General features: G+C 39.7%; 1 protein-coding gene across 1 annotated transcript; it reads left to right on the top strand.

The window, feature by feature from the left end:
* The first annotated feature begins 43,802 nt into the window (after positions 1 to 43,802).
* Positions 43,803 to 140,541, top strand: man1a1 (mannosidase, alpha, class 1A, member 1). Its single transcript, XM_087805286.1, has 12 exons — positions 43,803 to 44,486; positions 77,750 to 77,846; positions 99,154 to 99,269; positions 104,432 to 104,512; positions 122,281 to 122,375; positions 130,325 to 130,448; positions 130,684 to 130,777; positions 131,504 to 131,619; positions 131,730 to 131,949; positions 137,006 to 137,178; positions 137,246 to 137,361; positions 137,659 to 140,541. The coding sequence occupies exons 1-12, from the start codon at positions 43,977 to 43,979 to the stop codon at positions 137,783 to 137,785; spliced, it is 1,869 nt and encodes a 622-aa protein (XP_087661412.1). The 5' UTR covers positions 43,803 to 43,976; the 3' UTR covers positions 137,786 to 140,541.
* Positions 140,542 to 144,179: the final 3,638 nt, after the last annotated feature.

Below are 144,179 nucleotides of genomic sequence, written 5' to 3'. Positions count from 1 at the left end.
AGGAGTGCGCGAGAAAGAGAGTGAGGATAAAAGGTGATCTTTTCTTCATGAAACCCCCGGCGGTCCTCGCTGCCTAAATAAAAGTCTGTTTGCTGGAGCAGGGAATGGCGAGGAGCAGGAGAGGAGCCACCAGAGTCTTTACTGACATTTAAACAAGCTGCTTTAAGTTGACGTTCTAACAGAGAGGTTTCACGGCGGCAGGAGACTCGTGCCCGTCCGTTTGACTAGGATACGAGATGATGAAGCTTCGAGCCGTGGTCGATCTGCTTAAATAACCAATGACATGGAATAACATTGGATTTATAATTTACTGCGGTCGTAATGAAACTTGAGGTCAAGTTGAGAATGAAAAGATGTGATACTGGCTGAGAACAACTCACACATTCTAAAGAATCACAAGGAGTTTGACCATCAACACAAAGTTAAAAAAAAATCACAAAAAAAAGCTTTTATTCACCAAAAGTATAGAAAATAAGGCAAGAGTTTGACAAGATTAGAAACAAAGATTTTCATTTGAAATAGTAATTTCGCCCTTCAAACGCTTTTGTCAAAGAATGCTCCCTTCGCATTAGTGACAGCATTGCAAACCTCTGGCATTCTAGCTGTTCATTTGTTGAGGTAATCTGGAGACATTTCACACCACGCTTCCTGAAGCTCCTCCCACAAGTTGGATTGAATTGATGGACACTTCTATGGAAAGTCGAGTGAGGATTTATTCCATATCCTTGATATCACACGTCAAAAACACACAAGTTCACTAGTGAGTTTCAAAAACGCTGACATGTTAACTAGTTAAACCTAAATTAAACTTACTCAGTGGTGGGCTGTCAGGGCCAGCAAGGCCTTCTCTGCTGGCCTAAACACTATCAGACAGAATCATTGACTTATGTTTTAATATATTTTTTACATGAATATTATTATATATAATATTATATAATTATATAATTATTAATTATTATTATCGGCATTTTCACGTCCTTTGATTGGATGTTCAGAGAATTACTAGTCAGAGCCAGCAAAGCATCTATAGCTAGCGGCACGAACTAAAATATTTTGCGAGTGGATTTCATAACTTTTTAACAACCCACAATGTCTGACGGAGGAGAAGAAATTGATTTGGTCCAGTTATGCTCACAAAACCATTTTCAAGACGGACTTTTCCAGAATAAATGGACATTGTGAAGAACAGTCGGCAGACTCCGAAGCTAGCAAGTCTGTCCAGAGGGTTTATCTGCCACTTTCAAGCACAAACACAACTACGAGCGGACATTCTCCGCCCTGAAGCGAATCAAAACTTACTCCAGAAACACGACTGGACCGACTAGACTTTCAGCATTAGCCTCCATGGCGATAGAAAGGGACTTATTGTTGGAACTGAAACGCACAGATAAACTGTACAACAAAGTAAGTAAGTCATTTTTATTTGTATAGTGCTTTTCAAACTCTTCTTGAGGAAAGAACGGAGGATGGACTTTGCTTACAAATAATCAGTAGTTTTGGTGAGTAATGCATTTTATTAAACGTTTTAATATTTTTGTCATTTAATTAGGTTAATATTGATGTTTCTGCTAGAGATGATGTATGTATGGCAGCTGTGGCTACAGTGAAAAGAGACTTGTTGAATTGTCCTAATTGGGTTTCTAGCTTTAGTAATGACATTCTTTCTTGCTACATGAGATACCTTTCTGTGACGCAACGCCTGCTATACTGCATTTCTGTGTAATATTGACGGTTTCTATAGCTGTGGAGTCATTATGATGGCATTAAGAGGTGGATTAGTTCATGTTGGACACCAGTGAAGGCCTAGGTGTGAAATGCTGGCCCGCCACTGTACTTACTAGTGAACTAGTCATGCAGTTTTACATGACTGGTGAACTAGTGAAGGTTAAAAAAACGTACTAGTTGACTAGTGAACGCCGAAACGCTCACTAGTTAACAACTTTAAGCTATTTTGTCCTTACTGGTAAACTAGTTTGATCCGATATGTTTACTAGTGAACTAGTGACAGTAATGCAGTTGCTAGTTTACCAGTAAGGCCAAAATATCTTAAACTAGTTCACTAGTAGGCATGTTGATCTTTACTAGTTTACTAGTAGGTCTTTTGAAACTTCACTAGTGAACTAGTCATGTAAAACTACAGTTTAATTTAGGCTATACTAGTTAACATGTCAGAGTTTTTGGGACGAACTAATGAACTAGTGTGCTTTTGCAATGTGATATCAAGGATATGGAATAAATCCTCACTTGGCTTTCCATTCAATTCTGGCGTACCATACGTCCAAGCTTCTCCAGCAACAGCTCAGTGGGGTTGAGATCTGGTGATTGCGCCAACCATCACAGACAGAAAACCAGCTGCTTCTTCTCTAAACAGCACTTGCATAACTTGAAGGTGGTCATTGTACTGTTGTGGGATGAAACTGGTAAAAAAAAAAAAAAAGGGCTGTACACAGGGTATGGCATGGCGTTGCAAGATGGAGTGATAGCCTTCCCTGCTCAAAATCCTCTTTACCTTGTACAAATCTCCCACGTTACCAGCACCAAAGCATCCCCAGACCTTCACATGACCTCCACTATACTTGACAGATGTCAGGTGTTCCAGCATCTTTTCACTTTGTCTGTGTCTTACAAATATTCCTATGTGTGATCCAAACCCCTCAAACTTTGATCCATCTGTCCATAACACTCTTTTTCTGTCCAATGTTTGTGTTTTCTTGCCCATATTAATATTTTCCTTCACTGGCCAGTCTCTGATATGGCTCTGTCTTTGCCCCTCTGCCTTGAAGGCCAGCATCCCAGAGTGGACTCTTTTGCAGGAACCATTGAATGAAGCTGCCGAGAGAGGACCTGTGAGTTCTTGCTCAGTCGTGCACCGTGGACTCCTTCTTCTGTTTCTACTCTGGTTGGAACCTGTTTGTGCTGCTATGTGAAGGCAGTAGTTCACACCGTCGTAGAAAATCTTCAGTTTCTTGGTGCATGATTTGTCGCATGAAACAGCCTTCATTTCTAAGAACATGAATAAAATGTTGAGTAACACATGAAAGTTCTCCTTTTCTGGTGATTTTGAGGGAGAAATTGAACCCACTACTATGATTCCCCACATACTCAACCGGTTTTTTCAGCTTCTCTAACCAGCAAACAGTTTTCAGCTTAAAGATCATTCTTCAGCCTTTCAACAAAATGTACAATTACAATACTGACGTGAGAGGAAATATGGACCTATGTAAATATTCAATTAGAAACCAGACACTTGCAGCTATAATAGTCATGAAGCACATTAACAATGTATAGAGTGTATTTATGATTCATTTATTGTTTTCTTCATTGAAAAGAAACAGTGATTTTCCTTCAAAAATAAGGAAATATATATATTTCATGATAATAAACTTGTCACATAATAACACAGAAACATATCAACCATAAAAAAGAAAGAAAAGGTCAACAGTATTTTGGGAAAAAATGCTCTTTATTACAACAAAACATATGCAAGTCGATGAAAATCAATACGATTAAAGAATTAGAAAACAAACATGGTCAATATTATCCAGCAGCTGCTGAGGGACCGAAAGAACATTCCGGGAGAGGATCCCTCAGCTCGAGATCGTCTAAATAAATAAGAGGCTGCTTGTTGTTGTCGTCTCTGATTAGAAAAAAACCCGCTGTCACGGCGAGACGAGCGGTTTTGTTCTGTAAAGCTGCAACGCATGTTAGCATGTAAAAGCTGTCATAGGCGGAGGAAGCTTGCGTCGCATGAATTATTAACAGCGGCTGATGCCACATCGCCCGCTTCAGGGGCAGAAGTGTGAACACATGAACGGTGTGACGGATGTCGAAGTGAACATGAAACGTGTAAAATTAGCATGTTAGCGGCACGCGTGTGACAGGCATGCAGGTTAGCTGATCAAGAGCTGGGATTCGTGTGACGGACAGGCGGGCCTGTCTATGAACTCGGGGCGACTTTAGAAGATGTTTTTGTTTGGGGGAGAAATGTTTCCAAGATCGCTGTAAAATGTGGTGGTTTAGAGTTAGCATCATTAGCAAGCAAAAAATAGTTGAGTTATCTTGAGAGATATCTAATTATACTGTAAATATATATACAAATATAAATATCAAAGCCCAACCTGTGTATTTTGAACCATGTTTTACTCGGGTGTCTTGGATCCGCGGAGAGGTAACAACAGTTATCGATCGATTCCAAGCCGTGAAGTGGTACACATGGCCCGGTGAGAGATGTGAGGTCCTCCATCATCTCCTAATCCCCCCGGTCGCTCCTCCTGGACACCATTGAGCCGACACTTTGATAGATCACGGATCAGGATAAAAATCATCCGCCAGAAACGGCTGAAGCCACTAATGAGGCGGATTCTTCTTTTCAAGAAATCTAATCAGCCGTAATGGCGCCGCAACCAATCGAAGAGTGCGGTTCAAAGAAGTGCTGAAGGTGCTTATTAATCAGCCGTCTTTTTTTATTTTTTTTTAAGGATGAAAGATCCGACCGCGAGTCGATGAGGAATGTCTCGGTTCACACTCGGAGGTTTGAGCGTCGTGAGGTACGATTAAGTTTCTAGTCGCGTGCGGACACACATGGAAGGATTACCTACTTTGTTACGACTATAGATAAGAAAAACTTGATCACGATAGTGACCTGATCATGTGACACAGTCGGACAAGATCATATTCATGTGACACAGAGCTGGTCTTATGACTCCATCATGTGATAAAAGACTGTAATCATCATGTGACATGTGGGTCAAGGAAACTAGTCAGGGTGAAGGTTAAACTTTTAACGTTTTATCACAACAGTTGGTGATAGAGTCATTGTAACTTAATGTTGTAACACAGCAGCACCGACATCAGGTCAAGCTAACGGTTGTACAGGTTTACTCTGGAGTTGTCTCTCTTAACTTCACGGTTAAGTCCCCAAATTCATTCAGAAGTAGGAAATGAACTTTAAAATTTAGAGCATTGAATCAAGTGCGTCTTCCTTGTAATCCTTCATTATCACAGTCAAACTCTTCAGCATTTAAAATCCACTTTGGTTATTCATGAATATCTTTTTTGTTTTCATTCATGATTTTGTGCTCTTTCTGTTCCAAAGAAAATGGACTTAGATTTTCACACATTTAATAGGTTTCAGATCATTTAAAATAGCAAGTTTAAGATGCAATTAATCAATACTTTCTATGAGTTACAATCATTGACTGTAAAAGATATGTTCTAGAAAATGTTGACTTCTAGCCAAGGAAATACCATAACATTAAATGGAGAATTCTAGAAAAATTGATTATTCGAACATTTTACTTTAGCCATGCTACTTGTATGTTATTGTCAAAGATGACAGATTCATCGTGCTATAAATCAATAATTATTAAGTAAGTAAGTCTCTTCTAGAGAATCTGCACTACTATCCTACAAAATATAATGCAATTAAATGTAAAACTTTAGACAAATTAATAATTAAATCATCATATTTTAACTATCTTGGTCATATGACACCGTCATTTGAGATGCTATATCTAACATGGAGGTGAGGACATCAGTTTAAAATGAATAAATCGTGTATAAAACCACATTAAAAAGGCTTTTAAAAAGCAATGTCTGTTTCTTTTTTATCAGCCTGACACTAGCGGGTGAAGAAGCGACTATCATTCTTGTTCAAACACACTCATATTCTTCATTATAATTGCAGTGGACTGAACCGTGAACCACCTTCTACGTCCCTCCTCGTCGAATCAATGATCACTCATTTGACTTCATATTTGTGTATTTGAGCAGCTGACGGAGAACGTGTCAGTCTCAGTCCAGAGACATGCATCTCACTTTGAGAGCCTTAAACGGTGCAGGAGCGAAGTAATGGCCCGAGAAGGTTCTACCGATGTGAACCACCGATGAGTTACAGGCAGAGCCACAAGGTCGCTCGCAGTCGGCGTGAAAAAGTTGTAGTTGAGTTGTCAGTTGAAAACTTGGATAACATTAGAGAATCTTCTACATTCATCTTTGCACAAGGAAATGTCTTTACTTTGTATTAATTAAAGGTAAAACATTAAATATGAAAAGTAAAATATCATTCATGTGGAATGCTACATGATGCGACATGATGCGGCATGATGCTACTTGATGCTACATGATGCGACATGATGTGACATGATGCGACATGATGCTACATTATGCAACATGATGCTACATAAACCTACATGATGCAACATGATGCTACTTGATGCTACATGATGTGACAAGATGCGACATGATGCTACATGATGCAACATGATGCTACATAAATCTACATGATGCAACATGATGCTACTTGATGCGACATGATGCAACATGATGCTACATAATGCTACATGATGCTACATGATGTGACATGATGCGACATGATGCGACATGATGCTTCATGATGCAACTTGATGCGGCATGATGCTACTTGATGCTACATAATGCGACATTATGCGACATAATGCTACATGATGCAACATGATGCAACATGATGCAACATGATGCTACGTAAATCTACATGATGCTACATAATGCTACATGATGCTACATGAATCTACATGATGCAAAATGATGGTACTTGATGCGACATGATGCAACATGATGCTACATAATGCTACATGATGTGACATGATGCGACATGATGCGACATGATGCGACATGATGCAACATGATGCGACATGATGCGACATGATGCAACATGATGCTACATAATGCTACATGATGTGACATGATGCGACATGATGCGACATGATGCGACATGATGCTACATGATGCAACATGATGCTACATAATGCTACATGATGTGACATGATGCGACATGATGCGACATGATGCGACATGATGCGACATGATGCGACATGATGCTACATGATGCGACATGATGCGACATGATGCTACATGATGCAACATGATGCTACATAAATCTACATGATGCGACATGATGACGTGACTCTTGATAAAACAAAAAACAATTAAAGCAAGGTTTAAGATTTAAAAAATTAAACAAAAAAAAACAGATTTAAATTTGATCAACTTCAATCGTCACTCAACTTTCCACTCAGATACTTGAAGTGTGTCTAAAAAAAACACACACAGAATTCCAAATAAAAATACAATACAAAATAATGAATTACATTAAATAAATAAATCAATTAAAAGAAAAGAAAAGTAAATAAATAAATCACTACATAATAGCTCATTGTGCAGTGAAGAAGAAGCTTCATGCCTCCACAGTGAAGTTCTTCTGCACTGGATCATTGTTTATAAGTTGGTGTTTCCACCGAGTCACCGAAGGCTGCAGAGTCTGATGCAAGAGATGGTGAAACAGCTCCAGTCGGACAAACACACACACACACACACACTGACGCCGATGGATTATTCACGCTGCGAAGGAAGTCGATCAATGTTCGGCTCTAAACTCCAGAGCTCTGTGACGAGTTTAGCAACACAACAACAAGTATGATAAGAAGGTGATGGAGGACACGGAAATCTATCCCAGCACAGTCCAGCGAACATGTTCACGCTTGAACTCATATGTAACTTTTTTTAGATTCATATTTAATTGTTGATCTTCTACAAATGCGTTCTGCTTGATGATCATCTACATGAAACCTCGTAAGAGGATGATACATGAATACACTTGATGCTACATTCATTGCTTCATTCTTGAGCTGGTTGATGCTACATGATGCCTGGCTAAATGATTTTAAAATGATGCCTCATAAATGATATCACATGCTGTTACATGGTAAACATGTAAATACTACTTGGTGCTTAATGATACCACATAATTTACAGTATATTTTATTATATAATTCTACATGACACAACATAATGATAAAATATAATGCTAGAACATAATGATTCATGATAAAAACTTCTGATACAACATAAAGCCTCGTGATACAACATAATAGTACAACAAAAGTACACTAAGTAATGCTTCATTATACAACATAAAGCTCCGCGATACAACATAATAGTACAACAAAATTACACAAAGTAATGCTTTGTGATACAACATAATAGTACAACAAAAGTACACAAAGTAATGCTTCATGATACAACATAAAGTACCATGATACAACCTAATAGTACAACAAAGTTACCAAAGTAATGCTTTCTGATACAACATAAAGCTCCATGATACAACATAATAGTAAAACAAAAGTAAACAAAGTAATGCTTCATTATACAACATAAAGCTCCATGATATAAAATAATAGTACAACAAAAAGAACACAAAGTAATGCTTTGTGATACAACATAAAGTACCATGATACAACCTAATAGTACAACAAAGTAATGCTTTCTAACGTTCTAATGGTTCTGTTCTGGGTCCTTTATTGTTTTTGCTGTACTTGATTCCCCTTGGTAAAATCATTCAGAGATTTCCAGATGTTTCTTATCACATTTTTGCTGATGACATCCTACTGCTCTTTTGACCCAACTGAGCCCCAAAGGCTGAACAGCTTAGTCAATTGTTTGCTAGAAATCAAACAATGGCTGAGTGAAAACACTTTACAGCTTAATGTGGACAAAACTGAAACTCTGGTGATTGCTCCTGATGATAAGATTCCAGGGTTGAGTCAGTACTTGGGTGACTTAGGTCAGTCTGTCAAACTGAGCCTGAGAAACCTGGGTGTTGTATTTGATAAAGACATGTCTCTTTTTCGACACTGCAGAAAACTGACCAGAAACTATTTCCTTCAACTGAGAAAAATCTCTAAACTTAGGAAAATGTTGTCACAACATGATCTGGAGCTTGTAATCCATGCGTTTGTTTCTTCTCGTCTGGACTATTGTAACAGTTTGTTTTCATGTCTTAACAAGAAGGAGCTGTCTCGCCTGCAGTTGATTCAGAACTCTGCAGCGAGAATTCTGACCCGCTCAAGTAGGAGAACTCACATTTCTCCGATCCTTAAAACTCTTCACTGGCTTCCAGTTTCTTTCAGGATCAACTTTAAAATTCTGGTTCTTACTTTCAGAGCTATTCATGGTCAGGCTCCTCCTTACATCACTGATCTGATCCAGCCTTACACCCCAGCTCGGGCTCTGAGGTCTGTGGATCAGAATCTACTTATGGTTCCACGCACACGGCTCAGGACCAGAGGAGAGAAATCTTTTCAGGCTGTTGCTCCTAAGCTTTGGAACGATCTTCCTCTCTCTTTGCGCTTGATGGAGTCTACTGACTCCTTTAAGAAACATCTTAAGACGTTTCTATTTGTTCAGGCTTTTCCTTGAATTTCTCGAACTCCTGTGTTGTTCTCGGTGTTGTCTTGATCTTTGAAGTATGTACTGTTTTGAGTATTGTTTTGATTGTTAAAGCGCTTTGTGACCCTGGTCTCGAAAAGCGCTATATAAATAAATATTACTTACTTACTTACTTACTTACTTTCTGATACAACATAAAGCTCCATGATACAACATAATAGTAAAACAAAAGTAAACAAAGTAATGCTTCATTATACAACATAAAGCTCCATGATATAAAATAATAGTACAACAAAAAGAACACAAAGTAATTCTTCATGATACAACACAATAGTAAAAAAAAAGTACACAAAGTTATGCTTCATGATACAACATAAAGCTCCATGATACAACATAATAGTAGAACAAAATTACGTTATTAAGTAATGCTTCATGATATTGTCGATATTATGACCCACGTTGTTTACATAGATTGTAGAAAGAGTTGTTCCTAAAACTGAGCCTTGTGGCACTCCATTGATGACATTAAGATATCCTTTAGAAAGGTCACCATGCTGCACACGTTGCTGACGACCTGAAAGTTTGAAAACCAGCCAACGATGTGGTCGGAGAAGCCAATGTCTGAAAGTCTGTGACATAAGACATGATCTACGGTGTCGAATGCTTTGGACAGATCTATGTAAAGTGCAGCACAGTAGTAGCATTCAATGCTTCAACAATATCATTTAAAACTTCTACGGAGGCAGTCACTGTGCTGGGCTGTTTCCTGAACAGACTGAACTCCTTAATCTGATCATTCAGCAGTTTTTCAAGAACCTTGGATGAAATGCAGAGTTTGGAAATTGGTCGATGGTTATTTAGCGCAGTGGGATCACCGCCTTTCGGTTAAGGGAGTACAAGAGCTGTTGTCCAAACATCAGGAATAATATTTTGTTGTATGGAGATATTAAAGATATATGTGACACAGGTTCAGCTATAAAATGCGCAGCCAGGCACAGGAAGTAAGGGTAGAGGTCGTCAAGGTCTGCAGATGTTTTAGGATCTAAACCCTTTAGGGCTTTAAAAACTTCACTGACGGAAAATTGAGGAAGTGAGAAGGCAAGGTTATTTGAGGCATGACTGGTGGGAGAAGAAGTCGGTGATTTACCATCAAAAACTGTGTCGAACAAGGTGCTGGAGGCAACAAAATGAATTCACTGAAGTGCTTTTTTTGACAACATGGGGCTTCGAACGGTGTATTTTAGTATCGCTAACAGCGCCAACCACACAGTGGTCACTTAGGTCATTAGCAAAAACTCCTGTACAAGATTATTTATGTTTCATATTAGTGATAAAAAGATCAATGAGGGATGACAATGTGACACATGATGCTACATGATGCTACATGATGCTACATGATGCTACATGATGCAACAAGATGCTACATGATGCTACAAGATGCTACATGATGCTACAAGATGCTACATGATAATACATGATAATACATGATAATACAGTATGCTACAAGATGCTACAAGATAATACATGATGCTACAAGATGCTACAAGATAATACATGATAATACATTATGCGACATGATAATACATGATGCGACATGATGCTACAAGATGCTACAAGATAATACATGATAATACATTATGCGACATGATATTACATGATGCGACATGATGCGACATGATGCGACATGATGTTACATGATGCTACATGATAATACATTATGCTACATGATAATACATGATGCGACATGATGCTACAAGATGCTACATGATGCTACAAGATGCTACATGATGCTGCAAGTTGCTGCATGATGCTGCAAGTTGCTGCATGATGCTACATGATGCTTCATGATGCTACATGATGCGACATGATGCTACATGATGCTACATGATAATACATGATAATACATTATGCGACATGATAATACATGATAATACATGATGCTACAAGATGCTACATGATGCTACAAGATGCTACATAATGCTGCAAGCTGCTGCATGATGCTACATGATGCTTCATGATGCTACATGATGCTACATGATGCCACATGATGCCACATGATGCCACATGATGCTACATGATGCTACATGATACTACATGATGCGACATGATGCTACAAGATGCGACGAGATGCTACATGATGCTACATGATGCTACATGAGGCTACATGATACTACATGATACTACATGATGCGACATGATGCTACAAGATGCGACGAGATGCTACATGATGCTACATGATGCTACATGAGGCTACATGATACTACATGATACTACATGATGCGACATGATGCTACAAGATGCGACAAGATGCTACAAGATGCGACATGATGCTACAAGTTGCTACATGATGCTACATGATGCTACAAGTTGCTACATGATGCTACATGATGTAACATGATGCGACAAGAATCTTAGCTGGCCGATACATGATACTAAAGTGCTGCATCACAACAGATGAGGCTCAGTAACATGATGCCACTCTGACACTTCTTGCTTCTCCTCCACACACTTTAAAATGTCACATTGTTTGGAGCGATGACTGAGCACTTCTCTGTTCTGATGTTACAAACCCACGTCTTCTCCATCACAATCATATCTGAGCGATCAACTCGTCCGCCGCCTCCTCGTTAGACAACTTCAGAACAATTGTGATGAATCACCGGGAGGTTCCGTCTCCTGCGTGGGGATCCCACCCACTCGCTTGCTTCTGCCTCAGCTGGAGCACTCACAGCTCAGCGATCGTGTTCACTCAATCTTCACAGTGATCAGTCACAGCTGGAAGGATGTCAATAAGAGTTTCTGTCGGCGCTGCCGTCTCACGTCAGGTGACATGTTTGAAATCATCAGAGTCAGTGGTTCAGGTTCAGTTTCAGACTAGAGACAAACAGCACTGCTTTAATTTTCTTTTTTAACTCACAGTTCGTGTGTCAAGGGGCTCAAATAACGAAGCTTTACTGCAGTACCATTGTTGTTCCCGAACTTTGAACACTAGTTCGGGGACTTGATCATATCTTGGGCGCTCGTGCACTTAAGATATAAGTAATACTGCCACATAGGGTTGTCACGATACTAACATTTTATACCAATACCAAAAAAAATGTGATACTTTTTGATACCATGTTTAAAAGTAGCTTTTACTTTGAAGTAAACAACTTTATTAAATGAAGAAAAAACTTTGTAACATGTCTTTCCGCATAGATGCAAAAATAAACAAATATTATAACTATTATACATTCAAACAGTGTTGAGCAGCATTTGAGTATAATAACAAACCAAAATATTTGTCTCATCCATGTGCAAATAAGTAAGAAAATTAACATTATTTTACATTCAAACAGTGATGATGAGCAGAGATAAGAAAGAGAGCGTTTTGTTTTATAATTGTGTGAATAAATAACTAAAACCTTCAACTATTATTCATTCAAGCAGTGGTCGATGTCATCCCACTTTTACTGAGAAGTGAAAGACAAAATAAAAGTTTTATTTTAAATCACATGAGCTCAGCAACACTCAGAGAGCATCTAATAATGTTACTCTACAAAAAATATATCATCACTAGGGATGCAATTCAATAATCGATTAATTTATTATCTTAGCGATCGATGATCGATTAATTCATAAGTGGCATTTTTGTCTGAGAACCTGAATTTCTCTCTGAATAGGTTCTTTTTACTGAATACGTAACATTAAATGCCATTTTATGATTTAAATCCTTATGATGTTAAGAAAAATGCAAATTATATCCCATAATCAAAGATTGAATAACATTTTGGGCCCAATAATTCATATTTGTAGAGCGCTTTTCCAGACCAGGGTCTCAAAGCGCTTAAACAATCAAAACAATACTTAATGAAATATATACTTAAAAGGTCAAGATAACACTGAGAACTACACGGACAAGGTTCCTTGTTTTGAATGGTTTTGAAGACGGCAGGGTTCTTCTTTGGTGCTCACAGGACACTCATAGAGCGTATACTGCCCCTATCAGTTACCCCAATAACAGGTGGATTCAGTACTTAGAGTACAAAAGAAGATGGTTTTATTGTATGCTGGTACCAAATCGGTACCAAAAAATTAAGAGACAACCCTTCTGACAGGTCAACGTTTGTCAGTTCATCTTCCTTCAATAAGGTGCCAGATTGGGGGAAAAACATCACTGATTGTTACGCGGATAAACAAACAACTTAGCAAGACAAAAAGCCAAAAGTGTCGCACAACCACTAGGGCCATCAAAAAAAAACTCTTGACCCACACGTTAGTTTCCACCTTTGTTCTAGACCTGTGACCACCACCATCCAAAGGTATGGAGATCCTGGTCTACATGACTTCATGGAACACAATCCAGGTTAAAGAGCATGTGAGACTACTTCCTGAAGACTGAAGGGATGAGTTCTGTTGCTGGAGTGGTGACCTTTAACGGGGAACTCCAGGTCCATGACAAATGAAGAATCTTCCTGGTCTTGCTTAATGGTCTCCTGTTAAACTCCAGAATGCATTTATGCTTTGTGTGTGTGTGTGTGTGTGTGTGTGTGTGTGTGTGTGTGTGTGTGTGTGTGTGTGTGTGTGTGTGTGTGTGTGTGTGTGTGTGTGTGTGTGTGTGTGTGTGTGCGCACAGACAACTTGGTGGGAGGGGATGGGATGAGAGCGACACCGTTCTTTTGGTCGGCTGCCATCTTGTTTCACTTTGTATAAAACGCAATCTGTTTAATATCGCGGTGGCTCCTTTCAACCCAAGAGTGCTGAGATCGACGTTTTTTACCATAATTGCCTCGTAGATCAGGGCGGCTGCGAGAGGCGGCGCGGTACATCAGCTGATCACAGACAGAGATAAGAAGACCCTGCCTCATGGTGGGTCTGTGTGCTGGACTGATACGCCACTTGCGACTCGATAAAACCTCATTCACTGCACCAATGTCATGTGGATTCCAAGTTTGGGCTTTAAGGCCTTCCAAGTCTCCAACTAATGATGAAAGATTGGAAAATATCTTTCAATTCTTTTACAATCTTTTCCAACTTACTAGTAAAATACAAGACCAGGAGTTGAGCTCACGATAATACATCCTAATATCAAATATTAAATATCATTGAATATTTATTTTCTGCTTTTAATACTTAAATATAAATAAATATGCATGTTATTGTTCAAAGATGAATTTTTAGATAAACAATGAAAGATCAATGTTTTTTGTGTTGCTTTTATTCATTATTATTATTATAATTAGTATTGGTAGGTATTGATTGTTTTCCTACTACAATTTGTGTTTCTTTCCTTTTTTTCCTCTCTTATTTAAAATTATTTTTCTCCTCTAACGTGTAGATCACTCTTTGACCATTATTTCTTCTCTCTAAGTACTAGTAGTTGTAATATCTGAATGAATCCGTGTATAAGCAGTAGTTGAAATTTATCGGTGGTAGCGGAAGAAATTGTACTAATTGAAGTTAGTATGTCGCTTATTAGTAGTAATAGAAGCTAACTAATGGTGACAGAAATGGTAGAAATGGTATTAGAGGTCATTATAGTATCAGTAGTAGTAGTAGTAGAAGTAATTATGGTAGTAGTAGTAATAGAAGTAGAATTACTAGTATTAGTAATAGTAGTGGTAGTAGAAGAAGTTGTAGTAGTACTAGAAGTGGTTGTAGAAGTTGTAGTGTAGTAGTAGAAGTTGTAGTACTAGTAGTAGTAGTATTAGTAATAATAGTTGTAGTATTAGTACTAGAAGACGTTGTCTATATATATATATATATACATATATATATATAAAGGCTTTATTGACTTTAAACGTCCTCTAATGAGCCACAAGTCTTTCAGCAGCATTAGTGTCATGAATCAGATTTAGGAAGTGGAACGATGGAGGTCAATGAGCCATGAGAATGACTGCTGCCCTTTGGTTTGACAGACAGGTCCAGACTGCTCTGGACCACGATGGGCTTCTAAAGTGGCTGATGGAAGGACCTGCTGTGCTTGGAACATTAGAATAGAGCGTCAACACTGTTGACATTCAAAAATTTTCATTATTTTATCAGAAAAGTCGTTCTTTCAGAGGTCAGAGTCTGTCTTTTATTTGTAACTTGTTTTTTTTGTAGTTGGTTTTCTTTGAGATACTCACAGATGGATGATGTCATTTTAAGATGTATTTATTCATATCATATAAATGTTTCCTTTCTTCATTTTATAGAAAGTTTTCATTTCACAATTACATTTTTTTTATTTTCTGACCTTGCAGATTTTTTTTATTTTGCGTTGCAGTTTTTATTTATTACAAATATTTATTGATATACTCATGTCTAAAACCCATCAGTAGTATCAATTGTATGTATTGTTACAATATATTATTTTAACGTACAATTTAATAGTATTGTTTCTCTTTATTTATATTTGACTTTATTTACAATTTTAATTTAATCCTTTTTTTTACGGAACCAACGACAACACAAGGGATACCCCAAACACATTGGTTTCCAGGCCTTTGGGTCACCTTGACCCTGAAATAACACAAGGGTAAACTTTATTTTTTGGGTACAATACATATTTATTTTAGGCTGACCAAAAGGACATATTCTCTATTGTGAATATTTTTTAAATATTGGGTATTAACTCAAGGTTATTGTTTTAATATATATGTATTATTACTAATAATACGTGAATGGAGTTATTCCCCTATAATAGAGAAATCAATCTGATGTAGAAAAGTAATGGTTCAATAGAAACTAAGATTTGTTTGTCAGCAGCTAAATGGCTCTGCACGGATCTTCTACCTGCCGTGATTAAAAGCTGGGGCACCGCGGGGGGTCGATACTGTGATGTGATGAAACGTCTTCGTCAAGTGAAGGGGATTAAAGAGGGATATTTGTAGGGAAAATCGGTGAACTTTGTTTTTTAAGGTCTCGCGGGATGAACGGCAGCTTTGTTCTTCCGTCGTCAGGTATCTGCTGTGTCCGCATTTTCCTGGAGGAAAATTAAATGTACTCCGTCCCCCCGGCCCACCAGACGAAGCGCTCGCTCTGGGGAAGTCGTATAAATCATGCCTGGACTGGACTCGCTGCCAACTTTTCAACGCCGACCTTGAGCGTGTACCGAGTAAATTTGAAGGAAAGACGGCGCCTGCGGCGCCACAGGAAGTGGCGGATAAGATTGTTCAAATGGGCCGAAATGAAAGAGGCGCCGAAACGGCTCCGACAATGAGAGGAGGTGGGAAACAGAGACAGAGCGGCGGCTGATAAAAGAAGAGGAATTAAGAATGCATGGGTCTGTGAAGAAAGAGGAAGAGAAGTCCTTGATTAATTATACAGCATAGCCGGAACCAAAGGGTGACCAGAACTCCTCGGAGGAGCAAACGTCTCCTACGTCACTCATTTACTCACAATCAGTGAGTTTTTCTCTTCATTCTTTTTCTCATGGCCGTCTTTGAAGGTTGTGGATGGAGACGTATCCGTGGCACAATGTTTGTCTATGTCTAGAGCGTCACAATAGCAATGATGGCACCCAAGTGTTTGTTACGACGACTGGAGTGTCACTGGTCGTATCCTGCTTCTCTTGCATCACTTCCTGCAGGTTCACCACCGAGGACTCGCACGAGCAACAGAAGCAGCTTCATCACAGAGTGTATTCCCACTGTGAGACTTTCTTCTTCTACAAAGCTTCCTCCTCCCTTCACCACAAACATGATCGTATCGCCCTCCACGAGAACATCAAGTGCGCATCGAGTGTCCCTGAACACAAAACTACATCTGAAGGAATCCCATCAGATAATTAGTATGTTATGAACCACAAGACCTGAAGGGCAACCAGATGAATCACCGTACACTGGAGAGAAGACTTGTGACAGTTGTTTTAATGCGTTGGTACTACTGTTATTAGTGTTGCTACTGCTAACAATGTTACTACTACTGTTATTATTGTTGCTACTGCTAACAATGTTGCTACTACTGTTGTTATCATTGCTGCTACTGCTAACAATGTTACTACTACTGCTATTATTGCTGCTACTGCTAACAATGTTACTACTATTGCTATTATTGCTGCTACTGCTAACAATGTTACTACTATTGCTATTATTGCTGCTACTGCTAACAATGTTACTACTACTGCTGTTATTGCTGCTACTTCTAACAATGTTACTACTACTGCTACCATTGTTATTGTTATTACCCTTACGACTAATGCCGCTATTGTTAGTGCTGCTACTGCTGACACTGTTACTACAACTGTTATTATTTTAATTTTTTATTACCCTGTTACAACTAATGTCACGATTGTTATTGTTGCTAAAATGTTACTACTACTGCTACTATTGTTATTGTTGGTAATGCCAGCACTGTTACTACTACTGCTACAATTGTTATTGTTGCTACTGCTAACAATGTTGCTACTAGTGCAACTATTGTCATTGTCATTACTGCCAACACTGTTACTACTAATGCTACTATTGTTATTGTTGCTGGTGCTAACAATGTTACTACTACTGCTACTATTGTTATTGTTGGTAATGCCAGCACTGTTACTACTACTGCTACAATTGATATTGTTGCTACTGCTAACAATGTTGCTACTAGTGCAACTATTGTCATTGTCACTACTGCCGACACTGTTACTACTAATGCTACTATTGTTATTGTTGCTGCTGCTAACAATGTTGCTACTAGTGCAACTATTGTCATTGTCACTACTGCCGACACTGTTACTACTAATGCTACTATTGTTATTGTTGCTGCTGCTAACAATGTTACTACTACTGCTACTATTGTTATTGTTGGTAATGCTAGCACTGTTACTATTAATGCTACTATTGTTATTGTTGCTGCTGCTAACAATGTTACTACTACTGCTACTATTGTTATTGTTGCTGCTGCTAACGATGTTACTACTACTGCTACTATTGTTATTGTTGCTATTGCTAACAATGGTACTATGACTGCAACTATTGTCAATGTTACTACTGCCAACAATGTTACTACTAATGCTACTATTGTTACTACCCTGTTACTACTACTGTCACTAATGTTATTGTTGCTACACTGTTATTACTACTGCTACTATTGTTATTGTTGCTACTGCTAACACTGTTACTTCTAATGCTGCTATTGTTATTGTTACTACTAATGTCACTATTGTTATTCTTGCTACTGCTAACAATGTAAATACTACTGCTACCATTGTTATTGTTCCTACACTGTTACTACTATTGTTACTATTGTTATTGCTGCTACTGCTATCAATGTTACTACTACTGCTGCTGCTTTTATAACTACTACTACTACTATCGATTTAACTTTAACTGCTGCTTATATAACTAGTACTACTGCTGCTATTATTACTGTTACTAATATAATAAAACAAATAATACCACAACTATTCCATTACTATTAATAATATTACTCGAACAACTATTACCAATAGCACTAGCAATACTCTAATAATGACTACAAGTACTATTACTACTACTTAAGATGATAACTCTATCTTCAATACTGCTGCTTCTCCCATTAATACTATTACAACTACTGCTGCTTCCACTACGTGATACTTTCACATATATCTATAGTGGATTGATTCCAGAAATGTATTACTATAAATACATGAAAGTGTTGCGAGAACAACACAGAGCCGTTAAAACAACAGACATTTCATCTCGACATTAACGGGCTGATGTGGACGCGTCGCAGATTTCTTTGTCAACGAGATGTCGCCCTCCCTGTTACATATTTTATCTGCTGGTTCTGGGTTTTATCAGGCAGAAAGAAGAAATTACATCATCGATCAAAAGGCTCGCAGTAGAGCGGCGCTCGCTGTAACGCCGTGAGACCAGAGTCGTCGATCAGCAGATTATCTGAACACGTATACACGCGAGGCAACGTTATCACTGCGCTGGAACAAAAACGATCACACATGATCACCTCACATGATGGATGGAGGCGGGGAAGAGTTCCTGTAACTACTTGTTAGCTTCCGCCCCCCTCTTACTGATAACCATGGTCTCTGACTCGGAGAAGAAGATGGAGGTGAATCTCTCCCTTGAAAGTCAATTAAACAAATTCACTCACAATATATATATACAGGTATATATTTTAAAACATCATGATTTGATTTGATTTGATACTATTCAATCTGATGAAGTAAATGTATTTGTGTCACAAAACACTTGGACAAGTGACAGAGAAAGATGGTCACGTGATAAGTCGTGCTTCCACTCTACTTTATCAATCTTTACTTTACTTACTTAACGTTTAGCAGGACTTTGATCCGACTTCATATTTTTCATTAAAAGAAATGACAGAAATAATCAACACAAAACCACCTTTGGTCCCTGGCGACAGACCTTGTCTTCTGTTGCTCTATATCGGATTGTTGTTTCCTGGTTCTATCCATGTACTGTGAGGTCAAGATCCTGAGAAACTAACACTTTTATATTGTATTTATTTTTATTATCCATTAGTAGTTCAACTCCAAACACGATTATAGTGTTTTTGATTTAAGACTTTTTCTCATTTTCTGTTAATATTTGGCCCTTGAAGAGATTTACGTGAATATTCCAAAAATATATATAAAAAAAATAAAAAAAATCACATTAATGGTTTTATTAGATTTCTTTAGTAACTACAATAATATGTAGGATTTTCAATTCTTTCTCTTTAGCATGACGGCCCCTCACGACAGTCACTTTATAAATTGTGGCCACTGAGGAAGAGTCATTTCCCTCCCCTGGTAAATACTGTTATTCATTGTTTGTTACTTTTACTACTATTAACTCTCGTTTAGACTATTGTAACAGTTTATTTTGGTGTCTTAACTCGTCTGCAGTTCATACAAAACTCGGCATCCAGAATTCTGAGCCGCTGTAGTAGAAGAACTCACATTTCTCCGATCCTTAAAACTCTTCACTGGCTGCCAGTTTCTTTCAGGATCAACTTTAAAATTCTGGTTCTTACTTTCAGATCTATTCATGGTCAGACCTTCCATCAGTGATTGTGAATTTTTTAGTATTAAAAAGTTTATTCCACAGCAACTCTCCCGTCTTTCTCAGGGACGTATATATCGACCTTGCCCAGGACAAGCACAATATCTCAGGCGTCTACATTGAGCGGGTAAACGTTCTCATGCACGTCGGAGTGATACCGGGGCCGACGCCTCTTCTGGACGGAGCAGCAGATAACACCGGATGGATCCGGGTCCAGCAGGATTAAAGAGGCTGCTGGTAAAGTGATGAAGCTCTTGATACGACAGGAGCGGCAGCCGATCTGCATTGTCGCAGCTCGCCAATCTCTCACCTCTGGCCTCTTCCTCGCCGCTCGAGGACGTCCGTCTCCAGTCGCCGGCAAATAAGAAAACCCAGGTAATGAAAACCCAGATATTGTGAGATACAAAAGTGCTTTGTTTTCCTCGCGCTCATGTCATTTTCAGGCTAGAAAAGTTGCTCTCCGCTCTGCAAAGCAGTCGACCCGAACCAGGATGGAGACGTCAGCCTGGAATTGCACCTGCGATCAAGCGACTGACGGATCATTCAGAGCTTCACGCAATGGAAATGTGTAGCCGGGGATAGAGAGGCTCGGAATGTGGCGGCGATGAGCTGCCCTGAAGCTTGAGCATTAAAATGAGCCTCAGGTGGCGATAAGATGTGAGGAACAGCAGCTTAGCGCTTTAGATGTAATTATGATACGAGCTACGGACACTCAAGCAAATATTAGATTATTGTGAACGACGTAAAGACTGTGATGGAGCTAACAATGAAGAAAGTATCTCAATAAATCAGGTACAATGTCAGAGTTTGGGGGGCATTTGTTGCCTTTGGAAAACTTTATCTCTATAAAAATACAAATTAAATTGAAATTAAAAATGCATTTTTTTGTAGCTCTTTTTAACAAAATCTATTATACGTAATAAAAACATCACAAAGTTGATGAGCTAATTTTCCTCGCTAATTCTTGTGATTGATGTTTTCAATTATGCATGTTTTAACTACGTCATATTTTTAAATATTGTATACAGAAAGTGACTTAAAACACCAAAATAAATCATTAAAAAACGTTCTGTAATAACATGTTTTTTACAATAATAAACTACTAATTACTAATAATAAATTCGATGAAAATATACGATAATTAACTAGTTTTTAAAAAAAATGTAATACTACAAAATAATTCTTATTCTTAATTATATTTGTCTCGCAGCTGCCTCACTACAAAAAATACTAAACTAACTAATTGAAGTCAATAAGAATAATAACAGCAATACTAATAAAACAGTTCATCAGGTTAAACTTATTAAAAATGTATTTTTAAAATCCCCAAATAAAAGTGAAATTAAAAAGTTTAAAAAAGACATTTTTTTATTCAAAAAGAAGCAATTTTTTTTAAAAGAAAAAGTGTAAGTTATTAATTCAATAAAGTTAAAATAAATGTATTTAAATTAAGAATAATTGATCGTTGAGTATGAGACAGTGAGGGAATATACGATATAAGAAACATGGCCTCCACACCAGACTTTTTAGTTCTAAACTAATAATTTATTGGTCACTCAACCGTAATAAGTTTTCCACTTCATTTCCGGAGCTCTCACCACTACTTAACTCCAGTCTGGTCTCCACCTGCCGTAATCCCCACTCGGTCATAATCGATAAAGATATTTCATCCGTCGCTCACCGAAGACTCCGGACTCTTTCCTCGTCACATAAATCAGTCGGAGTTTGAGTGAGGGCTGTGCGGAAGTTTCAGAAGTGCTGAGTGGGGCGACCATTTTTACAGCACTTTAATGAAAAGAAAAAATGTCCGAGTCAGCAGATTCTGAGACGTTCCTCGCATCAGGATCAGTGCTTGTTTATCTGTATTCATAATTTCTCCTGTGATCATCATATTTGTGGATTTATGCTGCAGCAGACCTATTTGTGATCTGGCTTGATAACCACGACTGATAAGTGGAGCTGAGTAACTCTAGCAGAAGATCCGCTCGAGCGCTCGGCAACCTTTACCACTCAAAGAGCTGTTTGGACCCGTTTCTTTTTGACTTTTAAAATTAAATATAATTCCATATAATATATAAACAAACTATAAATAAAACCTTAGTTAGTTCACCCAAAATTCAAAACTTCTCTCATTTTCTACTTACCCTCATGTCGACTAATGTTGGAGTATTTTCAGAGTAATCTGTTCTTTTTAGAGTTATAGACAAAAATGTTTGCTCGTTTTTCATGCGTCATTCGAAAAATGCATCCATATTAATACCAATACTTATTTTCAAAAAGCTCAGTGAGCTACATCAGAAGGCTGAAGCCTGCAGCTCCAGAGCCGCAGGTTGCAGACTCCCAGCTGGTCAGCGTGGATGTAACTCCTGGCTGAAGGTCGAAGTGGTCTTTTAAAAACTGACCAAAAACAGTTTTCTTTAACTGAGGAAAAATTATCTGGAGCTTATAATCCATGCATTTGTGCCTCATTTCTCAGACTGATTTCATTTAATACCAAACTCTGCAGCAAGAATTTTGAGCCCTTCTAGTAGAAGAACTCGCATTTCTCCGATCCTTAAAACTCTTCACTGGCTGCCAGTTTCACTCACCAGATTATTCAAATCTCAAAAACCTACATCGTTTAAACAACATGAAATTCTTAAAGTTCAACTAATGTGTTGATTTAATTGTTTCTTAAATAGATCCTGGACCTCTATTGTACTCGTCATTGTGTTTTGAAGCCATTATTACGTCATAATGGACTCTGCTATCATAACCTCTCGTTCTCTATGTTACAGCTCCTCTGATCGCGCTGCCTCCCCACCCTCGCCTGTAACGTAACCGTCTGTATGTTTGATTTAACACACAGTGACGCCTTACATTTGCACAGCTTTTCTTTCTCGCTAACTACGTCCAACATTTGACTTCTTTAGCCGCAGTTTACTCTTGCGTTTTGGTGCAGCAACGGGCGCCGCAGCAGGTGCGGGAACGTTCAGTGGAAATGAGGCTTGAAATTAATCCAAATTTTAAAACGAAAAAAAAGAAAAAACACAAAAACCCTTCACTGTGAAGCAATAATAGCAAATATGAATCAACATAAAAACTACAGTTTCAGAGAAGAGGCCATGAAGGAGATTGTTTCTGTCAAAGATAGTATCAACCCATGATGAACATGAATCTTCAGTAAAAAACGAAGCGTTAAGGTCGATCAGGGATTTACTTTTCAGAGCAATGACGGCGGAGTGTTTGCTAAAGAAGCCTCTTTTCATCCATGTGACGGAGGAGCCGCCGTCCTGAAGTGCTGGACTTGTAATCAGTGGCAGCATGATCTCAGCGGGACACGACACTGACTGATGGCAGGACGCCGCGGCCACTATAAAGCCGTCTCCGACTTATGTTCCCGCTGAGCGACACGCCGGCTCGCTGTGATTCCAACACAAACACACGCTGTCGAAGCCAATCCGTGTCAGTGTGCGGCACAGCTTCGGCAGAACCAGCTCGCCCGCTCGCCAGTTACTCTATTTCCGTTCTGCCCGGCGAGGACGCCGCCACCTCTGCACTGTGAGCGAGAGTCTTTCCGGCTAATTGGATGCCGGAAAAAAAACACCCCGACACTTAGAGGAGTCGTGGCAGGTGTGGAACATCAGCCAGGATGGTAATCAAACAGCTGCGCGCTGGTGTTAGCACCTACAACCACTCGCAGCTGTCGCATTAGATCCTCTGGATCATCTCCATTCCTGGAGCGATGATAAGAGAATGGACCCAAACAGGAGCATGAAAGCAGTTGATGGCAACAGGTGGCGCTCGTGCGTAGATGAAGGTTGTCGGTTCTAATTGAGGAAACTACTTCCTGTGCGCTTGATGTCATTTCCACCAAACACTCCGGTTTCCTCCCATAGTCCGAATTCATACAAAGTATGATCCATTATTGTAAAGTGTTGAGTCTTTCCAGGGTTTCCTCTTCACCTCCCTAAGGTATAAATCTTACTTAAAGCTCAACTAATGTGTTGATTTAAGTGCATCTTAAATAGATGTTGGACTCTATTGTATCATCATTGCATGTTTGTATAAAACTATCTTTTCATTTAAATATTTACAAATTATTTTAATAATCTTAAGCCCCGCCCACTTAAAACACTTTTTTCTGTAGATGAACTCTTGTTAACGATAACCACACCCACTCTGATATGTTTGGTCAAGCATGGAGGTTTGTCACCGCACGTCATCAATCCCGGGAGTCTCCACCTCCAATGTTGTATAAACAAAGTGAAGCCATTATTATGTCATAATGGATTCCGCTCTCGTAACCTCTCGTTCGCCCAGATTTTAGACAAACTTTATAAAGTAATACGTTAAAAATGAGGGACTCGCTGCATCTTGGAGAGAAACATTTCCAACATGTGAGTGAGTCAGGAGAGTTTTCACATAATAATTTCCACCAAAGTTGTCTCTGAAATCAAGCAGATTCTTGGATACACGTGAACCAAAGGAAGGAATAATGACTTACCCTGAGGTATAGAGGTTTAAAAAAAACAACTCATATTCGCTGTAGAAATGACTTTCTGTGAACCGAACGTGACGATGAGAGTTTTGCACAAGTCACCAAATATGCAAATTGAACACAGATCCAGTGCAAACCACACCCCTTAACTCTGACCTCTTAAGAGAAGTCTGAGCATTGAAACATTGGAGATAAAAGTAAATAATGGTTGATATGTTGGCTGTAAAAACTAGACACTAAACACTAGATCAATTATATATTTTTTGATGTGTTTACTTTCAACTTTCATTTTCTATTCCAATATTGTTTATTCAGCCAGTATTTCTTTTTCCAGTGCCAAGTTAAACTGGCACTGTTCATACTAATCTGCCCACCACTGTCATTTTATGCAACCCACAAAACCTCCAAATCCACAAAACTGTCTCCAAATGCATTTCAATACAGCAGTTCAACTACTTCCCATGATTATAGTGTTCAGTTGGCTTTACATTGATGACGGTTGGAGATGTGGATGAAGGTTTGTGCTTAGACCCGCTCTAGTAGAAGAACTCACATTTCCCTGATCCTCAAAAATCTGCATTGGCTGCCCGTTTCTTTCAGGATCCATTTTAAAATTCTGGTTCTTACTTTCAGATCTATTCATGGTCAGACCTTCCATCAGTGGAAGTGGGCTCTGAGGTCTGTGGATCAGAATCTACTGATGGTTCCTGACACTTGTTTGATGATCTACTGACTCCTTCAAGAAACATCTTAAGACCTTCTTATTTGTGCTTTTCCCTGATTTTCTGGGACTCCTGTGTTTGTCTTACGTGTCTTGGACTTTTAAAGTATATATTTTAACTGTAAGTGTTTCATTAAAGATTATTTTGGGCAGGAGTCGAAGGTGTCAGATTTTAAGTAATAACTGTGAAAATCAACAAAAATATCTCTGAAAAAAGATCTTCCGTAAAAAAAAAAAAAGGACTTTCCCAAGGATGATTGAAACCCAGAGATGTCAGAGAGAGAGCGTCCAGACCTGCCCTCTGCCACTTGACACTCTCTCCCGTCGCCTCTCACTCCATGAGCCTTCCTGCCGCCTAGGGACGATCCCAGTGATGGATGACGCTCTTCTCCTCTACCCTCGTCCCCGGATTGTCTCTCGCTGTCCTCCTGGTTCTGGTGTCGGTGACTGAGCACGAGTGTGTCTGCGGGTCGGCCCACATCGCCCCCTGTGGAATATCTTCAAAAAAAGTGGGACATGGATTGAAGTCAGAGGGAACTGATCGTGGGGATATATTTGGGACAATAAAGGGAGGAGTAAAAAAGAAAAGAGGGTCAATCTAACAGAAGGTAGATGTTAAAAAAAAGTTTGTTTTCCTTCAATTAAAAAAATAGCTAAAAATCTGCTGGAAAACTTTGATTCTTCAATCTTTAACGTCGGCCTCTTTTTCTCGCCGGCGGCTAAAAATGCAGCGTCTCTCTCTCTTCTCTTCTGCAGAATAACAATTAACTGTTCAACTTCTGTTTGTTTCTGCAGGCACTTTCCAGGCCATAACTCTCGGTTATAGCTGCCAGAGAGTGCATCAGTCACAGTTGCTGGATGATGCGTTCAAGGCTCGACGGGGACCTGCTGAAAGTTTTCTCTTTTTTGCACGTTCAGCACTTTAGATTTAATTGTTTTCTGCTGCCGGAGAAAGTTCCGAAAACTCATTGACGCCACGGAACGATTCATCAAGCAGTTGTCCTCTTGTTGTCTCGGCGCTAAACGCCTTCATTTGTCTGCTCGGGTGGTTAAACGGCTCTTTTCGTTCATTAAAATTCCGGATTGTTCCTTTTTTTAAGGGAGATTTACAACGACTTCGTCTTAGCGTCGCTGATTCGCGTCGAGTGGCAGCGTGATCGATTCGGTGACTCGCACGGATCCGTCAACGTCAGAGATAGAAAGTGTTGCTCGTCAAACTTGAGCGCTCTTGTTCAACTTAAGTGGTTTGAGGTTGAACGTGGAGGAGAAGACGTTCCTTCTACCAGACCACTGGAATAAAAGAGTTGTTGGTTCAATCCCGCTGTTTTCTACGACAACACGCACTTTATGGCTTTTTTAGAACGTTTTTTCAGTAAAAATCACCAAAAATAACGATTAGATTTTCTTTTTAAATATACAGTCTAATGATTGATAGAACCTCAAAAAATGACCTTTTTGAATTTTAATTTATTCATTAATTTGCTTCAATATATCATTATTATTAAAGAGGCTTCATTTTTTTTCTTATTCTGGAAACTATATACTATGTTAATTTAAAACTAAGTATCAAAGTAATAAATCAAATATAAACTTTCTTGAATGTTTTATTGATCACTGTCTTTTAGTTGTATCGCAATAGAACCCCTCTGTTATCTCAGGATCAATGTGACCCGAAACAAATGTGTTTCTGCTGTCCCTTGTGTTATCTCAGGGTCAATGTGACCCGGAAACAAATGTGTTTGTGGTATCCCTTGTGTTATCTCAGGGTTAAGGTGAGCCGAAGGCCCAGAAATAAATGTGTTTGTGGTATCCCTTGTGTTATCTCAGGGTCAAGGTCACCCGGAGGCATAGAAACAAATGTGTTTTTGGTATCCCTTTTGTTATCTCAGGGTCAATGTGACCCGAAGGCCTGAAAACAAATATTTTTGTGGTAAACCTTGTGTTATCGCAGGGTCAAGGTCACCTGAAGGCATAGACACATATGTGTTTTTGGTATCCCTTGTGTTATCTCAGGGTCAATGTGACCCGAAGGCCCGAAAACAAATGTGTTTGTGGTATTCCTTGTGTTATCTCAGGGTCAAGGTTACCCAAAGGCCCAGAAACAAACGTTTTTGTGGTATCCCTTGTGTTATCTCAGGGTCAAGGTGACCCGAAGGGCCAATAACAAATGTTTTTGTGGTATCGCTTGTGTCGTCTCTGGGTCAAAGTGAACGACCTCTCTAGCATCCAGAAATACATATGCTCCCTCACTCGTGAACAAGACTCCTCAACATTAATGCAGTAGTGATGTGAAGAAATAAAGATCTTGTACAGGGAGTGCAAAGTGCAAGCAGCTGTGTTCACTGCATTGGAACTGATGGTAAAAAGTGCGGCGCTCCGACACAGACCCCCTGCTGCCTCCCTCTCTCGTGAGAAGGTTGTAGATTCTGAATGAGCTTGATATCCAGCGAACGAGGAATAAATGCTGCTCTTAAGTACCTGTCAGGCGGGCGGGCGCTGCTGCAGCTGTGTTACGCTCTGCTCAAAGCTTTTGAAAGAGTCTTCGCCTCGACACCAGTGACACAGAGGTTATTGAGGGAGCTCATAAAGAGCATAAACACTCGCATAAATACGACACAGATTACACTTTAATTTGGGGTTTTTGACATTCGGCTGGTTCTCGGGAATGTGACAGGAAGCTCTAATATGAGGTGTAATGAGGCAGGAAAGCTCACAGTCGTGGAGGAAGTGATTATTATCAGTGTGCGAAGCCTTCAAAACTTTTCATGGAAGATTAAAGATACTTTTAATCATCAAGACTATTTGGATAAATTCTCTACTTAAGAGCAAACATCACTTCTTCCGTCTGTATATTAGCAACAAAATTAACAAATTATGTGGATACCGCAGTGAACTATGAATCACTTTAAAGGCAAACTAATGTGAAAACTTATAAAAGATGAAATGAACCATGTATGAGATGTAGATGATCTGACACCACGGACTGGAACCGGGGAGCTTACTTAGCATCTACAGGGCTGATGTTTGCAGATTAGTTCCCCCCACAAGATGCAGTAAGTCCCTCATCATCAAAATATTTTAAACTTATTACTTTATAAAGTTCTCCCATCTAAAATCTGGGCGAACAAGAGGTTACGAGAGTCCATTATGACGTAATCACGGCTTCACTCCTCCTCGAGTCAGCTTTAATCACGCCCCGCTTTGTTTACACAACGAGTCCCTTGGAGATGAAAACTTCCAGGATTTATGACAGATGGTGACAATCACAGCAGAGTGGGTACGGTTATGGTCAACAAGGTTTAATCTCCATAAGATCAGATGTTTTTGCAATGTAAATATTTCAATGAAAAGTGAGTTTTGTACAAATACACACACTGATGACTACAACAGAGTCACACATCTATTTGAGAGACATTTAAATCAATATTTTCTAATTGTGGAGGTAGTTAAACCTGGTACTGGTTGATTATAATTAAACCCTCATACTATGTGAACCAATCCAAAGACACAAACATCAAAACACACAGTGTCTTCTAGTGTTGCTCTCCCGCTACACACATACACGTCATGGAAGTTTGTTTCCCTGATTTGATTGAGGGTTTTTATCAAGCTGTGTAAAATGGTGCTCCAGGTTGGAGGTATTTGCTGTATCGATATTTGCTAGAACACCTGGTGTCGGAGCGAGTGAGTGTCAGAGAGAGAGAGAGACAGAATCTGGAGGAGAATGGAGAAGATTCTCCTCTTGATGCATTCCAATATAAAGTGTATGTACTGTATGTGTGTGTGTGCATCATTCTCACTCTTCACTTCATTCCTCTTCCATTCCTCTTATCTCCTAATCCTCTTCACCTGTTCTTCAATATTTTTGCATACACCACTCTCCCCTCTTCACGCCCCCCATCTCCATCTCCCCCTCTCCCTCCTATTACTATTCATGACGACAAGTCTCATCCATCGCAGTCTTGTGCATCCGTCACACTCGCACCTGGTTTCCGAGTCACACGGCAGCTTTTCCAGACTTCAGATGGAAATATATTTAGTAAATATTTAGATTTATGGCTCAAGAACATCAGTTATTACAGTTACAAAACGGTACAATTCACCCAAAGATGCATTTTCCATGTTTTTATTCTATTTAATTCACCAATCAACTGTGAACACAAAACAAATCTACAATTGTGTTACATTTTAAATAATTATAATATCAGTTTGTCTGGATGTGTGATGTTCCCGGAACTAACACGACACGAGTGCTCGTAGCGACTGGAGACAAGAAGACTCGACACGGAGAGATTACGTTTGTATTTCGTACGAAACAAAACAAACGACAAAAGCAAGACCAAACGCATCGATGAGGGAAAACACAGAACACCAACCGATAAACTGGAACAGACAAGAATCGGAAATTTTCGTAATCCCGGCAGGAAACAGACTTCAGGTAAGAAAAAAAATGTGTTGATGTCAACACTAGTGTGCGGCAGTTTGGAATTACAAAAACTCAACAATAACAACAAATACACTCACAAATGAATATAAAAAGGCTCAAAATCACTAGGGACGTTAGAGAGAAACGGTTCAACTTAACCATGTAGGAGATGAAAATGATCTGACACCACGGACTGGAATCAGGAAGTTTAAGTAGCATCTGCAGGGCTGCTCAAAGTACATTGTTCCTGAATGTGAATCTTGGTGGTCACATGTAAGTAAGTAGGTAAGTAAGTAATTCTTATTTGTATAGCGCTTTTCTAGACCAGGGTCACAAAGCGCTTAAACAATCAAAACAATATTCAATAAAGTATATGTTAAAATGTGTATCGATTTCCTTCACATATAGTCATAAATAAACTAAAATATAGGTAGGTAGGTAGGTAGAACTTTATTGTTTTTTTCCAACCAGCCACAGCAAATACAGCAAATTTTTCATAAAAAATAAATCAAAATAAAATAAGAACAAGAACAAAGAGAAATAAAGAGAAAGAACAAGATGACACAATCTAAGTCTAAAGATAAAGATAGAGAACATAGATCAAAGAAAAATAACAAAGACAAAGGATACAAAGACTAACATAGAACAGAATGTCAAGATACTTTTACTCCACTCCTGCCCCCGAACTCAGAATTGTACAATTTAATAGCCCGAGGAATGAATGAGTCCTTGAGTCTTTTTGTTTTGCACCTGGGTAGGAGCATTCGTGCACTCATTCTGCTTCTTTGCTCACTGATGACAGTGTTCAGAGGATGATGTCATCATCCATGATGGACAGTAGTTTGTTCAATGATCTCCTCTCAGCAACTGTCACCAGTGAGTCCAGCTTCATTCCAACCACAGAACCAGCCTTTCTGATCAACCTGTCCAACCTGTTGACACTCCTCTTGGACACATTTCCACCCCAACACACCACAGCATAGAACAGGACACTGGCCACCACAGACTGGTAGAACATGCAGAGGAGCTTCTTGCAGATGTTAAATGACCGAAGCCTCCTCAGAAAGTACAGTCTACTCTGGACTTTCTTATATACATGGTCTGTGTTGCAGGACCAGTTTACTGTCCAGCCACACGCCGAGGTACTTATAGTTGTCAACTATCTCCACCTCGTCAAATCTGATGGACACTGGACGTGGCTTTGTCCTGGACCTCCCGAAGTCCAAGACCAGCTCCTTGGTCTTTGAGGTGTTCAGCTGCAAGTGGTTCCTCTCACTCCAGTCCACAAAGTCACTTATCAGACTCCTATACTCGTCTTCGCTGTTGTCCCTGATGCATCCAACAATAGCAGTGTCGTCAGCATAGTTCTAAACGAGACTCAGCTCTGAGTTGTAGCAGAAGTCTGAAGTGTAGATGGTGAAGAGGAGAGGGGCCAGTACTGTCCCCTGAGGTGCTCCTGTACTGCACACAACAGTGTCAGACTTGATATCCTTCAGCCTGACATACTGTGGTCGATCAGTGAGATAATCTGTAATCCAGGAGACCAGACCAGGGTCCACATGCATCTTAGTCAGTTTGTCCTGCAGCAGAGTGGGTTGGATAGTGTTGAAGGCACTAGAAAAGTCCAGGAACAGGATCCTCACTGAACCGCTTCCTTTTCCCAGGTGGGAGTAGGTCCGATGCAGGAGGTGAAGGATGGCATCTTCTACACCATATGTGTCAAAGTCAAGGCCCGCAGGCCAAATGTGGCCCGCCATGTGATTTTATGTGGCCTGCCTGCCTTACCTTGACCAACGAGCAAAAAATGTAAAGCGGGGGGCAATGAGCCATACAGTCTGTCGGTCTGTCTGGCTCGGATCAACAACATCAGCCCACCCGAGATTTTCATCCACGCTACGTGTTTGCATTAGCGCCGCTGCTTTGGGAAAACTGTCCGCGAGCCTTTGATGTGAGCAGAACGCGCTCTCATCGCGGCACACACACACATACACACACACACACACACACACCTGTCCCTGGCCTGTCAATCGCTCCCTGTCACATGACTGATTTCAGCAGGAAAAAGTGTCGCACAAGTTGCTGGCTGCTGGCTTGTAAAGAAACCTACATTTGCCCACAATGCATGCCTACCGGTATTATGTTTCCCACGATTGACGCATCACTAGGCTGCAGCGTCTCCAAATCAATGCGAACAGGTGGAATTGAGAAATACAAATACATCCTCGCAAAATGTCCAAGAAGAGAAAAGTTGATGCGGAGAGAAGGCTATTTCAAGAAAGGTGGGAAGGCGAATACATGTTTGTGCTTCAAGGAGAAAGGCCTGTATGTCTTTTGTGTTATTAGGCAGTGTCGGTTGTCAAAGAGTACAATCTACGCCGGCATTTTGACACCAAACACGGAGCTAAGTGTGCCACACTTACCCGTCAAGAAAAACAACCAATTGCCGAAGAATTAAAAGGCAAACTGCAAGCGCAGCAGAATTTGTTCACGAAAGCCACAGCTAAAAATAATGCGGCAGTGAAATTTTTTCTCTGCTTGAGATGACAAGTGTGATGACACATGTGAATCAACAGGAAAAGTTGCTTGTGGACTTATTTCAGTTGCAACTTGTTAGTCTTGAGCTGTAAGTTCTGACTTATTTTTATGTGTAGCAATGTAGTTAGTGCACCACATGCAAGGCTGTGTACAGCAATTTTTTTTTTAATTGTAAAATGCTACATCACACATGTTGTTAGCAGCTCACAATTGTTGGTTTTACAGTAGTTATGCCCTCAAGTAATACATTCAAAGTCATTTAACATTAAGGAGTAGTTACATTTATTTTACATTAGCTTACATTTAGTGACATTTATAAGTTACATCTGGCCCTTTGAGGGCAGCCATTATGATGATGTGGCCCCTGGGGAACACCAGTTTGACACCCCTGTTCTACACTAACTGCTGGCCGATAGGCAAACTGCAGGGGGTCTTGCGTCATATAGTCATAAATAAACTAAAATATATTTATATGTATTATTATTATTATGTCTACTATACACACAAGTTTATTTCCAAATTTATTTATTTTTTACTTAAATTTTCTCCTCAATTAATCCTAAAAATGTGTTTCTTGATTGTCAAATGCAACTACATATCAAAACCTGTTGCCAAAGCTTGTTCCCTGATTACTAACATAAAGATGTATTACTCAAGTTACGAACTTGCTACAAAGCATTAAATGGTCTTAATCTAAATATTAAATTGAGTAATTTATAGACTATATTTAAAAATGTTTAAAGAGTCTGAATTTCTGACCTGTTGTCGCTTAACTAACCTGTTTTAACCACACATTTAATACCGACCGCTCACACAGTACAAGTCAGACAGGAAGTGACCAGGGGATCATTAGAGACTCAGTTACCTCCTGAAGTCCCCGTCCTTGGTTTTTATGAAAACTATTACTCACACATCTGTCTCTACCTCCCCTGACCTCCGTCATATCTGAGGACAATATCTGGACTCTGCAATTCCCAATGTTGACATTCACCGTGTTGTTTATCCCTCCGACAAACTAAACTCTCGCGTTAATTATCTCTGCAAACTTCCCAAACTATTGACTTGAGCCAAAATATTTGACCAGAGCCTCCCTATCTTCCACTCGCATGAATCTTTGATTGAATTCGGTCCGACCGGTTTCAGGGGAAGCTTCAGGGAAGGAAGAAATTGTTGGATTTCTGGAGTCCTGGTTCATTTTAGTGTTAACCATGAGCTTTATTCTGGATTGAGTAAGTGTGTCGACGAGCTCTTACTTACAGAGACTCAAACAGGAATTCTCAAAGTTCGTAATTGGATCCTTTATGTCCATTTTTCTACTCTCTAACATTGAGTAGCCTTATATATTAAACTTGAAAGTATTTATCAAGTCATATTTAGTAAACGTATTTTAACACTAACTCACTGAAAGAAGATTATAAAACACCCAGTAACCACTTATACAAACTGAATATTTGCGTTTCTAACAATCGCAAAATCCTGACACCAGTTCGGACGGAACCATTTGTAAACTTGAAAAACACCCAGATAGTTCAGACCTCTGCCAAATAAGCTCAATAACCATCATCTCTCACGGTACCAGTCCATTTGTTACCGTGTGCACAGAAAGAAAATAAATAATTGATATAATTTCTGTAATTAAAGAAATCCTTTATTAGTCCTGCAAGGGTATTTTTATTTTGCTTTCCTGTCATAAAGGTGTTATATTCTGAAAAATAGACCACCAATGTAAGATGTTTTTGAACTTTACAAGTCAATTTAATGTTTTATTCAGGTTTACTCATAAAATAACCAGTTAACCAGTTAAAATGAGTGAAAAACAAACTCTAAATTGGATTTTGTTGCAGAGAAACCAGTCGCGAGCTCCTGCTGATTCAGCGTTATGTTGAGATATATTTTATATTTACTTGCTTTTTGACCACGAGTGACATCAGATAAGCACTCATTGGCGGCAGTTTTTCAAAAGCTGAATTTATGATATGCTTATTTTTAGCACAAAATGCTATCAGTGCTAATGCTAACGGTGATGATATAAAAGTATTTTAGCTTTCTTCTCGACTGCTACACCATCTTGTCAATTAAAAAAGAAAAAAAAGTCCTTCTTGCCTCCAGCCTATCTTTTCCTTTTAGTCTCGAATGCATCTAAAATTAGAACATTCCGAGGTTGTAAATGTCCATAATTCTCCGTCCCCGTCGCATTTATCGGGTCTGGCTTGCGTGAGAGGAAATCTGCTCCGACAGCAGATTGAGGAAACTTCCCTCTGTGAAACAGACACAAAGATAAGAGTGTGTGGTCGTGCTGTGTGCGTTCCCTCGTGTGTATGTTGTGTCCTAGGGGTCCGTCTTATACAATGTCAGAGCTGAATATTCAAGTCTTCCTATAGACATCTTGGTGATGCACGGATGCAAATGATCCTTTGGTGGATATTTTCATGTGTAACCACACCTACACACACACACACACAAACACACACACACACCCGGTCAACACCTGCCTGCCACCCGTCGAGCTCTCCGCTCAAGCACCGGTAATTCATCATCCTGTTCTTCGTCCTGCTGTCACATTCAATTATTAAGCAATTACCTGGAGAACATATGCACACCTTAATGGTCGTTCCAGGTCCGAGTCCCGCCCACTTCGGTCTGCTATCAACGTGAGTGACAGGTGAATGGGATTATTATACTCACAGTAATTCTACAGCAGGAATAGATCAGCCACAATCACTTTTAAACATCTTCGAGAGCTACAAGAACTACTTGTAACTACTTAATCCTTTAGCTTGAAAATAAAACCTGTCAAATGTTGTCAACCTGTCAAATGATGTGACAAAAAGAAATCCAAAAATAATAAGTGTTATTTTAAGAATGAATAAAAAGTTGTAATATAAAATGGGATTAAAAATACTATTGGACTGCCTTTGAAAAAAAATATTGCATAATACAAATTGTATAATTTAATATCCCTGCAGAAAAAAACGGGTAAAAAGAAAGGATAAAATTATTTATTATTTATTATTATTTTATGAAAGATATGTACAAGAGTTTTTAACTCTGGTATCAACGTTTCCTTCCCCATGTATGAAAGAAGTTTTCTTTTTGACTGTTTTCATTGAATATTTTTGTGTGTGTGAAAAGCTTTTAGCTTGCGTTTTATTTGTGTGCGTTATGTCCGAGAGGTTTTCGTTTTGTGTGTGAAAAGGTTGCGTGTTAGCGAGTCTTTCATTTTTGTGTAGCCTTCTTTTTATTCCTTTCCCTTAATGTAACACAATGTTACATGTGAGTGTGTTGGGTTTTTTGCATAAATGGGTGTGAGAGGTTTTTTCTGCGGCCTGTTTTACATATCTTTGGTAAAGCTGTAGAAGGCTTTGTTATCCAGTCTTGTGATGCTAGCACATGTTTGACCACAGCTATACACACACACACACACACACACACACACACACACACACACACACACACACACACACACACACACACACACACACACACACACACGTGTGAGTGGAGCTTATCCAACCAGCTCTCTATGACATCATCAAGGTTTCAAGTTGAACTCTTAGTTTTAAGAGAATCTCTTATTCACACAGAATCCCTGGCTGAACCTCAAACACAAGTTTTTTGGGTGTTAATTCTTAAACACGACGAGTGCGTCCGAACAGATGGGCCTTTGTTGTATTATTCATTTGAAAGAGGAACTTAGAGACTCACAGATGTGAAAAGGTCTGCGATGAAAGGTGTTTACAGCTTCAACTTTTTATCCGGAGTTTCTCTGCGCCGCGGTCTCATCTTAGGTTAGCATCTCCTGAACTCAACCCGACACAGATTGTTTGCCCAGATTTAGAACACTTTTAAATTAAATGATTACTCTGTAAACAGCTTCTATTTGACATGTTTGACAAATAATAATAGTCTATTACTGTGTGTTTTATTTTGCTTTATTCGATTTCATTGGTTTTGTTTTTTTCTTTTAAGGTAAGGTAAGGTAAGGTAGAACTTTTTTGATCCCTCAGGAGGTCCCCTTCGCGAAATTGTTTTTTTTCCCAATAGCCACAGAAAACACAGCAATTTTTCATAAAAAAAATTAATCAAAATAAAATAAGAACAAGAACAAAGAGAAATGAAGAGAAAGAACAAGATGATACAATCTAAGTCTAAAGATAAAGATAAAGAACATAGATCAAAGAAAAATAACAAAGACAAAGGATAAAAAGACTAACATAGAACAGAACATCATGATACTTTCACTCCACTCCTGCCCCCGAACTCAGAATTGTACAATTTAATAGCCCGAGGAATGAATGAGTCCTTGATTTGTTTTGCATCTGGGAAGGAGCATTCGTGCACTTCATCCGCTTCTCTGTTCACTGACGACAGTGTTCAGAGGATGACTGTCATCATCATGATGGACAGTAGTTTGTCCAGTGATCTCCTCTCAGCAACTGTCACCAGTGAGTCCAGCTTCAACCAAGGAACCAGCCTTTCTGATCAACCTGTCCAACCTGTTGACACTCCTCTTGGACACATTCCCACCCCAACACACCACAGCATAGAACAGGACACTGGTTATCAACTATCTCCACCTCGTCGCCTCTGATGGACACTGGACGTGGCTTTGTCCTTGACCTCCCGAAGTCCAAGACCAGCTCCTTGGTCTTTGAGGTGTTCAGCTGCAAGTGGTTCCTCTCACTCCAGTCCACAAAGTCACGTATCAGACTCCTGTACTCGTCTTCGCTGTTGTCTCTGATTCATCCAACAATGGCAGTGTCGTCAGCATACTTCTGGACGAGACTCAGCTCTGAGTTGTAGCAGAAGTTTTAAGTGTAGATGGTGAAGAGGAAAGGGGCCAGTACTGTCCCCTGAGGTGCTCCTGTACTGCACACCACAGTGTCAGACGTGACCTTCAGCCTGACATACTGTGGTCGATCTTAATTCGATTTTAATGTTTTATTTTGGGGTTTTTTAGCTTTTAAAAAGATAAATATTATATAATATAATATATATATATAGATTTGAAACGTTTTAAAATATTAATAATAATTTCAAAATCATACTCATAGTGATTACATGATAAATTACTATGTTTAAAAATGCACTAACAAACAGAAACGAGACGCTGATAAAATGTAAGAAACCAGGTTATGCTGTAGTTACAGTATTTATTTATGTATTAACAAAATACATTTATTCTGTGTGGGTAAAATATTAAAGAATTGGGAAAATTGCAATAACTAAGAAATTGTCAATCATTATGTTGATAAAAGAAAAGAAAACAGGTGAATGTCAAAGTAATATAAAATGTAAAAATTACAAAATAATAACATGGACTCCCGGCCTCTCTAAGCAAGAGCAGACTTACCTATTAAACTGGACTTCTTGTCAAGTACCAGACGACGCTCCTGGATGAACATATTTAGAGGAGCGGCATCAGGTCTCAGCTCAATTAGTGACCTCATTCATAGAAGTGGGTCTTTCTTTCTCAGCGCTTGCCCTCCTCCACCTCGCTGGACTCTTTCTGTTCTCTCTCTCTTTTTAGCTAATGCCTGGAGGGACGAGGCAGAGCGCTGGAATCTGACGAGGTTATATTTGGTTTGTTCAAACAGCTGGGTGACGGACGGCCTAGTTTGCATCAGCAAATTGGCTGTCGAAGGAGTCTGTGACGTGGGCTGACATTGTTTGGAAGTTTGAGTCAACATCAACATTTGGTACTTTCTTCAACTTTGACGACGATGATGAAGAAGCTTTGGAGGCATCAGAAAGCTGAGGGACTCAAGGATGAGCCAGAGAAACAAGTACATTGTAAAGTATATTACAAGTGTGTTCCAATACAGTGATGTGCAAATGTGCCTTTCAAATATGTGCTGTACAGCAAGTGTGTGCCACAATAGTTATGTGGAAGTGTGCTTTAGAAATGTGTGCGGCACAGCGAGTTTGTGTCACAACAGGTGTGTGCCATGACAGTTATTGGCAAGTGCAAGTGTGCTTAACAAATGTGTGCGGCACAGCAAGTTTGTGTCACGATAGTTATGTGGGAGGGGGGTTTATAAATGTGTGCGGCAGAGCGAGTTTGTGTCACAACAGGTGTGTGCCATGACAGTTATTGGCAAGTGCAAGTGTGCTTTAGAAATGTGTGCGGCACAGAAAGTGTGTGCCACTAGCGATGTGGGCCACTACAGATGTGTACAAGTGCAAGTGTACCTTAGAATGTATCCAGGACAGCACGTTTGTGCCACAACAGTTGTCTGCCACTACAGTTATGTGATAGTGTGCTTTGGAAATATGTGTGGCATAGCAATTGTGTGTGCCACAACAGGTGTGTGCCATGACAGTTATTTGCCACCGCTTGTGTGCCTTAGAAATGTTTTGGTACAGCAAGTGTGTGCCACAACAGTTATGTGGAAGTGTGCTTTAGAAATATGTGTGGTACAGCAAGTGTCTGTGCCACAACAGGTGTGTGCCATGACAGTTATTTGCAACTCCAAGTGTTCCTTAGAAATGAGCGCCACACAGCAAGTATGTGTAACAACAGGTGTGTTCCATGGCAGTTTTTGGCAAGTGCAAGTGTGCTTTAGAAATGGGTGCGGCACAGCAAGTGTGTGCCACAACTGGTGTGTGCCACTACATTGGTGTACAAGTGTGCTTTAAAAATGTTTGCCGCACGGCAGGAGTAGGCCACAACAGGTATGCACCACTAAAGTTGTGTGCAAGTGTCCCTCCCAAATTTGCTTGACACAACAAGTGTGTGCCACAACAGGTATGTGCCACTATACTGGTGTAAGAGTTGCCCTTCCAAATGTGTGCGGCCTAGCCAGTGTGTGCCACAAAAGGTGTGTGCAAGTACAAGTGTACCATGAAATGTTTGCAACACAGCAAGTGTGTGCCACAACAGGTGTGTGTGCCACTACAGATGTGTGCAAGTGCAAGTGTACCTTAGAATGTATGCAGGACAGCACGTTTGTGCCACAACAGGTGTGTGTCACTACAGTTATGAGCAAATGTTCATTAGAAATGTCTGCGGCACAGCAGGTATGTGCCACAACAAGTGTGTGCCACTGCAGTTTTGTGCGGTTGCAAGTGGCCCTTGGAAATGTGTGCAGGACAGCGAGTGTGTGTCATACAAATGTAGGTGCCACAGCAATTATGAATGTACCTTCTTATCTAAGTGTATCCTGTTATTCTGCAAACAATTCTGATTGTCTATAGTTGTGTTCACTGGTCTTTGCCTCTGTATTTTCGAGTCTCCTGTCCAACACAAAAAATACTTTTGTCTTTTTCCAGCACAGGGAACTTTTTTTTTGTCTTTAGGATTTTCTACAACTGTAGTTTGGTGATTCACTGACAGTCATGATTCAAAGACAGAAACATCAAGAGAGCGGTAGGTGAGTAACACGCCAGCAGCGCTAACCGTGGTCATAACTGGTCTACAAAATACCCGAGTCCCTCTGGCTAATGTTCCAGACTGGAAGAGGGAAGGTCTTAAAAGAGTCTGAGTCACAGTCATAGGGGACTTGACTCTTCAGGAGTCTTACATAAGAACAAGACCAAGATTTAGAACATGATCAGATGTGAATCTAAACGAAGATTTAAAGTATGATTTTCATTATAAGACTTGATAATGGGGTCCATAATTGCTTATATATATATATATATATATAAACTGTATTCAACTAGAGGTATGTTACATTTCCTTTGAGCTATTATCTAACCATTAAAAAAAGAAAGTCCATCTGATAGATTTCTATTCTTAGATCAAGAGTGTACCCTATTATTGTTCCTGACAAGAGATAAAGAAACAAGTCGGCCCAAAAATATCCTAAATCGATTCCCACACAACGCTGACAGCCTGCCTCTGGGGGTTTGAGAAAACAACTGAGAAGATTTATGAGCGTCCGAATCGTCCCTGCTGGATCCTCAAAGGTAGATATTTCCTTTCACCTGTTTGTGTTCCTGGATCCAGGGCGGACATGATGGAGGCCTGATAGACGGGCTGTCGCGAGGAGAGACTTTAATATCCACACACACGTCTCGGGCTTGAGATTTAATTTTCTGCTTGAACCAGAAAGTAATCGCTCACAAGCGCGCGTCATCATTCAGACAACGTGTCACCATTTCAATATGGAGGCGGGAGCGTTGAACCTGTCACTCCCAGATTAGAGGCTCGTCTGAGGCAGACGGTGAGGACGCTGTTAAAGAGTTGTTTCCAATCTCACTTGGTGACTGTGTTTGTCTGCAGGAGTGACGTGTAGAAAAGAGCTTTATGTCTTTCAAATCGTCATCCCAGCGTTTTTGCTTACCACTGTCTGTTTGTTGTGTTCAGGATTTTGGGATATTTTTCTGATTTTTGAGAAAGCACTGAATTTGTTTTTAATAATTAAAGCTATTTTGCTTTACTATAAATTAAACTATACTAGCTTTTTGTATTAGTTTTTGTCTGTTTTTGTATATACTTTTTTATATATAGAGAGAGAGTTTTGTTTATTTATTTTTACTTTGTATTTTTCTCCACATTATTTCCCGGGAAATATTAATATTAATAATAGGCTTTGTTTTCTGTAGTTGTAATTTTCCTCATTAGATTACAAAACATTTTCTGGAACCCTTTTTTTAAGTGGATGTTCCTAAAAATAAAAAGCCATCACATTTATTTAGAGCTGCAGAGACGAATCATTTCTCACAGATTGCTTCTTCCCCATCCACAATAAGATCTAAATGATATTCACCAACCCAAATATATATATAAATAAATACCTAATAGAATAAAAGAAAAATAAACACAACCTCTATCATGCAAAAGAGTAAACAATGAGACCTCTCAGATTGTTTTACAGCATAAAACAAGTCAAATATGGAAGAAACTTATCCTTGAAGAACATTCGTTTGTTTTGTTTTTTTCCAAAGATCCGCACCATACGTTATTTATTTGTCTGTATCTTTATTTGCGTGTCTGAGCCACTAGGAGGCGTAAGTGAGCGTAACAAACGCGGTACATGACCTCCTCCAAAAGTTAATAGAGAGAGATGACCTTTAACCTCCCGGACAGCAGCACTGTTGGGTCAACCCGGATTCTTCAGTCAAGGAATGTATTGTTTTCGTTCGAGACCGATTTCTTGTTGTATTGTAGAAACGGAGTATTTGATGATGGATATTAATGTTTTTCACTTACTTCTGACAACAACAAAGCGGCACCTTAAATAATTTCCACTCAACAGAGGAATCAGGAATAATTAAAGTTTGTCTCCTGCAGTCACACACAAAGGAAAGATCAAGAATCTCATCAGGAGAGGTGTCTGCATTTATGCATGAGTGCTTATGCATTGTGGGTTTTTTTGTCCATTTGTTAAGCCCATGAATAATAATCAGCCTGCGCACAAAGGAACAGATGAGAATTTTAATGTTGCAGAGATTGTAAAGAGACTTGCTCGCTCCATAACCGTGAGGAAGTGGGTCAGGATCAAAACGGGAAGCGAGTGAGTTGTTCTGTTTTCACATGACATGTGGAGGATAAAGTCAGATTCCTTCACCAGTCAGCAGGTTCTGGAGACACATGACGCGGCCAGAGGGTAAGTCACTGAGGAATGCTACAGTCGGGAAGCGGCCACCAGAGCTTTGGGAAGTATTTGAGGTGCACTACGGCTATCCACCTTCCCTCACTTATGAACAAGACCACAAGATACTTGGACACCATTCATTGGTTGATCTTGAGATAGGGGAGCAACTGTAGCGTCTCTTCTTGTTTGCACCTGAGCATCTACAAGTTAGGATTAAAAGAAACCATTGGTTTGGTCCTTAGCTGGTGTCAGTTATGTACATAGGAGCTTTAAAAAAGTATTTGCGACTCGTATGGCTTCTACTTGAGCAGCTAATGTAGCCGGCACCGCCCAGAGCAAACATAAAACCCCCCTGGGTTAGTCCACCCAAAGTTTAAATTTCACCCATTTTCTACTCACCCTCATGTTGAATAAAGTTTGGGATTATTTCAGTGTAATCTGTTCCTTTTTAGAGTTATAGACAAAAAAAATTTTTCATTTTAATGTAGCGACTGGAACTCAGTTGTCTTCGTCTTCATCTTCTTCCAAAAAACACTTGTCTGTAACGTTCCTCTTGTATTGAAGCATCGACATGAGGAACTGTTCCGGAAATAATTAAACAAGTATATATTTTAAACATAAAAATGGACATTCATTTGTGTCTATAACTCTAAAATGAATAGATTACTCATACCTAATAACAAACTCTAGTCGACATGAGGGTAAGTAGAAAATTACATTTGAATTTTGGGTGTACTATCGCTATCTGCAGTTGATACAGAACTCTGCAACAAGAATTCTGACCCACTCTAGTAGAAGAACTTACATTACTCTCTCTTCACTGCTTGCCAGTTTCTATCAGGATCAACTTTAAAATTCTGGTTATTACTTTCAGATCTATTCATGGTCCTAATGATCTACAGAGTCTACTGACTCCTTCAAGAAACAGCTTAAGACACTTTTATTCGTGCAGGCTTTTCACTGATTTTCTGAGACTCTTGTGTGTTTTTTTTATTGTTTAAGCGCTTTGTGACCCTGGTCTTTGGGTTTTTAGATGTCAGTATACATTGATTTTAGTTTTTATATTTTTTAGTTAACCTGCATTGTCAGAATCATGTCAGAATTCCCCAAAAGGACATATTATCATTGACAAAGAAAAAAAGCAACAGAACGTGTGGGAAATTTGTGAGGGGGAAAGTCAAAAAATGGACAAAATACATATGCAGTGGTGGAGGTCATTCACCTTCACCCAGAGTGAACACAAAGATTACCAGAGAAACATTTGTTTTCGAGCCAGATAAAAGGTTTAATGTTTGTTTAATAATTATTCATCAAAGATGTGTCGTTTTACACTATAGATTTTTTAAAAACAACTTTTTTTTAATCCTTTAGGAAATAAGGCTTATTTGGCCACCACTATATAAATAGAGATTATTATTATTATTTTTATTACTAAATAATAAATAATAATTATATAATTAAATAATTTCCCAAATGAGACCTCCTGAGGGATCAATAAAGTTCTACCTTACCTTACCACTTAAAAAAAAACATGTATTAAGAGATTAAAGTCGTATAGAATAAACGTCATACAAAATGCTTTATGACGATATTAAAATTGTTCTTATTTTATTTTGATTTATTTTTTATAAAAAATTGCTGTATGTATTGGCTATTAGAAAAAAACAATTTCAATAAAGTTTTACCTTTACCTTTACCTTTACCTTTACCTTTACCTTTACCTTTAAAGTTGCCGAGACTTTAGTAAAAAAAAAAACAAGTTTTATTTCTTTCATTGGTTAACATCGCTAACTTTATTCAACTGAGCCCCGCCCCCTCACCGTGTCAACGCACACAGGGCGTGCTGTGATTGGCTCCGAGCGGCCGTCCGTCACGCCTCTCCGGCGCGTCTTCCTGTGGCTCCTGCTCTCTTGTCACTTTAGTCTCCGGCATGGACTCCACTCTCCAACTTCTCACCTCCGCCTGTTCCTCACGTGCTCCTCCCGCCGGCGAGACATCATGACCTGACCATGGATTTCTGATCGGAATAAGTCGACACTGAGCCGGTTCTTGAGCGAGAAGCACCGTTGTTTTTTATTCGTGTGTCTGGAGACGTCCGAAGGAGGGGAAAATGCCAGTAGCAACTCTTCTGCCTTTCACCGCGACCCCGAGCAGGAAGTCCGCCAGCCCGACCTCCTTCAGGCTGACGGAGAAGTTCATCTTGTTGCTGGTCTTCAGCGCCTTTATCACCTTATGTTTCGGAGCCATTTTCTTCCTGCCGGACTCGTCCAAGCTGCTGAGCGGAGTTTTCTTTCATTCCTCCGCGGTGGAGACCAACACCCGCACCGGTCCGGACGGCGGCGACTCCGGCTCGGCCGGGAACGAGGTGAAGGTCTTGAGCAAGATCAGGAAGGACCACGAGAAGGCTCTGCTGGAGGCAAAGGATACGCTGCAGAAACGTCCCGACGAGATCCAGCAGGACATCAAGAGCGACAAGGAGAAAGTTGCGAAGGAGAGTTTGGGTCAAGGTGAGAAGGATGTCAATCATTTACCTTTCGTCGAGTACCATCGACCGCCGGGGGCCACAGGACCCGAGCCGCTGGACCCCGAGACCAAGGAGAGGCGCTTGAAAATCAAAGAGGTGAGTCCTGTGGATGAAACTTCTCCTCCTTTTAGATCCTAAATACACTGGTCAATCACAGCTGTCACAAAAAAACACATTAATATTTAGAAGACGATTCATATCGACAGCTCTTCGGCTTATTCATATTTAAACTAAATCAACGTTTTAGAAAAACAGTTTAACTTTAAAAACACTTGCTTTACGTGAACATCATTTTTTAGGTGCGCATTGCTGCAGAGATCATGAAACCAAAATCCTATTTTCTCTAAATGAATGTTGGAATTTCGGGAATATTGTGCAACCGATCTTTGCGTCACAATCCAGAGAATACACTGAAACAATATTTATTGTAATTTATTTTTCACGTCCACGCGTTTCCACTGTTCTTTTTTAGATCTGATGTATTTTCAAAGCTAGTTTGGTGTGGCTTCTGCGCATGCAGTCATCCAGAATGAACCACCCTCACGTCGACTCTTTTTTTTTTTTTAAAGAGTCATGCTGTAAAGCTGAACATTTGATGATTGGGAATCAACTCGATTTTCATCTTGGGTGTTTGATTCTGGTTTTATTCACATCTATCTGCACCAAAACATGACCAGACGCACCAAATCAACGACAGAATGGAGTGTTATTATCCTTCTTCACCAGTTTTTTATTCATTTCATTCAGGAAAACATGTAAGACCAGTTTGATGAAGTGATAATTCTGCAAAATATGTTTCCTTTTGCTCTTTTTTAAATTTGGCATCAGTCATTTAAAAAGTCGAAATGGGGCTTTTGTGACTTTTTCCACTTATTTTTATTCCCTTGTTGTTTTGGGTCTTAGACGAAAACAAAATGGATGAACCATAACCATGAATTTTCCATGGCATGTTCAAGCCCCTGCTTTGTCAAGAACAATGAAACATCAGTAAAAAACAAGCTTTAAATCAACTGTCATGTGCTTGTGATGATAAAAATCAACATTAAATCTTATTTTCTCTCTTAAGAGTTGAAAAGTATAACGTCAAAGCTTCGAAAAGTTGGATTGCAACAGACCTGTATTCCTGGTTGTGTATCTATTAAGATATTGTACACAAAAAGAGCGAGTTTTGTCAGTTCTGATGATGTAATGTTTTATTAAGTCATTTTTAAAAAAGGGTATTTGGCAGAGGTATTTACTGTCCCAGTGCTTCAGTCAAATTCATGTTTCTATTCTAATATTCTCAGATCTTTCCAATATTATTCGCAAACAACAGTAAGTGCTATTTCTATTAAAAGAAACTCCTTCAATGCTGCACCGAGATCTGATATCACTTTAATTGTCCCTGAAATGAAACTACAAAGCACACTTTAAATCTCCTTCACTGTAATTGAAACAGTATTTTAGAGAAGTAAGGTTTTTTCTGTGGTTTTCCTTGTGCGTGTTTGTGAGGAAAAAACACACATTAACGTTGTGGTTGATTGTTAATCTTGCTCGACCACAAAAATAATCCTCTTTAGGCAAGATGTTGTTGACAAATGTGAAGCCGTGTTCATCTTTGGAGTGTCAATAAACCCTTGTGCTTATCCGCAGCATCAAGCTAACACACAGCGGGATTTGTTTACTATGATGCGTTTGACCTTTTGTTGACACTCCACTGCCAAAGAATGGCAAGAAGTTGATCACTCATCGTCCTGACATCACTTGTCTGCCCTAAGATGTTATTATTAAAAAGGATAAGACAGGATTTTTTTGGTTGTGCTAAGAATCTAAAAATGAGTTTTTGGATTGAGCACCTGTTTGGCGTGTTCCTGTTTGACAACTTGCGCTTGTTATCAGATCACATCTTCACCTGCCATTTAAATGTTACTATGGTGACGGTGACATTGTTGATTCTCCGATATCCTCCGCAAGGGGTGTGATACTCCCCGTAAGTGGTGCAGGGAGGGAACACGACACAGAAGAAAATAAAGGAAAACGGTTGTACACAACATTATTTTTTGATTTTGATTTAGATCCCAGAATGTTAAAAGTAAAACATCTGCTCCTCCAAGAGAAGCCAGATGAGGTGGCGAGGGCATTATGACATGTTGCCTCCTGTGCTAGTGATGTGCTCAACTGGAAGGAGGACCCAGGGCAGACCCAGGACGAACGGAAGGGTGTCTCTCAGTAAACCTTGTGATGCTCCCACTGCCCCGATCTTGTAACTGAAAGATAAATAAGAAAATAAATATGTAATGATCAATACGTTTATTATTTTCTTAGAGTTCCTGTTTAGGGTTTGTTGTTTTCGTTGTAGATTTCTAAGTAGAGCCGTATGTTCAGGCGTCTAAATCAAATTTTGAGCATGTGACCCATTTTCTATTTTATGTCCTGTTTCACTTAAACACTTCCAAGAATGAAGTGTAATTATTCAACCTTTGTTTGCTTAATTGGAATACATTTCTTTTTTTTTCTTTCGTCATTGTGAATCAATTTTCCAGACGTCTCATGATCCAAATCCGGATCATCATGTGGGGTCATCGAGGGGTCAGGGTTTTCATGAATAGTTCAGCATATATTAGCATGAAATGTTTTTTTAGCATCCGGTGTCTCTATCTCACATCTTCCTCGCTCAACATATTATTTTCCTAAATCACAGCTCTGCACTTTGGTGGAAGATGATATCCATTATACTGCAGGTTATATTGCTGTGAAATTGCTGGGCAATTTGGTGAAAAACAGATTTGTTAAGACTTTTATTTAGCTCCCCACTTCGCTTGATTCCACACAACATCAGGCGATAAATGGATGGGATTAGATATCATATCATGGGATTACCCTTGTTGCGCCAAGTACTTCTGAATCTGTGGTGGCTGAAACTTGGCGGAACGTTTTCTGACAGGACAACAAATGCTCCAGTCTGGGAAAACTTCCAAGTCAATTAGGCAGCTAATGGGCACGATGGAAAGTAGCAGAATGCAGCAGAAGAAACCCCTCGACTCTGAGGACGAGACGTCTACCTATATTTCTTCTGAATAGTTTGTTAACATTTATTCATAAACCAAACCTATCAATACAATTTGCTAGCAACAAATTATTAGTTACTTCTATACCTCTATGACAGGGATTTCAACCATCTGTTTACAGTTTAAAGTGTGTGTCTTCACCAACAAAGCATTTTTACGCTGGTGCCACTCATAACGCAGATAAATATTGGATTGGCACTTTCATGTCGGTTGTAAGAAATACAGACGAGGTGTGTTTTTTTTATTGGCATCCTCCGGTCTTAGTTATTGATTTTACCCTAAAGATGCCAAGGTTTTATAGGTTAGGAAATGATGAACCACATAACACCTGAAATATGTGGCGACAATAAATGAATCCCCAAGAAGTAGAACATATTGCGGCCGGACTCACTAGTGCGTTTTTGAAAGATACCACAATGTTCACATTAGAGTATATAATTATATATGTTGCTGCAAACAAGCAGAGTAAGTAAGTAAGTAATTTATATTTATAGATTGCTTTTCCAGACCAGGGTTACAAAGTTCTTAAACAATCAAAACAATACTCAATAAAATATATACTTAAAAGCTCAAGATAACACTGAGAACAACACAGGAGTCTCAAAAAACCAAGGAAAAACCTGCACGAATAAAAATGTCTTAAGATATTTCTTGAAGGAGTCGGTAAATTATCAAACACAGAGGAAGATCCCTCCAAAGCTTAGGAGCAACATCTTAGAAGGATTTCTTTCCTCTGGTTCTGAACCGTGTTCACTAGCCATCAGTAGATTCTGATCCACAGACCTCAGAGCCCGAGCTTGGGTGTAAGTCTGGATCAAATCACTCATGTAAGGAGGAGCCTGACCATGAATAGATCTGAAAGTAAGAACCAGAATTTTAAAATTGATCCTGAAAGAAATGGAAGCCAGTGAAGAGTTTTAAGAATCGGAGAAATGTGAGTTCTTCTACTATAGCAGGTCAGAATTCTCGCTGAAGAGTTTTGTATTAACTGCAGGCAAGACGGTTTCTTAACAGCATGAAAAGAGACTCTTGGTGTTAAGTCAAAAACCAATTAGTGACAGTAGTTAAGCAAAACTACCTTTTAACAGGCAGAACTAGACTCTGTGTGAACAGTCTTTCTTCTGCTGTGACCCACTGTGAGGGAGAGGATAGACGGGGGGATGAAAGAGAAGCTGAGGTGGACGGAGAGAAGAGAGAGAACGAGGTACCATCAAGCTTTCGATTTGGGCTACCCTTGAATCTGAGATGAGACCAATAGAGAGACACAGCGCTAGATTACAGATTTTCATCTGTTGGGTCTAATACATTAGAGAACATATGAGGCAGAGCTGAAGGGCAGTTTAAGAATCTGTGCTTGTGATGTTAGTTTCTAGGGGATCGTTTTATGAGATGGAAGACTATTCAGATCTGCTTTCTCACTGTTGGTTTCGAGCCTCCGGGTGGCAAGATGACCCCTACAAATATAACCACATTTTGTCGACTATATGATGTCGATATTCTGACAAAATATAGTCACTTTTTTTTTTTTTTTTTACCTTGATTGGTCTTGGCCAGAAGCGCCAGTTATTTTTGGAGACTAGATTTAATTTTAGTCTCTGTCTAGTCTTGGTCAAGCTGTCTTTTTAGCTTTTATTAGTTTCAGTAATGCCCGTGATCTTTTAATTTAGGTCAGTTGACGTCGGCATTTAACTTTTCTTGTCATCACAATTTGTTAGAAGTACTCACGCCTGTCAAACAGACCTAATCATTTTAGCCACTTACCATTCACAGTCCAAAGAAGCTTCATTTTCTTTTCTGTTGCCTTGCAGACTGGAAGATACTTTGCATACTTGCACTCAATCGAGTAGGATTCTCTCTTATCTGTTCACGTCTTGACCTTATTGTCATCGTGCAACGCCTGGAGATAATTCTCATTGTTCTCATTCTCAAATCAACCTTACCGTCTTCTCATCTCCTGCACCGATCCGGTGAGTTCCATGTCGATCCTTTTGTTTTACATCCAGCTTGAACCAACCTGTATCATTCCATCCCGAATGGACTCCTGTCCACTCAAGGGCCCTTGAGAAGAGAGATGTCCTTGAATCGGGCAGCCTTGCCCTAGTTCTGGCTTTTGTGAATTAAGTGAACCTCGATGAGAAACCTATTTTTTATTTATAGACTGATAAAACACATCTTCTCTTAAAACTGGTTGCATGATACTGTTAAACTGAGCAGTCAGTTCCACCTGTTGTGCTCCCTCTGACGCTCCGACTGTAGGCTTTATATACAGTCTATAGGTCGAGTTTTCTTTCACAAATACAGTCGTGCTCTCGACTGATTGTGTCATTGACCTTTGACCCACCGTGCTACGGCGAGCAAATGTTTATCTTTCCCTCAGTCGTTCTGTTTAGCTGACAACATCTCTGAGGAGGCTCCATGTGGGTTGTAACAGGCACTCACAGCAGTATCCATGCAACTAACCTTCCTCTCGTACGTTTACGAAACGCTGCTGATCGAGCCACTTTTACCTGCTGCATACCTCTTTTTCACCGACATGTCAAATGCTACGATAACAAACAAAGAGGAGCCTAAATATACAGTATTTAAGCATCTCTAACACAAGATTTCCCAAACATACCACCCACTCTGTTTTTCACAAGCTGACCGAGCGAAGCCAGACGATTGCTCTTGCTTCCTCCATCCATGCACAGATTAATGTCAAGTCTTGGTGACTTAAGGAGTTTTAAAGTTCTCAGAGAGGTTGACTTTGTATTCAACTCGTCCGCCGTCTGACATTTATCCAGGAAGCGCTGCTGCTCAGTGGGAAGGTGTCGGTCTGTGTAATGGGTGTGGGGGATAGCTCTGTGGGGGATAAGTGGCTTGTTGTGATGGGCCTCTACAATCCTCCAATCTACCTGATCTGTTCGAAATAAACTCCTGGTTCTCTCTTAGCACCGGTGCACTTGCTGACTTTTTATGCACAATTCAAAATCGGATGAGAGAATAAAGAGGTTGACTGGATGTTGTTTTCTTAGAATTTACTTGTTTCATTGGCGCTTGATGAGGTTTATGGGTTACATTTTTTAAATATCACAAAAATGTTTGAACATTGGGAAAAAAAACTGTTTTATGTGATACAAATGTCAAATGAAAAAAAACAACCTTTAATTGTGAAAAAAATTAAAGTTAAGCTACTTTTCAAGAACAAAAGAGTAAAACAAGATTACTTCACAAACATAAATACAACTGAATACACATGTTTTTGTAAAAAAAAAAAAAAAAATGAAATCAACAAACACCTAAAAGAACCTTCTTTTTTAAAGGTACGCCTCTTTTGGCTGAAAAAACAAACTAAAAAGAGGATTGCAGGCCCCAGTCTCAGTTAGGACTTTTTTTTTCCTGTTCTAATTTATAGTTTTGATAATCACACTGGTTTTCTAGAAGGTTAAATACACTTCTGACACTCGTTCAATTTTTATCTATCTCTCTATGTCTGTGCTTCTAAAGAAACTGCTCACACGATCTCCTGGGAGACGATCCGTTACATCTGTGACCATCTGTGGACGTTGACATCATGATTGGCCGCTTTAATAACGGTTGTGGAATGAGGAAGATGGATTGTAGCACAGTTGGACGGTGTGGATGTGAAGCTCCAATCCTGGCGTCTCCCTCAGGTTTCGACGCCTGTCAGGCTCTCTTCTTTTTATTTTTGAAAGGAGCTTGACAAGTCTAGACACTTTGCACAGATCTAAAAATATTGATCCCACCGAGCCTCGGCTGTTTGGTATTCAAAATTCATCATCAGAGCCCCGCAAATGTTTTCAGGGCTGGGTTTTTTTTTTTTTTCGCCTTTCAGTCGACGCCAACAGAGATTTGAAGAGGTTTATAGAAATGTCAGTGGCCGCTGCTTCTTTGCTTAACAATCTCTCCGGGTAGTTGAAATGTCTGAACAAGGGAAAGCGTATTTCATTATAGAAGTCGGTATATTTCAAAACAAAAAATTTTGTCAGGAGGACGACAGCTTGTTGAACTTTTCTATCCCAAAGTGTCCCCTATGTAGTTTAAAAGGCTAGATTGATCTTTTGTTCAATAGTTAGCCGACAAGGTTTTTGGCTTTTTCAAGTCGTGACTCAAGGTGAAGCAAGATGGGTACTGTACATTCCTCCTAGTAAAAGAATATCCTTCTGTTTGAACCTTCTCCGCTAACAAAGACTAAATCTCTCCTGATGCCGCCGCTACAACTGGTGATCCAGGACCCCAGTTGAAAAATTTTGAGGCTTTACTGCATCGCTTTCCGAGTTGAAAGCTCCTCAGCTGTAACATTGGCTGTAGTTTCCGTCTGTCACGTCCATCTTGTATTGAAGCCTCAACTTGAGAAACTTTTCCGGAAAAACTTTAAGTCTATATATTAAGATCAGACGGCAGACTCTGGTAGCACTCGCGATGTTTACCCGGTCCCGTCGCTACATTAAAATGAATACGCATTTTCACCGATAACTCTAAAAAGAACAGATTACTCTAATCCAAACCCTTAGTCAACACGAGGGTGAGTAGAAAATGAGTGAAGTTGGAATTTTGGGTGAGCTATCACTTTAAGAGTAACACAACATCTATGCAAATTATCTGACTTCACATTAGGGCTCGATAACGAAAAAATGTGATGCTGGTACTGATACCGATTCCTTCACTTTGACACCGGTTCCTGATTCTTTTTACGATACCATTTTTATAGATCAATACTAACAGAAAGGAAATCACATGTGAAGATTTTCTGTTTTTCTTCAAAGAAATCCACACTTTATCAGGTTTTAGTGATGCTTGAGGACAGAAAATTGGCACTGAAAGATGAATTCTACCGTAGCATTTCGGTCAGTGCCTCAAAAGAACCGAAATTCGATAGCCCGTCCTTCTCACCATCGCATCATTCATTCCGAGAACAGCAGTGAACTACAGACTTGTGGCGTGTGCAGTGACCGTCCATCCGAAGCTGCTCGGCGACCATCCTTAGCTGACTCATCCTCTCTGCATGCACAAGAGTGTATACGAAGTGATGAGCCGGACATTAAGTATGCAAAAGGGATGCAAATAAGCAAGCGGCCAGCAGGCATGCAGTTTGTACTCCTTACTATCTCTTAAGGACGTTTGCTCACCAGCTTGTCAGCCTGTCACCCTGTCAGCGGCTCCCAAGCACACTCTGGGAAAGTCTTGAGTTGGAAGCGGCACTCCTGTTCCTTCGCAGGGGAGGCTTGTGATTTGCGATGCTCTCTTCTCTGCGTCCAACTTTACTGTGGAGGATGGGAAAAAACATCTGTCTTCCCCCCCAAAAAAACTTTTGTCGCTCGCAATCGTCCTCCCCATCTCTGCAGGCCCTTCTCTTATCTCCACAGGCCTCAAGATTCGCTTAGTCTACATGATTTTTATTGTGCTTTCATGTGCGGGTGTGTCTTGGCATGCATGTATGCATGAGTATCAGCTATTCTGGTTCTCGGCCAGCCTTTTAGAGTCGCCAAAATACGTCTTTATTTCTGTCTGAGCAGCGCTGTCTTTGTACGGCTATTAAACTTTAGCTCTTCCTCTTCTTCCTTTTTTAGTACTTTGTTCAGCTCGGTACTGAAGTGTGTGTGTCCGTGCGTGCGTGCGTGCGTGCGTGCGTGCGTGCGTGTGTGTGTGTGTGTGTGTGTCAGATATAATTACTGCCCAACCCTGAAGGTTCTTTGTGTCATGGTCGAATGGCTGCAATAGATGTGGCTGAAATTTGTCCTGGGTGGTCCAAGTGGAAACTAATGTCACCATATGTTCTGACATTTTTCTACTCTCGTGTCGTCTTTTTAATTTTTTTTTATATTTCTACACGACAGCAGTCGTTTTCCTTCCTGCATTTAAAGCTTGTTCAACCAGTTCCCAATGTTTTGATGCTCTGTTGACGATCCTGTTGTCACAGACATGATTTGACATGTTTTACTTCTTTCACCACGGACCATTAAGGATTCTAAAAGTGTTCCACTGATCCGTGCCCATCTAATCTGATTCAAGACCCTAAGAAGTTTCTCCACCTCATCACATTGTGACGTAATTGCCCATTTTATTGGTCGTGTACCCCATATGGCTACAGAATCCAGAAGGGTTGAGTACTTATCCAAGTGTACAATCTATTTTCAAACTGGTTGGATCATTTAAAATGGTCCACGTGGTACAACTGTGTAACTGTTATCTTATCACAGTTGCACATCTTTATAAAATCCCTGATTGACAAAGCTGAACAGCCGTGAATCAGTGGATGTCGACAATCAACATCCATTCTTGGATCTGTAGAAAGGTTTACGAAAAGCCTCCGTTGCTGATGAATTCTTCTGCCCACTCTTTGTCTCTCGCTGTGTCTGCATCCATGATTCCAGCATATCATCGCACCTGCAGTTTTCCATGCTTCCCGCCATGATTCATGCGGCTGTCGCCTGAAAATTCACGAGCTCTTTAGCCAATATAACGGACCCCATTTACATCTTCGGCCTCCTCCCAGCGTCGCTGTAAATTCAAAACTGTCGGGCAGACAACGGGAGCTCTTGTAGAACACTCGCTCATAACACGATATCACATGTTCATATTGCTCATCACTTATTCAAGACTTGTTGGATTCAAAGCAGGACATTTCTGGGAGAACATTTGCTGAGACCTGGGACAGACACCGCACAGATATAAGCAGTTTTTAACAGATTTAAAGATTTTTTTTTTAGTGATTAGTAATTGGTATCTGTTTACTTTTAGATGTGTTTTTTTTGTTTGATAAATGAAATTTCAACCTTAATGTGTGCATGTTATTTTTTTACATGTTAAAATGTTGTGTATTTTAAATCATCTGGTTGGAATGACAGTTGAGCCACACCTGGAAATGAGACGAGTTGAGATGTAAATTGTTTACTTTTCTTTTGGCAGGATTTGATGTGAATATTTTCTAGACGTAGATCTTCTGAGGTTTATACAATGTTGAAAATGAATAACAGCCTTTGTTCTCCTATAACTGTGACTACAGTAACACCAAGGATTTCAGATGTTGGGACTCCCAAGCCCAGACCATTTGTACCTGAAAATCAAGGGTTATGATCTGTTGAATCCAACATTTTTAACTGTTTCCTAAAGCAGAAAACAAAAACCGTTCAATGAAGTTAATGGACAATGATGTTAAAAATGCACTTATGGATGAGTTTACTTGAAGAGTGCGATGAAAGGAACGGTGTTGGAAAAAGTTAGGCAAAGTAGTCAAAGTGATACATAAAGCAGAATAAGTTTCAGTTTTAGTTAAGGAACCATTTTAAGTCCAGCTACAAACACCTGACTTTTCCATCTCAGTTTAGTTATTAATTTAGTTTTAGTTATTTACCATCTATCTATTTATGTTGTAAAGTTCAAAGGAAAAGGGTCAAAAACACTCACATTTTTATAAAAAAGTCTAAAGCCGTAAAATCAATACGAACCCATTATAGTTTCTGGATGTAAAGAGGCTCATCATTAGAGTTACCAAGATACTGGTTTATCTAATATTTATCAAGGATATAATTCATCTTTTTTCCCCTCCATTGACTTTTGATTTGCTAGCAATCTATTAGTTCCAGAAAACTCAATTGCGGGGCCATGTGTCCTTTCCTGTGTCACACACTGCAAGCTCTGCTTCCCTGTGAAGTCTGTATGCATCAGTGAGGTCCCTCTGGGTTAATTTAATATATATCTACTTGAGCTGTCAGAACACATTTTCTTATTCCCTTTTTGAGTCGTGCATGTCTCATTGCCTTTGAGTTGCAGAGCTGTCGCCCGGGGCCAGCCCCGGCATCCCACACATCACAGTCTCCAACCAGGAGATGGTGGGGCGTAAAGCTCTAAAGCCGAGAGACCCTCGCTGCAGTTACGCCTGCTCTTCGCAAGGTCTTCTCCCGAGGGTCTTTCTCCACTCATTGATTCGCAGCAAAACAAATGGCATGTGTTGTTAACACTGCCACACAGTATTGCGGCACCAGGTCAGGGCTCTTGCCACGCCTTGGGGTTGACGGCGTCAGTTGGATATGGAGTTTCTGAAGGACCTTCATTCTTCATGTGAAATGTTCCAGCGATTCAGTTTAATGTTGATGCTTTCACAAATCCGGTCCAACTGCATGAATCGAGCAATGGAACAATAAGTATGGCTGGGTATGACAACTTTTATATCAAGGTATTTTTTTTTAATTACGCAAGAAGGTTCTCATACACATTTTCTTCTAATTAGAAAAGAATAACTGCAGTTGTTTGGCTTTAAATATCCCATTTTACTGTCATAAGGACTGTATCATGTTTTTCATGTCCAGACACAGGTACAAGCATGAGCCCTTCAAAGTATGGTGGGCAGTACTTCAGTTAAAGATGAGAATGATAATGGTTGCAGTCAAAAAATAACAATTTATTGAACATAATCAGTGCAGATAACCATCATTATCATCTACGGTATTTACAGGGACCATATCTTTGGAATGTGGGATGTGATTGTGTTTGTTATCTCGACCCACCGCTTGCTTTTTTTCTCATAAGCAGTCCCTTTAGCGAACCAGTCTTGAATTGACGTCTCCTACTTGCAGGTTGAGCTGTGGATGTGGAGGGTACTCTAAAACTCCTGGTACTCTAAAAAGTGTTTTCAGCTAATGTGGCGAAGCTAATGGCTCGCCGGCAAACCACGGACGTGGTCACTCTTTTTGGTATTAGTTCCTCGGAGTGTGCATCGCTTTGAGAGCTCGTTGTTGTTGGTGTGCAGCAGTGAAATGGGTCCCCTGCTGAAACCCTTCCCGCCGTGCACGTTTCTGGACGTTGTTTGGGCTATTCACCGATATGGCGGTATATAAATAATCCATATCATAGCGAAAATAAAGACCGGTATTCGGTACAAACCGTTATACCGCCTAGCCCTAACAATGAGTAAATGCTTCGTGGCACAACTGACTTGTTGTTGTGGCTAAGTTCTTCCGCATAATAATAAATCTAGAAAAGTCCTTATTTCCCGCCCGACTTTCCCTTCAACCAATATATTTGCCCCATGTTTTACGAAATTGTGAACGCTTGCACTGCAGTTTCCTATTCCGAAAGTGACCAAAACTTCACATGATTTGTAGCAAACGGTGATCAATCATAACCCAAGCTTATTACATATTGATGAGTTAATACTGACATATATTTAAAAACACATGCAAATTGAAATATAGAAAATTAAATGAATACAATTAAAGGGCAAAAACAATGTATTTCTGACCTTGTTCTGTATTGAATGCCGGATGTGCCATGGTTGTGTAATAAGAGAAATAAATGAAAAATAAATTGGAATATGTTAATATGGATATAAATACTCATTTATAAGTATGGGGGAATAATTGCCCACAAATGTGTATACGAATTAGAAAATGCGTATATCCAATTTATTTTCAATGTATATTTCTAACAACTCTATTTCCTCGATAATTAACAGGAGGAAAACAATGAGGAGGAAATACATAAGGAAGAAATAGTTGTTGGTAATGTTTGACGATTAAGCCAAATGACAATAAGCCGAAGGTTTTCATTGTTACAAATGACCAGTAATGACGTCAGGATTCAATCTCTTATCAAAGACTTTGGTAATGAATGCATTAACTTTATGCATAAAGTGTAACGGCTGTGCGCTCAGAACGGCCTATGGCTTGTAGGATTTCTCCCTCTCAAGAATATGTATATTTTCCGGGTAATCGCACAAATAAGAATGGGTAGTGCAGATTCACCATGTTTCACCACAGACAGAGTTGGACACGCTTTGTGTTACAGCAGTCGCCACATGTCAAGCCTAAGACTTTACGAGGAAGTTTTTCATTGTTGTTTTAATTAAACAGAATTCAATTTTGACACATCTTGAGGCACATTCACCGGTGCACTGTCCTCTTCATCGCACTGCTGTCCAGCCTTTCGAAACATAGATGGATGGATAAAACTTTATTGAACGTGTTGGTGGACCTCTCCATGAGTTATCCATGATGAGGTTGTGCACGATGCGCAAAAAAATAAAAATAAAAACTAGTGTCTTCTTCAGCGTAATCTTTCGCGTCTGCCACACTTTTGCGTTTACTGCTGCCCCTGGTGGCCGTCATAAGAACTCTATAAAAGTGTTTGGGGAAAAAAGTAGCGGCTTAGTATTTCCTTAATTCTATAAACGTGTCTTTGCGCATTTATGTTCCCCAGAGCCATATCATTGAGTGTAATCCTATCCTTTTATAACCCTTGGTCACCTTAAACCAGAGTCAGCACAGTATTTTAATATATTTTCACTTCTTTACCACTGTCTTCTATTTCAATTTGTCTTCTTATAACCTAATGATGCCACTCCTTTTGATGGTTAAGTTGAAATAAAACAAATGAATACATTTTTATTTAATGTTTACTTTCCTGCAGAATGTTAAATCTATCATCCCATAACTGCTGGCGAGCCTTCTTGACCTGAATAAAAAGTGAACAGCGTCGTATAGTTATTCCTCAGTCCGGTGATTGTTTCTCAGATCACCTGCTTCTTCAGGGCCGTCCTTCGACCCGGCAGCTCCCGGCTCAGTGTCGGGTTGCAGCGTTGCATTAATTAAGTGGAAATGAGATTTGAGTGCACTCTTGCCCCGCACATGTATTACCAGAGAGAATGCTCGGGTCAATAGCGAAAGGACCAAAACAGCTTGATTTGTTACCACGCTGGAGTGCATCAGACTCGATGGAGAGAAATTAGTGCCTTTAAAAGAGTGCCTAAATGTAACATCAATAACAAGTAATCAATACGCTCCAGACTCCCTCGGCGCATCTTCCTAGATGCACCAGTGGATGTTGCCGTCTCCGGCTCTGTGTTTTTAATGTTCATTACCATCCGAGAGATTCTCTCTGCAGCAGGAAAGTTTTGTAGATCTAAATTTAAGCTAAACGTGTGGTTTTAAAATCAACCATCCGGCCTGAACCACTTTTCTTATCGCTTTAATCAAGCAGCCGATGTAGACTTCATCTTGTTTTCCTGACCACGTGACCCATGTGATCAATTTGACTATGTAGTAATGTAAATCTTTATCTCTATTCCGTCACTGTTCGTTATATGTGTGTAAACATATCCCCGTTATGAAGAACCATGGACAAAACATTTCTTGATGGTACTTTATTTAAATTATTTTGATGGACAATACAATATTCAAAATCTATTTAAGTTGGAGTGGAATTTGTGATTAAAAAAAAATAATTAAAAAAGGTGTTAAAGGACAAGAAGAAGGTCTAGATTTAGAGATAAAAAACTATTTTTATTATTCATTATTACTGTGTGAAATGGGTTTTTGTTTTAAAAATAAGATGTTGTTTTCTCTGAAGTAAAATGAGCTTCAACAAATTTGATTAAGTCAAGTTTATTTAAAAAATGAACCTGTTAACTAGAGGAAATGAGTTAAACACAAACGCCAAACAATTAATTTTTACTGCTTTTATCTCTTTGTTCTTGTTCTTATTTTATTTTTTTTATGAAAAATTGCTGTATTTGCTGTGGTTAATTGGAAAAAAAAAAGCTATTTCCCGAAGTAGAGCTCCTGAGGGATCAATAAAGTTCTACCTAACCTAACCTAAAGGTTGGTCCGTGCATATAATGCAGACAAACGTTGGGGACCCGTGCATATAATGCAGACAAACGTTGGGGACCCCTGCATTAAGACACTTTGGATTTTGGACCAATTTGTTAAGGAGAAACCAGCAGTTTGTGTTTTACTAATATTTTTTGCTATTTTAAAGGCTTATTGTTTTTATAATAACAATAATTGATACAAATCTTTTTTCTTTTGAGATTTGGTTTCTCAATACCCGGCCCTGGCCTGGTTGTTAGTGTTGACTTGTGTTGAGTTGTTCTCATTCCATATTTCAGTTTCCCACGCGAATTGTTTATTTCTTAAAGAGTCACAACAGAGGTTCATTCATCGACTCCACGCCAGTAAAAGCGTGAATACATCAGACTAATGATGCTAACAGTATCGGCATCAGTTGGCTATTGTTAGACTAGGGACCCTCGGCGGTGTAAGTGGTCTTAAAGTTATTGATCTATAAGTAAAGAACCAAAACAATACAAATGTTTTTAGTCATTTCATAGAAGAAAAGCCATTTCCGCACGATGCCGTCACACGATTTCTCATCATCGAAGCAATTATAAACCCGATCAATATCCCCTGAATGCTAATGAGTCATCGGTGGGCTAGCTGTGAGCGAGACAAGACAAATTGAACCTCTTTGGCCCCTGCTAATACAGCGGCTACGACAAATGCACAAGGCACAGTCATTAGTGGCAACCCTGGCTCATGGATTCTACACGGATGCGCTCGCCCAAATACTCACGGGAACTAAAGGTCGCTATGCTCGGCATACATCAACGTCGGCTGCTAAAGGAAAGCAAATAATTCCCGATTCCTTCGCGGAGACTGATAATGATCTGAAAAGCGATGTATTTGTTTGTGGGAGGGCATGCAGAATACTTTTCATGTTCTCGCTTCCACTTGTGTCTTCTTTGCTGAAATATTTATTACCTTGAAATGCATGTAGTGTCCGGTAAGTTACTAAATCTTTGCACTATAGCGGCACCCATGATTAATTCAGTGGCACATTTGTATGTTATTTTTTCCTTCTGTGCAGCGCAATGGTTATGAAATAATAACCCTAGCCTTACAGTATGATTCAATAGTCCACGAGTATGGTAATGTTTCCTGCACTAACACTTGAGTCAGCTTGGTTACCTCTCGGGGAGCTACACAGGTCCTACAGAGATCTTCTTGAACTCAAAAGGACCATGAACTGATCCGTTTCTGGACCAAGCCTGGCTTGACTTTTCATTTTTTGGCATTATACTTCCACAAATGCCAGCAGCGGTGAACTTTATAAGTTTATTAGTTCTTCTTCTAAGTCTAAGGAAGGTGTTGAACTGACTTAGAGCACTGGAGCTCAAATAATAAGCAAGTTACAGACTTTAAAAAGTTGTTTTTACGCCTTAAGCAGCTTCTCCTGATTGGCCTGAACAATTTCAATGAAGGGATATAATATTTATTACTAAATTACAATGACTATTTAAAATATATTTTTTTGTATCTTATAAAAATCCCTTGGTAACGCCGGGTACTTCAGATAGTCTATAATAACCCTCATGTTTGCTGATAATTTACATTTTAACTTCATTCTCTCTGTTCTTTGAATTTAGTGAACAAACACTGTGCATCTATTTTGTCCTTTGATGTTTTTTGAGTCTTAAAAAAAGGATTTCTATAAATATAGCAATTAATTAATGAATTTACGTTGAGCTTTTGAATAATTTAATCGAAACATTTTCTCTCGAGTTTTTAATCAAACATTTTCAGGTCATCAACATCCATTTGGAAGTGAGTTGAGCTCTAACTAGTGATGGCAAGGTCCGCTTAGGTTATGTGTTTAATAATAACACTCGAGCCACCAACATTGCATTGACTGTTCATTTACCTACGTTTATTTGTATTTGGTTACAAAGTCCAGGGACAGGGTTGTAAGTGCTGCGAGCTCAGCTATAGCTGCCAGATATTCAAGCTTTTAAAAATGGAGTCAAACAAGCTATCCATCTACAAGCGTATTTGTTCTACAGCTCAAAACTCTTTATGCATCTTTTCCAGCCAGTGAAATGTATATTGACCTCGAGGTTGATGTACGATCCAGCTACCGGGTCTCTAATATCACACTTTCCCTGCACTCCAGGGATTTTTCCGGTGGCGAGACTGGCTCTTGGTATTCAAATAGTCACTAATACAGGGAATTACCGGCTGCCAATCACGCCTGCTTGTCCGTCTCTCTGTACATCTGCCTGGTAACGGCTGGCTTTATGAGTCGCTGAGAGCTCTGATTACAATTGTAATGTATTCAAGAGTGTGAAATTGAAGATTCATTAGACTGATCTGTTGAAAGCAGCTGTGAGGTAAACAAAAGTTTCTGTCTTCTACGCTTAAAAAAAAAAACGGTTTTAATGTCTCACCCTTTACGCTCTAGCGTCGGTGGTTTCTCTTCACTGAATAGTTGTTTTTCGTTCCTAAACATATGCAGTCAACGACATCGTAACATACGGTAGAACTATAAATGGATGATTATTTAAAAAATATATATAATTCAATGCATATGCAACTTTGTTGTTAGCTGTGGCAGCTACTAGTCTTACAATCATTTTGACTGTCATTCATCAAAATCTGCATTCACCAATCACCAAAACGGTGCCCTCTGGTGGCCAACAACATCAGTACATATATAAAGTTTGACAACGGACCCAATAAATAATTTGTAGGGGTGATGACTTATTGCATTCGCATCATCGTAGTTTAGAAATGTGCAGATAAACATGGAATTAAGGGTTTGACACCCATGTCATCCTGTCCGGGTTAATCAGACCGAGCCGAGTCTGGTCCAGAACTATGCTGATGACACTGCCATTGTTGGATGCATCAGGGACAACAGCGAAGACGAGTACAGAAGTCTGATACGTGACTTTGTGGACTGAAGTGAGAGGAACCACTTGCAGCTGAACACCTCAAAGACCAAGGAGCTGGTCTTGGACTTCAGGAGGTCCAGGACAAAGCCACATCCAGTGTCCATCAGAGGTGACGAGGTGGAGATAGTTCACAACTATAAGTACCTCGGTGTGTGGCTGGACAGTAAACTGGACTGGTCTTGCAACACAGACCATGTATATAAGAAAGTCCAGAGTAGACTGTACTTTCTGAGGAGGCTTCGATCATTTAACATCTGCAGGAAGCTCCTCTGCATGTTCTACCAGTCTGTGGTGGCCAGTGTCCTGTTTTATGCTGTGTGTTGGGGTGGAAATGTGTCCAAGAGGAGTGTCAACAGGTTGGACAGGTTGATCAGAAAGGCTGGCTCTGTGGTTGAAGCTGGACTCACTGGTGACAAGAGAGGAGATCACTGAACAAACTACTGTCCATCATGATGATGACATCATCCTCTGAACACTGTCATCAGTGAACAGAGAAGCAGATGAAGTGCATGAATGCTCCTCCCATGAAGCAACACTAATCGACTCAAGGACTCATTCATTCATCGTGCTATTAGACTGTTTAATTCTGAGTTTGGGGGCAGGAGTGGAGTGAAAGTATCTTGACATTCTGTTCTATGTTAGACAAAGGATACAAAGATTAAGTTATTTGTCTTTGATCTATGTTCTTTATCTTTAGACTTAGATTGTATCATCTTGTTCTTTCTCTTTGATTTCTTCTTGATGTACATTTGAGCTTCGAGCGAGCATATATGTCTTCTTGATTGACATGAGCTTTCAATACAATCTTTCAACTGCAGCACGGCTCAACTAAAAACACATTCATGAGGTGAAGGGAAAGATCCATGACACTGGCCGCCTCTCCAAGTTTCTTTTCACGGTATTGTGAACATATCCATTTGTTCTCCGCTCACAAGGTCGACAGGTGACTCTCCTCGGCCCCCGCCCGCCTCTCGCGCTCTGTTTTCTTTGCCAACTCCGCTTTGTTTTGGTTTGTTTTCTTATTTTCTCACAGACACGCAGGCTGGCTGCAATGTGCCCGGTTCAATTTACGAGCGGGCGAGGACGGCCAAGAACACCAGTTAAATAATTCAGCCGGAATCCTGCAGCCACACTGGCACGCCGGGGGAATGCGATGAGTTTGCGTGAGCGCCATGATGAATTCCGGCGTCCATGGACGCATTCCCTTTCCTGTTAATCGTTCATCCGACGAACACCTACAGCTTTCATAGAGCTCCAAAGAGAAACAAAGAAATGCTAATTTCTTCCGAAGGTTCATTGGTCCCCTTGAGTTAGCTATCGCCGGTCACAATCTCGTGTGAGGGTGTCATAACATAACAAGATGTAATCCCAGTAATTGTTGAAACATAATGAGGTTAGCATCGTAATCTGTTCAGCTGGAACCAATATAAATGAGCATATTCATCAAAGATAAAAACTCATGTGTTCCCTTTCCTCGAAAAGAGCCGTCGGAGGGCAGGCTCTCCACCAAGCCACTCATTTACGTCGGATTTGATGGATTGTTTAATCTAAGAGGTTTTGAGGCTCGTAGCAATGATGGTGCAGCAGGTGACTGCTGTGTTCAGGCACATATAGTAAGAACGAATAGAAAAGGCTCTTGTGTCGATCCATTCAAGAAGATCCGGAATCGGAATCCTGATCACAGCCAAGATCTCTACACCTTAACATTTAATCTAAACTGCATTATAATTGTGTTTTTCAGTTTTTGAGTAATTTTGCAAAGAGACATACAGACTTGCAAATTTAGTACTACTCACCCTCATGGTGAATAAGGGTTGGGATTATTCGTTGATTAATCTGTTTCTTTCTAGAGTTAGAGACAAAAGTTTGTTCATTTTAATGTATGAAAGAAAGACACTTATAAACATCCAAATATGTCCGTACTGTTTGTCTGTTAACTTGTATTGAAGCCTCGACATGAGGAGTTGAGGGTGAGTACACATCACATCAAAGTTTTGAAGTTGATCGACTATATTTTATAGTGTTTATTCAGAAAGGCAGTTTAGCTAGTTTTTTAACTTTTAAAAAGCTGTAAGGAACTTGTGACTCCTCAGGTCTATGTACCGTCAAAGTCATGTTTGCTGTGAACAAACCGATTGAAAAGCAGACGATCTGCAGAGGTTAAACAAAGTTCCCTCTTCCCTTCGTTTGACCCCTTTGCTGCTTTCTTTCAACCTGTCGAGCACCTTTGTTACCTTTCTGTTCAATCATCAGACCCTTCAGACTGGTACTTGAAGTCTTAAGGTTCTAGAACGAAACACACTTCAGAGACGAGAAGTCACTAACTTTCCTTGAGTCTGATAACGGGGCTCCAGGGCTCAAATTTAACATTGTTTTTTTAATTGCCTCCTAATTGAACTAATTTCATCTGCTGATTGAAGTCATATAGAGTCTAAATGTTTAAAATGTAATTGGCCACCGGATTCACAGTGGAACTGGTGCAAAGGAGCAATTAATCGTATTTCCTGTCACTCCTACAAATGCCTTGAAACGTAATTGAAACTTAATTAAAACACTGAACTATCTTTCGTTATTACGATGCTCGGCTTTTAAGGCGTCACTGAAAACAAAAGGACATGTAAAGGTTATTGAACACTTGATTTTTATAGTTTTAAAATAAAAAGTCTAAGTTTGTGTTTGGCAGGAAATTGCGAATCATTGGGTTTCATTGTGAGTGTGGGTCATGGTGCTCCTGACAGGATTGTTATACTGGGGGCCACGTAAAGTTCAAACACGAATGCAACTATAGTTTATCATGATGGTTCAACCACTAGCATCATCTGTCATTCTGTCAGTGATGAAACGTTATTGAGCTAATGCTAATTGGCAAAACAGCTGTTGCTATCTTAAAACTGACCTTTTCATGCAACCAATAAATCTCGTCTTTAATCCTGCTTATGAGATTTACCTGCGTGATGTGTGTATATTTACACATCAGGGATCGTCGTCTACCCACGACAGCAGTGGACAAGTGTACACACAAGTTACCTAATGTCACACATTTTTTAGGTTAACAAATACACAAAAAATGTCTGGTTTCTTTTCCAGATAAACCGTTTGAGTTTACAACACAAATGTGGGGGGAAAAGAAAACGAATGACAATAAGAAAAATAAACTTACTTAAACTTACTAAACTTTTTTCATTTTTTATCATGGCATTTAAATAGGCAACTTTTGTTTTTTGAGCACTGTTTACCAAATAAAATGGCCCAAGGTCAGTAATTTCAAGTAAATTCATAGTACATTTTTGAGCAAATTCAATTATTTGAAATACAACATATACAGTAGTCCGAAAAATACAGTACTTAAAATAAGCTGTATTTTTTGAGTTTTTAACTATTTAGTAAGTAAGTAAGCTTCACCAATGACTTCTGTACTAAATCATATGTCTTGTATCAGTTGTTTTCTTCTGAAACTCTACAAGCAGCATAGAAAGTTAACGCATCTGTAACGGATACAAGTTTGACGGCAGACAGGAAGTAGCGAAGATTTCTGTTTCCTAAACGACATTGGTGTGAAACCTTCACCCCCCCTGCCCACTACAAAAACCCTCTTCTTGCCGTTTGTTTTCTCTGTGATGAACCTGAAAAACGGCGACTCATGTTGCTAGTGTTTGATTTTCCACGTGCGATCCAGAGCAGAGAAAGAGCTGCCGTCTCAAAAGAAATAATAATTTATATTCCCCAAAGAAAGTATAGAGAGGATGAAGGCCGATTCTTTAGCTGACCGCACTAATGCCTTCAAATGAAAGAGTTTAAGTGGCTAAAGTGGATTCATTGGATTTGGGACCGGCATGGGAAAGAGGGTCTCTTTCGTTGCCGGCCAATCTCTCAAACAGCCTCGGCACAATTAAGAATTCACAATGAAAAGGTTTGTTTTATCAGAGTTAATTAATGCTGTCTTTTAAGCACAGCAGCCCAGGGAACCCCAGATATAGCTCAACAATTCTCACAATGGTTTTCCTCTCAGGATCCAGGGATCATATGAAACCTCCTTCAAATTAATGTTTTTAAAGATTTTATACCCTGAAAAATGTTGCCAGAACGTAAACAAAAAACCCCGCTAATTAGAAGAATTGGACGTACTGAAGTGAACCTTAGTCAAAAATCCTAAAAAAGTAAATGATTTCACGGTCAGTTAAATATTATTACACGTGTAAATCCAAGGATCATGGCATTGGTCAAGGGTGAACTGTCTTGGGTTTCTATTGAAACAATCCTCTCATCAAGTTCAACCCACCAGCCGGCGCTCCTCCCAAAACATCCCCCCCTGTCTCCCCGAGTCATTTAGAGCACCTGCTGTGTATTCCAGTCTCCTCCGCCTCGTCTCCAAACCGGTTTAAGAAATGAGCGATGAGTTGAGCCGCCGCCGTCTTCCACCCGGAGCTGCGAGATAATGACCGGAGGGGAAGAAAAATCAATTTGCCTTTCACAAAGTCTTCATTAGTTTGCCTTTTGTCAAGCGGCCGGGTCAGAACCAATTGGGCTGCTTCCTACATCAAAGCCAAAGGTCGAGTCAATAAACGTGTGCGTGTTCCCGGACCAGAGTGTGAAGACGTGCTCACGGAGAGAGAGTTTTACCGTGTTGATTTTTATTATCTTTCAATTATTAATCAACCCCAAAAATACCCTAAAGCATCCACATGATCTTGTTATCCACAGCGTTTTAATGGCTGAAATGATCATAAATTAATGTCCGATACGGATTGTGTTTGCAACCACTGACTAGTTTGGATTATCAAATATTCTGTTGGGATTATTGTTGCCCTCATTTACGTTAACACAATTCAGGAAGAATAAAGCCCCTATATAAATGTATTCAATAAAAGTGTGCACGTAAACTTTTCTTTGTTACATTTTTATATATGTATACACTATCTATATTTACTGTACCTCTACAAAAAATGCAAAAAAAATGAATGCAAGAAATACTTTTATTAAATAGAAAAGTGTTCAAAAAAGCAATACCTATCGTAAGTAAATAAATTTAAAAAAATGACTAAGTAAATATTTTGACAAATGGCTACCACATTCTGATATAAATATCATTACATTAAAAATAATATGAAGAAAAAAAATTAAAAAATGTATCTTGTAATTAAAAAAATTGGAATCTAATTATAATCCAAAGATTAATTTCTTGTGACTTTTTTTACTGGTTACTAGAGCAAATTAAAATTGTATTTAAAATAATTTCAATGTCATTATTATAAAAATATTAAAAAAAGCTGAGGATAAAAATCTAAAAAATAAGAAGTAATCCAAAAATAGATCAAGAATATATTGACAAAATTCCTAAACAACTACATTTCAGAAATAAAAATACAAGTAAGGGAAACACAACTTTCATAACCTTCACATCAATTACATCTGAAGACACTATTCTATTTGTGGTGCCAAAAGCAATTTTATATTTTTAATTTGAAAGAAAATGGGAGAAGTTTGTAGAAGGTTTTTCCTGAATGTTCTGAAGGCATCAACCCAAAGGATTAAATTCAGGACCTTGTATCCAGTACTGCATATTTCAAATGACAGTACGGACCAATCAGCCTTCACAGAGAACAGCGGTGGTGCAGAGATGCATCATGGTAATTCACTGTTTCCTTGGCACCGTAAGTATGGTACCCACTTAGTGCCTCCCATGGAAAGTGCTGCAGTTGCATTGAAGATTTATTTTGAATAGAATCTCATGATTGCAACAGTGTGACTAAAGAAAAATCCATCTTTCCTTTTAAAAGCTGGATTTATTAACATAATACGCACCTATTGCTGCATCGTGTGTTTGAATAGTGAAACATATATAAGTCTCTATTCCGCAGATTTCATAAAAACCTTGTGCTTATTTACACAAAAGTGTGAGTATCCCTGCTCGCGGCCGTCGAATCGACCGCGGGTTCTATTTGAGTGTGATTGTCTTTCATTTGTTGGCACAGCCCGTCGGTGACCTACAGTCTCTCCTCCTGATCTCCTCAGACGCCATATTGATCACCCTGAGTAATGTTGCCGCGTACCATCTGACTTCTGTTAGGAGCCATTGATCTATTCACGCCGCAAGGAAAAGGCATATTTAATATGTACAGTAACATTTCACGTCCGTCAATATTGTTTATATTTCTCTGGGTTCAAAATCAAGGTCTCACAATATAGATATTCAGCCAGTGCCATTACACCCTCTTTTCTATTTTCAGGGGCAAATATGTGTCCCATATTTGCTTGTTGACGTCTAAATCGGTGTTTAAACATCTATGGAAATCCTTCTTGATCCTTGAGAAAGAAAAAAAAAAAATCCGACGACTGGTCTAGAACAGCAAGGGTCGGACGGAGAGTTGTGTATTTCGCTCCAAAACGGCTTAAGTATCCCATGCGGGGAGTTGTGAACTTGTTGCGTATAAATATATGTGGAGGAATAAGTCCAAGATTAGAGAGCGAAGCTCCTGTGGGACCAGATCAGAGCTGACAGGCGTAGCGGATGCATCACAGGATGATTCCAAAAGATGGACCACGCAGCACGTATGTAGTGATAACGGTTCCATTAACGTCTTGTGATGCTCAAATAAAATTAAACCAGGAGTAGTTTCGTGTCAAGAAGTTCCACTGTAGACTTCAGGTCTTACCCTGAAGCACCGCTCGGGCCGAGTCCCGCAGCCGCTTAAATAAATGAAAAGCAATTTCACTGGTGGTCCCGCAGAGACGGTACAGTGGTGAGTTTATAGATATTGGATGAGAGCTTATTATCATGCAGAACCACCGCTGCTTTTTGGTAGGAGGAGGATTAACTGGCGAGAGGGTCCGGTGCTGGAGGTGAGGAAAACTGGGATTTAAAGTCCAGTTTGAAGAGCGATGTCCGTATTCAACAGTTGTTCATCGGCAGGTTGTTCTGGCCTTCAAACCTCAACACCAAGAGAATTCTTGGTTAATCTTTAAACTAAAATAACACCTGTAATTCTAAACTATTCATATTTTATGGCCATCATTTAATTTGTTTCCGTCCCGGTTTTTATTGTCCCCTCGATCCTCCTCTCGCTGTGACGGACGAAAGCCGAGAGCGATGAATAATTCAAAGATAGCAAATCGGATTTTGGAGTAATATTTCAAATGTCTGCTGGAACCTTTCTGAAGGATTGAGTGGATATTTATTAGCAGCCGACAGAACTTTCCATTATTGATGCCGGAAGAGTAAACCCCTTCTTCTTCCGCTCCTCTCTCTCGCTCTCTCTCTGATCACTTTGTCGACGCTCGCCTTTTATCCACTTCTAACATCTTTATTTAATCAGCACACGCCTTAAAATGTTTTTCATGTGTTGCTCTTCAAATATATCGAGCGGCGAGATCATGCATCAAAGACGGTTGGAAGTCTGACGAGCTTCCAACACGTGAGTGTAGCTGGAGAGCGCAACAGGGAACAGATCCTGAAGACTTTCATGCACAAAGGGTGTCAGAGGTTGGATGATGATGTAGCGTGTGTCCATATATATATATATATATATATAAAATATATATATTTTCCTGTTCCTTTTGAGTCACGGCTTACAATTTGACAGAACACCACCAAACAAAAAAAAATCATTATAAAATGAACATTTTCACTTAATTGACATTATCCTCGATGTTTCATTATATCATGTTAAGCTGTACATAAGCATTCTTTATTCTAAATGCTTCTAATATTCCAATCATATAGGGGTGTAAGAAAATATTTATATAGTGATATATTGCAATTTTCTTTTTTAATTCATATTTGTTTTATGGTTTATATTTCAATAGTGTGTGTATACAACACAGTCATTTGATTTTTTAATTTACAATTAACACTCAAATATTAAAGTATATACAGCGTCTATTCATTTGTGTGGTGCAATTAAACCTCTGGCCACTAGTTGGCAAAGTAATTCGTAATTTCCTCTGTGCCAAAGTAACAACAAAACCTGTGAAATGGCAGCAATGAGGGAAAAATAAAGGTTGTTTAGGACTCATTTTGTGCATGTAATGGCATTGAATGTTTACTATGATATGATGGGAATTGTACAATTAAATTATTTTAATAAGCAATATATATCGCTGTTCCTACAATATTGCAATATATTACAATATATCGTATCGTCACACATGTATCGTGGTATGTATAGTTTGTCAGGTTCTTGCCATTTCATCGCCCTCATATCATATTCAGATTCTTCTTCTGTTTCCATCCAAAAACAGGTCACGGTGTACGTTTGCTGATGACAAAGGGGCGTTTCAAACAAACAAACTCTATAATGGGGATAATGGAAACATGATGAAATTTGATTCCTGTGTAGTCGATATGTGTTAGCGCAGTACTGTCACCAAATGTTCCCTGCTATTTGAAGCAGCTACCATCAGCGTACTGTCTCTCAAAAATGTATCTGAAACAGTCGGAATATGTGTGATCTTTATATACTCATGGAGTAGCAATCAGGTTAATTATATTGTGAATTGTGGTTTATTACTTTTTTTGTGAAAACATCACAATCTGAAGTCACTGTAGCAAAATGAAGACGTCGTCCCTACACTCACCTTGATTTTTTTTTTTAACGTACAAATTTAGCCGTACGATTCGCCAACTGTTAGCAATTCAAATCGTCTTTTTTGTATACTCTTGGTAAATTAAGCAAACTTTGCATGATGGATTTGGATTATTTTTATTATTTCTGATATTATATGAAATCATTGTTGAATTGAAAATATCAGTTTGGGCAAATATTTTACACGGCCTTTGCGTTTCAAGGTGTCTTATATGTCTTTATTATTATCACTTATAATAGATATCGTTGACTAGATTGCAACGTAAACGGAATGAACCACTGGAATATTAATACGTTTTTGTAATATTTTTATTATCTAGCTTTGTAATGGGCTGGACTATACCCGTGTTTCATCTCCATATATTTTATATATATATATATATATAAATATATATATATATATATATACTTCTTTTTTGTATGCGTATCCATCATCCATCATCGTCTAAATGCATCATTAGAAGCAGCTGATCAATTAGTTAAACCTAATAAGCCTTTGATCTGTGAAGTGGAAAGGCTGTGTTTCTGAGGTCGAACAACATTGTGATGTGTTGTCAGCTGACGGTGATGTGCGTCTGTAAGTTGCTTCTCTGTCACAGGATATAAACCCAGTGATCTTTCACTTAAAGATGTTCTCATTGTTAGTCGGAGCAAACTCTTTCTCTCTCCTCCTCTTGTGTCTCTTCTGGTGAGATGGTTGCAGTTGAGCATCTGCAGTTGAACTCCCTCTTCACGGGGGCTCCTTTTTTTGGCGGTAGATTCAGCGTCTGTGTCGGTCCGTGGCGTCCACATGCTGCCCGGCATCCTTATCTGCCCGTCAACCAGCTCTCTCCTCGTTCATGCGTGTTCAGCCAGGACTCCTCAGACTTTGGCACGGAATGAAAAAACCCCGACTATTATTCATTCATCATCTTCATCCGCTTAGTGGACACCCTGGACAGCTCTCCAGTCCATCACATGCAACACTTGGAAACATAAATGCCATCCTTGCAAAGAAAAACACTGTCTGATGAATGTCCAGGCTGTTTGTTCTCTCCAACTCGTCTCCCTTTGTTCCTGCCGTAAATGCAAGTCAGTCACACTGAGGTTTTTTCCTCACACAGGTCAGTGAGTCAATGTGTACCTCCAAATATTTTTTTCTTTCCAAAACAAGCCCTGACAAGTTTTCATGGTCATAAAACAAATTGTTTATATATATATATATATATATATATATATATATATATATACAGTATATGTGTGTGTGTCAGAGTACAGATTGGAATTGATTAGGATCTGGAATCCTAATGGTACAGATTGGAATTCTACTACTAAACTGGGATCTAAATATAGGAATTCCAATCTGTCCTAGGAGGATTCCAGAATCTACTAGTGAATTCCAATCTCTACTAGGAGAGATTGGAATCCTACTACTGTATTGGGATCAAAATAGGACAAATAGGCATTCTACCAGGACAATCTTCAATTCTAATAGGAGAAATTCAAAATAACATTTTGATGTAATCAAACCCTAACCTTTATCAATATTAAGATCCCAGTTCAGTAGCAGAATTATAACCAATCTGTACTAGTAGGATTCCAGATCCTACTGGATTCCAATCTGTACTGTGACATATATAAATGGTTTGCAAACTATACCACAGCTCAGATCTGTCATCTTTGGGCAACATGGTTAAAATATGATGTTTTGATGACCAATTTCTCTAAAATTCTACTTTGAAATGTTATATTTTGTGAGAAAGTACTCAATGTCCTCTAGAAGAAGCAGTCATTGATCGTAACCTGAGATACTTATTGATTTATATCATCATAAACCTGTCGTCTTTGACGAAGCCATACATAGAGATCTAGTGGTCAATGATTGTAGCTCATGGAAGGCATTGATTTATCATATCTTGCAAGTGCCATTATATATGATCCGAAGACTATTAACTCAGTGAGAATCTGAATGTGTTTTAAATAATCAATAGATATTCCTGTGGTGGAGGTCGTTCACCGTGACCCAGAGACAACACAAGGGTTAAAGCCTGTGAATTAAGTCACAAAAACTTGACTTTAATCACAACAAAATTGCACAAATAAGTCCGCAATTTTAAATAAAATGTATAATACAATAACAAAAACACAACCCGCTAACTCAGGGGTCGGGAACCTTTTTGACTCAGAGAGCCATGAAAGCAAAATATTTGGAAATTTATTTCAGTGAGAGCCATATAAATAATATTCAGATGTAAGAATCTGTGCTTGACACGAATTCAAGCCCTTTTCCTTTGTTCATCAAAATCAACAAAGAATTCAGACGGGTTCATCCCTTTCCATGCCTCCATTTCAATATGTCCATCATATTTAAATGAAGCACAAGACTAACATTTCTCCATTTCTGTGATCATGAAAAAACAAAAACAAATGAAAACATGAATTCAAACTAACAGTTTATATTTGTTAATTTTCAACATGTCTGATATGAATCACACAAGTGGATTAATTAAATTTCAGATGAAGTTTAACGAGAATAAAACTGTTCATCAGTAACTTCACATCATCATCGCTTTGTCTGATCGTCTCTGACGTCATTAGAATGTGTGGCTCACCTGCATCTGTTTAATGTGTTTGGGTTTGAGCGTATTCTTATTACATTCGTGAGATAAAGGTAATTTACAAATAGTCATCATGTGATGGTGTATTAATGCAAGTGTGTTTTAAGGACGCGATCACAAAAGGAAAACCAGCATTTGTTGCGCTTTCATTGAAACCTGCAGCTTAACTTTGATGGACCTGACGTCATGTTTCTGTGACTCTCGTAGAGAAGAACCTGAAGCGATCAAACGCGCATTATTTTGTTCGATATATTATTTAAAAAAAACAAGCTTATAATTCTATATCGTTTTTCTGAATTGCGTAAAATGACTGTCGCACGTTTTGCTCTTTTTATTCTCGATTCATATGATCTTTTCTGTGCGTTCAGTGGAAGAGGCGGGAGCTCTGATTGACTGCTGTGCATGTCAATCAAATTTTCAACCAATCGGCACAATAACCATTTGATTAATATGCACAGCAGCCAATCATAGCTCTCTTTACTATTTTCTTATATCATATTTTATTAAATCACGCGATCTACTCGCAACAGCTTCGCGATCGACCGTATTGCCCACCCCTGAAACAAGTGATAATATTTTATGTTTTATCTGAAAAGCCGAAATCTGCGAGCCAGATGCAATCATCAAAAGAGCCACACCTGGCTCGCGAGCCATAGGTTCCCGACCCCTGCTCTAACTAAACAAAGTTTATTTGAAGATAAAAACTTGATGATTGTTGCAAAAAATAAAATAAGAAAACACTCAGACTCTGGTTTATTTTAAATAAATAAACGCTTGTGGTAACTTTAGGGTACCAAATCAGGAATGTTTTTAAGGCAGTATTTTGTGTGGAAATGAAGAAAAAATAGAAAAATAGTTAAAAAAAAATACAAACTATTACAAAGTGGTAAAGTTGTAAAAAAAAAAAGGATTAAGACTCATGGTCACCGCTTTTAAGAAAATGTGATTAAAATCTACATCTAAAAATCAATTCACGGCAAAGATTTTATATATTGTAAAAAAAATGGGCTGTTGTGGTTTATTTAATAAATCGTTTGTATATTCTTGGCATGCTAACAGGTAGCATTAGCAAGGTTTCTGATAGTATATGAAGTCCAAGTGGTATTTTCACTATTAGTAAATCATTGAATTTGGAATAGTATTTTGAAATTCTGGTGACTTTTGTGTTTATCGTCTCTCATTAACATGGTGATTACCGTCTCGGCTATTATTGATAATAATAGCCGAGACGGTAATCACCATGTTAACCACCTGTTTGTTGAAGGAGGAAGAAGGTGGTTAATCTATTGTAATCTTTTTATTCACCTTTCTTACTGGGATGGATTATATCCCAGTTACATGGGTGAGGAATCTTAACATATTAAGATTCAAATAAGCAAGGAAACATTTTTGTTTTAAGGCATTATTTGGGTTTAATAAAAGTTGTGCTTAGGAGCAACAGTCTGGAAGGATTTCTCTCCTCTGGTCCGGAAGTGTGTTCAGGAACCATCAGTAGATTCTGATCCACAGACCTCAGAGCCCGAGCTGGGGTGTAAGTCTGGATCAGATCACTGATGGAAGGTCTGACCGTGAATAGATCTGAAAGTAAGAACCAGAATTTTAAAGTTGATCCTGAAAGTGAAGAGTTTTAAGGATCGGAGAAATGTGAGTTCTTCTTCTAGAGCGGCTCAGAATTCTCACTTTTAATTGCTCGTTTTTCAAAAACGTGGGTGAAACAAATGAATGTGAGTAAAATATATTGTATAAATCGTAGTTTGAATCACAGTTTTTATATATTGCACACATATATTCTTGGCATGCAAACGGGTAGCATTAGCATGTAATGGTGGTGGACCTTTGGTACGCTAGAGATGTTGATGCTTGCTAATGGAAGTCAAGGTCGTGTGGAAGTCGTCATTGAAGGTCCGAGGTTCAGTCGGATGCTGTGTGGGAACAGGAGCCATCTCTCTGTGGATCTCAAGGATCACTCCCGTCTTTCACCAACTTCAGCTGCTCCAGCGAACCAGGTCAGCGAACCAGGTCCTTGAACGGCCAACTCCCATAATCCTGGATCCAATTACAGTCAACAGATTCACACCCCAAATTTTCAAATCCAATAAGAGTCGCACATACTGATCTTTGAAGCCCAATTAGACAAAAACGAGCCTGGAGTGTGTTTGTGAAGCTGACCACTGGGATGTTGAGAAGATAAAGCCATGTCTGGTTGATATGCCAGCACTAGCATGTGAAATGGGAGCTGAAGTAGATTTGTTAATGCGACATGCATATAGCCGGATAATTACCAGGCTCTCCGGCTCTAATAAGCAGCCTTAAATGGAGGAAGACACTCGGGCTGTCCTTGATGTGAGTGGGCGACGCAGACTCTTGTCCCTCTGACAAAATACACCTGTTATTAAATATGTATAGAAGAATAGAAACTTATTTTCCCGTGATCTCAAGAGGTTTACCCACAAGAAGGAAATTGCGGCTCTCGTTCCCCCGTCAAAGTCACGTGACGGATTTAATATGCAACGTAATCGAAGAAGCAGCTGCGACGCTGAAAGCATGAAATCAGATTCCATTCAAGCTTCGACGAAGGTCAAACTCGATCCTGTCAAATAAAATAAATGATTTTAAACGGGAGAGAGGAATGTCTGTGAATTTGATCAGTCGTTCGAGAAATGAAGATTGACCTTCTGAATTGCAAATGCGTCCACTCGAATGTGAGGCAGGTGAAACTAAAACTCTGCCTTCGATAAACACCAAGGACGAGAACTCATCTTAATAAAAAAACATTGAAACAAATAAAGTGACACTAAATAAATGAGGGCGGAAAACAAAATCAAAACTAGTAATAGTGAGCTCGGGAAGTAGTATCAATATTTGATTAGAAAAATATTTTTTAAAAGATCGGTTGGTTCTATATTTATATTCTGTATCGCCACCACCACAAATTCCTGTGTTGTGAAAATATTTTCTGATTCTATCACAACTTATTTACACCACTTTTTTTAGAAAGGTCTAGAAACGCAACAATTTTAATGAAATGCATTATTTTCATAATACCTATATTTACATTCCTTGACAATGAAGTTTAAGGAGGTTGTTTACTTTGATCCAGAAACAACATAAAGGATACCACAAACACATTTGTTTTCAGGGCTTCGGGTCACCATGACCCTGAGACAACACAAGGGTTAAGCTGTCAAAGAAAATTTTAAACTTTGAAAAAGAAGAGGGAAAAAATTATACTGAGTATCATAGTTCTTGGTATAGTAAGCACAAGATTAAGAAATAAATTACCAGTATGAACACAGACAGAAAATAAATTGAAGGACCAAATCAAAAAAGTATTTTATGTTGGAGACAAAAGCTTTCAAAAATTTGTAAAGTGCCTTTCTAGACCAGGGTCACAAAGCGTTTTAAAAACCAAAAACAATACACAGTTAAAGTATATATACTATGAAAGGATAATGGATCCTGAAAGAAACTGGCAGCCAGTGAAGAGTTTTAAGGATCAGGGGAAATGTGAGTTCTTCTACTGGAGCGGCTCAGAATTCTCGCTGCAAAGTTTTGTATGAACTACAACTCGACGTGTTCTCTTCGTTGTCCTCGGCTCTACCTGAAAGTGTGAGCAGGTTTTCCAAAGGGGATAAAAGTGAATTAGTGTGTGTCTAATCTGGACGCTGCTCCAGCCGGGATTAGCCCGACAGAGTTGAGAGTTGAGGAGGAAGGCAGCCAGGTAGTTGAGTAACGGTTGATATATCGCTGCTGACACTGTTGTTTGTCAACGGTGTTTACAGAGCTGGTAATTCAGCGGTAATATGTAATAATGGTTGATGCATTTGTTTTTTGTTTTTGTCAGAGCTCTTTAACTAGTTACACTTCCAGTCAGGGTTTGATATCATGCCAGGACCCATAGAAAGTCCTGATCCAGTTCTCCAGTCACAAATATCTCAACATATATATATTTATATATATATATATATATATATATATTTGATATACTTTGAAAACTATTCGATATAAAAATATAAAAACCTTAAATGCACAGCAAAAAGTTGGACCTTTAAAAAAAGACAATAAAAGAAAATGTGATTATTGACAATTCAAACTTTATTAAATTATATACTCTAGCAAACATAAAACAATGAACAAAACATTACATGGGTTCATATCATTACTGTTTGACTATAATTGTTTTGACTATCTTTGTTTCGCTAATCTCATTGGGTTTTTTTTTTATTTATTTTGTATTATGTTCGGAATAAAGCATTAAAAAAAAAAGAAAATCGAATACATTGTTTTAATAGAGTCAAATTTAATTATTTTAGTTCTTTAAATAAACAAGGACCTTTCTGAAAAAAAACAGTATTTTGCAAACAGATGAAAAATGATCATATCATAACATTTTGGGCGAAGGTTAGAAAAGTTTATAATTGAAACTTTTACGAAGCAGAATCAAATCCACAGCAGTGGAGGTTCAGCCCCTCGTCCCCTGTGTGGTCATCGCCGACCTCCTCGTCGCGGAATGTTTGGATGATGTACAATGATATCGCAGACGTGTGTGTAAATGTTTCCTCTACGCGAGCCGGTGTTGTCCTTGATGAACGACCTCCTCATCCTCCTTCCCTCTCCTCCTCAGATGATGAAGCACGCGTGGGGAAGCTACCGGCGCTACGCTTGGGGTTCCAATGAGCTGCGGCCAGTCTCCAAGCAAGGCCACTCCAGCAATCTATTTGGTGAGGGAACACACACGCACACGCACACGCACACGCACACGCACACGCACACGCACACGCACACCAGGATTGATCTCCTGTCAATGACACCCGACAGTCTTGGCCTTTAGATTAGCAGTCAAATTGGCCACCACCCTCGTCCATCCATCTCTGGAGCCTCCAAATGTCAACGTTTTCATGCATCCATATTCAGAGCTACTTGCGGGTGCGACAACACACACGCCTCCAGTCGTCTATCGGGTCTCGGAAGGCTTGTCTCGCCCTCCAGGACCTCAGGATTGTTTGTTATTTGGCTGTTGATTTAAACTCCTGCAGTGGTGCGTGAGTCAGGTTGATGCTCGACGAGTGGCGTGAACATGAGCAGGTCAGACTTCCATCGGTGACGCCATCATGTCACCCGCACGTACAGGGTCACCTCACAGATGAGAATTTACAGCCTTGGTCTTTTGCTTAATTTGCATCTTATTATTTTAAATAAATAGGTTTTTATTGTGAAATGGTACACAAATGTTATTTCACAAACAAATAATTTACAATGAAAGTAATTTAAATTCAAGTAATGTGCCTGAGAGTCTAAATAAAAAAATATTATTTGAAAAAAAAAAGAAGAAAATATAGAAGTTCAGTTTGTAAAGTTTTTCTAAGTTGATATTCTCTATTTAATTTAAGTATACAAGAAAATCTTGATGAATAAACATTATATTGATGAACAATTTTACACTTTTCACAAACTTTATTTAATTTACTTGCTATTCCAATGAAGAAGAATTTAGTTTAAATTAAAGGGTTAGTTCCGTTTAAACTTGACTCATTTTCTACTCACCCTCACCCTCTTAGTTGGGATAATTTTCAGAGTAATCTGTTCCTTTTTAGAGTTATAGACAAAAATGTTTGTTTATTTTAATGTAGCAACTGGAGCTCATTTATCTTCGTCTTCATCCAAAAAGACACTTAAAAACATTCGGATACTTCCATAGGCTTTCAGGCTCCACATGAATTGTTAATGTTTGGACAAATATGTTAAAGATTATATATTTTAAGGCAGTTTGTAGCAGAAGCCTAAAGGTTTATATTATGCTACACAAACAGGAAGTACTCGGGGTAAATATCGCGAGCGCTTCCAGCTGACTGGAAACACTCGCTGTGTAGCATATTATTGTTTAGAATTGTGCAACAAATGATCTTAAAATACAGACGAGGAATCTTTTTGGTAAACCTTTTGAGGCTTCAATACAAGATGGAGGTATTTGGATGTTTTAAAGTGTCTTTTTGGAAGAAGATGAAGACAATCGATCTCCAGTCGCTACATTAAAATGAACAAACATGTTTGTCTGTAACTCTAAAGAAGATCAGATTACTCTGAAAATAATCCCAACCCTTGGTCAACATAAGGGTCAGTAGAAAATGAGTGAAGATTGAACTATAACTTTAAGATGTTGTCTGGCGTCAAAATTGTTCATAACAACTTGTTTGATTCCTTCCCACAGACGAAAGGTTCTCTTGATTCTCTGCTTCGCTCTCGCTGAACTTTACTTTCACTCACGAGGAAATGCGAAGTTTTCTCGCTCGTTTTCTCGTCTGTTTGTGTGAAACCAATTCTCTCTCCAGCGACGAAACCCAAACACGTCAGCTGTGATTGTTCTCCAACACGACGTTGTAAATGATCTTATGTTTGTTATGTCTTGATGAGATTAGTGCCAGCGTGGAATTGTTTCTTTAATTAGCTCGGATCGTTTCCAAACTCTCTCTTGACCTAATTAAACCGTCGCCGAGACGCTGTGTCAGTGGGTGGCAACGGGTCTGGAGCGAGGCCCGAGCGGATGAGATGTGTGGAGCTGTGATCACACACTCTTATCTCACTTATGGATTCATGTTTATTTGATATGATGATGACGATGATCGGCTTCTCTGATGAGTTTGTAAAATATTGCTTAAGCTCCCATTAACTGTTGCGTCTTGTTGAGAGAATAAGTCTGGTTTTGTTGAGAAGATGATGCTCACACATCTGAAGAAAAAATACAGGAAAATAGTTTTGATGATTGATTCCAAGTTCTAAGTGTGATGTCGATAAAATTGTCCCACACAACCAGATCAAAAAAAGGATGATGTTCATACAGAATTTTTGATGTGCCACGTCTATTTTCAGATTTAATTATTCACATGCTTTTGCTTTATTTTATAATTAATTTCAGAAAAACTACATTTTTGACCAAAAAAAGTGAAATTAATCTTGGCATTTAGATTCACAATTAAAACAAATGTCAATTTATCATTCAATTAAACAATTATGTATATGTTTAACTAGGATGCCAGCAGTAAGAAAGAAAATGAAATTACAGGACATTAAAAAATGTAAAATCAACTCAAGTTAAATTGAAATAAATGATCCAGAAATACAAAGAATTCACAAAACAATAAATATAGGGGAGGAAAAAAAACAATAAAATTAACAAACCAACAAAAATGCCACTTTGAGTACCCATTAATATAAAAAAGATACATTAAAACATTAAAGAAAAGAAAAGAAAAGAAAAAAAATAAAGCTCCCGGTCTCTCAGCTCTGCACCAAACGTCGTCTTGTTGAAAAGCATCAGGATTTCACTCATGGATCTTCTGCTGAAAACCATCTAAAAATATAGATTTTTTTTTTTTGTACAAGGTTGCACGTTATGTATGGATGACAAAACCTCCTAAATGTTTTTAAGTGTCTTTTTGGACGAAAATGAAGACGAAGACAACTGAGCCCCAGTAGCTACATTAAAATGAACAAACATTTTTGTCTAAAACTCAAAAAAGGAACACATTACTAATAATCCCAACCTTAGTCGGCATGAGGGTGAGCAGAAAATGATTTATTTTTAATTGGGCTAACCATCACTATAAGAAAATGCAACAATGGACCATGAGTAAAAAAAAATGAGCCTTTTAGTCTAGTATTGTTTGTTTGTCGAGGCATAAATATCCGTAACATTCAAAGTCCATTAGTGTCTGGTTAGGACAGAAAGAACAGACAGTCGGGATGTGACGTGAATTGAGTCTCCAGAGTTGTTGGTAATTAACGCGCCGCCGCGGTGATAAACTTGTGCGTCCTTCATCACACATTCTCTCACCTAATGAGCAAATTCAATCAGTGTCGTGGACATTGTTGCATCACCGCGTATACGTCATTGTCGGTGCGGCGAAGGCAGGCGGCAGCGTGAATACTAATGGTCAGATTAGCGCGTTCATCCCTCAGTGTTGTCGGCGAGAAAAAAAATCCGCTGCTACACAAAAGCACAAATAGGTTTTAGTCGGCTGCTCCTGCAAACTTATGCTCATCAGTAAATAAGACAGCTCGGCCCCGGGGCCTTGTCACCGCCATCTCCGGCGCGCTACGACATGATGCATGACGATAATATTAACCCGGCCCGCAATATTATGCAGCAGAGACTTGGATACTGGAGGCCGACCTCTTCCAGTACAATAACCGTCGCTCGTTTCAGTCGGTAATAAAAACTTGGTGCTAACATCGCTCAACGCCTCGGGCCGTGTTTGTGTCCTCCGTGATTTTGATTTGTTCTAATGACAGCTGGGAGTGAAACGAGATTGAAGTTGCTCTCCAACTTTCACCCACAGGTGCAAAACAAACCATATTTATTTTATAGGCGGAATGTTGGATACAAGGTAACTTGATTAGCGAACGCGGCAGATTGAGTTTTAGGAGGAGCAGTCGGTGAACAGGGAGAAAAGTTTTCATCTTCATCGCACAAAAGATAAAGTTGCACAAGTGATCCTCCGTATGTAGTGGATGGTTGACGTGAACGCCTCTAAAAAAAAAAAAGTAATGTAGTTTTTCTTTTCATGTCTTAACAAGAAGGATCTGTCTCGCCTGCAGTTGATACAGAACTCGGCAGCTAGAAGAGCAGCTCTAGTAGAAGAACTCACATTTCCCCGATCCTTAAAACTCTTCATTGGCTTCCAGTTTGTTTCAGGATCAACATTAAAATTCTGGTTCTTACTTTCCGATCTATTCACTGTCATACCTTCCATCAGTGATCTGATCCAGCCTTACACCCCAGCTCGGGCTCTGCGGTCTGTGGATCAGAATCTACTGATGGTTCCTGAACACGCTTCCGGACCAGAGGAGAGAAATCCTTCCAGACTGTTGCTCCTAAGCTTTGGAACGATCTTCCTCTGTGTTTGATGATCTACTGACTCCTTCAAGAAACATCTTAAGACTTTCTTATTTATGCTTTTCCCTGATTTCCTGGGCCTCCTGTGTTGTTCTCGGTCTTATCTTGATCTTTTTAGTAGATATTTTTTGAGTATTTTTTTAAATTGTTTAAGCACTTTGTGACCCTGGTCTGGAAAAGCGCTCTATAAATATAAATTACTAACTTACTTAATGGAGAAAATCACAACACACAGACTGTATAATAATACAACATAGATGATGTACCAATTTTTCTTAAGTGTAGCCATATGCGTAGCATCATGAACTAGCTTACCATTAGCTTTGGCTGGGAACCCTCAAAACAAATGTGTTAAGAAATGAGTTGTAAATAAAAAGATGATTTTGATGAGCAGATGTGATGAAGAGGAAATAGGGAACTGCTGCATGAAAGCTAAAGGAAAGGGCAAAAACTATAAAAATGACTCATCACATATCCTTGAACCTGTGTGCAACTTTGTGTGACGCCTCCTTCTTCTTTTTGCCAACTGAATTTTTTTAACGTATGTCTTGAACAAAGTTATATGATCAAACCAAGACACACTTCTCCCTTAGTGGTTAAAAAAGATGACAATTGTTCAAAGTAATTGACAGAAAAAATAAGACAATAAAACAGAATGGCATAAAACATTATAAATACAAATAAATCTAACTTTCTTCAAGAAAATCTGTTACAAAAGGAAATAAATATGATTAAAGTTCTATAAGTAAAAGTTGATATGTGAATTAAATAAAAAAATCTCCCAGTTCTTGAGAAACTTCAACTGAACCACATTTTCCCGCAAAAAACATTTACTTAAACGGTATGAATAAATTTAAAAGGTTAATTTTTTGTTTGTTTTTTTCATTCTATCCTTGAGAACAACAGTTGACGGCAAATGATAGCTTCGTTGTGGACTATTATCCAGATAAATTATCCATATTTGTCGGACAATATGAACATCAAGTAAAACTCAACTGGACTCATGAGTTTTGAAATTAACATGCTATAGAAGATGACTTCCTTTAGGGAAGATTATGGTCTTCATCTTTTCTTCAGCTGTACTTTTAGGACTACTATCCTGTTCCACGATGTCACGTGAAAACCAATTTCATTGATGCCTTGTCGATCGTTTCCCCAGGACTCCAGCTCCATTAAGTCATTAAATAAAAGGCAAATGTGTTTATATTTCTAAATGTTTAAAACTATTCATTTCCAACGATGAACTCCAGAGTCACAGCTTCCGTGGCTCAGAATGATGTGCGATCATCGGATGCCAAACAACGATTATTTATTTATAGTCGACTATGTTTCTGTGCGTCTCTGCCCTCCCATTAAAATCTGCCCGCAGTGTCTCTCGCGCCCGGAAGTGGGTCGTTTTAATATTCTAAACGATGGAAGGTCAAGCTCTCCTGACATACAATTCATTTGCGAGCGCAGCAGACGTATAAATTATTAGCGACAGGCCTCTTACTTGAAGTAAACAACTCGCGTGAGTCAGGGGTCCAGGAGAACAGAGCGCCGGCGATGAATAAAACCCCACTGATTAGTTCATATCAGTTAAGCTGAGCGAGAGGGCGCGTAATCCCATCAAGAGGGATTCTGTGGGGAAGTTGTTTGCTTTTGTTGCCGGGCAACCATCCGGCAAATCTGATTTAGCCGCAGGGTCATGATCCTGGTGCAGCTATTTTGGTGGAGGCGACAGTGCCTTGGAATATGTTGACTTAAGGCAACAGGACTTGACCACTTATTTGTCGTTGTGTCGGTGTTAACATCGGTGATTGTGGTAATCGTATGTACGGACAAAGTCGGGGTGAAAACGCCTACGATGTTCCACTTCCTGCTCCTGTTGGTCTCTAGTTCATCATCTGCAATGACTTTTGCTGGCGATCTTTCTCCTTCTAAGACCAACAAATTTGTTTCAAAAAGACTTTTTGTTCACACAGTTGAGATCCTGTTTTCTTCTGACCCAAACTTTGTGCCGCTTCTCCTCCCACAAATTTTATCCGATTTGAACTGTTCAAACTTTAATTGGACTCATTTCTTAAATGCGGGCTATGTTCTAGCTTTCTTTTATCTCTTCCCTCTTTCTTTTATTCCTCTTTTTCTATCCTATTCATTTCATTTGGGAAAATTTCAACTCCTTCCACTTTGACCTACCACTTGTACTACTACTTCCACTACTACTTCTACTAATAATTCTACTACTACTTTTACACTACTTCTAATTTTACTATTAATTCCACTACTACTTCTACTTTTACTACCAATTCTACTACTTCTACTTTTATTACTAATTCCACTTCTTCTACTGTAACTACTAATTCCACTACTACTACTTCTACTACTAATTCCACTACTACTACTTCTAATACTAATTCCACAGCACAGCAGGGTCAGCATTTAGACTTTTTCTAGTTTCTTGTGAATTTGTTCTTTTCCACGGTGCTAAGTCCATTAACCATTTAGGTTTTTGCCAATGGTTTCAAACTTCACAACACATGCAATTTGTGGCCAAGGGGACTTTATTCCTCAGACCTTTATTTGGTGTTTATACAATGGCTGAAGGAATAAAGATCATCACTCGATCAAATGTTTTCATTCCTATAGATTTGAGCTGGCACAACTTTCGATTGAGCAGAATCAATTAAAGAAAAGTTTAATAGCAGGAGTTTCTTTAAAGTGCTGCTGAAGTTTTAAAACATGTAAACCTTTGACCAGCTAATTCTCTGAAAAACACCAGGGTGTTATTGATTTGAATTACAATAACCCTCAATCATTAGTAATACATTCATAAAACTACATTTTTTGTTTCTTCTAAGCCCCGCCTCTCATGTGAAGACGTACTCATCACTGCCCACGTCGCGTGGATTAAGCTTTTAAAAACCACTGTACTTTTGTTCACACAGTAAAAAGGCATATATGCGTCAATACTAGCTAAGCATTACTATTATTAGGGGTGTCTTTCATGCCATCTTCAAGAGTTCCATTATTATTAAGGCTATGTGATCTTTGTGGCCAACATAAAAAACCCCTGCGGTTGAAAGGTTTTTAATCAAAACTAGACCTGGTGGCAACAAGTGCTTGCTGGAGTCCCGTTTATTGTTGCAGTGAAAGCCGGCTGATCACGCCGTGAGTGCTTTTTAATGATTTGTTTGCCACTGGTGTTTGCTGTAACGGTGTCCGAGGCACTTTCATGTGAGCAGTCGTCGCTAAGACATACATCAAGGTTTGATATCTCGCTGACATTTAGGAGGTTTTGTCTTCTACTGTGGCTCTATAATAAAAGGCAAGTGTTTGAAAGCGAAACACCTTCTGAAACGTTCCATTTTCACTCAACTAAGGCCATTTTGAAAAGTCTAAATCTATATTTGGGGCCATTGTGCGTGCTTCCAAAACCTTCCCGTCAAGTAGAAATGACCAACTTGCCCTGGAATGTCGCTTCTTTCTTGTCAAGTTTAGAGAGCCATTTAAATAATTCAGACTTGCAAGAGGGGATGTGAAACTGTCAGACTCTCCTCCTATCAAGATGTCTGAACCCTCTTCTGATAAGACCTCTGTGACCAGAGAATACTAATGCCTGAATGCTTGATGTTCCCAGGAGAATGAGATTCATGAAAGAGATGCCGAACTAGACTCTGTTTGTCGATTTCTTTTTTAACACAAATATTTGGTCTTAATGTCTAAAATGTCCTTTTCCCTGCCAGGTCTGACTTAAGGGTTTTTGAACATACGAAAACTGTCTTTGACCACTGTCTTCAGTGGGAAAAGTTTGTTTCAAACTTATTTGGCAGTCGTGGCGCAAAGTTGTGATATTTTGCCAGAGGTACAAGAGGCAGGAAATAACAAAATGGCAGAAATATTATTGGGAAATGAGTCTAACAGGTTCTTTGAGGATGAAATATGTTTTCGATCAGACCAGTTGTCACCAGAGCAGGCACTGAAGGGCAAGTTGGTCATAGAAATGTCTCCTCAACTAGAAATGTAGCCAGGGAAATTTGAGAAGGAGAATCTTCACCAAGAACCAGGGGTGAATCAGAGAAAAGGTACATAACTGTACTCTTTGACTTTCAACCAAGTTTAACTCACCATGAACCTTCAAGGTTCAAGGCACCATCTTCCTGTTATGTCCCCTCTGTGTTCTGTATTTTTCAGTCACACTGCAATTAAAACACGGTACAATATCTTGTGGTATGTTTGACTGGACAGTTTTAGCTCCTGGTCCTTGACAACTGTGGCTAAAACATTCCTTTACTCTGAACTCTCAAAGCGGTGTGATAGCGTGTATCTGCTGCTGTGTTGACCCGTGTCCCGTCCGTGTTCAATAAGCACACTTGAGTGGGTAACAGCTCATGGAAAGGTCACCCCTGCCGGCTGCTGTTTTAGGGCGAGAAGAAAACGGCACAATTTCGGAGGCCTTTTGACATTTAGGCAGAGTGAAGCGGAGTGGAAGTGTTTGAATGTCTCTGCTAACAAACACCTCTGCTCCCTTCTCACTGATGTTATTACGGTATTTAAAATGTGTTGGGGAAGTTATTAAATATGTTTGTCATAATGTGCTGCATTAGCCAAATGAGTCCACAAAAATGTTTAACTCGCCCATTATACAGACATCCACAGTAATGTTTTTTCATTATCATGTTAGCAGCAGGCCATTCAGAGCACTTAAATAACTCACGCACACAGCAAATGTGTCTCGGGCTGATAGCCAACGCTCTGAGAGGTCTTCGCCGTATGTCACGCCAACGCAAACTCCAACATGGGACGCCGGTCTAGAACCTTGCAATGCATTTGAGAGAGTCCTTTTTTTGGCCACTTCCTGGTTCACCTGTGTCGAAGTCTAAAACAAAATATGTCAAGAAAACATGAAAACTCATGATGTTGATTGAATGATTGCCTCCGATCTAACTAGAGAGAAAAGCTGAATTATGATGTGAAATTTAAAAAGAAAACCTTGAAACATTATCCAATTGTACTTTGTTTAAAGGTTTGTTGATGTTTTTTTCATTTATTGCGCAAGTGATCTCAGTCACTCATTTTCTACTTGACCTCATGTCAACTAACTTTGGGATTATTTTCAGACTAATCTGTTCCTTTTTAGTTATAGACAAAATGTCTTGTTAATTTTAAGGTAGCGACTAATGCTTGGTTTCATCTTCTTTCAAAATGACAATTAAAAATACGTTTTTACAACTGAGCTCCAGTCGCTACATTAAAATGAACAAACATTTTTGTCTATAACTCTAAAAAGGAACAGATTACTCTGAAAATAATCCCAATTCTTGATCGACATGACTGTGGTTTTTTTCATTGATTTGCTGTTGTATTTACTGTTGTATTTACTGAGTCAAGCTTTTGTTTTTTCCAATGTGTTTTTGCTAGTGGTTGTGATGTTTTGTAACCGTTTTATGTGTTGTTTCCCATTTTAAAGGACGGGTAACTTTGCAGTGTGTAGTGAATGAAAAACTCCTCTGTTTGACCATTAATGTAGTTTCTAAGCCTGTCTAACTGATGTTATCATCTATTTCATGAAGAATAGAGTTCTCTTTCCAACTCCTCTGAAAGAAAAACACAGTTTTGAACAGTTACACGGATGAAAGATAAGCGGGTCTTCCTCCACGGACAGCGTTATCTCTTCACATCTGCATGGGAAGCATTGAAAAGGCCATGGTATGAATGTCAAACGCTGCTGTGGCTTTTCGAAACTTGCTTTTGTTTTGTTGTTTGTCCTCCCAAGAGATGATGCGTCTCCTGCCATAGAAGACCTTCAACACAGAGATGATGATACACTGACTGTAGAAGTAGTTTCGACTGCAGCCTCCACTGCCTCGTTGCTGAATTGAAATATTGCTCAAAAATACTGCGCCTTTGGAGCAGGCAGTCATTCTCCGAGCTGCTTTTCTCTTTTCCTCTTGGCTCAACATTGTGTTTGCCTGCACCAGCTGTCGGCCCAAGACTTATTTGGGTTTCCGTTTGAGTCCAGCACAGATGTGTATTGTGTCTAGCAGCTACGCTTGCTCTGTGTTTAGACTCACACCACCATTGCTACAGACCAAGTTCTCACTGGAGTTTTCAGTCAACAGTGTGGTCGTAAATATCAGTTTAAATCTAGTTCAAAACTTCCCTCCAGATTTATCATCGACTTGCTCAGTGTCAGCCGGTGCCCAATAGCACCGGCATGTTGGTCTGAGTGATCAGTCAGCCTCGCCAAGGCAGCTCTCTCGGGCTGGATTCTTCGACGGTTGTTGCACTGCTGAGCCCAGTGTGGCTTGGTTAGGTTACACACTATTGGCCAGTTTTTGCTCCAGATTTTTCACGACGTACAAAGTGGCCACATTATTTCGACATCAACATAGAGAGACTCGGAAAATGTGAGATTCATATCAACCTAATTTTGTCGCAATGTTCCATGACATCCTGTTCGGAAAATCTGTCACGGCCACTAACCAGGATGTGACCATGAATGCACTGAGGAGTGATGGGGAAGTGTAGCTATGAAGATGAAAAAACAGCTTTGTGGAGATGCAACAGAGGACAGCAAAGAGACGTTGAGTACACTTTTTTATGTGGAATTGGTTGATACTGATGTGTGACTAGAGCGGGGTATTGATCCAACATATTCGATTCTCGTACCCATACCTTTACTTTGATACCGATATCCTTTTTTCAATACCAATTTCATGAGATGATTTCTCACAATGAAATTACAAATAGTAAAAATCTTAACTTTAATTTGTAAGCTTTGGCTGCCTTCTTTCAGAAATTAATGAATACCAAATAAGTTCCAGTGCAAAACAACACTTGCTAACAAGTGACAAACTCTCATGGATCCACTGCCGTTGTCACTTGTCAGTTTTTCTTCAAAAAAAAATCCACAGATTATCAAGTTTTGATCATGCAAGTGTATCGAAAACCTATCAATAAAAGACATGCATGTTTCATGTTTCAATACTCCCTACTACTCAAGCTCATTTCCGCCGGTGCCACAGAAATTTCGAAGTTAGATACCCATCCCAATGTGTGACTTCAGTGATACTTTCGATCAGAATTCTTTTGAGTGACGTGGTAAATCTTTATTGACAAACGTGAACAAAAAAATCCCATAAGTCCACCCTGCCAAAGGGAACAATAGACATATGAACCCTTATGTTCAATCAATCAATGGTGTCGAGTATCAAGTAACGGACACACTTTTTGTTTTGTCCCCATGCCACAGTTTACGGTGTCGGCCATGCTTATGAAAAAGTAAGTAACAGTTACTTGTAGGGTCATTGTCTTAATGGCCAAGACAACATAAAGACAAACACAGGAGTCCCAGAAAATTAGGAAAAAAGCACAAATAAAAATATCTTCAGATGTTTCTTGAAGGAGTCAGTAGATCATCAAACACAGAGGAAGATCGTTCCAAAGCTTAGGTGCAACAGTCTGGAAGGATTTCTCTCCTCTGGTCCGGGAGCGTGTTCAGAACCATCTGCAGATTCTGATCCACAGACCTCAGACCCCGAGCTTGGAAATGTGAGTTCTTCTACTAGAGCGGGTCAGGTGTTCGCTTGACTCCATCAGAGGTGACGTGAGGATATTAAAGGGATAGTATAAACTCAGTCATTAGTCAAACTCCCAGAAAAATATATACTTTGGTTGTGACCTTTTCATCATGTCTAATTTAATTTCGGTATCGGTCACAGATGTAAAAATGTTCACCATCTTCCAGATGAGTCATTAACTTGGTTATGTCACTTGGCATTGAGTCATAAGAGGTGGGCTACAGCCTCAGCTCCTCAACGGCGTGTTTGTGTCTGGACCTGATATTCCATTGCTGTAATTAATGTTGACGGCTAATTCTGCAACAGCCTTCCCCGAGGTTTCTGTGTGTTTGTATGTGTGTCTGTGCGTGTGTGTGTGGTGGGGGGGGGGGGGGGAGATCAGACTTGGATGATGAACAGAGCTGCTGGGTTCAAGTTTGGCAACCCTTACCTTCTTGTTCACAATTTCTTTCATTGATAGAAGCATTCCGCTCAGGGGAAATGTTCAGAATTATCCGTCAGACTGGATTGACAACTTGTTAATCAGACGATAAGATCGAGACCAAGGCGTCACCGCGCTGTCCTTGTTCCACCTGCAAACATGTCTTCAAGGCCTCGACCTAATCAACGTTAGTCAAATGAATGAAGAAGCCGAACCAATATTTGTGATCCAGTCCTAATAGATTAAGCATGTGATGTATATTTGATCTAACAGCCTGAGTAACCACAGGATTGAGAGGCCTAATATGAAGGTTCTAAATTTTGTATTTTCTTACAATTCAAGGCCAATTGTTAATTGAATAATTTGTCTTTTTAAAGATAAAAGCTGACCCTTTATGATTTGGATTTAGTCCAACAATACAAACTAGCAAGGCAACCTATGGTAGTGAGGCTACAGCAGCATTTCAGTTTTGGATGGTAACAAACTGTATAAAGGAAACATGGCATAGCATCAGGATTCAAGGGCAAGATCTCTCAAGTGATTTAATAATTGGGTCGAAATCTGATGACCTTTTAATTTTTTGTGAATACAATGAGTTCGAAACACAATTTCTAGATGTGTTTCTCACCTTCTGACATTTGCACAAATGGTCATACTAACCTTGATCCATATCTAGAGCTGATAGAAACCTCATTTAGAAATGTTTACATTTCTTAACTTAAAGTTAAACCCGTTAAATACTAGTCATCAAATAACAGCCTCAATGCTCCAAACACTTTAGGATCTATACAGTTTTTTATTCTCATTTTTTTGTGGAGCGTGAGGAAGTTCTGGTTGTGGCTGCCTCCAAGTCTTACAGCAACAAAGGTTGCCGAAGCCTTTAAGGTTTTGGGTCCTACATCCTCCGTGGGATAAACACTTCGCCGTAGTGCTCCCTTCAAGGTCATCCCTTCTCTTGCAGAACTCCCAGGACGCTTTGCCACACACCTACAAATGAGCCTCCTGACGTTTCCCTCTCCCCTCGGGGAACTACGTCTTCTCCGGACCGCCTGTTCCTCCGGAGCCGACTGCACACACAGCCGGGCCTGTCTTTCATCGTACCCTTGACAAAAAAGTGTTGATGACTGAGTATCTGGCAGCAGATGCCGAGAGGTTAATACACTGCGGATGTGTATTTCAGCGCACTCAGGCATTCCTCCTGCGATAACATGATTAGGCGAATGCTTAGCCATCACTTTCCCTCACCTTCCGTATGTGACCTGCTCAGATCCACAGCACGGTGGAGATATTCAGGGCTAAATGGGATCAGCAGCCAGCCTGAAGATGTTGAGATGTGGATCATATTGTAGGCTCAGGGATTAGCCTTGAGTTTGTGCAGAGCTGGAGCGACAACGTGGAGCACTTCTGCCGAGGATTTCTGAGGCGTCCGTTGAACTGTGGAAGGAAATATTGGAAAATCAGTTTTTCCGGTTTGCTGAGGGAGGAGAAATGTATTTTCATAAGACGTAAGCTGCTTTAGTTTTTTTTTCCCTGACTGCTGTCTGTCTTTTTCAGGCTGAGGCAGCTTTTTTTCGGTTTGTAAGTGCTGAGTCAGCGTGTAGTTCCGATATTAATTTGTCTGTAGCGGAAGGCCAGGGAAAAGTTTTGCTTTCAGCACCGTCGGTTTTCTGACTGTTGGTTGTTTCCATGGCAGTATCTGTCAGAAACAAAACGGAGCACCACCAAATGAGCCAATTGAGACTCTGCAGCATTCCTGCCGGCCGATACTGTCTGATATTCCGGCATAATTGTCATGTTCCGAAGAGCCGAGGTAATCTATCAGGTCCTCTGGCGGATTGTTGTCTACATCCTGCTAATGAGTTTTGTTTTTTTTTCGGGTTGGGAGCTTAATTTTATGAACTGAAACACAGCAGGAAAATAAATGTGTTTTGTGGAAGAAGATTCATTTACTAAGCATCTGAATCTGAGTCTGACTTTGTAATTTATTTTCTCTTTTATCCTTTTGCTGGTCATCTTTGTTCTCTTCTGAGTCATTCCTCCCTCCATTGACACATTCAGGGACACTGCTGTGCCAAGTGAACCCAATTAAAATCCTGTTGTTTATGAATATAATTCTGTCTTTGGAAAACAAAACCTGATGATAAATTAACTTGTAACTTGCTGGATGACCTCTAATCAACAAGTCACACCTGCCAAACATAAGTAAAACATTTGAGTTTAAAATACATTTTTACCTGGGAAGTCCAATACACTTTGATATGGACTTTAGTGTTATAGGGTAAACTGGGAAGGCTTACACAGTAGCTGGTAGTAGGGGTGTCCACGTCTACACTGATATAAAATCAAAAATCATTACAGACATGCTTGCAAGTGACGCAGTTGACCAATGAGGCCTGCGTGTTTTGGTCATGATAGTAGGACTCTGATGGTAGACTGTGATTTCAAGTTTTCAATCATCAAGTTTTTTGACTTAATTCAAAAGCTTTCATGAATGATTGTTAAAACATACAATTACAGCAATGTGTATTCATAAATGAGTGTGTATTGTCATTAAAAAAGTGTTTTAAATATTTGTAAAGGACAAAATAAATATTTGGCATTTTTGTTTGTTTTAGTTTGCCAATTTGTAGACACATTTTTGAACGATGGTTACCACGTCAAATCCGTTCGAGGTTAGTAGGTAAAGATGGTGTTAATACATACAACTTATAAGGAGCACTGTTGATTTTTAAAAAAGCTAAACGATTTAAAGTGAGACGTAAAAGATGGTAAATTAAGTTCTGTGGCCGATCTGTTATATTTGCTATAAATGAAGTACTTATTTGAAATGGGTTTAAAAAAAACAAATGTTTTTGTCTGGTAACTACTGGAAGGGCTTTTCTGCAAATGCATTATGTCAGAGTTTGAATTAACAACCCAACACCCTCTAGTGGTTATGTAGCCAACTGCCGTAGAGGGATAACTTACTGGAGGTCACAAATCTGGTAAAACTGGATACACTATGGTTAGAAGCTTCGTTTACACGTGTTGAAAAATGTGTGAACATTGACACCTCAGAAGACTTCGGTGACAGTGAAAGCCACAAAAGAACTTAGTAAGCACACAAGACCTTAATCAAATTACATGAATGGGTAACTCTGAGTTAAAGCTGGTCAATCCTAATAACTAAGTTAACTAAAAGGTTTAAAAAAAAAAAGCCCTGGTAAATGAGTCGGTCAGAAATAGACATGACTAAATACAAACTGACTTGGATACATCGGAGTCAGACAAACTTGACTTGGTTTAGAAATTGACCTGGTGAACTTGAATGAAACAAACTTTAAACTTAAACTCCAGTATGTTCTTCAATATTTCAAAGACTTGTTCCAATAAGTTGGTAGACCAATAAGTCATGAAACAAGTTTTTTGTAATTTGATATAATTACTACTTTTCCTTAAACAGTCATCCTCTAGTCACACCTTTCCTCATTCACCACATCATGAACCTCATTGGTTCTTTTCCTTAAACCGTTTTTTTTTTTTTACCTTTGAAGCAATATTGACTCATTTACTAAACATAAAGTGTAATATTTAGTTGAACCTGAATTATAATTTTCGTTTTTTTATTTACATACATTTTCTCCACGGAGGTAAATATTTGAAGAGCCTGAACACAGTGTTGTGTAGTTGTGACAAACAGCCGCCCACATTGAGATTGAACGACCTGAGAGGCCTGAGGGAGTGTAAATAAGAGACTGATGGTGTCCGTCACCGGAAGTGAGCTTGTTTTTTTTACTCGGCGTGCTGCCATCCACCTCATTCTCAAGCGTTTCTTTTTTCATTTCTTCTTCTGTGAATCAGCGATTGACGAGTACACCCACGTCTTACCGCTTCCTACACACTTCCTCTTTGTGCACTTTCATCAAGGTGATGTTTTATTTCCTGATTGTTGATTATATCATCTTTTATATACATTTGCACTGTCAGACGTGTGAAGTTTTGTGGCTTCAATCAGTATGTGATCATAAGTAGTGTCACTAATGGTCTTATTTTTATCTAGGGATTTTAAGAGCAGTCCTACAAAGAGATTGGAATCTGGCATTGTTTTTATTATCCATTTTTGTACTTTTACAATGTGTCTTTGAGTGTCCATAATGTTGCTGTACAAGTGCATGTTACGTAATTGAGGTCTTCATTGATTTTTACATTTACTAATCGGTTAAGAACCTACACGTTAATCATAAAACATATTTATATATTTACGTTAACATGGTGAGAGTTACTTCTGCCTTTAGGTGTTTTTGTAATGTGTACATTAAGCAGCCTTATTTTAATTATTCGTTTTTTAATGGATAAAATGGGAGTTTCAGGGGTTTGTTAGACTTTTATGTGAGTCCTTGTATGCAACTTGTGTTTTTGTGACCAATCATAGCAGAGTGGGCGTGGTTGCTTGGACGAGATTTCTTCTCAGCCAAAACAGAGCATTTTAAGTGGGCGGGGCTTAAGTGTATTTTCTAATGTACATATATTTATTAAATGAGAGTTTTGTGCAAAAAGACAGATACTGATGAGTATAATAGAGGTCGTCGAACAGTTTAAGAGACACTTAAATCAACACATTAGGTGCACTTTAAGTGTAGATTATGATGTGTCGTCACATCTTCTTACATTTTTTTTATCAGACAATTACACCAGTAAATAACCCCACATCCGCACATAAAAAAAAACGAGAGCACAAATATTTCCTGCACACACAGCAGCACACGGCTTGACCCGAGCTCCGGCTGTGACCCCCCCAGCTCAGGGTCAAGCTCTCTACAATTGAAAAAACTCTGTAACAACACGACACGAGAACAGATCAGCAGATTAAGTCACAATAGCCACAAGGAGCTGACAACACACCCAGAGACCCTGTCAGCATGTGGAACAATGGGTCAAGAAGTGTCGCCTGCGTTGACATAAGGGTATGTTGAGACCTGTAAGTCCAGGTATTCATATTTTAAAAGCATCTCAATGTCAAAGCCCATTTGACAAGCAAAGAGAATATTATAAAAAAAATATTATATAGCTAAATTAAACCTTGAATTATAAGCCTTTCAGCTTTTAAAAGGTAAAACATGAGGTGATACATCCATTATTTGAGGATAATAATTTGGTTGGTCATTTAGGGTGAGTTAGTAGGCTAGTTATTTTTTCACTTTTTTTAGCCTGATCCTCACTGAATACCATGTATAAAGAAATATTATCTTTTAATTTAGGAATGTTTCAAGTCCAACTACAGGAAAAGTCAAGAAGTGAATATTTTTTATTATTATGTATTGATGGAATATAGTTCAAATAGATCACAGTTAATTTATTCACGTCTCTTTTGGGTGTTATAACGGCCTACTCCCATCAGTAGGTGTGAATGGCTGTCAAAGCGCTTTGTGACCCTGGTCTAGAAAGGGGCTATATAAATAGATATTATTATTATTATTATTATTATAAAGTTTGAATATGCAGTTTTTATTAAAACACATTCCCAGATATTAAAATGTACCTTCAAGGGTCGAAAGCATTTGTTTATTGCACATTTCTAAATGATTCTACAGCAAATATATCAAAATAAGACCGGGCTGGATAAAAAAAGTTGGTTGTCAAAGGGCTTGAATAAATACTTTCTATGGAAGTTATGAATTTACTAAAATATAATATGAATAAATGTTCAAACATCCTTGATCGTCCTATTATACCAGCTCAAAAACCCGATGTTTATCGTGGAAGTAAGTGCGATAAGAACGCCTTCGATGATCAATACCGTTGATCATTGTTGCAGTTGGTAGATCATCTGACGTGTGTTGGTGCTTGATGTTCTCTCCATCTGTGAAAACAGTGGTTTGTTCTTCATCCAGCCATGATTTATTGAAGCGCCGTGGTCCTTGATAAATGATTGAGTGGAGTATATCGGCGAGGGATACATCCAAAATATCATCTGACACACGCACTTCCTTCCTACTGGCTTGACCCACAAAAGAAGGGATGTTGTGTCAGGCTAACCAGCAGCAGTTGACCTGTCCTAGCCCGACATCCAGGCTTTGGGCGACCAGGCTGTGGATCCTCATGGACGTTTCTTTGAAAATGTTTTGCTACTGAACTTCCCGCAAGGAAATTCAGAAGAACACAATTTATATTTATTATAAGATGTTATTTTCTTTTAAATTCCTGGTGAATATTTTACGCCTCCCACACGTCTCCAACACATCTGTTTCCTGCTTCCATCTGGAGATTTAACATCCCCGACGTGGTAAACAGGATGATTTAGGAAGCCTTCTCTGCCCTGAGGTCACATGACATCATGTCTCTGGACGGGCAGCTTCCTCCTGTATATTCTCAAGCTCCAAAATGTTATCACTGGAGACCAGGACATTTAAGGAGAGTCCTGGATTGAGTTTTTTGTTCTCGTACCTCCCCAGAGATGGAGATATTGATGGTTCATCACTCTTGGTCTATCACTGTCAACAGCCCTGGGGTGTGCACAAATAAAACCCACGATGGAAACGGCGAGGTAATCCTGGAACGTTTTCTGAGAAACGACATTTTCACACTAGAGAAAGAACAACATCTTAAGGCCGTACTTAACTTTCACCAGTTATCTTAACAAGAATCTTTTCTTAATAATGGAAGATGTCTGTGTCTCTCAGCTTTGAAGCAGCCTGAAGCTAAATGGTAAATGTAAATGGCTCTTTCTTATATAGCACTTTTTCCTATGCTTATTCAGCACCAAAGTGCTTTACTAAGTCACGCATTGAACCATTCACACAGCAGCGCGCCAGCTCATCCATCAGGAGCTAACGGGGGAAAATGTCTTGCTCAAGGACGCAACCCCAAAATCTCATCCGGAGCTGTGATTGAACCAGCAACTTCTACTCTGAGCTATGACGTACATAACATTACTCACTTCCTAGCTTAATAAATACTCGCTATGCTTCTCGTCTCACCTCCTCCCAGTGAACTTTTCACCGCATTCATTTAGTGAGTTTTACTATCTTGCATTCACAAGTCAATCATACATATATATTACTCCTGAAGATCATGATCAAATGGTTTGTGTTTGGAGGGTCTTACTTTTGATGGTTACCACGGCGACAGGGTCCCTTTTCTGATAGATTGGTTCCTTTTTAGATCGTCGTTGAAACGTTCACAGATGATATTTGAAAGTCCATCTGCAGAGAGACACACAGATTGTTTTGTCGCAGCAAATTGGAGAAACACAAAAGTCACCAGCGTTTCACACCAGAAACGTCAAAAGTGTGCTCTTGAAAATAGCCGTCTTCTGAATCTCTCATCGCACGTTCGGCAGGAAGGAAGCGGTAACAAGACAATGGCGGAGCAAAGTGTCTCTTGTATCTCCAACGTTGGTTTGTTCGTCTCCAGATTTTGGACGGTTCTGTATCTCCATCTAGATTCATGATGGTTTTGAAGGTTCATTTGCTTGCGTTGCCTCTTTCCGCCGCTGCCCTGGTTTAACTTTCATTATTGTCAACGGTGACACACATTCAAGAATGTCTTTTGTTGCCGTGACATCGCACAATTTTTTAATCTCGGAAATAACTTTATTGACATGATTCTATTATGTTTTTTGTAAAGTCAATGTGCTGCTTCAGTGATTTTCCAGTTGGCATTGAAATACTTCACCCTCTTCATCGACTAATCATCTCCGAATTATTATCTTTTACAGAAGATTTGCTTTGAATGTTATGAAAAGAATGTGTGACGAGTTTACTTAAGAAAATAGTCTGTGAAAAAAATATAAAAGCCATTGAATATGATGAACACATCGAAGCTAGTCTGAGCGTTCTGACAAAACTGGGATTGTTCGGCGTTCTTCGCTGCTTCCTTTAAAATCAGAACAAGGAAGTTTATTCAAAAGGTTCTGATTCTCTTTGTAGACGTTTGGAATTGCATCTGTATCCTGCTCTTCGTTGCTCTGCAGGGATTGGAACCAAAATACATTTGATGATTGACAGATTTAGAAACTGCTCTCAAACCTTTTTTTTGAAAATGTTCTGGACTTTTTTTTAGTTTTTCTCATTACATAATCATGATTGCTCCCTCACTTCTGTATCATCTTTGTGTCTGCACGTCGAGCATGTCTTGTCTTTTCTCTTTTTCTGCCTCAAATCATGCAAAGGAGGACTCGTGTTCACAAGTGCAGCGCCGCCGCTAAAAGCTTTGTGTTGTTCGCTTCTGTACTTCTGTACGATCCACTTAGACCAGTTTGCCTGAAAACACTAGTTTTATACGTTAACGTTTGACACCGTTGAGAAAACGAAAATGGATAAAAACTACTGTCACTCATCATGACCAAGTTTTGAACTCATTACTTTATAAAGTTCTCCGCCGTCTGAAATCTCAGCGAACGAGAGGTTACGAGAGCCGTGTCCATTATGACGTAATAATGTTTTCACTCCTCCAGCATCCAGCTGTAATCACGCCCCGCTTTGTTTATACAACGATACAACGAGTCCCTTAGAGGTGGAGACTTCCGGGATCGATGATGCCCGGTGACCGGCCTTGGAAGTGTTTTCAGTGATAATTTTCTAATGTCAATATTTCAATGAAAACTGATGATACAATAGAGTCCAACATCTATTTAAGACACACTTGCATCAACACATTAGTTTCCTTTTAACAATTGTTCCCTGTCAATTTCTGAAAACATGACATGAACTGAACATCACACCAGGCCAGCTTCACCAAACCTATAGAAGAGACTCGTAACAAAACCTCCTCATCAATTCTCTGCGTGAGCCATGAGTGCAGAAGCGCATCTTCAAGTGGGTGGAGCTCCCGTGCAGACCCGCTGACACAAAGTGGAAAGAAATAATCGTTTCGCCGACGAGGCACGTTGGCAAATAAAAAAAGGCTCCTCAAAGTAACTTCATCATCGTGTGATATTTAATTAACTGGAAGCTCGGCAACGAAGGAAATAAATCAACAGATCGTTTAAATGAACAAACGCCATAAACATAAAAGAAGAATGCTAAGGTTTTACTGTGGTTCATCCCATGCAGGGGTTTCTCCTCCCATGAGGCTCCTTCCACTGCCATTTTATATTTCTATATATAAACCAAATTGAATTCTTGTTCTTAGGTATGATTTGAAATTGAACTTTGGCTCGTCATGTTCTGCAGGAAGCATCAAAGGAGCCACCATCGTGGACGCCCTGGACTCGCTCTACATCATGGAAATGTACGACGAGTTCGATGCCGCCACAGAGTGGGTGGAGAAGAACCTGGACTTCAACATGGTGAGTGTATTTTTAACTGAAAAGTACCTGAAAATACTTCAAGGAATAAACTGTAAAAATGTTAACCATAAATAAAGTTCAGTAGTGAGTCCAAAAAATACTTTATACTAGCAGAAAAAGTCATAAAAACTCAACCACTAGGAAATTAAAAATTAAATCTTTCTATAGAAAATGTATTATTAGAAAAAAGAATCCCCAAAAAAGTTTCAATGCACAGGTCAATATCCAGTAAGTTTGCACTGCTTTCTTTTTTTTTTAAATTGCGCTGCTGGCTACATCACCTCCTTTCGTTGGTGCAGCGCCCAAAACACACACCTGGTCCTCGACACAGTTGTTTTTCGACGCTGCGGATCTCCTCGTCAAGGGCAGATTCTTCGGCAACAAGCCTCCGAGTGCCATCAATATTTTACGAGGAACCTCGTGAATCGGGGAGTTATGTGGTCACACGTCTACGGAGACAAAGCCTGATCTACAAGTCTGTGGTTTGGTTGTGACTTTTAATGATTTCGTGATTTAGCTCCGCACCTGGCTGCTCTCGTGGAGATGAGCTCACGGGAGACGCTGGGATTCAGGGGACTTTGGAGATGAACGACTGCAGAGTTGTTTTCTCACTTGTAAGGTCGGGTCGCGGGGGCAGCGGCAGAGACGCGCTCTCTCAAGGGTCTCCTCTCAGTTCAACAACTCACTGAAATATATCTTGAACATCTCAAATGGTTCTGCTCTGAGTGTCCCCTGGATGTCAAGACAAGAAATCGTCCGAGAGCTTTGCCTTTTAGTTCAGCTCATATTCTTCACAATTCCCACAATTCCCAACTTTCCTCACTTGTCATCAACATATACTTCAACTCCTCCAACCTAAGGAAGGATTGAAAATATAACTTGTTTGTTCACCAGAAAAAACCTTCTCTGCACGTCTGCCTCATGTCAGCGCGCCCCCCCACGATAACCAGCAGTTGTTCTGTCAATCAAACCGCAGTGTCTCAGCAGGAACCCTCTTGTTTTTCTCTTTGCCGTGTTTTTTTTTGTGCTCAAATTGCTTTCACTCCTCCAGGTTCTTGCACTTTGAGCCAAGTTACAGTTCATGTGATTTGACTTTGAACGTGTGAAAGCATATTGTTTTCCACGTGTCCCAGCGGGCCAGTGTCACTTAGTGTTGATGCTTTTAGCCTTCTCACTTCCTCTGTAGGACGTTCACAGTTGTCGTCTCGCAGGTCTCAAAATGTCTCAAAGTCTATTTAGAAGAATCCAAACTGTTAATTAAGGGATATTTTTAAACATTTTTAACCAAATGTATGTATTTTCTTGACATACAACTATATTTAAAAGAAGGATAAATGAATAAATTCATGTATAATTGCATAAAATTCCCAGTTACTTCTCTCTAAATACAAGGTTGGCTCAAACTGTGATGCTGCAGCTTTTATGACGATCCTAATGAAGCCGATTATCGCGGTGACGACTCTGCCGATAATGATATTGCAGATTAATATTAAATAACTTCAATTATGATGAGAGCAATCATGTGATCATCATTATATTTTCATGAGGATGGTTGTATTCATGTAATGGGTCCGTGCAGCCTCTTTAGATGGGTGGGGAAAAAAAAAAGCTGAGCCAAAAGATTAAGTTCCCATTAAGAGGTACAATTTTTTTTTTCTTTCTTCTGTGGTGACTGGAAAATACTAACAGGTGGATTTTCCTCAGAAGGCTGGGATAGGAGAAGGAAAGGAAGAAGGTCCAAACTTGTAGAAAACAAAATAGAGGATTTTTTATCCTCTAGTTTTTTTTCTTCTTCTTCAGTTTGTTTTCTGAACAAGAAGGTTAAACCTGGAGAAGTAAAGAACTGAACAAGAAGGTTAAAACTTAATATGAACTAAATAAAAATATTAAACCCAGAGAAGTAAAGAACTGAACAAGAAGGTTAAAACTAAATACGAACTAAATAAGTAAAGAACTGAACAAGACAGTTAAAACTTAATATGATCTAAATAAAAAGGTTAAACCCCGGAGAAGAAAATAACTGAACAAGATGGTTAAAACTGAATAAGAACTAAGTAAAAAGGTTAAACCCAGAGAAGAAAATAACTGAACAAGTCGGATAACCAAAATAGAACTAAACAAAAATTATAAACCCCGTGGAAGAAATGAGAAGATGAGAATAATAAGAAGAAGAGGGGAAAACTAAAGTCTAGTTTTGTCAAATGACTTCCCAAGCAGAACTTTTCAGTAATTTGTCATTAGAAAGACTGGCAGATACGAGCACTGTTTCAGAGTGATAAAAATACAATGACAGGATTTGGACAAAGCATCAGAGGAAGTTGCTTCAGATTGAGTCGCAACAATGGAGTCGGGGAGCAGCATCTTTATGAATCCGTCAGTTTGTGTGAGTGGCAGCGAGTCGCAGCTGTCACCCGCAGATAGGACAATAGACTCCGTCTGGAGGAGAGGAACCGGCGAGAGATGATTGACGAGCCTGATGTGCAGCTCGTTCGCCTCGTTAGAAGAAGGTTTTCCTGGACTCCACCGACACCTTCAGCTCCTCTCCGGGCCGGACGGGGGATCACAGGGACGACCCCGTCCCGCTGACTCAGCCTTCACTTGACCTCCGATAAATCCCGGCGTCCTGACACAGCCGGCAGACGAGGAGTGAAGTCTCCTGATGGTGCAAGATTGGAGTCATTACCGAGCGAGCGAGAATCTGACAAAGCACAGAACTCATTACGGGCCCGGGCCAGATGAGCGGAGCCGATAACGCCCTGACTTCAGAGCGGAGCTGTCGACGGGTCTTTAACGTGGACTAAGTGGGGAAACGGAGAAGCTGAACGAGCAATAATATGAAAATATAAAGTCGTGCTGATGATGTTGGGATTTGTTTGGGTTTGAATGATGATAACTGTTGTAGTTTCTCTTCTCGTCACGACGACACTGATGGTTACACAAACAAATATAGATGCACATTCATTACCAGTCTTAACAACTGCATGTAAACTTATAATTAACAGTTATTTATAAGGATAATAAATGTTGTTTTGCATTCATATTTTTCCTCTAATCTGCTCTTTAACTCAGATCTTTTTATGATTTATTTAACATTTAGTTTTTTTTAGCTTGTCTAGTGACATTTTTACGAAATACTAGTCTTGTTTTATTTCTCTATAGCACCAGTGAACTCTCCAGTTTCTGCAATTGGATAATGCAAGTTTATCAATGCTGATGTAAAACCACCCAAACACAGACCGGAGCTGTGTCTCAAATCGCATACTTGCATACTTAAACTTAGTATTTTTAGTGCAAAAGTACGTCTCAATTCTTGGTATGTGAAATGTAGTGCTCCATGCACACTAAATTGTCCCTGAAACGCCCACAAAACTATGAGTATGGATCGATGGACACTTTCTACCCTAAACGGACGCCATCTTAGTGACGTTGTTAACGGAAGTTACGTCAAATATATATATATATATATATATATATGTATGTGCTGTACTTACAGGTGCATTTTCAGCAGCAGTAGGAGGATGAAATGTCTTCGGTGCCGATACCGGCGTAAATATCTTGCAAATAATTTTGTTTCTCATATTTCTTGATCCAAACCAAACGTGCTGCCAGCAGGTGTTGATAGTGTTCCTACAGCTGGTTGAAATCATCGTTAAATAGTAGTAGAAGAAGAAGCTTTCGCATCATTTCCTGTTAGTGTGTAGCGGCAGTGTTTGATTTGAGACATACTATCTGTCGAGATTTTGTTACTATTTAGTATGTACACTATCCTGATGCATACTAACCTCCAGTGCACTAAGAGAAGTATGCGAGTTGAGATACAGTGCTGTGTCTCAACCCGCCTACTTTTTAACGCTGATTGCAACCAGCTGTTGGAACACTATCGCCATAACTTGATGTTACGCCAATCAAAACAAGTTATTAAGTTATTATATTATATTATTGTTGTTTTGTGGTAAAATGAGTGTCTTCTCGAGACATTTACGCCGGTATCTGCTCCGAAGACGCGACGTATGTGACGTAGCTACTGTTTACTATGGCAGTCGTTGAGGGTGGAAAGTTTTTTTGTTTTTCTAAATCTTTCTTTCAAGGTTCGGTTAAACTTTCGCTTTAAGTACAATCCAACAACCCATGATGACATGAGACACAATATGGCCCCAAGTTAGCGGACTCATCCGTACTGTCAGGAACTTAACCAAGCAGAATCATTTTAAAATGCATTTTCTTCTTCAAATGGTGGAACAAATGGACGAACTTTCAGACCCACAACTTAAACGGTCAGAGCCGCGATGATGAAATCTGGACAAATTGCTTTAATGAGCAGATGAAAGTCTGCCAAAAGATCAAAGTTGGACGATAAAGATTAAAAAATTGACTCTTAAGAAAACCTCGGGTGACGACGAACTGTGATGGAAGTTTACGTGGGTGTTGTGGTTCTGATTAAACGTGCGTTGTTGTGACTCACTGGAAAGAGTTCCAAGACATGATGCCTCAGTTTGTCACTCACGGTTTATTAGTTTTCAATGTGAATGTTTTGTTTTTATAGATGCATGTTGAACCAAATGGAGACAAAAAAACGACCTTCGTGTCTTCTAGGTGCTCACTGTTGCTTGTTTTTTTATTTCTGAGAAGTCACACTAATTAAGAATAATAGAAGAAGTAAAAAGGAGTGAAAAAGTACAAAAATGGAAAAAGAATCTAATCACTTATATGGTGGAAAAAATTGAAATGAAAAGATGGAAAAATTAAAAGAAAAATAATGCAAACCACTGAAAAAGTGGAACAGATGATGAGAAGGAGGGTTTTCTTTTGAAAAGTCAGAGAAGGTGTAAAAATGAAGAACAAATTATTAATTGTTTAATATATTTTAATAATAATTAAACTCGAAGAAGAAACGCTAAAAAATGGGGGGAAATGATGAAAATATATATTTTTTTGCAAAATAGGTGAGAAAAGTAGAAGTAAAATGTTGAAAACTGGAACTAGAGAAAAACTAAATAACTTAAAGAAGGGGGAACTAGAAAAGAAAAGGTGAACAATGTATTGATAGTGGAAGATATAAAGAAGCAAACATTAGGACTATTAAAAATGTTTACTAAGATTTAAAGGTTTTCCAAGATCTCTGCAGTTTTTCACTCACATTCTGCTCGTCTCGTCTGCTGCAGAATGCGGAAGTGTCCGTCTTCGAGGTCAACATCCGCTTCGTCGGCGGCCTGCTGTCAGCCTACTACCTGTCGGGGAAGGAGGTAAGAGACGAGTCCTTGACTCAATCTTTTCATTTCTTAATTGCTGTAATGGCCTCTGAAAGTTGGACTCCCAGACCATGCTGATGTGCAGCTTGTTATTGGTTTACATAAAATGCCTAAAATGAAAAAAATGTTTGGCCAAATAAAATGAGTAGATGTTTATTTTTTTTCCCCTCGGCCTCGAGGATCAGCATCTCCAGCTGTTATTGTAAGAAACGATGAATATTGAGGAGGAAAACTACATGTTTGCACAGAGAGTGAGAATCAGCTCAGTGTTGCTCCATCTGACGCTTGCTTGATCTCCGTGAGATTGTTTTCTACTCCAGGTATTCATCGAGTCATAAAAGTCCATTATAAGATTAGGAAGTCAACAAACGACTCGTTTATATCTTGTTAATTTCACCACTGACACGTGCGCACGCCTAAAGATAATCTGCATTAATGGGCACGGCGAGGGGAAGCGTTACGAGTTGGCGAGGCCAAGTGCTTCTTTATTAGTCGGCAGAGATAACGGAGGCAGGAGTCGGAGCAGGACTCCTCTGCTGGCAAAAACCCATTTTCAAGTTCACTGAGCTTTTTACTGCCTCAACAGCCTTTTAAGACCTGAGAGTGATGTTGGGTTTTTTATTTGTGAGGCGCTCCGTCGCGGGCTTACCGCTCACATCGACAAAGAAGCAGCTGTGATGGACAGTAATTCATTTTCGGCTTTAATTCAGAGCCGCGCTGTCACTTGATCTCCAGATGAGTTCAGAAGTCATCACAGATGTCACAACTTCCATCTGTCCATCATGACCTGAGAGTCGCTGTCTTGTTATTGTGTATTTCGTCAATAAATGTCTCGTCTTGTTTCGCCACCGTTTTTTGTCCTTTCGTTACTTGTCATCTTTAATTGTGTCTTGCTCGACTTTTCTGGGAAATGTGCTTCTTCTCTAGTCGCTGCGCCTCGTCTCTTGTTCTGTTGCAAGTGTGGCTCTTTCTTTACTCGTTGTGATGCGTTCGTAATCGCCGCCTGTCTTGTCGAGCGTTACACTGCCTATTATTGCATGTGTTGTTCTTTTGTCCTTTTCTTGTCATGTCCGTGTTCCTATCCTCGTCTCGTTGTGTCTCTACGTCTTGTTGTGTCTTGTTTCTGCCCGTCTGTTGCTGCATGTCCCTGCCTTACTCGACTTCTTGTGACCGGTCGTGTCGTACCACTGCCATGTCTCAAACCCACCAGACTTATCTTCTTCTCAAGACCGGGCCACAGACACGAGGGTCTTTCATTTTTGTCTACTATTACGTGTCTTTTTATGTGATTATTTTTATTCTTTATCCTCCTGACATTGTTCTGAAGTTCGGCACGTACTCGTAAAATGTTAAACATCAAATCCGCAGAACATCATCTCACGGGAGACAAAATCTGTTGCGTGTCTGGTCCGTGCACGGCTTGTTGTGTTTCTTGTCTGGTCTTATTTTGTTGCTGTGTCTTTTATTGTCGCTTCTTTTTTTCTTCCTTTCTGTAAAAAGGCCTAGCTTTGCTTTTATTGTGTATCTTGGTTTGACGTGTAAAATATTGTTGCAAAATATAAATGTGTCTTAGTTCGGTTCTGTAAATAATAAACCTGCGACAGACACTAGCATAACTCCTCACAGCCTTGGGCAGAAGTAAAAGAATATTTGGTAATCATCCAAGTGTCCACTTTATATTCTCTTCCTCGTCTCAACTCCACTCCAGGTATTTTTTGTATCACATGTCCAGTCCAATCCAAAAGAACGTGTTCAAGTTCAGGACAGGCCAGATGATATACCAGGTAACTGTGCGCTGATGGGAACACAGCGTGACCTGTTATCATCCCACAGCCATCACTCCGGCTCGCTCCATCCGTCTCTGCGAGTCAATAAATCCGGAGCCGGTGCTTCATCAGAGGTCGCGTCCCTTCAGCTGCGGGTCAGCTTTCCTACACGAGATGAGGTCGGAGATGGACGAGCGAGCGTCGGCCTTCAGGCTGACGTATGTCGCCGCCTCTCCGAGAAACAAACAAGAAGTCCAAGACGTATGTTTGCGACCGCGACCCCCCCTATTGGCTGATTTATAGATCCGCTTGAACTCTTGAAGTTTTGTCGGGAGTTTCAAGGTCACGTCTTCTCATCGAGCTGTGAATTATTTTCAGGTTGGGTCGTGTTTCCTGCAGTAATGGAAAGTACAAGCTAAATAAAAAATGAATACCCCGCAAACACTTTTACTTTAAAAAACCTTTTTAATATTTAAATTAACTTATTTTTGAGACAATTGGAAAATTGTATTCAAATATTATTCTCCGTGTTATTTCTTATCAATTATAATGTTTTTGCAAACCCACACTAAATTGTACAAACATAGGTGTTTTAATTAAAGTAGTTCTAATATTTATTTCAATGTTTTAATGTTACTATGGTCCTTCACCTTCTGCTGCCTTACTGTGTAGCCCATCTTTTTTTAACCCTACAGTACTCCATATTTGAATATACTACAGCGTTCCTGACTAAGAAGGCTAATAGACGGTCTTTAGTTTTCGCAACTTTATTTGGTACCTGACGCACACATTGATCTAGACCACAGCTAAGTCCAAGACCAAACTCGCTGTTCTCATTTTGCCAATCAGAGTGACGCCTTAACTGACCTACGTAAAAACCTTGAATTTAACCAGTACGGAATAAATTAATCTTCCGTTTGATAAAAAAACGAAGTGACAGACGAAGGTTGGGAGGCAGCGCGATCAGAGGAGCTGTATCAAAGTCCTGTTGTTGAAGTGATGTAGCATAAAGTGTGTGAGAATGTGGACAATGTTAATGACGAGGTTTATTTATTTAAGGGGGGGTAAAGAAGAGCTTATGAGGTGAAAAATTAAACCGTCACCATTTTGCGGATTTGTTTAGTGTGGGCGGTTTTCAGGCCGTAACAAGAGTAATGAGAGATTTTGAAAAAGGAGACAGAAATAAATTAATGCTATTGACTGCCTGAGATCGGAAGAACAATGGACAATTTCATATTTAGCAGTTATTGATTTCTAGATTAGTACTTGATGCTTTCTAGAAGCACTTTCTTAGACCCTTCCTGAAGGCAGGTTTTAAAAAACACCTGTTGAGAAGATGAGAAATCCTTGTACGCTCCGATGAAGCAAGATTTCTTTGTAAACAGGGCGTTCATAAACAAAAGTCAGACTTTTTCCACAAGAAGCTTGTCTTCTAAAACAGACAAGGTCGGATAAATCTACTTGAAGATTTCCTCCTAGACCTTTGCGAACATGACCGTGAGACCGCAGAGCAAAGACAAAAGCTGAACTGGAGATTAGAAGGTTCAGCCTGGACAGCTTCCACATCCACGCGGCTGCTCCTTTCAATCGATTCATTAGAGGCCTTTAATAAAACAGCCATTTGGAGAGAAGCTGAAACTCACCTGCGTTCCATATCCTCTGTTCGAGTAGAGACGCTGCTGAAGAATTAATTTTGGCTCAAATTGCCAATTTCACAGGGGTTTCATATTTATTTTCTAGAGTAAATATTTAATGATTGTCTTTATTCGCTACCAGAGAGGCTGAACCTTCCAACCAGCCTCTGAATTATTCACTCTCCATAATTAAATGGCTGGAAGGAGACATTCATGGAGAAGGATTGTTTAGTTACTTTGGGGTCAACTTCAGAAGGCACTCAAGAACGATGGGCCTCATCTTTTGGTCTATTACAAGAGACTCCTGTTTCTGTCCAGGTAGTTTAATTCTAATTTTTGATTCAGTCAAAAAGTCTTATTCTAATCAACAAACGTGTATTTTAACGTTAAAGAAGTTACATTATTGTCCTGATCTGGACTCTTTTCTGGCTCTTTACCTGAAAGGTTCAGCTCCTGTGTCCCACAAAATGCTTTTCAATTTATTATATATAATTAAATATGTAATTTATTCCATATTCTTCCCAAGATCGCAAGGTTTTCAACTGTTTTCGCAAGTGAGGATTAAAGATGTATTCTAATGTCTCTCTATCTCATAGTCATTCTGTTAGAATGTTTCAGAAATATATATTTTTATATAAAATGCATACAGTTTTCTTCATTCTATAAACAGTTTTGAAATTCCAAACCAACACAAAGCTAAATGCTATGTTTAAGAGTTGAGACTGAATTAGCAAATAATTCATTTTCTATATTTTTACTGATCAATAAGCATAATTCTTGCTATGTTTAGAAATTACTTACTTTTATCAAACTTTGTTCTGTGAACAGTTGACAAGTACAGAAACAAGAGCTGGAGCAACAGCTTACCGTTAGCATTTCGTCGGATCAAGTCTGATCTTCCACAGATCAGGAAGTAAACAAGCAGGTGTGGAGTTAGTGTCTGGTATTGACTGGACCTCAAGGCCAAACGGAGAAGGACAGGAGCCGCTCCTGTGAGCAGAGAAAAACCTCTCTGGCCTTTAAGAAGCAGATTTGATAAGTGGAAGTGCAGTGGCGTCGCACGCCCTCGCAGGCTTTTAAGGCACAAACCACGGGAGGTATCTTTGTTCCTCGCAGGAGAGGAAGAAACAAACGACATGGGCCGACTTGAATGAAGGCTCTCAGAACCATGAGAGCGCCGAAGACAAAACAACTATGCATCTTAATCCCTCCATCTTTAAGTCTGAGGGTTTAATCTTAACGGTGCAGGGAGGAAGAGTCCGGCTGCCTCTTGATTTTCCTGCAGAATAACCCAGATTAGGACCGATGTCACGTCAGCTGAAACATATCCCAAGAGAAACTTTCCGGATTAACCAGTGTGGCCCAGTTCGCTTTCTTTTCCCCATGCGTCATATTGTTCAGGTCTAATCTTTTAAAAGCAATTTGTAATCCAGACGCTCGTCTTCTGCCAACAAATTGCCAACAAACTGTTGTCTGGATTACTCACCGCTGATACCAGGAAGGTGTTTTTTCTTTCTTTATGCACAAACGTTATTGTGACAGATCAGTTTGTCTCGTACGTTCATCGCTCGCCTCACAAACTAGTTCTGTGGAATTTTCTGTTGAGAAGCTGCCGTAGGAATGTTAGCACAAGAAAATACTTTCTGCTGGTTGCTTTTATTGACTTGGTTCAATACGTATGTCATGTTATTTTTATTTGACATTTATTTTAGGTTATTCATCTTCTAACAAAGCAGTTTAAAAATCTAAAACAATACACAGTTAAATATATATATATACTTTAAAAGATCAAGACACATAAGACAAACACAGGAGTCCCAGAAAATCAGGAAAAAAGCACAAATAAAAATGTCTTCAGATGGTTCTTGAAGGAGTCAGTAGATCATCAAACACAGAGGAAGATCGTTCCAAAATTTAGTGGTAATTTAGATTAACAGTCTGGAAGGATTTCTCTCCTCTGGTCCGGAAGTGTGTTCAGGAACCATCAGTAGATTCTGATCCACAGACCTCAGAGCCCGAGCTGGGGTGTAAGGCTGGATCAGATCACTGATGGAAGGTCTGACCATGAATAGATCTGAAAGTAAGAACCAGAATTTTAAAATTGATCCTGAAAGAAACTGGAAGCCAGTGAAGAGTTTTAAGCATCGGAGAAATGTGAGTTCTTCTACTAGAGCGAGTCAGAATTATCGCTGCAGAGTTTAAGTTACTCCATATTATGTGGCTTTAACTAATTAATGAGTAGAATAAGCATCTTCCTGTTCATCCACTTTATTTTTAATTATTTTAGATGAATTGCAAAATAAAATGATAAATCTGTAATTTTGACAAAAAGATAGCTTGAGGTTTCTTGGATGCAGCTGTGGTTCTAAGCGTCATCGCATGACTTCATTATTTCATCGTTGCATATAACGTTACACCTCCGAAAATCTTGATTTTGTTAATCCAGCTGCGAGTGTGTTGAGGGATAAATGAGCTGAGTGAAGTAATTACCTAAAAGGCTTGAAGAGACGACACTAGCCAAATGACCAAGATAATGAAAAGCACAGCAGGAAGAGACGAAGAGAAAGAGTCGGACCATGTTGCTGGAGAAATGGGTTTATAATCAGGAGAGGACGAACAACTGCCGGGTTCTGCTCCTGCAGGGTTGAGCGAGCCACGTGTTTGTCTTGGAACCTTATTCGGGATAAATTCATGAAATATTTGCTTTCTTACAAAAAAATGTTAGCTTATTGAAAATAGACAAATAGTTTAAATAAGTGAAATAAAATATAGTTTAGTTGTATAGTTTTTTATATCTATATTGATTAGATAAGATGACGAAGGACTGAAAACAATACATTTTAAAACAAAAAAAATTAAAGGGAATTAAACTTCATTGGGTTTTTTCTGTAAATACATTTAAAATGGGTAAACATATGAATAATTAAATATTATTTCATAAAACTATCTGAAAATATTAAAAACAGAATATCTTAAGGTCATATTTATTCTATTTTTAAAAAAAAAAGAAAAAGAATATATTAATATCACTAAATACAATAATAATATGATAATAACATTAAAACTGGCAATTTCTGAGGTAACTGCAGAAACTAGTCAACAAACCAACAAATGTCCCGGTCAATTTCCAAATCAAAAGGCATTATTATAGTTGAATTACACTTGACACAGCATCTTCAAGTGGGCAGAGCTCCCGTGCAGACCAGCTGACACACTGATAGAAATAATAAACTCTTGAAAAAATAATTATAATCTAATATGCAGTATTTATTCAACTTACAACGCCAATAACACAAAAGAATACAAATAACACATTACTAAACAATCGATGAAAACCACAGAGCGTGAACTTGATTATAAAAAGTAAAACATAATAAAACAGGGCATTGTTCTCTTTAAGTCGATGATTTTGCATTAAAATGAATGTCAGCGTTAATAGATTCATATGTTAACTCAAAAGAAAAGAACTCATTATTTCACAAAAAAAAAAAATGATGTAGAAAAAGTATACTTTGACATTTCTTGCTCGAAAAAGTTGTAAGAACAGAATGACATCAAAACAGTTGCCCCTCTGGTTGTTGTTCTCTCCTGCAGTTTATTAAAAATGTAGACACTCTGCTCCGACCCGGCAGCAAAAACCTCCTGCAGGCGCCTGATCTGCTGGAAGCCGACCCCGGCGTGATCCATCCCGGACTCTGTGTAACAAAGGTCACCGCAACAAGCTGACCGCTGACACGCCGGACATACAAACCCCAGCGTGATGTGATGTGTCGGGAAAGGGCGATGAAGCTTCTTTCCTGAGGAAATCTAGTCAACACACTGAGAGAACTGGCGAACACAACCAGCACTTTCCTCTGCTCCAGTAAAGCTGCTTAACACACACACAAAGTGAATGTTCTTTACCAAGCGTTGACAATTAATGTCCAGGATCACCATCTTAATCTGTTTATGGCGAGAGGAGAGGAAGACGAGGATGATACACTCGCTCCTCTCCTCCGAGTCTTGAACACAGCTGTGTGTCTAAACGGCTCAACGTTACACACCACAAATATACCATTTATCGAAATTGAGAGCAACTTCGGTTCAAACGGAGCCCGAGGTGACAGACGCGACGTGGAAGCCAAGTTCCTGTTTCAAGGCCATTTAACTTTCATGAGCGTGCTGAAACTGAAATAGTTTTTCTTTACAAAAGAGACTCTAAATTGCTAGTTTTCACCATGAGAGGCGAGATAAGTGCACTTTGAAAGTGAAGACATTCAAATGTGAGTTGTTTAATTGTCAACAACGTGAGGAAGGAGGCTTTAATTCGCAATTCGACAAAGTTCAAGAAGAAGGATGTTTCAAAGTTTTCCAACATTTCGGAGGAGAAGGAAAGGAAAAGAAATAACAAATAACAAACACCTGTAAGTAAATAAGTAAAGGATCCTGAAATGTGACTTGAAAAGTAAATGTTCTTGTAAATGAAAATATACAGTGCCTAGCGAAAGTACTCGGCCCCCTTGAATCTTTCAACATTTCGCCACATTTCAGGCTTCAAACATAAAGATATAAAATTTTAATTTTTTGTCATGAATCAACAAGTGGGACACAATCGTGAAATGGAACGAAATTTATTGGATAATTTAAACTTTTTTAACAAATGAAAACTGAAAAGTGGGGCGTGCAATATTATTCGGCCCCCTTGCGCTAATACTTTGTAGCGCCACCTTTTGCTGCAAGTCGCTTGGGGTATGTCTCTATCAGTTTTGCACATCGAGAGACTGGAATTCTTGCCCATTCTTCCTTGCAAAACAGCTCGAGCTCAGTGAGGTTGGATGGAGAGCGTTTGTGAACAGCAGTCTTCAGCTCTTTCCACAGATTCTCGATTGGATTCAGGTCTGGACTTTGACTTGGCCATTCTAACACCTGGATACGTCTATTTGTGAACCATTCCATTGTAGATTTGGCTTTATGTTTTGGATCATTGTCCTGTTGGAGGATAAATCTCCGTCCCAGTCTCAGGTCTTTTGCAGACTCCAACAGGTTTTCTTCCAGAATGGTCCTGTATTTGGCTCCATCCATCTTCCCATCAATTTTAGCCATCTTCCCTGTCCCTGCTGAAGAAAAGCAGGCCCAAACCATGATGCTGCCACCACCATGTTTGACAGTGGGGATGGTGTGTTCAGGGTGATGAGCTGTGTTGCTTTAACGCCAAACATATCGTTTTGCATTGTGGCCAAAAAGTTCGATTTTGGTTTCATCTGACCAGAGCACCTTCTTCCACATGTTTGGTGTGTCTCCCAGGTGGCTTGTGGCAAACTTTAAACAAGACTTTTTATGGATATCTTTGAGAAATGGCTTTCTTCTTGCCACTCTTCCATAAAGGCCAGATTTGTGCAGTGCACGACTGATTGATGTCCTATGGACAGACTCTCCCACCTCAGCTGTAGTTATCTGCAGTTCATCCAGAGTGATCATGGGCCTCTTGGCTGCATCTCTGGTGACCCCTCAACTTCAAGTTCTGCTGAACAAGAAGAAGAGGGTGTTTGCTTCAGGGAGCAGAGAGGAGCTTAAGGAGGTCCAGCGTGAACTCAAGAAGGCGATCAGGATGGCCAAGGACGAATACAAGGGGAAACTGGAGGAGCAACTGGCGCAGGGCAACACAAGGGATGTGTGGAAAGGCCTGAAGAACATCTCAGGTCATGGCCAGAGTGGAGCCAGAGCCACAGCAGGGGGAGACCAAAGATGGGCCACTGAACTGAACCAGTATTTCAACCGGTTTGATCAGGGCCCCCCTCCCCCCTCCACCTCTGCCCCTCACTCTTCACAAAGCTGTTTTTCCCCTGCTTCAGCCCCCTCCCCCCAACTGTTCTCACCTCCAAGCCACCTTTCTCCACCCCAACAAGCCCTACTGCCTCAGCTGCCCAACCCCCCACAGCCACCTCTCTCTGTTACATCTGAACAGGTGAGGAGAGAATTAAGGCGACTGAAGATCAGGAAAGCTGCTGGACCAGATGGACTCAGCCCCAGACTGCTCAGGGACTGTGCTGATCAACTTTGTGAGTTGGTCACACACATCTTCAACCTGAGCCTCAAACTGGAGAAGGTCCCGGTCCAGTGGAAGACCTCCTGTGTGGTTCCGGTTCCCAAGGCGGTACACGCGAAGGAGCCGAGCCACTTCAGACCAGTCGCCCTGACCTCCCATCTGATGAAGACCTTGGAGAGGCTGGTACTCCGCGAGCTACGCACGACGGTGAGCTCTGCGTTGGATCCGCTGCAGTTCGCCTACAGGCCAAAGATGGGGGTGGACGACGCCGTCATCTACCTGCAGCACCGGGCACTGACTCATCTGGAAGCCGCCGGTAGCACTGTGAGAGTCATGTTTTTTGACTTCTCAAGTGCTTTCAACACCATCCAGCCGGCGCTGCTAAGGAAGAAGATGGAGGACGCAGGAGTTGGGACACAGCTGGCAGCATGGACGATGGACTACCTCACCAACAGGCCGCAGTATGTGAGGCTGCAGGACTGCAGATCTGAGGTGACCATCTGCAGCACCGGGGTGCCTCAAGGGACAGTGCTGTCACCTTTCCTTTTTTCCCTCTACACGGCGGACTTTACCTATGACTCCAGCAGCTGTCACCTCCAGAAGTTTTCTGACGACTCGGCCATTGTGGGCTGCGTGTCTGGGGGGGGCGAGCTGGAGTACAGGTCAGTCATCAAGAACTTTGTTGACTGGTGTGAGAGCAACTACCTTTGCTTAAACACCGGTAAGACAAGGGAGATGGTGATTGACTTTAGGAAAAAGTCCCCACCACATCAACCGGTGAGCATCCAGGGCTCGGACATTGAGCTGGTGGACAGCTTCAAATACCTGGGTGTTCACCTCAACAATAAACTGAACTGGTCCACACACATCAACGCCGTGTACAAGAAGGGCCGAAGTCGCCTCCACGTCCTGGGGAGACTGAGGTCCTTCGGAGTGTGCAGACCACTTTTAAGGACCTTTTATGACTCCGTGGTAGCCTCTGCTATCCACTACGCTGTGGTCTGCTGGGGAGCAGGCAGCACGGACCGGGACAGGAAGAGACTGAACAGGCTGGTCACGAGGGCCGGCTCTGTCCTGGGCCGCTCGCTGGACTCGGTGGAGGAGGTGGGAGAGAGGAGGACACTCTCCAGACTATCCTCCATCAGGGACAACGCTCTCCACCCACTGCACCTGACCGTGGAGGAGCTGGCCAGCTCCTTCAGTGGCAGGCTCAGGCACCCCCAGTGTAGGACGGAGCGTTATAGAAGGTCCTTCATCCCAACTGGTGTCAGGATATTTAACTCTCTACTTTAAATATCCTGATGCTAATCCGTAGCGTGTTTTTCTTCTTGTGTGCTTTTTATTTTATTTTTTTTCCGTTTTTTATTTCTATTTTATTTTATTTTTATTCTTTTATTTTTGTTAATAGTGTCAATTTCTAATTTTGTAAATAATTTGTATATTTTTAAGATCGTTTTTATTTTATTTTGTATTATCTCTTGTACTATTTCTTTCTCCTTGCACTTTATTTTCTTCCAACTGCGCTGTTGTGAAAGTGTGTTTCCCCTCTGGGGATGAATAAAGCTTTTTCTATTTCTATTGATCAGTCTTCTCCTTGTTTGAGATGAAAGTTTGGAGGGACGGCCGGGTCTTGGTAGATTTGCAGTGGTCTGATACTCCTTCCATTTCAATATAATTGCTTGCACAGTGCTCCTTGAGATGTTTAAATCTTTTTGTATCCAAATCCGGCTTTAAACTTCTCCACAACAGTATCTCGGACCTGCCTGGTGTGTTCCTTTGTCTTCATGGTTCTCTCTGCGCTTTAAACAGAACCCTGAGACTATCAAAGAGCACGTGCATTTATACGGAGACTTGATTACACACAGGTGCATTCTATTTATCATCATCAGTCATTTAGGACAACATTGGATCATTCAAAGATCCTCACTGAACTTCTGGAGTGAGTTTGCTGCACTGAAAGTAAAGGGGCCGAATAATATTGCACGCCCCACTTTTCAGTTTTTTATTTGTTAAAAAAGTTTAAATTATCCAATAAATTTCGTTCCACTTCACGATTGTGTCCCACTTGTTGTTGATTCATGACAAAAAATTAAAATTTTATATCTTTATGTTTGAAGCCTGAAATGTGGCGAAATGTTGAAAGGTTCAAGGGGGCCGAATACTTTCGCAAGGCACTGTATAAGAAGTCAAATAATGTATTATCACCTTACAAAATATTTTGAACATTTTGAGATGTTATTTATTCACCAGATATCAAAATACTTTATCTCGCACTATAAGAAAAGACGAGCCTTCGATGAAACAAGTCATTTAAAGTCACCCTGTAAAGTGAAACTGCAAATGGCTCTTCTTCAGGTGCTGGAGAAAGAGTAGCTGCTCTGAGACAAGTTTTCTGATGCATTTTTCTATTTTTAATCAATTAATACAAGAGCCACGAAGAAGAAATAAGATTATCGCATGCAAAAAGAAAACCGATTCCTGAAGATGGCAGAGGAAGCAAAAGACTTTAAGAAAAAATGTGTGAAACTTGTTTAAAAAAAAAAGAACTTCCTGTTTACTGTGAGCCGCTCAAGTCACCGATCATCCGCTTTCCAATGGAAAACTGATAAAGTGACTCATGTTGATGTCGTCCCTGGTCACACAAACCTTCAGGGAGTCTTAAAATAAACTCCTAATGGAAAAAAATGTTATTTCCTGTCATCCCTCCGCCTTTAAATCTGATTGTACTTTTGACGTAGCGAGCGGCTGCTAATCTCATCTGCAGATTGTGCATGAAGACGTCTGATGTAATGAGATTAACCCGATGAGCTGGGACAGGCAGGAAGTGTGCTAATCCCTCCTGAGTTCTACAGTCCCTTCGACAACTACTTTATTCTTCCACCACCATTTTTTGAGTCTTTTCCTGGCTTCATTTCCCTGTTAGCGAGAGAATTGGTTTGATCCACTAAAGTGTCTCCGGTTCATGTGGGAGTAAGTCTTGGGTTTCATCACTTCCACACTGGGTACTTCAATCCGATCAGGGGGATGAGGGAAGGTGTCTTTAGAAAGACCCGTATCTGTTGTTGTGACGCATTGGTGGAGATATAGGGGGTCAAACCCTGTCAACAGTCCGAGCAACTCACCTCAAACGGATTCCTTCTGTACCAAGACACGGGTGTGTCAGGTTAAGATTCACCGGCAATTGTTAAGATGTTTGGTCCGATCTAGCTTCCTGTTTGGTTTGATCTGAATGTGTATCTGTTGTGTATCTACAGGGAAACATCGCGTGTCACCTTCCATGATCTTGCTGTATCACGGATGTATTATTTTGCACACAGTACTGCATATTTAACTATATTGTAGCAAGCTGTCGTCAGGAAACAAGCTATAAGGACATCCTTGTCTGTTATACTCTCTTACAAAGGTTGTTTATTTTAACATGAGATAATCTTGATCACAACCACAGACCTTACTCATGGTGCCGACAAATCAGTGATCTCCCATGATGCCTATCTTCATACCACTATTTTTAGTGATCGCTGATTGGTCGCTAGAAGCGTTGTATTTTAGTTCTATGTGGATGTTGCTATGTTTAAAGTGATCAACCGCTGTGATCGGTTGGCTGGGCGGCAAAGCATCACGGATTCTGTTCAGGCCACAATTACTGTTAATGTTGAGTTTAATACATTGTTAATTTTAACAACGAAGAAATCCAATGATCACTATTTCTCCCATTTCGTTTACTAGGTGGGGTTTTAAGAACAATTGAATTTAACGGCTTCTGTCCGTCAATGGCCATGTTTGACTCATGACCACTTCCTGTATCGCTACTCATGAAAGTAATGTAGGACTAAAGGAATCTTTATTTTTTTTATTTTATCTATAAGTATTGTATTATATTGGATTAATAATGTGTGTCCTATTGTAGTCACTTGAGTCTTGTGTGGTAGGTTGTGTTTTTGCAAGAATCTGGCAACATGATGCATATCACGATACAGGGGCAACAAAATGATATATTGCGACTCTGTAGAAATGAGGATACATTTGTAGTATCGTCCGAGTACTACATTTAATTTGTTTTGAAACAAAAACATATAAAAAAGATTTTTTTTGGAAAAGCTGCTGACTGTATCCTCTTGTCCTCAGTCATCGCTGGGAGGTCGCATGATTTCCTTGTTACTTAAGCTGTGGAGGACTTAATGACTGCCATCTAGTGGCCTGGAAGTTTAATAAGCAAGTTTTATATATATATATATATATATATATATATATATAAAAAATATATATTTTATAATACAATACAATATTATAAAAACGCATACATACTGTTGAATGACACTGATACAGTGAACAGTTTCCTACACCCCTAGCGTCGGGGGAACCAGAAACTAAACGCACACAATGTTGCTTTAGGAAGTAGTGAATAAAATAGATTTGTGACTCACATGAGCTGCACATTTTAAATATATTCACTTTTTACTTCAGAAAGAGACTCGTGTCTACACAATCTTTGTTGACACCGAAGAGGAACCTTCCAGATCTCCAGTCAGTTGTTTTAATCTCACGCGTCCCTCTGGGCCTCGTCGGAGGCTTTGTTTCTTCTTCCCGTCCACTAGAGCGTAACGACGAGGCCTTCTCTCCACAGTCTTCTGACCTTATCTTCAAGTTGCACCGGATCACTCCGAGCGCCTGTTCGCCTTGTTACTATCGCCTGGGGCTCGTGCGTGATTGACAGGAGATGTACCACCAGTCTATCAAGACAGCAGCCCTGTCTTATCACAGGTTAGACTTCGACGTGCTGATTTACCTCTTCCTGCAATACTTGAGAAAGTGTCATGAAATTAATCTGTGTCCTAGAGTGAGGAAGAGAATTCTCTCCATCAGGAAGTAAAAAAAACATACATATTTAACTCAGCTGTGAGACGATAACTTCACAATCATAAAATACTATTTGTTACCACTGGAGACGCAACATTGAGAGTCAGCCACACCAGAGAGGCGTTCCTCAGGGGTCTAACTTTGGACCTACGTTCAGGTCCTCTTCATAACTTCTAGTTTTCTCATATTTATTATAACTAGTGACTTGAGGATTAAACCCAACATTTTTTTTTTCTTTGAGTCATAAAGAGATAAAGGTGAAACGTGAAAGAGTCCGGCTCTTGAGTCACAGTTGTTTTGATTCATATTCATTTCCTCCTCTTAAAGAATCATCTGAGCAACGGTTTTGCATTTGAGTCAAGCACTTGAGAGATTGTTGTCTGAATCACTGTCTGTGTAGCAATTTGAGTCACAGACGATCTCCTGGATATGTTTGATTCATGAATTGTCATCATGGCGGCTATTGTGAGTCGAGTCCCAGGGATCTGCATAGATCTTTGGAATTGGCAAATTAACTCTTGAGTCAGTTGCAGTTGTAAGGAGTCGACACGGCAGCTTTTTTTTCTCAAGTAACTGGGATTCAATGATTCCATGAATCTGACTCACTTCCTGTTTTCTTTATCTATGTGTCAACTCCTTTACGCATATAGAGTTCGATCGACTTCCTGTGAAGCGATTATAGTCACTGCGGCTCATTTAGATGTGTTTTACATTTGTTAAAGTTTCCAGTCGATGTTTATGATATGAATCTGAGTCACTTCCTGTCACTTTTGTAAAGAGCTACTTCCTTTAATCTGAAGTTTCATTTAATGTTTGAACATGTCCAGGAGTTTACCAACCACCAGATGTAGCCGTTAAATGAGTCAGACTTTTGTATCTTGAGTCAGAGACTCGCATGGACACGGAGTTCTTTTGAAGGTCCACTCGCTCCAGGCTTCCCCCCTCAGGGCGCCTGCATCGGTTTTGGGATCCAAACATCAGAGGTGAGGTAAAGGCCTCTGTGGTCCTGAAGCTCTGTTTGATGACCAGAACCCCCCGCGTGCCCTCCAACCTGCTCCGAGACTTACAATCCAATTACATCAGCGATCTCGTAGGCTTTGGTGGGTCTGTGCCGGAGTCGGTCTGATGTCTGTTTGATGTCAGACTCTCAACTTCTCAGCCGGGCCTCTTAAAACCTGCTTCTGACAAAGATTGTGTGCATCTGAGGATTTGTTTTTGACGAGCAGCCTTGCTCAACACTTCGGCAACGCACTGACTTAAAGGAGTTTGTTCTTCTTGTCGATCCGGCGCCCGCGTTAACAACTGCTTCTTTCTTCGGTTCTGCCGTGGCTTGTTAACAGACATGTCTTCAGAGAGCTTTGGTTTTCATTGACAAACCTGACCAACAAGTCGTTCATGTGCTCGATGTGAGACGCAGTCGTAATTTGGATGAGTCATTAGAACACACCAGAACACACAACTTTGATATGAACAAAACGAAAAAACCTTTACTACTTTTTTTTTAAACATGTAGAGTCGAGGGTTGTAACTGTCAAATGAATTTAAGCCTGTAGACTCCTTTCTACTATGTGCTAAATTGTAGCCAACACAACAGATATCAACTATAACTGCATTTACCATCATTTTCTAAAATACTCCAAAAAATCCAAGCTATGTTTTCATTTTACCAACTGACCTCGACTTTTCTGTGATACACAGACCTAAAAAATACATGGAAATATTCGTAAACTACTAAGCTGCCCCACAAGTCACCATGGTATTACTGTGTGCATTCTGTAGTATTACTCTGCGAGGAGTACTTCGTTTATTTTGTTATTTACGAACGTTTTAAAATCCTGTATAAGTACGTAAGAATAAAAATTGATGACATATCTACATTTTACATGACAGCGAGACAAACGCAACTCTGAAATACACACAACAAAAACACACAACTGTGATAGGCGCACCAACAAAAAGCACATCTCTGAGATACACACAACAAAAACAACACACTGGGATGTGCAAAACAAAAACAAAAAACATTTTAAACACACGCAACAAAACAACAAGTTTAGAGATACTCTAAACAAAACAAAAAAACATCATGAATAAGTACACAACATAAAACTCACTTAAGATAAACACAACTCACAAGACCTTGCCCATTAAAGTACCAAAACACAAAAGCACACCTCTGTGATTCGTTCAACAAAAACTACTCTGAGACACACACAACAATAACGCACAACTATGATAGGTGCACAACAAAATAAGAATACCTCTGAGATACCCACAACATAACCTTAACATGGTCCAAACAAAATAACACAACTCTAAGATACGCACAACGAAATTCAAACTCAGCCCAAAGCGCACACCCCTGAGATATATACAGCAAAAACAAAAGAATACTCTGAGGCGTGCAGAACAAAAACACACATTTTCTCAGAGTTGCAACACTGTCTGGGGTAAAGCATTAATGTACACACATGTTCAATAACAAACGCACACACACATGTCAGGAGGTAAATTCTCCTGACGGATACTTTGGCGGGAGCAGCAGGTGTGAAACCTGATTATCAACATGAGTTTTTACTAATGGCATCTTCTACAGTACGTTGTGTGTATGTGTGTGTCTTTGTGTGTAATTCATTTACTTATTGAGGCTCGTTGGCACTTTGCTTGATGGCCTTGGACACCGGGTGTGTTTAATTTATTCCTCCGTGCGTCCCAGCGAGTGTTTTTTATTCCTCCCCTCTGTGTTCCCAACATTATTAAAGACATTAATCACGGCGATCTGACGCCTTGTTACGACACAATCTGGCCCCACAGCCTCCTGCATCAGTCGCACACAAACATTGCAATTTGTCTTCCAACGAAACCCAACCTATGAACCGAACCAAGAGTTTAGGAAGTTCCAGAGTCCAGCGTCAAACTTCTTTCACCTCAGATACTTGACGTTTATTCAGCCTGGTTAACAGTTTTGACACTAAGATGATTCCATATCACACTGTTTTATTTTATTTATTTTATTTTTTTGTCATTAACTCAACGCTCGTACGTCAACACACTCGCAAACCCTCGTACTGCTTGTAACAATTAGTGTTTTTACTAATATAAAATAATAGTAATGACCGTATCATGGACAAATAATAAAGTATTTGACATTTAGTGGTTAAATACTACATTTTTACAATATATATAATCGTTTTTTCAATGAATAAACAGACATTTAGTTCTTAAAGTTATGTTTTTATTAGATAGATAATGAAAAAGTATTTAATATATCATATAAAAATGACTCAAATTGTTAAATTCTTTATTTATATGTTTAAAAAAAAAAAGACCAATTCAGAGTCAAAGTTCAGGGTTCGACTCTGAATATGTAAATGTTGTTTCGGGTCATCAGACTCAACTTTATTTCAGCATCGAGGTCAGGTGTTTTGGGGGCGTCAAAAAATGTAAAATCAAAATAACGAGACTCTCTTTCATTCTCAGGTGTTCCGAAGAAAAGCAGTGGAGCTCGGAGAGAAGCTACTGCCGGCCTTCAACACGCCCACCGGGATCCCCTGGGCTCTTCTGAACCTCAAGAGGTACCGCACACACACACACACACTCACACACACACAGCCCTATGCTGGAGTCTGTTTTGATGGTGGATTGTTTAAGAATCTCCGGGGGCTGCTCACAACAGACTCTCACACCAGAGATGTTTTATTTCTCCGTGACAGAGTGGACGCGTCAGGCCACGGTTCTTTTAGCTCCTCATGCCTGACGTGGAGCCGGCGGCGGCACCGCAGCCCAAAATTCACTCTGAAGACAAACCGCAAGTTTCTGAGGCTGCTGACGGGGTCTTAGGTCGCTGTCAGACTTTATTAATACACTATCGCTCGCCAGCTCTGGGCGCTGACACACACACACACATAAACGCACAAACACACACACACAAACGCACAAACACACACTGCTGGACAGCAACATGAGTCAGAACAGATCTTTTGTAAATATGCTGCTGATTTTACTTCAGTTTTAAGAAAACTAAAATTGCTTAAGTTAGTTGTGTCCCTTTAATCATGACATTAATGATTAAGTATTAAATACTTTACTTACTTAGTACTGAAATGTAATGTAATATTAGCACCTGCTACCAATATTGGCCGCGTTTCCTGGATGGGATCGTTCTTAAGAAGGATATAAGGAACAGCTTTTTTTCCAGATATGTTCTTAACCGCCTTCTTAGGAGAACCTTAAGACACAGGCAAAGAAGCTTCTCGAGGGCTTTGGCTAAAATTCCATACATATTTTTTACTTGGTTATTTGGATTGAATAGCGTTATGTTAAAGCGTATTTTCTCATTTCATTAAAACATTCCTATGCCCTTGAATGCATCGTTTGCGAACAACAACTGATGTAGCAGAAGTGATGCCTTGTTTGTTTCTCTCGTCTCTACCACATACTTACTGTTTATATGTTGATTTATTTTAGAGCGTGAATGAAAGTGTGAGTTTAATGTTGTTTCACTGATTAAATAGACTCCAATAGATTATTTAATATTAAGCGGTTTAATCATGGTAGTACTATAAAGTCATACATGTATGTGTTTGGAAAACTTGTTGTGTAGTTCAATACAAAAGTTGTTTTTATTCTCTAAGAGATTTGTTTTATTGTAGAGGACGTAAATGTCCTCTACATTCACACAAAAATGAAATACTCATATTTGCCAGGGGTGTAAGAATATAAAACGATAAACGTTTTATTGTAGAGGATATAAACGTCTCTATGCAGCTTGTTTACTGAACATTGGGTCGCTATAAAGGCTGTTAAGAGTGCGTCAGCTTAATCTTAGATTTCCTTCTTAGTGAAAAATGTTCTTAAGCTGAGAGTGAAACCTGGCCATTATCATTGGTACATTTAAAGCTATTGAATAAAAATTTACTAACGTACTGTAAAGAATTTAGTTGTAAATAAAAGAAAATGTGAATCACATTTTGACAAAATAATTTATAATGATTATATACTGTGGTATGTGTAATGTAAGTTCTCCTTTAGAGAAAAAGTTACCATCAAATTCCTTTTTTTACAAACGTCAGTTTTTCTCCGACGTCTCTAAGTAATTGTTGATAATCTCTGTTCCTTATCTTATCTTAAACTCTGCCCTCTTTATAGCTCATGGTATCAACATAAACAATATTTAGTAATAAATAAAAGTCTAAAAGTACAAAGAAACTTCACAACTAATTTAAACAAATCTAAAAAATATTCTCTCCTCAGAGAGAATTCAAAGCAGTTGTCAAGAGAACAAACTTGGGGGTCCACATGTTTGTTTAACTCCGTCTTTCTCCACCAACCCTTTCCATCCAGAAGGAGGAAAAAAACTGTGGTTGTTTTCTTAAATTCGTGCGTGCGTGCGTGCGTGCGTGCGTGCGTGCGTGCGTGCGTGCGTGCGTGCGTGCGTGCGTCTCCAGAGGCCTCTGCAGATTGAAGCTGATGATGACTTTACCTGCATGACTGAGCTGTGACACACACACACACACACACACACACATCGTGCATCAGTGATCAGAAGGTGCATGAGAGTCTCTCTTTACTCTCTTCAACCCTGAGCTGCTTCTTGAAAAATATGTTGGTGGTGAAATTAATCTAAATTTAATTGTCTCAGTTAAGCTCCTGCCGTGTTCCTCACACCTCCACCTGTAGACCTTGATTTGGACGCCAACACTTCATTCCATTTTTTGCTCCTGTGCCAGGCTCATTAGACTCGGGGTAACTGGGAGCCCGGAGTCCGCCCACGTAACCTTGACCCAAATAGTAGAAGAAAGATCCGTGAAACCAACCGGCGTGTTTCAGACCTAATTATCTTCTGCTTTCATCCTCATTGCTCCGCTCCCTCTTTCTTTCTTTTGTTCTACAAACCCTCTTTTCTCCACCGGTCCGTCCTACCTCCTCATGCTGGCCCGGAATGTTCTTCTGATCCAGGACAGTCCATCTTCAGTTACTCAAACACCGTCTGCTTGAGTCTTGGTACCTAGCCACCTAGCTCCCTTTATGACTAACGCGCCACCTACAAAACTACATAATCACAGCAAATCTGTACTTCAACCTACCGACCACCCTAGCTATTTACCCTAAATATACCTATGCACCTCACCTGCCTTCCAGCTGAAAGACCAACCTACCCACTCATATCACTGACCAACTGAACTTCCTAAGTACCTTTCTTACAGCCGACCTGTGCACCTAATCTACCTAACCCACCTTGCTTACCTTTCTAACAACATAACCAACCTAACCACTCACCTCTCCAACCTTTCTTTCTACCTACTGATCAACTTACCTTTGCAACTCACCTAACTTCTAATTAACAGACTTTAACCACTCATCCTATACTTAAAACCTGCTGACGAACCTACCTTTGCACCTCTCTTACCTTCTAACCAACATACTTAACTACTGATCTTACCGACCCTACTTTCTACCTGCTGACCAACCGACCTTTGCACCTCACCCACCTTCTAACCAACAGACTTAACTACTGATCTTACCGACCCTAATTTCTACCTGCTGACCAACCGACCTTTGCACCTCACCCACCTTCTAACCAACAGACTTAACTACTGATCTTACCGACCCTACTTTCTACCTGCTGACCAACCAACCTTTGCACCTCACCTACCTTCTTACGAACAGACTTAACTACTGATCTTACCAACCTTACTTTCTACCTGCTGACCAACCGACCTTTGCACCTCACCTACCTTCTTACGAACAGACTTAACTACTGATCTTACCGACCCTACTTTCTACCTGCTGACCAACCGACCTTTGCACCTCACCCACCTTCTAACCAACAGACTTAACCACTGATCTTACCAACCTTACTTTCTACCTGCTGACCAACCTACCTTTGTACCTCTCTTACCTTCTAACCAACATACTTAACTACTGATCTTACCGACCCTACTTTCTACCTGCTGACCAACTGACCTTTGCACCTCACCTACCTTCTTACCAACAGACTTAACCAATCATCTTACCGACCTTCCTTCCTGCCTTCTGACAAACTTACCTATGCATCTCAAGACATTCTAACCAATAGACAATAACCACTCATCTTACGGACCTTCCTTCCTAGGTACAGTCCAACCAGTCGACCTGCACAGCTCATCTTCCTTCCCAGCGACCTACGCACTCCCTCTTACTTACTTACCTACCAACCAAGCAATTACCTCACCTACCTTTCTTTCTACCTACCTTTCTTCCCCTTGACCAACCTATCTATGCATATGAACTATCTTCTTACCAGGTGTGACCTATCTACATACCTACCCATGCACCTCCCCTACCTTCCTACCTTTCACCAACCAACCCATCTACACAACTCACCTACTCCCTTGTCCTCGTACTACAGACCTACCTAAAACTGGTTCATATAAATCAGGAGATCTGTCGCTGTGTCCTCTGGTGACCAGTCTCTCTTCTAAAAGCTTCATTGAATGACACTTGCTGAGAGGGAGCTCACGCAGAGTCAGCATTGATCCTTCACCATTGATCTACCACAGTCCGTCCTGCCAGGAGAACATTTGTCGCTTCATTTGCCTTTTAGGCGTCTCGGTAAACATGAGCGGTGTTCAGTCCAGTTTTCCTCTCAAATTTATCGTCTTATTTATTTGGCTTCCCTCATTGTTTACCTCCATAAAAGAATTGTTAACTACATCCGCAGCCATAAAGTTGTCAAATATCTCTCGTTTCACTGTGATGTACGAGCACGAGTTGAAGGATACGGTTCAGGTTATATTTCATCTTCACGCGATGGGACTTGTCTGTCACTTTCTCGCCTTCAATCGGAAATAAATGTCAAACTTCTTTTTCTGGTTAAAACTTTACAGCTCATGAGATTTTCATGTTAAAAATACACTTTTGACTTGGTGATATGTTTAGCAGTTTGTTTGGTTTAGTTTATGGATTGTGTTTTGTTTTGTTTGGGTTTTTAAATGTTTTTATTAGCCAACAATAATAAGCCGGTTAATTCATTATCTAAATGTATTTTTTTAAATCGTCCTTTTTACTTGCAATACAGAATATATTTTGTGACATTTAAATGTATATAAGGTTGTAATTTAGCATTAGCAAATTAGCATTAACAATTCAACTTTAAGTTAATGGAATTCGCTGTTTCTGCAAGTAATATCACTTTTTAAAGATGGATGTTTCCAAAAAAGTATTTACAAGCTAATATAGTTCTGATTTAATTATTGAATAGCATTTAAACATGAGACTTTTCGCTTTAGCACCGTAACACCGTGGTTTTATTGCTTGCCAACAAAAACACTTTATTACTCACGATAATTTACACATTTCTTGTGTTTATAGCCGATTATATTTCCTGCCATCTGCTAGAGTTTTTTCATGCTTCTTGTGGCTGATTGGTTTCGCACGATTATTTCACAGACAGTGCTGTAGCGCCGCAAACTGTCTATTTCCCCCTTTTAAAAATGATTCACTTCCTCTTTGTCACACACACTTTCTCTGTTTCACTTCTGCAGTAGAACTTGACTGTGACCACTGTAAACCCGATACTTCCCTCTGAGTTAAACGGTATTTTTAGCCATTTTAAATGAGAATGTTTTCAACAGGTTAAACAAGAAAAGATGGATTGTAGCAGGGATTTTAGGATATGTGACTGTAATGACTAGTAATGCATGCAGGATATTTGATTTATCTGGATGATGACACTAGTATTTCAAATATATGGCTTTAACAAAGTGTTTTTTATTGATGCGTCATGGGCCTGTGTGTTTGCTCCCTGTCTGCACTCTCTTCTTCGCCTCTGTCCTGAATATCTATAAAAAAAAAACTACAAACCTCTCTATTTACCTACTTTCTTAAACATCTACTTATTGCAGTCTCTTGATGAAATCCATCACCAACTTTCCCTCAAATCTTCACTTTATAATTCTTCAAAAAACAAGAACACCTCGCTAAGCACTAATCGAATTGAACACGAAGAAGAAGAAAAGTCATTTTGGCAATCGTTCACGTATCCCTGTGATTATTATCCAGCCCTTGAGTGACTCATCAACCTCTCATCTCGAATTCATGATCATACATTTCGTTGCTTGACTGCGGTTCACTCATTTGTAACGGTCTCTGTCTGCTGATCTATTTCCTGTCCGTTGCATCAGAACGGCATTTGGCTAGCCCAGAGAAAAAACATCGATTTCTTTCGTATTTGTGTAAACATCTTTGGGAAAAGAAAAAAAAAGCAGAGAACATTTTATTGGGCGGCAGTAACGCTCGGCAGGAGACGCCTGTCATGATTTAAGACCTCTAATTAAGTAGCTAACTGTGGATCTCTCTCAATGTTCATTTCCCCCGGCGCCCTCTGGAGGAGCAGTCGGTGGAGGCACACAGACCAACAAAGGAAACACAAACAGTTCATAGCCAGATATTAATTCATTGACCCACCGAGGAGGGAGCGAGGGGGGTGCTTGTATCCCTGTCGGGTAATTTATGGAGATGAAATGCCTATTTGATGGTTCCAGGTGACTGCAGGTTCACTCCAGAATTAGAATCACATTTGAACGCACCAGAGGATATTAAAGTAGCAAGAAGCATTTTGTCACTTCGCCCTGACGGCCAGGAAACGGCTTGTAAAAGGGTCGCAAAGAGGGATTGGTCATCCCCCCAAAGAGGGCAATCAAACGGGCAGGTCGGACTGAGCACTTCTTTAAATTCAATCCACCTTATGCTTGTAAACTTTGTGGTCTTGTTTTTTCTCTTTCTGATGGTCTTTCTTGTGATTTTACTTGCGGTCTTCTTCGTGGTCACTTTTGTGGCTTTGCTAGTGGTTTTTCTGTTCACCATAATTTCGGCCTGACTTTTTTTTTGGTCTTACTTGTGTCCTACTTGTGGCCTTCTAGTTTTTCTTGGTCTAATTTTTGTGGACTTTGTTATAATCTTACATTTGATTTGATCTTGATTCTGTTTTGTTGTGGTCTTGCATTTGGTCTTACTTGTGGTGTTCTTGTTACTGTTGGTCTACTTCTGATCTTACTTGTGGCTTTCACTATCCGTTTATTTGTGGCCTTTCTTGAGGTCTTTCTTGCGCTCTTTTGGTTTTACTGGTGGTCTCCTCGTGGTTTTACTTTGGGCATCACTTATGGACCTTCATTATGGACCACCATTTTGGCCTTAAATGGGGTCTTACTTGTGGTTTTCTACGTGGTCTTACTTGAAGACCTACTTGTGGTCTAACTTGAAGACCTACTTGTGGTTTTCTACGTAGTCTTACTTGAAGACCTACTTGTGGTCTTCTATGTGGTCTAACTTGAAGACCTACTTGTGGTCTTTATTGGTCTTAAGTGTGGTCTTACTTGTGGTCTTCTACGTGGTCTAACTTGAAGACCTAGTTGTGGTCTTTCTTTGTCTTAAGTATGGTATTACTTGTGGTCTTCTACGCGGTCTTACTTGAAGACCTACTAGTGGTCTTTCTTTGTCTTAAGTGTGGTCTTACTTGTGGTTTTCTACGTGGTCTTACTTGAAGACCTACTTGTGGTATTCTATGTGGTCTAACTTGAAGACCTACTTGTGGTCTTTCTTTGTCTTAAGTGATGTCTTACCTGTGGTCTTCTACGTGGTCTTACTTGAAGACCTACTAGTGGTTTTTATTGGTCTTAAGTGTGGTCTTACTTGTGGTCTTCTAAGTGGTTTTACTTGAAGACCTACTTGTGGTCTTTCTTGGTCTTAAGTGCAGTCTTAATTGTGATCTTTCTTGTGGTCGTACGTGTGGATTGTTCAGGCTACTATAGACATTTAAATTCATTAATCACTGCGGGTGCTTGTTTCTCTGCAACACATCAATAAAGTAGACCATCTTCATTTCCAGCTCTGCGTCTGTGTTTCTTTTCTGCACCAGCTCCGATGATGAGAACCACTCTTCCGGACCAAACGAGCCTCTTCTTCTTAATCAGCCGGCCTCCGACGCTAACGTTGCCACCCCGCCATCACAGAACCAGTCAATAGGACAAATCCATTAGCGTCCACGCCGCGCCGCCACAGTCGGCTCAAGAAATACGAGCGGCTGCTCCGGCTCGACTCCTCCATCACTCGGAAGGCTCGGCAGGAGTGAAGGACGGAGTGGCTCGGATAAAAACCCAGAGCACGTCGCCGGTGAATCTTTGACAAATACTGCATTTACTGATGGTTGGGCGCCGAGATCGCAGGGCGCGTGTTTCTCATCATAGCATGTGAGGCGAGATCTGGCGCTTGTTGTTAGTAGAGATCGCCTCTGCTGCTCCGACATACACTCCCAATGTCGCATGTAATTACGCCAGGGACTCTGGAACCCTCCGTGGAGCCCGTTTTATAAAACCACTGTTGGACTCGGGTGAAGATCAGACGTTTAGAATTCCGTCGCAATCGGAAAAAATGTTTCCCTGACACGTCTGTGACACGTCACACACACTTGCTTTTCAAAGTATGGATTTCTGATTCAGCCTTGAAGGTGATTTATGTTGAATTCTGACACTTGTGTTTGTTCCAGCGGGATCGGCAGGAACTGGCCGTGGGCGTCCGGTGGCAGCAGCATCCTGGCGGAGTACGGAACCCTCCACCTGGAGTTCATGCACCTCAGTAAACTGTCTGGAAACCCCAAATTTGCTGAGAAGGTAAACATTTTTAAATCCTGTCAAAGAGAAATATAGAGAGAATTAATAATAATATTTATTTTGTTTACATGTTGCTAAAACATATTATCAGAATCATAAATGTTTATTTTCATCAGTTATATACTGTGTATATGCACTTCTTACGGTTAAATAAGTTTCTTCTTGTTTTTGTTTTGGCTACTCGTAGTGTTCAGATGTATTTTCCTTTCCTTTAATTCACGTTTCTCTGACGAAGGTGATGAATATCCGGAAAGTTCTGAACCGTCTGGATAAGCCCCAGGGACTCTACCCGAACTACCTGAACCCAAACAGCGGCCAGTGGGGTCAACGTGAGTCCCTGTTCTTTCTTCCTTGTTCATGAAGACTCATGTTGAAGTCGTCGCATTGTGTTCGTACATTTTTTCCATTTATTCCCTTTCATCCTATCAATAACATAATTGTGACTTATTGCTGTTGTTTTCTAATTATTTCTATGAATTTATATATTTTATTAACAAACGTTTTTGTTACTGTTGCTTCAAATATGATGATTCAATGTTTGTTTTGTAATTAATTTTTTTTTTAATTATAACAATTATTTAAATACATTTTTATCCAAATTGTCTTTTTTTACGATTAATAATCAACCACTTTTTGGTAACGTGACTCTAGGCACGACATTTCTTTGGTTATTTTTATCCTTGTTCTTTATTTTTTTAATATTCATGTCTTTGATGTTCCTCGTGGGAATAAAAAATAATGTATAGTCTTATTTATTTAATTCTACAAACAAAAGCCTGGAGTTCGCAATGATGTAAATAAAAAAGATCAAAACAAAGATTTCTTCAGATCTTTAAGAAATGTATTCTACAGCAATTTGTACGGACTGAACAAAGTGTTGCGGGCAAACATGGACACACACACACACACACACACGAACACACACGCGGTGATAAAGAGTCTGTCATACACTGTCATGTTAAGGACACACTTTCATCTGGTCCCCTGTCAGCACCGTGATCTACAACACTACACGACTGTAATCTCATCCAGCAGCTTTCATGCTTGTGTTCCAGATCACGTGTCGGTGGGAGGTCTGGGCGACAGCTTCTATGAGTACCTGCTGAAGGCCTGGCTCATGTCTGACAAGACGGACGACGAGGGGAAGAAGATGTACTACGAGTCCCTGCAGGTGCTGCCCACACACATGCACGCAAACGCAATAACATTTTGAGATATTTTCTTGTGACTTAAACTAATATAAATGATGGCATGGATGAGATAAACTGTTTTTTTCTTCAGGCCATCGAGACCAACCTGATGAGGAAGTCGAGCAGCGGCCTCACCTACATCGCCGAGTGGAAGGGCGGGCTGCTGGAGCACAAGATGGGACACTTGACCTGTTTCGCCGGCGGCATGATTGCACTGGGGGCTGACGGAGCGCCGGGGGACAAAACGGGTCACCAGATGGAGCAGGCGGCCGAGATCGCACGGACCTGTCACGAGTCCTACGCCAGGACGGGTAAATCAAACCTCACGCTCAGCCGAGGAGGCACGAATCTAGAACATGGACAACAAACATTGACCTTCTGAACACCGAACGTTCAGATGGAAAAAACATTTTTATTATTATATTTATATAATAATCCGCCTCTGAACAAAAATCTAATCATCAGTTATTTAATTATTTGCTTTATTTTTATTCCTGTAGTTATTTGTCATTTACATTTTAAACAATTTTTGATAAAATTAAGTATTTGATAACATCTGTGGTTGTAGCCTAATGTAAAAATATATGTATTTCAAATAACTGTTCAATAAATTAGAATGAATTCAGATTTAATTCTACTTTCCCTTTAAATAGAAATTGAAAACAGTCCAACAATCTATTTAAATGAGTTATTTGTAGTTTCTGAATAGAATGTATCAGGGATTTTAAAGTTTATAAGAATACAATAATAAATATTATACAAACTATTACACGTTAATAATCTCCCCTCTTTAAATCAAATCGTTGATGTACTGATCAATTTTTTGTTGATTATTTAAATAGAAATGTGCTTAATGTTGGGAATTATATTTTAAAAAATCATATTTTCAGCATCAATTGTTAGCTTGTAGCTCTATGTTAGCTGCCTCGTGCTAACTTCCTTAGCATCAGTTTTTCAAGAACATGTTTAACATCAAACATGGACTCACAATGTCGTTCAACATCTTGTTAAATCTTCTACACTTAACATTATTTTCTCCACGAGTACGTCTTGCGCCACTTCCTCTTTTATCAAACCGACGATAAATAAATGGATCAAAAAAATTATTTGGTTTGATTCGTCTATAAACATAAATCAATAACTCAATTCTAAAGATGAGATGGAGGGTCTTCAGATGTTTAGTTGAAAAGATCTTGGAAGTTACTGAGCATCTACACATCAGAGCAGAGCAGAGCAGTCTGACTTATCCTCCATTACCTGGACTCACCTGGACTCACCTGGACTCACCTGGACGCACCTGGACTCACCTGGACTCACTTTGACTGACCTGGACTCACTTGGACTTACCTTGACTCACCTGGTATCACTTTGACTAACCTGGACTCACCTTGATTCAATTGGACTAACCTGGACTCACCTATACTCACCTATACTCACCTGGACTCACCTGCACTCATCTGCACTCATCTGCACTCATCTGCACTCATCTGCACTCATCTGCACTCACCTATACTCACCTATACTCACCTGTACTCACCTATACTCACCTATACTCGTCTGCACTTACCTTGATGCAATTGGACTCATCTATACTCACCTGTACTCACCTGTACTCACCTGTACTCACCTGTACTCACCTGTACTCATCTGCACTCACCTATACTCACCTATACTCGTCTGCACTTACCTTGATGCAATTGGACTCACCTATACTCACCTGTACTCACCTATACTAACCTGCACTCACCTTGATGCAATTGGACTCACCTGTACTCACCTGTACTCATCTGCACTCACCTATACTCACCTATACTCGTCTGCACTTACCTTGATGCAATTGGACTCACCTATACTCACCTTTACTCACCTGTACTCACCTGTACTCATCTGCACTCACCTATACTCACCTATACTCGTCTGCACTTACCTTGATGCAATTGGACTCACCTATACTCACCTGTACTCACCTATACTCACCTGCACTCACCTTGATGCAATTGGACTCACCTATACTCACCTGTACTCACCTGTACTCACCTGTACTCATCTGCACTCACCTATACTCACCTATACTCGTCTGCACTTACCTTGATGCAATTGGACTCATCTATACTCACCTGTACTCACCTGGACTCACCTACACTCACCTGCACTCATCTGCACTCATCTGCACTCATCTGCACTCATCTGCACTCACCTATACTCACCTGTACTCACCTATACTCACCTATACTCGTCTGCACTTACCTTGATGCAATTGGACTCATCTATACTCACCTGTACTCACCTGTACTCACCTGTACTCATCTGCACTCACCTATACTCACCTATACTCGTCTGCACTTACCTTGATGCAATTGGACTCACCTATACTCACCTGTACTCACCTATACTCACCTGCACTCACCTTGATGCAATTGGACTCACCTGTACTCACCTGTACTCATCTGCACTCACCTATACTCACCTATACTCGTCTGCACTTACCTTGATGCAATTGGACTCACCTATACTCACCTGTACTCACCTATACTCACCTGCACTCACCTTGATGCAATTGGACTCACCTGTACTCACCTGTACTCACCTGTACTCATCTGCACTCACCTATACTCACCTATACTCGTCTGCACTTACCTTGATGCAATTGGACTCATCTATACTCACCTGTACTCACCTGTACTCACCTGTACTCATCTGCACTCACCTATACTCACCTATACTCGTCTGCACTTACCTTGATGCAATTCGACTCACCTATACTCACCTGTACTCACCTGTACTCATCTGCACTCACCTATACTCACCTGCACTCACCTATACTCATCTGCACTCACCTTGATGCAATTGGACTCACCTATACTCGCCTGTACTCACCTGCACTCACCTGCACTCACCTGCACTCACCTGCACTCACCTGCACTCATCTGCACTCACCTGTACTCACCTGTACTCACCTATACTCACCTATACTCGTCTGCACTTACCTTGATGCAATTGGACTCACCTATACTCACCTGTACTCACCTGTACTCATCTGCACTCACCTATACTCACCTATACTCACCTATACTCACCTATACTCACCTATACTCACCTGTACTCACCTGTACTCATCTGCACTCACCTATACTCACCTATACTCGTCTGCACTTACCTTGATGCAATTGGACTCACCTATACTCACCTATACTCACCTATACTCACCTATACTCACCTATACTCACCTATACTCACCTATACTCACCTGTACTCATCTGCACTCACCTATACTCACCTGCACTCATCTGCACTCACCTATACTCATCTGCACTCACCTATACTCACCTACACTCACCTATACTCATCTGCACTCACCTTGATGCAATTGGACTCACCTATACTCGCCTGTACTCATCTGCACTCACCTTTACTCACCTGCACTCACCTGCACTCACCTGCACCCACCTATACTCACCTGCACTCACCTGCACTCACCTGCACTCACCTGCACTCATCTGCACTCATCTGCACTCATCTGCACTCATCTGCACTCACCTGCACTCACCTGCACCCACCTATACTCACCTGCACTCACCTATACTCACCTGCACTCACCTGCACTCACCTGCACTCACCTGCACTCATCTGCACTCATCTGCACTCATCTGCACTCATCTGCACTCATCTGCACTCATCTGCACTCACCTATACTCACCTGTACTCACCTATACTCATCTGCACTCACCTTGATGCAATTGGACTCACCTGTACTCACCTGTACTCATCTGCACTCACCTATACTCACCTATACTCGTCTGCACTTACCTTGATGCAATTGGACTCACCTATACTCACCTTTACTCACCTGTACTCACCTGTACTCATCTGCACTCACCTATACTCACCTATACTCGTCTGCACTTACCTTGATGCAATTGGACTCACCTATACTCACCTGTACTCATCTGCACTCACCTATACTCACCTGCACTCATCTGCACTCACCTATACTCAACTGCACTCACCTATACTCACCTGCACTCACCTATACTCATCTGCACTCACCTTGATGCAATTGGACTCACCTATACTCGCCTGTACTCATCTGCACTCACCTTTACTCACCTGCACTCACCTATACTCGTCTGCACTTACCTTGATGCAATTGGACTCACCTATACTCACCTTTACTCACCTGTACTCACCTGTACTCATCTGCACTCACCTATACTCACCTATACTCGTCTGCACTTACCTTGATGCAATTGGACTCACCTATACTCACCTGTACTCATCTGCACTCACCTATACTCACCTGCACTCATCTGCACTCACCTATACTCATCTGCACTCACCTATACTCACCTGCACTCACCTTGATGCAATTGGACTCACCTATACTCGCCTGTACTCATCTGCACTCACCTTTACTCACCTGCACTCACCTGCACTCACCTGCACCCACCTATACTCATCTAGATTTACCTTGATTCACCTATACTCACCTGCACTCACCTGCACCCACCTATACTCACCTATACTCATCTAGATTTACCTTGAGTCACCTATACTCACCTATACTCACCTATACTCACCTATACTCACTTGGAATCACCTGGACTCACCTGGACTCACCCGGACTCATCTAGATTTACCTTGATTCACCTGGACTCACTTGGACTCACCTGGACTCACCCAAACTTATCTTGACTCACCTGGACTCACCCAAACTTATCTTGACTCACCTGGACTCACCTGCTCTAATGAAAGAACATTAATGAACATCATAGTGAACTTGAGCTGCTCCGTGTCGAGCTGCTGAATTATTCAAAGGCTGTTAGAGTTTTGAACTTCACCTTCGTTTTTTTCAATTACTTACTTTTATGCTGCTCAAAAATACAGTTGGAAACTAAAAATAGATAAACAAATATAGACATTATTTTTTGTATTTGAACCAAAAATTCGTAATGAAACATTGTATTGAGTATTTTCCGCCCAAAAAGTAAATTTAACTGGTTTTAATGTAAAGTGTTAAATATATATACAAGAAGTTATTCAACTATTCCAAAAAACATAGTTTTCTTTGATTCAGTTTATTTTATTTATTTTTTTAATACTTTTTTCATTTAAAATTTATAAAACCTAAATTAAATGGTTAAAATAAATCTAAATATTTGTTCATAATTTACTTTAAAAAAGTCGGAATTATAGTATCAATAATTAAAAAGTTGAAAGTTTGATTTTATGCAATAATTCAACTTTCAGTGTTAAATGAAGGATGTTTGTATAAAATGTACTTGAAGGATGTTTTAATGGTTTTATTAAGTGTTTATTCGTACATGAATGTAATTGATGGTAACTCCGTTAAACTTCTCCGTCTCTCAGCTCTGAAGTTGGGTCCGGAAGCGTTCCGCTTCGACGGCGGCGTGGAGGCCATCGCCACGCGTCAGAACGAGAAGTACTTCATCCTGCGCCCCGAGGTCATCGAGACCTACATGTACATGTGGAGGTTCACGCACGACCCCAAGTACAGGGAGTGGGGCTGGGAGGCGGTGCAGGTGAGCGAGGGCGGCGTCACACACACTCACACACCTGGAGCCGGTGTCTCACTGTCTCCCTCTGCAGGCCCTGGAGACGCACTGCAAGCTGGACGGAGGCTACAGCGGCGTCAGAGACGTCTACGCTCAGAAGCCCAACCACGACGACGTGCAGCAGAGCTTCTATCTGGCCGAGACCCTCAAGTGAGACGCGAACAACGACTACACACATCATCTGGCGAACACACAATCGCACACTAAAATACCTCCAAACACACTCATCCAATCGACTGTTTGTCAAACACACTCTCACTGCTCTGTTACCCCGGCACACTGGGACTCCTTGATTTAAGTAGTTTAATTATTTTAACATATTTATATTTGTTCATCTACACAGTAAACTTAGTTTGAGTTAAAGAAGAATCCACTTGAATTAATGATGTATTCATAAATATGAGAGCCAGGGGGCGCCACTTAGTGACCCTGCTGTCACTCTCTCAGGTATCTGTACCTGCTCTTCTCGGACGACGCCCACCTGCCCTTCGAGCACTGGGTCTTCAACACGGAGGCTCACCCGCTGCCGGTCATCAAGAAGGACCGGACGGATCGACCCAACGCCGTTGAGTAACAGAACCACCGCCCGACCCGAGGTGACCCTTCGTTCTGAAAACTGCCGCCAGAATGTGGTCAGAACCTCCTGGATTTCTCACCGCGTCGGGTTCTCGCTTCATTCTCGTTTCCGGGGGCGACGCAAAACCTTCGGTCCACCAGGAGGCGCTCGCTTCATTTCTGCTGTACCGCTTCAGTATCTCAGTAGGACCCGGTTCTGACCCGAGGGCGTTGAGAAAAGACTCTTTTTTTCTTTCTTTCTTTTTAATTCACCCCATTCCTCCGCGATCACATGACCTGCTGCTTCACCCACAGTTTGTCTCTCATGAGGATTCAAGTTTTTTCTTGAAAACAAACACTTTAAAAGTTATTTTAGGAAATTAAATCAACGTTTTAAATCATTTTGAGACACAATTATAAATATATATATATTATATTCTAGGAGTTAAAGTCAATTATGTTTGGATAAAATCCGTTGAGATTAATTTTCTTTATTATTATTTGAAAAAAATAATTTTTTGCTTTTTAAAATACTCAAATAATCGATATTAAAGGTTTTTTCAGACATTAACAATCGATCCAAACTATTTGATCTTAAAATCATATAGATCAATCTTAAACCTATAGATATTTGTAAATGGTCAGATATTTTTCTTTGAACGTCTTCATCAACTGAACGCTGAATCCTCGCCACCATCTCCCGCTCGGATCTTCTCTCCTCCGTGAGGAGACGCCGGCACTCCTCGCCAACCGTTTTCAACTGGAGAAGCCATACTGATCCTGGAACAGCTTTACCATTAACCGTGTGAGTGTTTTCTGTCTCCCGACGCCGCACAGAACTGTAGCCAGACCAGAGTCTCGATCTAGTGCCTTCACTGTGGACGAGTCGGAGGGAGACGCAGCGCAATAGAGGGGAGACCTCGCTCCCGGAAGTGGTTCCATTCAGATGCACCTCACGTCAGTCCAGGCTTGAGTCACAGTGAAGCTCTGTTTACAGTACAACACTGCCACCTCGCGTCGTCTTTGAGGTACTACTTTCTCACGCTTGAATGGGAATTCACTAAGAAGTCTCTGCTTTCATAGAACGACAGTCGAAGTGTCAATCAATCTTTCTCGAATATAAAGTAGGATCTAATAAAACATGAATTATCACATTAGTTTAAAAAATTAACAGATTATGGGAAAATAATGTAGGTTTTTCTGTGTTAAATGTTTTTTTTTTTTGATAATTTAGTTCATGTGAAATGTTTTTATTCGCGCATAAATGAGCATTTATCAATAATACTAAGTTGGATTATCTACCAAAAAATATATATATATTGTTGTTTGACATTTTTTTCAAAGAAATGTTAACATTTTATGGATATATTGCTTTTTGACCTGTAAGGCACTAGACATGATCTAGTAATACTATTTTTTATAATTTATTTTTCAATTTAATATATCCTTTTTTTTTTAGTTAATAATTCTTCAGTTAATCTGACTTTTATCATTAAAAATGTGCATCCAATATCAGAGCGAACACATTTGAATCCATTTACAAATGAAGGAAGTTTCAATGCCAGTGAACCGTCGTGATTAAAGTCACATTTTCGATGGAATATTCCAGGAGCTGCCGTCGTCCCTCCGCCTCGCTCCTGCTCTTCCTGTATAGTTTGGATCTCACTGTTGTGTTTCTGCTGATTGTGTTAATTTATTGCGGCGGTTTCACGAGGCGTGACCTCGGATCGCGGGAACTCGACGACGCACTCAGAGACGGGAGTCGAGCAAAGTGTCGCGGGAGTCAAAATGAATGTACAATCTTAACGTGATGTGAACTTGTTTTCAAGCTAAAAAAGCACAACATTGGTTCATCCTTTTGTCTTCGGGATCATGGACTTAATACTTAGATTTAAATACCAAAAAAAACGTTATTTACAACAAATGTTTCTTCTCTTATTTTTTGTAACCAAACATGACAATATTTTGTGTCTTTAAAAATAGTAAACGATGAGCTTAAATAATTTATTTGCGCATGAACAATCACCATGTATTTTAGACTCAAATATCATTGATTTAAATTATAAACCTCTTTAAGTAGATTTGTCGACCTTAAATATATATATTATCGTGTCATATACTTGTGTATTTTATTGAATAGAAGATTCTCAAGCAGCTATTTAAACGCCACCGTTAAAAAAAAGATGATTTTCACTTAAGTTCTATCCCAGAAAGATATAATAACTCAGATCAGACGACTATATTTGTAATTCAACGGTTACTCATGTATGTTTGTGGAAAGTTATGATCAGCGTTCTTTTTATAATTGTGCTTCAATATTTCTGGTGTTTTACTGTGAGGCGACGTGTAGCAGATTTATCACTAATAAATGTTTTTTCGTGTGGTCGGGGTGCAAAGGGGCTGCTGGTGCCCTTCGGGATCTGACCGATCGAGGAAACAAACCAGGGAGGAAACATGTAGAATGTACTCGAGTCGTCGTGTGACTTCATCTCTTGGGTGTTGATTTTTTTTTTTTTTAAATATTGTGATCTTCATGTTCAGGGTTTTCTTTTCTACATCAGCGACTGTGTGGATTCTTCTGTATAAAGCTGACCGTCATTCCGTGGCACACGTCTTTAATTTGGTGCGGGAAAAAATGGATTCATAGTGTTGATATTAAAATGTAAATATTCCATTCTTTACATTTATATTTCCAAGCCTCTGGATAAAATGATATTAAAGAGCTTCAGACTTTTTAATAAACTATATTTGTACACTTCTATTGTGAATAAAAGAAATGTTTTTATGAGAAAAATGTGTGGTTTCTTGTGAGTTAAATCAACGGTGCTGTCAATTTATATCACATTTTCACGTCAAGCCCGCTGGTTCCGTTTCCGGCCACTAGATGGCGGCAAATTTCTTCGTAAGTATTTACAACAGCTCGTTGAGTTTATCGTTTAATCCTCGTTTCTGCTCACCTTTATTTCATATAAAGTACCTCTCTCCCCGCTGAAGGTTTATTTTTACCCGGTGATTCTGTTTCCGTGACGTTCCCTCCGGCAGCACTTAGACTTGATGGAACGATCTGGAGAGAAACATGTTCGACTCAAAAACTGGAGGTTTGTGTTTAAAAGAACATTAAAGTTTAATTCCTGAGCTGCTTTTAAGCCCATTACTCTCCTGGTAAGAGATTTGAAAACATTAAACTGGTGTAACTGTTCGTTTTGTATCTCATAAAATGCTAAGCTAACATGTATGTAATCTTTATTAGCTAGAATTTGTTAGCAAAATGGCTATTAGCCGTTAGCTGATGTGTTTAAACGTTAGCTTTTATTGCTAACCAGCTTGTTTAGCCCTATTCAATTTAATTTCTGGACATAAGCAGATGTTAGAAGTCTGGACCGTCTGAGCTTTGGCTTTGCTTTAATTATTGTCTATTATTGTTATTATTAAATTATAAATTAAATTATAACAACTCGGTCATAAAATGCATAAGAAAATCTCACTAAAATAGAAATTTGTTGTCAAGTAGGGAGACACAAAATACTAAAATCGGCGTAAATGGAGCCCAAATGTACTTGTATATTATCTGTTAAAGTGTGGATTTAAAAACGATAGCAATGAATGCAAAGTGATAAGATAATATTAGCTTGTATACAAAGTTGTTTCTTTACAGTAACAAAATTAATAATTGATATGATAGAAAGATTTGCTCATGAACAAATATTTTGATCATTTGTTTTAGTGAAAATATGTTTAGGATTATAAACAATAAAAATAGATGTCAACACATGTTGGCTTTAAATATTTATATATTGGTGAAACTGTTGGTTGTGATATTCCAGGTGTTGATAACGGTCGTCCAGAGGCAGAGATGAAGCTTCACGTCAGACGCTGATGATGAATCTGGGTGAGAACCGTTAACAAAAGACCTCATTTCAATGTGAACCACTTGCATCCCGCAGTTCCCATCAGCCTCCTCTTGTCCACTTCACACCATCCACTTCAAGGTGATCATAATCCAGAGCCCAGCCGTCGCCACGGAAACGGGTACGCCAGTCTCCCCCAGCAGTCGATCTGTGTTAGCAGACCAGCGCTTCACTGGTGAGTTATGAGCAGAAGTGACGGATCAACACTGACGAGAGCCGCAGCAGCAGCAGCTAAAAATAACCGCTGGAGCTGATTTGGGGTCTGCTCACGTCCCCATCATGCTTTAGTTCATAACTGCAGTCCACTTCATCTCCTTTGTTTTGTGCTGGAACCATGATTCCACGTAACCAGACACGGTGAGAACCTGTCGCTCTTAGACAGGAGCATCACGTTCTAGAACATCTGTGGCATTTAAGAAGGACATGACCTTGCACTTCTGCTACTTAAAGTCTTTCAGAGAATTTAATTCATGCTGCCCTACTGGGCAGGAGGCAGTAAGTATGTAGATAGTTTAATACTAAAGTCACTACGCTGACTCCCACTACAGTGAATAGAGAGATAACACTACAGTGAATTGTGGGGTGAGACTACAGTGAATTGTGGGGTAACACTACAGTGAATTGTGGGGAAACACTATAGTGAATTGTGGGGAAACACTACAGTGTATTGCAAGGTAACGCTACGGTGAATTGCAAGGTAACTTGAATTCATGACACCCGTGACCCTCACCTGGACCGTACCTTCCACTGAGAACCATCGTCTCCCTTAAAAGTCATTTTTCCAGAGAATATGAAATAAATCTCAGGGAATATCGACCATTACCTCTTCCACGCGTCCATGTAGCCACAAGAACGACCGTGAAGGACATTAACGCTCTATTACGACCACTGCTGTGTGACGGAGGTTACCACGGCAACTGAGCAACACGTACAACCAGCGAGCCGGCGCCTGTAGGGAACACTTAAACTTTGTGCTGATAAGTTCAAGGTCTCGACCCAAACGGTCTCCGGGCAAATGTGGTAGACAATCGAAGATTCATTACGGTAGTAATGGGAGGTGAACATGAACAAGAGGCGGCAGGTGAACGATCTGGTGGAGGTTTTGTTAACAGCCCGGAGCTGCATTAAGGATCTCATTTGAGTCTCCGTTGAGGCTGTGGTGACATTTCAAACTGTTTACTTAGAGGATGCTTCATTTAAGAGCCTAAAGTCCAGAGAGAGTGGGCCTCTGCAGCTGCCCCCGCGACCTGACCTCCAATAAGAGCAAATATCTGATGGTGTAATGTTTATTTTGAGGTGTGATTCATTGTTGACTTGTTGAGTGTGTAGTAGACATGGGTATAATACCAGGAATATCCTGAAAGCAGCTTTTATCATTAAGATCAAGGATAGTAGGAAACAATGCTCTTAATCCTCTGAATCAGAGCACATTTGAACTGAGTTCTTTCAGTCTGTGATCCATGTCAGGGATTATTTATGATGTAACCCTCGTTGTCTGTAGTACGGCGTGGATTTGTTCCTTCACTTCTGTTTATATTTCAAGGATCCTTCTCCAGAATAGATCCAGACCAAGAAAGATGTGAAAAGTAAGGATGTGAGAGGAAATTGCGGCGGTGAAGCAGGTGACGGCAGGAAGTGGAGCTGAAGCACTTCCTCTCGTTGATCAGGTGAAGAAGATTTGAGTTTCCAACACAGAATCATTGTGATGACGCACGATGTTCAGAGCAGAGGAAGTTATGACGTGACGCTACCGACTTGTGTTTATTACTGAGAGATACTTTTACCTATCGTGATGAGGAGTATTATAGCTGTGACTACTTCTCACACACCAAACCACAAATATTTAAACTTCTAACCCTACTAACACATCCATGTCATAAACACTTCTTTTCTCTCCAACAATTACTTCAATTAATACTTCTGTTTCTATGACTCCTGATTAAACTACTATGTTTACTTATCTCAACAGATACTAGTTTTTAAATGATATCACTACTTCAACAAAAACAAATACTTCTTCTATAGATAATATTTCTTCTGTTACAACTGCATCGAGGATACTACCCCACATCCTACTACCATACCCCTGTTTTACTTATGCTTATGTATTTAATAGCGCTACTAATAGTACATCTTACATCTACTACTCTACGTACAGTTACTTCAGTACCTTGACTCCTACAAAACGGCATCATACTGTATTTGCCTGATACCAACTTATAACTAAATACTATATATTTTAAATTACTATTAATACTACTACTACTATTCTCAGTATTACAAATACTATCACGACTGCTACTATCGTGACTATTATTGGTAGTAATACTACCATCCCTTCTACTACTATGCTAGTATTATTACTTGCACTACTAACATTACTATTAAAATTCTAATATCACTATAACCTAGAATAATGTTTCCATTACTATCTATTACTACTAGTAGTACCACAACTATTACTATTACTCTATTCCTAATAGTTATGTCATTACTACTACTATT

The sequence above is a fragment of the Callionymus lyra genome, chromosome 13 (assembly GCF_982586985.1).
Source record: "Callionymus lyra chromosome 13, fCalLyr1.hap1.1, whole genome shotgun sequence".
In the NCBI taxonomy this organism is placed as follows: Eukaryota; Metazoa; Chordata; class Actinopteri; order Syngnathiformes; family Callionymidae; genus Callionymus; species Callionymus lyra.
This window is presented reverse-complemented; position numbering and strand designations above follow the sequence as displayed.

What these genes read in the sequence shown, in the direction of transcription:
- man1a1 (XM_087805286.1), top strand. Translation starts at nt 43,977, where the DNA reads ATGCCAGTAGCAACTCTTCTGCCTTTCACCGCGACCCCGAGCAGGAAG. An exon ending in GGCGCTTGAAAATCAAAGAG is followed by an intron (nt 44,487 to 77,749) that starts GTGAGTCCTGTG and finishes TCTCCTCCTCAG; the next exon opens with ATGATGAAGCACGCGTGGGG. An exon ending in CAGCGGCCAGTGGGGTCAAC is followed by an intron (nt 130,778 to 131,503) that starts GTGAGTCCCTGT and finishes CTTGTGTTCCAG; the next exon opens with ATCACGTGTCGGTGGGAGGT.